Source organism: Oryzias latipes, chromosome 21 (assembly GCF_053564925.1).
Source record: "Oryzias latipes strain Hd-rR chromosome 21, Olatipes_Hd-rR_3.1".
Lineage (NCBI taxonomy): Eukaryota > Metazoa > Chordata > Actinopteri > Beloniformes > Adrianichthyidae > Oryzias > Oryzias latipes.
In genome coordinates, this window is record NC_136257.1 from 33,661,600 (window position 1) to 33,768,084 (window position 106,485).

At 44.8% G+C, this 106,485-nt stretch overlaps 8 protein-coding genes, 1 long non-coding RNA gene and 1 other non-coding gene across 17 annotated transcripts in view; 5 read left to right on the forward strand and 5 right to left on the reverse strand.

The window, feature by feature from the left end:
• Positions 1–12,582, forward strand: part of asic4a (acid-sensing (proton-gated) ion channel family member 4a) — a 121,847-nt gene extending 109,265 nt beyond the window's left edge. For both annotated transcript variants that reach the window (XM_023950706.2, XM_078939218.1), the window contains 3 exons: positions 1–56; positions 1,625–1,729; positions 6,842–12,582. The exon at positions 1–56 is cut by the window's left edge and continues 24 nt beyond it. In XM_023950706.2, coding sequence (XP_023806474.1) covers positions 1–56; positions 1,625–1,729; positions 6,842–6,973 — 293 coding nt within the window. In that variant the 3' untranslated portion in view covers positions 6,974–12,582. The remainder of the gene's footprint in view (positions 57–1,624; positions 1,730–6,841) is intronic.
• A 1,902-nt stretch (positions 12,583–14,484) lies between these two features.
• Positions 14,485–25,348, reverse strand: chpfa (chondroitin polymerizing factor a). 2 transcript variants are annotated; one of them, XR_013652598.1, is made up of 5 exons: positions 24,819–25,348; positions 20,106–20,670; positions 18,145–18,327; positions 15,901–18,011; positions 14,485–15,823 (listed from the first exon to the last, which is right to left on the reverse strand). XR_013652598.1 is itself a non-coding variant. In XM_004086929.5 (4 exons), exons 1-4 carry the CDS (start codon positions 25,109–25,111, stop codon positions 16,749–16,751), a joined length of 2,304 nt encoding a protein of 767 aa, XP_004086977.1. In that variant the 5' UTR covers positions 25,112–25,348; the 3' UTR covers positions 14,485–16,748. The 2 variants fall into 2 exon arrangements, 1 of the variants encoding a protein (XP_004086977.1); XM_004086929.5 differs by having other exon boundaries at positions 14,485–18,011.
• Positions 25,349–35,329: 9,981 nt separating this feature from the next.
• Positions 35,330–42,204, forward strand: LOC101155341 (pyridoxal kinase). Its single transcript, XM_004086930.4, has 11 exons — positions 35,330–35,680; positions 36,439–36,493; positions 37,452–37,556; positions 37,642–37,725; positions 37,801–37,835; positions 39,645–39,730; positions 40,177–40,222; positions 40,290–40,401; positions 40,497–40,633; positions 40,702–40,768; positions 41,267–42,204. Exons 1-11 carry the CDS (start codon positions 35,597–35,599, stop codon positions 41,392–41,394), a joined length of 939 nt encoding a protein of 312 aa, XP_004086978.1. The 5' UTR covers positions 35,330–35,596; the 3' UTR covers positions 41,395–42,204.
• A 2,824-nt stretch (positions 42,205–45,028) lies between these two features.
• Positions 45,029–58,095, forward strand: agpat3 (1-acylglycerol-3-phosphate O-acyltransferase 3). 5 transcript variants are annotated; one of them, XM_023951164.2, is made up of 10 exons: positions 45,029–45,230; positions 51,745–51,801; positions 51,894–52,124; positions 52,197–52,366; positions 52,443–52,604; positions 54,524–54,677; positions 54,743–54,845; positions 55,035–55,110; positions 56,231–56,429; positions 56,520–58,095. In XM_023951164.2, the coding sequence occupies exons 3-10, from the start codon at positions 51,947–51,949 to the stop codon at positions 56,609–56,611; spliced, it is 1,134 nt and encodes a 377-aa protein (XP_023806932.1). In that variant the 5' UTR covers positions 45,029–45,230; positions 51,745–51,801; positions 51,894–51,946; the 3' UTR covers positions 56,612–58,095. The 5 variants fall into 5 exon arrangements, with proteins under 5 accessions (XP_023806932.1, XP_023806934.1, XP_078795345.1 ...); XM_023951166.2 differs by lacking the exon at positions 45,029–45,230 and adding an exon at positions 45,331–45,485; XM_078939219.1 differs by lacking the exon at positions 45,029–45,230 and adding an exon at positions 45,389–46,621.
• A 7,963-nt stretch (positions 58,096–66,058) lies between these two features.
• On the forward strand, positions 66,059–68,337 carry cdk5r2b (cyclin dependent kinase 5, regulatory subunit 2b (p39)). The gene has a single exon (XM_011473660.4). The coding sequence runs from the start codon at positions 66,391–66,393 to the stop codon at positions 67,255–67,257; it is 867 nt and encodes a 288-aa protein (XP_011471962.1). The 5' UTR covers positions 66,059–66,390; the 3' UTR covers positions 67,258–68,337.
• Positions 68,338–77,542: 9,205 nt separating this feature from the next.
• On the reverse strand, positions 77,543–83,021 carry fev (FEV transcription factor, ETS family member). The gene is made up of 3 exons (XM_023951129.2): positions 80,218–83,021; positions 79,639–79,710; positions 77,543–78,786 (listed from the first exon to the last, which is right to left on the reverse strand). The coding sequence occupies exons 1-3, from the start codon at positions 80,264–80,266 to the stop codon at positions 78,245–78,247; spliced, it is 663 nt and encodes a 220-aa protein (XP_023806897.1). The 5' UTR covers positions 80,267–83,021; the 3' UTR covers positions 77,543–78,244.
• Positions 78,723–83,132, forward strand: LOC144988639 (uncharacterized). The gene is made up of 3 exons (XR_013652599.1): positions 78,723–78,856; positions 79,014–79,065; positions 82,992–83,132. It is a non-coding gene; the product is annotated as an uncharacterized LOC144988639 (long non-coding RNA).
• Positions 83,133–83,263: 131 nt separating this feature from the next.
• mir1788 (microRNA mir-1788) lies at positions 83,264–83,359 on the reverse strand. The gene has a single exon (NR_107228.1). It is a non-coding gene; the product is annotated as a microRNA mir-1788 (primary transcript).
• Positions 83,360–86,367: 3,008 nt separating this feature from the next.
• cryba2b (crystallin, beta A2b) lies at positions 86,368–88,833 on the reverse strand. 2 transcript variants are annotated; one of them, XM_004086934.2, is made up of 5 exons: positions 88,593–88,833; positions 87,877–88,081; positions 87,115–87,256; positions 86,857–86,999; positions 86,368–86,688 (listed from the first exon to the last, which is right to left on the reverse strand). In XM_004086934.2, the coding sequence occupies exons 1-5, from the start codon at positions 88,816–88,818 to the stop codon at positions 86,541–86,543; spliced, it is 864 nt and encodes a 287-aa protein (XP_004086982.2). In that variant the 5' UTR covers positions 88,819–88,833; the 3' UTR covers positions 86,368–86,540. The 2 variants fall into 2 exon arrangements, with proteins under 2 accessions (XP_004086982.2, XP_004086981.1); XM_004086933.4 differs by having other exon boundaries at positions 87,877–88,064; positions 88,593–88,732.
• A 9,913-nt stretch (positions 88,834–98,746) lies between these two features.
• Positions 98,747–102,812, reverse strand: umps (uridine monophosphate synthetase). Its single transcript, XM_004086935.5, has 10 exons — positions 102,554–102,812; positions 101,435–101,588; positions 101,077–101,201; positions 100,813–101,000; positions 100,648–100,742; positions 100,419–100,579; positions 100,231–100,348; positions 99,993–100,168; positions 99,798–99,912; positions 98,747–99,625 (listed from the first exon to the last, which is right to left on the reverse strand). The coding sequence occupies exons 1-10, from the start codon at positions 102,701–102,703 to the stop codon at positions 99,453–99,455; spliced, it is 1,455 nt and encodes a 484-aa protein (XP_004086983.1). The 5' UTR covers positions 102,704–102,812; the 3' UTR covers positions 98,747–99,452.
• Positions 102,813–106,485: the final 3,673 nt, after the last annotated feature.

Here is a 106,485-nt window from a genome sequence, read left to right on the forward strand (position 1 = left end):
TGTTCATTGGCGCCAGCATCCTGACAGTCTTAGAAATACTGGATTACGTCTTTGAGGTACGGTGTGCTTGCAGACTCACACACCTTGAGCACTGAAAGCAGGAGATCCAGCAGCTTTGGTGTTAGCAGGAATGAACAGCCCCCGTCCCGCTGGATTCTCCCTGATGTTTGCTCGTGTTCTCACTCCAGAAAAAAGTTCCTCTCGGGCAGAATCCTGAGAAAATCTCTGCAAATAAACTGCAGTGCAGCTGTTAGTAAGTCACTGCACAAATGGATTTCCAGACAGAAGAACTTAATAAAGGTCTGCTCTCAGGGCCATGCTGCTAATGCTGATGATAAAATGAGCTCCTTCATCTGTTTGTCCTCTTGGGGAGGCACTCAGTGGGCTGCAACAGGTTAGAATATGTCATGCAGATGCACAGCCCGGCAGTGTTTGAATCCCACTGAAGGGATACGGCATCAAATCAACATGAAATCAAGAGGATTTAAGCATAAATTCCCTAATGAATTTAGCATCAATTCAGCGCAAAATCAGCAGGAATTTACTATAAAAAAATCAGCCAGAATCCAAAATGAAATTAGCATGAATTCAGCATGAATACAGCGCAAAAACAGCAGGAATTTACCATCAAATCAGGACAAAATTAGCAGGAAATCAGCAATAAGTCAGAATGAATTTAGCATAACATCCGCAGGATTTCATCCATTTATAAATTAAGACACAGATTTGTTATTTTGGCCGTTATTATTATTATGATAAATAAAGATGACTTTTTATTAAACAGAAATATAAAAAAGAGCCTTTTTTTTCAAAAATAAACCAGTTTTTTAACTTTTGACAAAAGTTCACACGACTTCCTTTCAAAATAAAAGTCACGCTGTGTCACATAGGATCATCTCACTGCAGCAAAAATAGTATAGAGAAATTTCAACATTGATTTAAAAATGCTTGTTTTACAAAAATGTGTTAGTTGTACTAAATCTGAGCTAATAAGTGACCTTGGCCAAATTTTTCCAACAAGAGGGGCAATAAAAATCATGGAATCGGACCAAAAATAGAAAATCTGCTATATAATCCAGTGTCCTTAATTCTGGTTGTGCTTGCTGGCCTCAAATTGATTTTCTGTGGTAAACGGCGCTCAGAAATCTGTCAAAAGGTTTTAGTATGACTGTCTTTCAACTGTTTGTGAATACGTTGAACAAAGTTTAGGTTAACTTACTACTTACTTATATTTTACCTTACAGTTACTTATTTAAAATGCCAGACTTTTATTTTTTTCTAAAACCAGAGAGCAATGTGGCTCCGGCGCCGAAGGTCTCAGACCTCTGCTAGAACGTCCTGAGAACCAGCCCATTCCTTTCTGTCTTCTGTAGGGGACATTTGTTGTTTGGATTTTGTCCTTTGACTCTTTTGAAGTTCTCTACGGAGACCCGTTGAGCTTAAATGGGGGCGTCCTGGCCTTTCCAATGAACCCTCACATCTTTGGGTGGGATAATGGGAGGTTTGGTTTTCCCCAGAGGTCATAAATGGCTGGTTCTCGAGAGCATGTGGACTGATCTTCTAACGGCATCTTTGCTCTTGTCTCTGTTGTCATCCCTTCAAACCTCTCTGCTGCCAAAACCAGGTGATCAGGCACCGACTGCAGCGTCTGCTGAGGCCGCAGAAGGAGGAGAAGAAGCAGCCGAAAAGCGCTGTCGCCACAGTGAGTCTAGAGGAAATGAAAGCAAAGGTAAATGCTGCAAACAGCCGCAGAGCAGCACACGAACATGTTTGCTCCGAAATGAGGACGTAACGTTGTTAGTCGGCCTCCAGCGCTGCGTGGGGCTCCATCTCCCTCCCAGCTCAGATTGATATTACGCCACGTAATTGGGAAGTTGGTTATTTCTGATCAACAGACTTCTTCTCCGTCATCTAAACATAGCCGTGCTGTAATTCTCTTATGCACTGTGAAAGTGTGGCAGATGGTGGGAGACTTGGCGCCGCAGTAGTAGACGCCAAAATGCAGGTTTTGGAAGTGGGAGGCGGGCCTCCTCCAGGGGGGGCTCCTAACAACTTCAGAGGTGAGGAAATATTACATTAGTCGAAGTACAAGTTACCGCAAGCAAATTGCTTAGAAAGGCTTAACTGGGAGTGATTTGATTAAAGCGATCTGGCTTCAAGGGGGTAGCTCAGTTTTGGGGGAATTTGACTGTTTTTTTCTTCTCATTTTCTTTACAGTGCGAGATCAAAAAAGCCTCAGGACAAATCTGTTTTTATTTTATTCTGTATGGCGTAATCTGGATTTAGAACAATAATGCTGGAATTGCTAAACGTCTAGAGGATCAAGCACCTCAGCATCTTTTTTCTGGGGATTAAGAGGAAAACACTGCTTAACAATAAAAGATAAAAATACAGCTAAATCAATTTACTGGAAAGCTCCTCACCTCCTGTGAGGAGCTTCCCTGGAAGTGGTGTTTATGATAAACTACACAAAAATGTTATTTATACGCTAACAAACTCCTTAAAGAGTCAGAAGAATTTTACTTTTAGGCTTAATAAATTCAGCAGATGAGGCTTTTAATAATTAATAGTTACTCACTTTGCTTTTTCGTTGCACTTAGACTCACGCCGTGTTTTTATTCACTTCATGACCAGATTCTTAATATGAAAAATCGCAGAAAATGGAATTTTTTTTCTACAATTATGGGTCAAAAATAGGGAAGCAGTTAAAATGAATTTTGTCCCTTTTGCCACACTGTACTTTACTTTACGTTACTGTAAAACCCAAAACAGTGTGTAGCTGTGTGCAGACACTATAACTCTACAACAAGCATTCATTTTTCCGCAGACGAGAACCTTGACTGCCACCTGAGGTGTGTTTTTCGGGGGGAATGTTTTCTTCTGCACATGCAGTGATTTCTATCCCAGAATGCTAACAACACGTTTATCTGTAGCAGGTTGTATTGCTTTGTCCTCTGCACACAGTTTTCTCAAATAGGAAAACAACCTTTAGGGGTTTCATTTGCTGCGAATGTTTTATTATTTCTAATTTCCTCTGAATTCTTTCTCTAATCAGTTGTTGCCGTTTGGCAGAAAGACGCAGCCCCGCTCAAATTTTCCTCGCCTCTTTTCATCAAAGTCCATCCTTGTACTTATCCAGATTTTATAAAAAAGCACTAAGACATGTTGAAACCTTTCTACTTCTGTTTTCTCAGATTTCTTCTGATCAGAATTTAATGAGTGTCACAAAAAATAAGCATTGAAGTTATTATTTGAAAGGACATTGTTTGTGTTTACTTTTTAACTTGTAGCTTTTTTATTCGTTTCCAGAGCTCTACTAGGGGGCAGCTACACTGAACAGAACATTGCACTTATGGCAGCAACCTACAGTTTGGTTTTTGTCATTGGTGGAAAGGAAGAAATACATTAAAGATCCTATATTCTGCTTGTCTTATGCTTTTCAGAGTAAACTATATCCATAAATATTTACCTTTGGAACACTAAAAAAGGATTTTTTTAATGAAATGTGAGTTATTTTCGCAGTTCATTTTCATACCTGGAAGTAAGACGACTCGATCTCTGAGGCTCCGCCTTTCTCTCCTTGTGGGTGCCGCCCATTTCATGACATCATCCCAGAGCCGGCCTCAGCAGCGTTTCTGCGTTTTGCCCACAAAGACAGACATCATCCGAACTTTTAAAAAGATGGTCGTGCATGTTGTGCATAGAAAAGGAAAGCGGTTAGCCGATCATCGCTAGCTCTATGGAGAAAGGGGGTGTGTGTGTGTTAGCCTGGGGGTGGAGACTCTTCCTGGAAGGGGCGGTTCCTCACATTATGACATCACAATGTTTTCATGGATTGGGAGGGGCTGGTGCTCAGAGAGCAGGGTTTTAGAGGAATAATCAGAGAAAAAGACACGGCACGTTTTGGTCTTTAAGGACCAAACTGCACTTTGTAAAGAAAATAACAGAGAGCCCACAAACATGTACATTCTTCTTTATCTAGGGATGTTTTTTGTACCTAATTAGTTTTAAGCTTCTTGTTGACATCATTTTTTGAAAATTAGAAATCTATACGTCTTTTTACATTTGAATGACTTGTTTTCCCTAACTATCAGGTTCAACGTTGAAATGTGTTGTTTTTGGAACAGAGCTTGAACTGGAAAACATTCAGACCTTTCCTGTTGGTCCTGAATCACAGCTTCAGACAAAGACGGCTACCGTTTCTGTTCCAATGTGCTGTTTTTCACACGGCTGGACCTGGTCTGACTTGAGGCTGCAGTCACGACCCATTTTTACTGAAACTTCCTCATGAAAGTTCCTTTGTGTTCCAGTGGAGACAGTGGAATTTGAAACGCTGCTGTGTGAGGGGACTCTGATTGGTTTCAAACTAAAAAAAACAAACATCGGCAGCAGTCACAAACCTATTTTACTCTGTTTTAGTTTACTCTCTACATCAAAGTGTTTTTTAAATGTGCTGTTTGTCAGTGCGACTCAAAAGCAAAGCAAAGAAATGTACATTTTCTTGCTCTTTTCTTCAGAAATGTTCAATGCAGGTATTGTGGACGAAAACATTCCTGTGTGGGTTTTTGTTTGTGACTGCACAAATTTCAGACTCGTGCCGTGTCAACTTCAGAAATCTCCTTCAGTCCGATCTGTTCTTTCAGCTTTTCTGGAAATGCACCAAAGCGCTGCTTTTTACACGGCAGACCTGTTCGGCTGCAGCTAATGGAAAAGGAGAGCGCGTCCTCCACATTCAGAGTGTGTTCACCTGGTAACCGACAGCCGCTGACAAAGACACGGAGGAGATGCACACGCAGTTGGCGTGACGGGCCCGGTCCACTTTGTATGGGAGAAATCAGGACATTGTGCTCCTGTGAAGACAGTCTCCACAACCATTGTGCTCAGCATGAATATGGAAATCTCTCAGTCAGAAAGTCAGCTTGAAGCTCCACAAACAAGACTCTAAAATGCTTCGTATAGTTGGTTTTTCTTTCCCTTTGTTACTGTAACATCAGTTCACTACAGTTCAATACACTTTTCTTAGAAATGCTGTTTTAATCCTTGTAGTCCACATCGTGAGGCGGCTGTGGTTGAGCGGCTGGATTAGCAGCTTGGTCAGAGGTTAAAATCCCCGACTCGATAAGTGTGGTAAAATATGTCAATTTCCCTCAATCGTAAGAAAAACTGTACAATGCTTTGAAAAAACACGTCTGCTGAAATGACCGAAAGAAAAAACGTAAATAGACGAAAAAGTGAATCTTTATGAAAGTTTCATTTTTTACCCAACTTCAACCTCTCAAGATGCAATCTGCAAGCAGTGTTGATCAATAGTCTGCTCAAATCTGTGTTTAATTATAATTGTAGAAATAACAACAGTCAGAAGACTTTAGCTCTCAGTGAAAAAGATTTTTGACCGGAGAAAGGTAGTTTGCCCCCTCTGGGTGGGTGGAGTGTCCCTGCCCCAGGTGGAGGACTTTAAAAACCTTGGGTAAGATCGGAGCGTGAGATCGACAGGCGGGTTGGAGCGGCGTCTGCAGTCACTGTACTGGTCCGTTAAAGAGAGAGCTGAGCCAGAAACGAGAGACGAAGGTCTGGGTATCTTTGCTTAGACTGCTGCCCCTGCGGCCCCCGGATAGTCGGAAGAAGATGGATTGGTGGAACAGATTTCACTGTAAGACTCATGGTTCTGATGGTAAACATCTGTATTTTTAAAATCTAAAAACAAAAAGGTTTTTTGGGGGGGTTCCAAAACAGTTAACTAATAAGTTAAACGAAGCACCATGACTGCAGCAGCAGAGTCAGTCTGTTAGTGGGGTTCAGAAGGTTCATCTGGAGTTCATGCCGTTTTTGTGCGTGGGTGGGTGAACACGAGAGTTTTGAACGCAGAAAACGTTTCACTGGAAGTGCTTGCTTGATCACGTGTTGCCGAGACGTGAACGTAGCACAAATCCCAACTGCCCTTACAGGTGGATAGCGGCTGTCTGCAGGTAAAAAACGGTAGAACTGGGCACACAGGTGTTCATGTTCACACGGTTCGTGCTGTGCGTGAAAGACAATTCACAGTGAACAAACTAGACACAGGCGTGTCATAAAGACTTTCCATTTTTTCAACCCCCTAAAATCCCACGGCCTGTACAAGGAGCTGGTATTGCTGTTCATGTGCGCTCCCTGGTGCAGCCCGACTGTTAGAAATGCCTAAATTAGCCTATCAGAGCGTAGTGCGTGTGGACGTCTTTCAGGCACTTACGAATCCCGTGCACAACCTGTACGTGCAGCATTTTTTGGGTCAGTAATGATCCGGTACTCACACCTTACTAAGGTCTAGAGTGCGGCGTACGGACGCCAAACGACAGCATCACCTGTTTGTCGTAAATATGTGTAACTTCCGTTATCCTCACCAACTTCATGATACACCTACCACAGGCACAACAATGGTATGTTCCGTTTTCATGATGCGCCTTAAGGTGGCAGTACGAGCCTCTAGTGAACTGAGGGACACAGTCCACTGAAGATGCAGCCGCTCCCCTCTACGACCTTTTACAGACCTGGACAACCCAAAAACCAGCAGAACCGTACGGGTGAAGATTTCCTCAGCAAATGTAACCATCTTTTAGTGCAGAGAAATGTTTAGGTGTAAAAGTTTGAAAGAGTCTTCCCTCTAAACTGAGGCCGAAGGCTCTGCCTGCTGCTCTGCTCTGCTTTGAGACCTTTAGAGACAAATGTTTAATAATCAACACTGCATTTATATTTAGCTAAAAATGCAAATTCTTTGAATTTGAATGAATAAACGTCCCGTGACAGAGTCCGGTGACCTCGTGAACACTGATTGACTCAAGCCGGCGTTTTGTTCTGCTTTTGACAGGAACCCAACGACACATCAAGGAGTCACCAAGAGGGCGCCTACGCCAACACGATCCTCCCCAACCATCATCACCTGCACCCCCACCACCATCGCGCCGGGCACCACGGGGTATTTGAGGACTTCGCTTGCTAAAACAAAGCATTGTTTTCTGTCCTGGTGACAGCAAAAGATAAGACCTGTCTGTGGCGAGATCCGTATCAGAGCCCCCTGCATTCCCGGCATTCCTTTGCTGTCACCAGTGAAAAGCTACGGCCAAAGTCAAACACCAAACTTGCGCTGCTATCAAGCCACTTGAACTGTACGTAGGCACAAATTGGACTTTTCTTTTCTCATTTCCGTCTGGACGGAACGCACCTCAACTTTTGCATTTTTTCATTTCGGGCACTTAGAGACTACAAGGCCAGTTTTTTTTTTCCCCACCTTTGTCTTTTTTTAAAAGAGGAGGACTGCATGTAACATTGATCCGGCTTGTTCTGCAAACAAGGAAGGATGGGATTTCTTTATCCGTTTGGCATCTGAGTTTTTATTTTTTTACATGTATATATCTACAGTTTTAGGCCCCACAACAAACCATTACCCTTGATAAATTCCGTACTTATTTAAAGACAATAATATCTGTATGTTCTATATTGTACACAACATGATGGTACTTCAGTAAGCAAACCCTTTTGCTGTTTTCTTGTAACACCAGAAGTTTGAAGGGGAATAGTGGGAAGAATGACCTTGGCTCTCGAGGTCGACCGTCCACATGATACAGTTTGTCTGGTTTGTGGTTAAAGTGTTAGCGAGTAGCAGTGTACCTGTACATAAACTTCAGAACTGGAGAATATTTTCTGTTTGATTGATGTTTAAAATTAGTTTGACTTATGTACACTCAGTTATTTATACAGTTTTTATATGAAAATATCAACACGATTGTAGCAACTGCTGTTAACTGACTTTTCTGAAACGACAGACTGCCAAGTTTTAGCACATTCCTCCAGCGCAGACGTGACTATGACCTTTTTTGTCTCCTTAAACGGCTTTTGTTTCCCTTGTGTTTCTAGTCTGAGTCTGAGCTTAATATGTTCCTCCTCTGCTCATTTCTGCCGACCATCCGCCCTATTTTCGCTTAGAGCTGACATAAGCAATAAGTCCCAAAATGAGGTTTCCTTTTCCAATCGGTCTCCCCGTCTCAGACGTGGGCCAGAACCACCGCAACGGCACGGCAGCTCCTCACAGTGTTAGCCCAGCATCTGACGCTTTTGCACACGCCGCTGAGCATGTTAGAGTGACGCATTTCAGCTGAACTTTTCCATGAAGGAATCCAGTCAGGAGGAAGATGACTTTTCCTATTTCCATCTGAGGAGGAACAAAAACTAATGTAGACGTTGCATCAGAGGCTGTAGGAAATGAGTAACGGTTAGATTATAGATGCTAAGTCTGAAAAGCACAAAGTAAAAGAATGAAATCTATATATTTAAGAGGATTTATTTTATTTTGTAACGGTTGGCTGTCACTCCTTGGTTGGGTTCACACGTTTGTTGTGTTTCATGGAAGTGAAGCTCGTCTATGTTTTAGCTCAGATTCCCCCAGGACTTTGTGTAGAATTTGTGAAGTACTGAATGCATGAAAGTACAAAAGATGTACTGATGTAAAGATGTTGCTAGCTGAGTTTGTTTCCTCACAATTGAAAATCTCAAGCTCACTGCAAACTCAGAAACGGGAAAAAATTGCAACTAGCGAATGATTCAGTTAACGATGTGTTGACCAGGCTCAAAAGCATTTCCTCTACGAACGGTCAAGGCAAGGCCAGTTTACAGCACGTCATGTACAAAGGCGGTCCAAAGTGTTTCACATGAAACGTTAGAGGAATAATTCAGCAGAAATATTTAGAGACTATTTAATAAAAGAAAAACGTAAAGAAAGTTCAAAGGATTTTAAAGTAACAGTGTGGATGTTTTCTTTTGACAAAAACATCAAAAGCAGCTGAGAAACTTTAAATGAACTGAGTGTTTCGGTTAATCTTATGCTACGTTCACACCCCCCATGTGACACGCATTCTTCAACGCACGTTTAGCCCATGATGTTCACACTGGACAAGCAGGAAGGGGCTTCTTCTGCCTTTACTTTTTTTACTGTTTTCTAATGCACATCCAAATTTGGTGCAAATTGTGGAAGCGGTGCAAATCCGGTGGATCTTCCTCTAGACTTTTTTTTTCGCAGCTTTATTCCGATACATTAAAGACTTGGTGTCATAGAATTCCAGCCGGACACAAACCACAATTATTCATTTCTCCTCCGTGATTCATTTTCAAACGGTTGGCACTTCCATAAGTCACTTTGAAGTTTGACCTCGTTTAACTGTCGATAGACGTTCAATGGTTGCACATTTTGTACATGGAGCCCAAACAGTTGTAGAAACTTGCCTAGCTATGTGGGAACGTGAGAGTTTTGAACGTGGATGCCCGAAGCGTACCTGTAGGCTACCTGCACAAATACAACTACCACAGAGCGATGGGTAGGCATCGAAAGAGTCTTCAAGATTTAATGCCGCCACTGTTTTTTTTCATGGTCATGAATGTAGACGGCAGCAGTCAGGTGGGATGACACCATTGTGAAATAAGGGGACAGCAGGGCGGCTACAGGACGGGGAGAGCCGGATCTTTGGACGGCAGCAGCTCTGATTGGGCGATACGTTAATGTCTCTTGACAGCAGCAGTCCATATCAAGTTTCACCGGTAGCCCGGTAGCCCGGGGGGATATCAAAGGCAGGCCATTCTGCCCGTTACTGGACCTCAAAATGTGTCCAGCTGGCCTCTGACTGATGTCAGCTTTTAGAGAAAAATCCTCAAATCGCCGTATACAAATGCAGCAGCGTGGCCACCTGCCAAATTAGCTGAAAACTTGCAGTGGCTTTTGGGAAATGTGGGTAAGGAGGTGAGGTCAATGATTTCAGAGTTTTCTCAAATTCCTCCCAAACTTGCTTCATTTCAGTCTCAGATTTCTTTGAGTCAGAAACGTGAGTCAGGATCGACTTAGCTAAACGTTTCTCTGACCGACTGCAGACAAGGAGCAGAATCCGACATTCAAGCAGCAGATGCAGTTAATGTTGGACATTTATGTGAGTAACAAGCACATTATAACCTCTCTGAGTTGCTTCAGCGTTTTTTCCAATTCTTTTTGTTGCTAGCTGGTCTATCTTCTTGCAGTTCTGTCTCTGTCTTGACACACAACATAAAATGTGAAATTTAAGGTCATTTAAGCATCAGCTGAAGATAAAACAGCTTTTTCTTCTTTTTTATGTGTACTAATCACTGTTTGGCTACAAAATGTTCTTTTTTATTGGAATTTCTCAACAAAACCTGAACATGTTTCTCAAACAAAAGCTTTCTGCTTTTCCACAAGTATAACTGTCCATCAGGACTTTCCTTAAACTGAGATGTGACACAACAAACTGTCAACCGTCAGAGAAGTGGTGGAAAGATTAGAAGATCCAGTTAAGGAACTTTTTTTAAAATCTTTTATGGGGGTCAAGATTTCTTGTTCGGATCCAGAAAGATATTCCCAGGAGGGTTCATCTTGATCTACTTCCGGTCACAAAAAAAACAGACACAACCTCAGTTTATGGTTCCAAACTCTTATTTCACATTACTCTTTTAACCTATTCCATACGAATAATTTTGGAGTTTTTTGTTGTAGCTGGAGCTGATTGAACACTTTTCTAATAAGCGTCTGCAGTTCAGCTCAGAGCAGTTTAGGACACTGCAACTGAAATTAGAAGAGATCTTCTGATAAATTTATTTTTTGTCTCGTTTTTCTCAAAGTCTCAGACTCGTATCTAAATTATGTCGCAAAGGACAATCAGCTGTGAATTCGTCAAACCACAGGCGGTTGCGTTTAGCGGTGAATGCAGTCACGAGGAAATCCCGGTTTTCTTGGCTTGTGTTCTTCGGATAATTGCTTCTGCTTTCAGGTTTTCCGTTTGTTCCACTCACACCAGTTTAAAGTTTCAATCTCCTACAGCTGTTTGTGTTTCAGTTCATTCTTCTTCCGTCTTCGTTTTCAGTCGATGATGGTCGCCGTTTTCCTACCCCCACCACCCCACCCTGACGCAAAAGCAGCCAGTGGTTCATGTTGACTCGCTTTCCATTCGTTTTCTGCCTCACTTTAAACTTTACTTTTGTGCTTTATTTGCAATAAATGTAATTTTTTTCTTGTTGTGGGAGGGGTCCAGTGAGTTAAGAGAACATTTCCTCTGAATCTTTCCCTCCTACCCCCCGTGTTGGAACCAGTGCTAATTGCATGATGTGCAGTTCCTGCAGGAGAACCTCATGTTCATTAGAGACTGAAGAGGCGTAAATTAAATAGAAGCATGAAAACATTTTGACGAAAGAGCCAAATGTAGACATTTTCAAAAAGGACGTACAGTTGTAATCTGGTGTTTTACAAAAGCTGAATCAGTTTATAAACCTTCAAACAGGTGTGGGGGGGCAGTCAGAGAGATAATATGACATGAAAAGTCTGCAAACTGTCATTTAATTTTTTACATTTTTCAGTTTTTTCTCCTTTAGAAAACTAATATTTAAACTTTTAGCTTCCTCTAAGCAGAACACAACAGCTTCAGGAGAAAGAGGTGATGGAACATCTGAAAATCAACCCAAATAGTGACATTTGAGGCCAGGAGTCTGGGACTACACCACTAGAGACACAATATTTTATCTAAATGTGGAAAAAATATACAAAAGTTTTTTATTTTTTAGAGAATTGTAATCAGAGTTCATTTATGTTGACTGAGCGTCCTTTAAGATCTGTGATTTCACCTCACAGATCTCAACTGTTTCAGCTGCAGATTTAGGAAATTATTGGAGAATAATGTTTGTTGCCTAAGATGAACAGAACATGCTGTTTATGTTGACACTGTTGATGCTCTAAAGCTCTGAACTAGAGAGGCGTGGCCCGCCACTGCCAATGTTTGGGGAAGTTCATGAGGTAAAGAAACACTAATTGGTTTCTTTCTACTTTTCTTTTTACAAAAAAATATCAGTCTTTCAATCTATTTCAACACTTTTATCTTAAACACTGAAAGAACTGAGAATTGCAGAAAAGAGCGGGAAACATTTCTCAAAAAATCCAGCATCAAACCTGAAATATGATGCGACGGTCCGGTCCATTCTGTTTGGGAGCTGCAAACATTCATCTGCAGACTGGTTCTGTGTCCTCCACAGAGCCTTTCAGGTGCTTTTATGTGCGACGGCTCTGCAGCACGTCTGTTAGCCAGCCCCCCGGTTCTTTGCTCACCTGCTGCAGGTAAGACTCCACCTCAAAGGTCCTCGCCGTTTTCCAACTATCCCTTTAAGGTCAGGAAGAGACCTGCCTGGAGAACCATGGGAAGCATATTCATGTCACAAAGCATCATGGACGGTTCCTAAAAAAGGTCGAGTTCTCTAGAGCGACATTCAGCAGCAGGAACGCGGCGGCGCTGAAGGTTCGAGCCTCATGCAGGCTGCCGTGTTCAGCGGAAAATCTTGATTTTTTTTTGTAAAATCTTCTCTCTGTAGACATTCAGCCCCTTTGAGATCCAGCCGAGACCCTCTGACTTGACCTGAAGGAATCTGCTGAATGTAGAAACTGGCCGATTGTAAAGTTCATGTCTTTCAGTGCCTCTGTTGCTACTCTTTCATGCTGGCATCCAGTTATTGTTTCTGTATAGAACTGAATTGCTTTGTAAAGAGACATTAAATCTTTGTGTTTGTTAAAAATATGTTCCAACTGAAGACAGTCTATGTTTTGTTTGCACTGATGAGGATTTCCTGCAAATGGGAATTATGAAAGGTCATAAAACGATAGAAAAAAAACAGTTTCTGTGTCTTTAATGGCATTTTTAAAACATCAGGACTGAGACTTTTAAACCGTTTCTTGTTTTTAACTTTTTCTTTAGCATGAAAAAATGGGTTTAGTTTTTAGAAAACATTTCATTCTTTGTAAGATTATAGAGAAAACTTTCTTCAAATATTAAACCAAAAGAAAAAATAAACTTTTGCAGCATGACTTTACAACAGAGCTCCGGTAAATCTTTTCAGTGTTTAGCTTTAAAGTCTCTAACTTGACCCAAAGCCTTTAACTACAAAGGTTTTGCCTTCTTTGTAATTAGAAGCAAAGTGATGAGGAGGGTTTTTCTTCATCAGGACTGAGGATTTCATGCTTCTCGGCTACAGCGACATTCACCCACAGGTTTGGAGCGAAGCAAATGTCAGCTCAGCGTGTGGCGTGGGAATGCCACAACTCTGAAATTCTGCTTTTAATCCTGATAAAGATTTTCAACGTGAGATCAGAAAAACAGATCATCTCTGCAGAGTCAGATTAGACGTCTGCCGCGTTTCCCTTGACCAAAAAAAATGAGACATTTTCTGCAGGAGCGTTTCATCTGAAAGGATCGAGTGACAGTCCTCCTTTTTGATTGTTTTGTTGGGTTCCCGCAGTTCTCCATGCATCACCGCCAGAGTCGACGGCCTCCGTCTGTCAAATCCCCTCCACCTTTCAAGTAATCATGGGCTGTACACGGCTGATTAATATTCATAATCATGTGTCACTTTGACATTTTCAAAAGGTTTTCAATCAGTCTCTGATGGCATCCTGCACAGCCCATGCATAACAATCTGCTCCTCTGTCATCAATAATTGGGAGTCATCCCTGGAGACGCCACACAGGGGCTGCACTGTTGAACTGAAATATGACTGCAGACTTTGCTTTGAGGGGATCTGGGGTGGCGTGAAAAGGCCCTTTATCCTGCTGACAATGACTTTAGCGCCTCGTTAAAACTCCTCCTCCGTCTGAAAGACAAAAGGCCGCTCGCTCCTGCAGGAGTGATGCAGCAGGCGGCGGCCGACTTTTCTCAAGCCGGCTCTTTGAGTTTCCATCTTGCAGAGCTCCGAGGAGCTCTGCAAGATGGAAACTCAAAGGAGCCGGCTCTGAGTTTCCAAGAAGGCCAAGAGTGGGTTTTCTCACAGCCGTCTTCTTTTTGATGGAAAAAAAGTGAGCATTTAAAACTCCTGAACAGCAGACCTCAGTCCTCTGCTCGTTTCCAGACAAAACCAGGAGATAAAAATGACTTTATTGCCTCTCACTGGATGATTGTGGGAATGCAACATTATAAAAAATATAAGAAATTCCTCAGAGTCTGCATGCTATCCCAAGTTTGTAGAAATGAAACAAGAGAAAAGTGAAAATAGAGTTTCAGAGCGCCAGCGTCCTCCGTTTGTTCTGGTGAGGGAGGAGAAAGTTCTGGGATGAAACATAAAAACCAAGTAGAAAATAATGGCTTATATTTAAATCCCAGCTGCTCTGTAGTTATGTGGTTTTACATCATGCCTACAGGCCCTGCACATTGAGCCTTGAAATAACTACAGCTGTAATTACGGTTGCAACATCCCCCCGTTTCTTCCCAACCCAGACATCAGGAATACCTCGACTCCAACACGAGCAGGAATGTCGAGAGCCGTGTTTCCAAGAACCGATTGACAAAATCTGAGCGAGGACGACTTCAGAAAATCCACTTTTTGATGGCAAACCCCGTGTGTGCTCGGTTCCGGCTTGAGCCGTGCAAACGTGAACTTCTGCTGACACCTAAAGGTCGACCACGTGCAAGGAACACAGACGGGAAATACTCAAATATTCTTTAATTCAGAAAAATACAATAATTCACAGTTTATTGAGAATTACAGCAATCAATCATGTGCATCAGCTAAAACATACTACTTTGGTTTTCTGAGTACCCATGTGCATAAAACAATGTAAACTATCGGGCTCACACATCCGAACCTGGAGCTCTTAAAGTACCTGATACTTTTGTTCAGTTCATCATTGGATTTAAAGGAAAAAATCACAAAATGTAAAAAGGATCATTGAGTAGAATTTGCTGGAGAAAGGTTTGTTGCAGATTCAGGCTCTGCCGACGAAATAAATTATGGACGCGAACACGAAGGGAGCCGTCGCTCAGCGATGGTGGCCGTGTTAACAACAGGATAACCACGCCCCACCTCCACCCACTATGTCAGGCCTCTTGTGTGGACCAAAGGCAAATTTAAAAAAAAAACATCCAAGCAACTTCATTCCGTATCCCAGCTCGTTCACAGTGACTTCTTTGGAAGACTACGTTTCCAACTCTGCATATTATTAAAGAACACCCTTTCAAAATAAACATTCACACAGACGCTGCGCCGTCACGACTGCTCTCCTTTCTGGATAAAGAGATGCGTTGGTAAAAAAAAAAAAGAGTGGAGCAGAAACACTGCAGAAGAACCGCCAATGTTCCAACATATATATTAAATCCAATTACAGTTAAATAAAAGGACTCGCTTCGGTTTTATGTACTTCAAAGTAAGTCTGAGGAGCAAAAGCGTCTCCTGACAGCATTGAAAATGTCCTGTCAGAGAAATTACAGTGTTTTTACTTTGCATCAAACAGAACGTATGAGTCACAAACAGTACTGCGATAGGATACGCTACTGCACTCCAGGGAAATGTTTGGACATTAAAAGTCCTCTAAAAACAACAAACCAAGCTGTAATATTGCACATTATAACTCACTAATAACTTACTGTTGTACATCCATTACTACTCAGTGACAGAACAGACCTCCCACTGGATTCCCCAACAGACGGCAGGCGTTGCAGCTCACAACCAAGGACGCAAACACCACAAAAAATACTCAAAGTCATTCAAAGCACTTTGGAAAAACTAAACATTGGATTATTTTCTTCCTTGAAACATTTCTGAGCTGATTAAATTCTGCTCTGAAGTACCAAACGTCTACACAAACCTTGGCAAGTATTTCAGGCATTTTTCCCCAATTATTCACCCGTCTGTTTCTGCCTCTTTGTTTGTCATTTCACCGTGAAAAGGTCTCAAGGAGAACCGCGTGAACAGCGTTCGGCCGGCGGAGCCCCTCCCAGCGTCGAGGCACAAACTCAGACTGGAGACGATCCAGATTTGACCGTGAAAGCTATCGAAAGAACAAGAAAAACGTACATTCTTTACAAACAGCCCTCTCTGCATGTACATGTATGTGTGTAACACTACCGGAAATGTAGAAAAATATCTGATCTGCATCCCACGAAGAGGTGAGATGCTAAAGCGAGGAGTATCAAAAATTCTGTAACAAGGCACAAAAGATTAAAAAAAATACACTTTTGTAAGTACTCAAACCAGTTGAGCATCAAAAGTGCAATATTTGAATGCCCCAAAGAGACAAACAGCCGTGCAACATAAAACTGTTGATCTAAACGCTCTTGGAACGCACGTCTTCCAGGACGGATCTCCCTGAAAAGCATCGAGGCGCAGACGCCTCTTTGGGTTCGTTGGTACCGCGTCAACAGATCTCAGCAGCTTTAAAGTTAAACAAGGGAAACATTCCCTCCACGCCTCTCCGCTTATGAAAGATGATCGGTTCCTTTTAGCAGCAGAACAAAGGCATGCCCCCCCCACACACACACTCACACACCGAGTGAACCGATTCATCTCCAACCGACGTCCGCCTGCAGGATCTTCTTCGCCTGCGTCCGGACGGTTTTCCTCACCCAGATGGGACTGCTCAATAAATTCTAAGAAACTACTATAAAATATTTTATCGTTAAAAAATACAAGTTATTGTTCCGACTGTTGTCCTCTAGTGGTCAGAAATGGCTCTACGTAGGTGTTAGTTTGTAGCACAGTGTAAAAACATTTGGTTTTAGGTAGAAAAGGTGATCTATCACTTAACCAAAACCAGCCGAGGACTCAAGCTAACCCAACAGCCCTGGTTTCCCCAGGAGGACTGAGACCAACCTCCCGGCCGCGGACGGGCTGCCTCTGCGGGGCGTTTAGCACTTCCCCACCTCAGAACTACGAGCCTCATCTCCTGAACTTCAGCCCAGCGGTTGGGCTGAAGTTCAGGTGCTGTTTCCTCGCTCCTGCTCGTACAGCAGCATGGCGAGCTGGGATCGAGAACCGAGGCCTTCCAGGTTGCTCTGAACACATCTGTGATAGATGTCCTCGCTGAGTTTGGGGTTGCAGGGCTGGTAGCGGTATTGCTGGTGGAGCGCTGGCTCCACAGCCCTGAACACGTGCAGACCCGAATACTTGACAAACATGTCGTAGACATCCAGGCCTTCTAGAAGGTCTTCGTTCTCCTGGACATCTGACACCATGCGGGAGCGAGTCGCCATGTAGTCCGAGTTGTAAAAGCACGCTTCGTCAAAAGACCTGCGGTCAAAGTGTCCCGCCTCTTTGACCAGGTCCACTGTGGCTGGGCGGGGCTGGTTGTGGTAGGCCACGTCTGGGTTAAACTCCTGGAAGTGGATTGGGAAGAAGACCTGCCAGTTGTTTATGGAATTCATGCGACAGCGGTTCAGAAACTCCGCATCGACGTTCGTGCTGACCTGAGCGAGGAAAAACAAGGTATCTACGGGGTGTTTCTTTGAAATGATGTCCATGAATTTGATGGGAGCTGGGGTGTCTGTCTTGACACTGATCCAGGGGATCTTCACTGCAGGGAACTTGTGCTCATAGGCGTTTATCTGAGCCTTCACGCCGGCAAATATGTCATTTTGGTTCACGTGTTGAGCTTCCACTGGGTCATAAATGAACAAGAAGGTCAGGACGGCATTCTCGCTCGTCTCAAAAGCATTGGAGGCAAAGACTTCAAGGAAACGGTTGACGAAGCTCCGGTCCTCCAGGGTCAGCGGTATAATGACGTGAACCCTTGTGGCTTCAGTCACATAAGGCATGGGAATGATCTCTATCAGGCTTAAAGGTCGCACCAGGTGGACCCTCTTGGTGATGGACCTGCTGTGGCCTTTCTGATTAACCACCTCCAGCTGGAGGTCTAAGGTGTACTCCATGCCCCTCGTGGGGTCAAAGCGCCTGTAGCCATTAATCAGCTGCTGCTTCTTAAAGTGTAGAATAGGCATATACTTGATGTTCAGCTCCTGTACAGCGGTCTCTATGACATCTGCTACATCTAATTTATCAATGCCACGCAGCTCACACTTGGGGGCCTCGTCGATGCACGAATAGATCTCCTCCTCTGTGAAATACTCCCATTTCAGAACTTCGAACCGAGACTTGGGCTCAAACGCCGGGCTGATCCCCACGGGCCACTGGGCGCTTCGATTGCCTTCGAAAGCGACCACACTCACGTTTTTGATCTCCGCCTGTAAAGACAGAAGAAGGAAGTATTCTTTTTGTCTTTTTTTGTTATTTTTGTGTCAGGAGGAAACACTTTGAAGCAACGAATGTCTTTGTGACTGATCCAGTCAGATTGGTGACTCCTGGAAATCTGCTTACCTGCAGCTTAGCAATCTCATCGTAGGTCCTCTGGAGTTCAATCTCCGAGAAGTATCTGTGCAGCCGGTACATTTGTTCGGGGTCTGACACCGGATGGACGGTCAGGGCGCTCTTGAACTGTTCACTCTGTTCTTTACTGGGATCGGAGTTTTTTCCCAACTCGTAATGATGGTACTCGAGTCCCTGAAAAAGAAACAGACGGGCCTTTCACGAGGTGTGATGGCAACGTGTCCAATGCTATTCCAGGCTCACTTGTTATGCTGCATTTTTCCTCAAAAATCTGCATTCCTGCCATCCCCGGCGCACCATGGTTAACCATAACCCTGTTAACCATGGCAAAGCATTTAATACACAGTTATGCGTCGGGGTTTTATTTTAAAACTAAAGCTGAAGGAGGAAACTGAATCTCATTTCAGCGAGTAACGACCTAAAGAGCTTGAGTGATTAAAAAAAGTGAACCCAATCTGATGAAGCTATTAAAAGAACAAAGAATGGGGACTCGGATAAACAAAGAAGTGAAGCCACTCCATTACAAATGTCTGGCAACAGCTTACAGCCTGTAGCTGAACACTTAGTCAAGCATTGTGCCTGCCTAATTGCCTTCAATACTCCCTTGTAACAAGGAAAAAAAGACATTTGGCTTGGCGTTGGAGCCGTTTTCTCCTCCATCCCAGGCCTGTTAACTTTCCCCCGGCCTCTGTCCCTTATCAAAGGGGCTCTGCTGGAGACCCTCTGGCTCGGGGCACTTCAGATAGCTAGTAACTCACTCTCAGCAGTGTAACAAGATGGTTTCCAGCTTTGGGCTGAAGCCAAGACAGAGGAAATGGGAAGAAGAAGAAAAAAAAAAACGGTGTAAACCCTGTGTGGAGCCAGCTTAAGTCCTGGCTTCTGAGTGAAGACTACAAACCTGGACAAGATGAAACAAACTGCTGAATGACAACCACCTGAAAAGTACTGAGACAAAGCCAGTTTGACCCTAAACACTAATGACATTATAGGGGCAGAGCATGTTGACCCACAGGGGATTTTCACAACATTGAACCTAAGCTGAACTCCCTGCTGTGGTCTCTGTGCCTGTTAACCTATTCCACATTGCTCCTCAGGCAGCAGGAAGTTAAAGGGCATTAGCCCTCTAGTCTGTAATAGGAATGCCGTCCCTTTGCTAGCATTGTAATTACAGTCCTAGAGCTGACTGCCAGTTTAAAGTGCTTCCCTAGAGGCAAAGTAGGATCTCTGCTGAGGAGAACAACCTGTCATACAGATGTTCTGATGACAGTCTTCAACTGTTTTTGTAAACTTTGTGACCTAAACTCAACTGCTTCGTTCATTCATCAAATCCACTGACAGGTTCCCAAAATGCGCATGTCAAGAAACAAGATGTCACCAACTAATCATCAACCCTCCCCAGAGCTCGTGTCGGGTCTTAAACAGAGGAGGTCCAAAATAAGTAAAGGTGGTGCCCCTCAGTGTTTTTGGAAGAACTTACAGCATACGAGTCTTCATTAGGGATGGGTACCAAAACTCTGCCAGGTCGGTACCAGAACCGGCGTATTGGTACAAACGGTACCGTATAAAATGGAGGAGTTCGGTGCTTTGGACGTGTAAATCAATTGCATTCTGTTCCGTTTTGCTGTACGATTCTAGCCAATCATTTCACCTTTCAAGCAATTGTGGCTGGGCTCATGTCAGAGTGGGTGAGACTGTGTGAGTGGGCGGAGCTTCAGGAGAAACATATTTTTATTTTTGTAGCACCAGTTCAAGCACTGGAATCATTTCAAAAGTACCGGTTTGTCACCATTCCAAACGGTTCCCATCCCCTAGTCTTCATGGATGTTCTCTATCTTAACATGTAGATCCTGTTGGTTTACTTGTTTCAAAGTTCTCAAAATACACAACTGTTTTTAACTGATTTTCCTTCTTACTGCTGAGCAGCACAACAGACATGCTTTCAGGCTACCCACCTCGTATTCACCCACACAGTTAGTGCTGGTGTAATCGATGATGCATCTTCCGAGCCACTCGTCGGGTCTGGAGCTTAGGATGTCGTTCCTGCAGTTTTCCAGGAAAGGTTGAAGTCTGAGCAGCAGGCTGCGCGACAGCAGGTACCCAAAGCCTCCGTAGCAGTACTTCCCCTCCGTCTCTCCGCCTATGAACTCCTCAGGCCTCCCCATGTAGAGTTCTCGATCCATGCTCAAGTGCTCCACTAGGGCTTTGATCCTGTCTGCTTCTGTGTAGGCATCATCTTGGACGAAGTAAAACCAATCGTACTCGTTGATGTAATGTTCAAAGATGTACTTGACGGTCTGAAACATGTTCCATATCAGCCTCTCGTCTCCATGGGAAACCACGAACATGCCGTGGGGGAGTTTGCGGTTGCGCAGACCGGTGAAGAAGACCACAATGTCAAAGTGATGGCTTATAGTGCGATTCACAGCAGCACCCAGAGTGTTGATGGTATTTTTGGAGGTCAGGACCCCGACGAACAGGCGCTCCCGCATCCCCAGCTCCGTGCTGATGTATTTGGCTCTGAAAGACATGCGATGTGGAATGCTGAATGAAATCCCTTTGAAACTATGGAATTGATGACAACACAATAAAGTACTTTAATGAATAACTCTTGAAAAAAAACAACATGAAAGTGTGTGATGAAACACACTACGCAAACTCTGAGCTTGAGAGTCCAACTGAACTCCTAGATCTGCAGAATCAAGTGAGGTTTTTGCTGGGGGTGCATTTCTGCTGGGTTACGATTTCATCAATTTGGCTCAAGTTTCTAGTGCCAGGTATTCTGACCAGATCAAAATAGCTCCTGGAGTTATGCAACACGCGTGGCATCAATGTCCCCCGGCATGTTCAGCAGTTCAGGTCTTCATGCAAGTGTGGTTTATGGTCGAATAAAACAATCAACCAGAATTCTCCCACATAGGAAGGGGAAGATGGTTCTTGTTTTTTATTGAATCAACAGGCATTCAACTTTTCCATACCCTTCAATAGACACAACAGAACGAATTCTCAACCTATTATAGTATTAAACAAACATACAGGGGGGTATTCCAGAAAGCACGTTTAAACTACCCTGACGTTAACCCTGAACTCTGCCTTAAATCCGCCTGAACTTGTGTGTCTTGTATGTCGGTTCCAAAAGACCGGATATGAGTTAGCGACTTGGTAACCCTGGGTTAATGCACGTGCATAGCAAGTAGGGAAACGCGTGGAGAAAAAAAGAGAGCGCTATACTTCAGTGAGACGGATTTAAATGACGGCGTATGAAGATTATACGTCCATCAAAAAGTAATACAGACGGATAGCAAATAAGAGTTTCTGCTTGTAGAAAACAAACAGAAAGTAAACACATGAGTTTCTATCTCATTTCTATTTTCATTGTGACATATATATATATATATATATATATATATATATATATATATATATATATATATATATATATACATATATATATATATATATATATATATATATATATATATATATATATATATATATATATATATATATATATATATATATATATATATATATATATATATATATATAAAAATAATGGGGGCGGCTGTGGTGCAGCGGTAGGGCGGTCGACCCACGATCGTAATATTACAGGTTCGATTCCCGCCTTGCGCGCCCATGAGTCAAAGTGTCTTTGGGCAAGACACTGAACCCCACCTTGCCTCTGGTGGGAGGTTGGCGCCAGTGTTCGGCAGTGGAGCCACCGCCAGTGTGTGAATGTGTGTGTGACTGTAAAGCACTTTTGACCTTCAAGAAGGTAAAAAAGCGCTATATAAGTATACGCCATTTACCATAACTTATCCAACTTTGAAAACTTACCGGTAAATGAATTACTTCTATTGGTAACAAGTAATTGAGTTAATTTTATTCAACCTAATTTCTTACGTCTATCCAATTCGATAACTATTTTTACAACTCAAATTTACATATTTATCTAACTAAATGTAATATGACTCCAATTCAATTAAATGTTTTTCCATCTTAATTTATTTTAATTCTTGAACTCTCATATGTCTAAGTTTGAGCTGGCAGATATTCTCATTTTTATAAGAAAAATAAAAGAAGCAATTAAAGGATTCACTACATAATATAACTTGCCATTTGACCCATTTTGATGTTACACCTCTAGGCAGTAGTGGTTCTAAATAAACTCATCATCCTCTCCCTCCCTCTCACTCATGGTGCAGAAAGACTTAAACATAGTAGGACAAAACAACTAGACGAAACCCAGTAAAACAACTACGGTAAACACATTTGGTCAAAAACCCACACTTAAACCCAAATCCGTCCAGACAGGCAAAGGGAATGGTATCCCACAATCCCTTGCGGTGCCGATCTAACAGCAGCACCAAAGTTACACCTACTTAATTGAATTCATTTGAATGAAAGTAAAATGACTGTCTGAAAACTAGGTGTTATTTTTAAGCTGAATTAACTAAAAAGAATTGATTTATTTTAACTGAAGTAAATAATTAAGTTAGATCAGAGTAAAAACGTTTATCTTTCCAACATCCATATGTGGTCTTATCACCCTCTCACGGTGGAAAAAGTATTATCTGAGCTTCTTCATCCACTAAATCATCTTCAAATGGACATGCCATGCTGCTTCACCTCTCTGAAAACAAACTAACCTACTAAACCTGCTCCAGACCAGGTTATGTTCAGAGCATGAGTTGCTATGGCAACTTGACATACCAGGTTCAGATCAATCACCTCTTACTGATGACGTCTGGCTCCAACATGGCAGCATCCGTTTCGCGACAAAAATGGCGACTGCATTGACTTTTTCAGCCGGAGCTGCAAATAAAACCGTTTTCGATGACCTCACACTCACTCCAGTTCTCAGATACAGTCGATGGTTGCATGTCATGTGCCACGGCTTCTTTTGATCTCTACATTCAAAAGAGAGTTCACCTCTTATTCCACTTTAGAGCCAGCTTTTATTAGCTACCCGCCCACGTAAAACAATTATAAAGAACTAAATATTTGATCCTTTTATGAACTGCACAGCAAATCAATTCCCATGGTTTGAATGAGTCATGCTGGATGTGTGGCGGGGGCCAGTTTTCCTTTTGCAGCATGACAAAGGCATGACTTGCTCTCGCCACTTTCTGGCTGGCTTCCATTGACACTTTGGTCCCAAATGTAATCGATCCCCCACAATCTAATGGCCAATCTCACCGTATAACCACGAGGAAACTGGTCAGAAGACGTGGAGACTTCTGCTGAATTGGAGCACATTTGTTTAATGACGACATGTGACCTTTATGGAGGAGAAGATAAGCATCTGTGAACGTGCAGGGGCAGAATGTTGGTTTCTTGAGTAAAGTTAGGTAATCAAAAAATCAGTGAAACTGATCCTTTGAAGTCGTGAATGAAAGAATAACAAGAAAAACCATGTGTGGAGGAAACTACACATGTAAAGACTTGCCCCATGATTCATCAGGACCAACCAAGCCTAACATTTAGTCCCTTTTAATGTTACCGGTTACAATTGTCAGCAATTGTTTAAGCAGCTTCCAGCTGAAAATGGACCTCTACATTGGAAGATGTGAACGTTTGGGCCATTCATTTTAACAATTCGATTCAATCTGCATGCGTGGGTTTTCTCCGGGCTCTCCGGCTTCCTCCCACCGTCCAAAAACATGCTCCATGGGTTAATGGGTTACTCTAAAATGTCCCTAGGTGTGAATGTGAGTGTGCATGGGTGGGTGATTGTGGCCCTGCGACAGACTGGCAACCCGTCCAGGGTGTCCCCTGCCCTCACCCACAAGTGGCCAGGATAGGCTCCAGCAGCCCTTGACCCCAAAACGGAAGAAGATGAATGAATGAATTCAAATAATTTCTGGTTGGTGAGTCCACTTTGGTTTATTTTGAACGATCCGATTCACTGAGCTAAAAATGGATCCAGATCATCTTTAGCCAAAATGCCCACCTGTGTGACTCAGAAATAAATACCTGGTACTGAACAGTTCAGGTGAAGTTTTCCAGATTCCTTAGATTTCTTCAAGTTAATAAAGCATGAATTGAATATGTGTACAAACAAACAAGTAAACAAGAGTAAATGTCAAATCCATTCATAAAAATACCCACTGTACCTCCATCCAAATGGCACCTGCTGATTTAGATTATGAATGATTTATTTCGTTTTTAAAATATTTTATAAGTGTATAGATCGATAGCCTCAGACAGATCTATCTGGTTGGAGCTTCTGAATAAAAATTGACTCATCGATTAGGTGGATTCATCCTTACAGCCCTCGTCTGATGTTCAGAGAGCTCATGCATGGCAGCCTGTAGCAGAATCCATTGGAGAAAGAACCTGGAGGATTCGGTTCTGTGCTGGAGAACATCAAACAGAGTCCGTGCTGGAGAGGTGAAGTCTATGCTGATGACGACCTCCTCTTCCTCACATACAGGAGGAGGCAGAAGAAGCTTTTATCTGTGGAAATGCTTAATTACGATGAGATAAAGTGAAATATGCCGCCTGTCCACCTGCAGTGATGATGATGATGATGATGACCACCTTCATGATCTTCAGGTAAGACAACAACACAGCTGGGAGCCAAACGAGCCCTTTGATGATCCTGGTTTACCTCCTCAATAGGTGGACACGACACAAACAGCAGAAACTAAGGCTTCACCGCCTACCTGAAAACTTTTTTGGGGGCGCTGGGCTGGAGCTGCTTGTACGGGACGATTCTGGGTTCGAATCCCTCCTCGGAGTCCGCATCGTTCGCGGCAGAAATGGAGTTGGGCTTTCGGGCTCCTTTAAGGAGTCCGTCCCGACCTGAAGTCACATCCTCGCGCCGCCCGCTGCCCACCACCAGGCACGTTTCCTCCGTCCAACTAACACTCAGCAAACTCAGCGTGAACCCCAAAGACACGCCGATTACCACCGGCCCGAGCGAGCGCAGGACAGAAATAAACACCGAGAATCTCATTTTAAGCTCTCCGTCTCGCGGTCCCGCTTCGGAGGCGTTCAAACGGGCTTCGGCGACGGGGCAGCTCCGCTCCTCATCGAGCCTGAGGTGAGCCGGTCCTCAACGAAGTCAATTTATGGAAAAGATGCGACTTCCTCCTTAAATTTTACGCTGGACTGTTACGTGTCAGTCTGCCCGCTACCTGGCTCCTCCCCCCGCCTTGGTGTTAGCATCAGAGGCGGGGCTTCAGGTCCCGCTGCTCGGGGCGGAGGGATATCTGGCCACAGGCTAGCAGGTGAAGCACTACCATGGTACTCTGCGCCCGGTGCGGATCTATACTGCCGGCGCTGATGCAACAGGTGTCCGTTAACCGTTGAAATGAGGCGGGTTTTGTACTTTCTGTTAAATGGTTTTACGTTTTCGGTCGATAAAGCAGCATAAAAACTGTTAATATAATTTTTAAATAATAAAACTGTTAATGCAAATAGCAGCTTAGTGCCTTGCATTTCTGCCAGCTATAAAACAGAAACAGAAAGTTTTAGATTGTTCATGACAAGTAAAAAGATCTGATGAATAACGTTCATTTTGAATAACCATGAATCATACATTTTATTTTTAGTAAATGTGCAATTGAAAGGTTTTTATAATAACATGTATTTAAAAAAACATAATCATTAAATAAACTAGATTTTGTTTTTACTAAATTTATCTATTACTTTACATAAATACATGTGTAGTAAAACGTTTAATTTTTCTTTAACACTATAAATGTATGCAATATTTTTATTATTTATAAAACAAAACTAACTTGTGACTTTAGTTTACTGCCTAATAATTTTCATTTTATCTGTGTTTAGTGGGCAGGATTTTTTGTTTTACCAAAAAGAGTACAATTTAAATTATGGTTGGCTATTATTTATTTATTTGTTTGTTTGTTTGTTTGTGTATTTATGTATTTGTTTGTTTGTTTTCAGTTGTTGGACTTGTTCTGTCCAACAACTGAGTAAACAGATGATCGCTGAAGGCCTTTTGTGTTGGACAAGTCTTACTTATGGAAGTGATTCTGTAGCGTTATTAGAAATAAAAGTCAAAACCAGAAAAACCTCCATAGTTACTATTACAATAAGGGGTTATGTCTCTTCGAACAACAGGTGATTTGTTTAAACCCCTTTTTGTTTTTTTATTACATTTTATGCATTAAATGGGTATTTTCTTTTAGCTAATACATTTATTAATAATTCAAATTAACAACAACCTCCGGTTTCTTTTTATTTCTGTAGTCACAGCCCTGCTAAACCCTAAATTTCTTTAAAGAGAGGACTTCACGAGCTTCTTCACAATAAAAAAAGTCTAAAGTAAAACAGAGGCAGATAGTTTTTCAGGAACAAAGTTCAATGATCACTGATCCAGATTTCTTTTAATCCACTTTTGTTTTTGACCAAACGAGCATCAAAAATCTATCTGGAACTTCTCTCGTTTGTGATTCCAATCCATTTTTTTCTGTGTCTAGAGTCAGTGTCTCCATGTAGTTGATTCTTCTACTTCACATCCTATTTTGACCTTCTTAACGAGACGTCAATCAATCAGCCAACCAACCAGCAAGTCAATCAACCACTTCAGTTATAGGGCGCCTTTTATCAACATGTTGTAGAACACATGGTCATTGACGTCATGGAATGGGCGGCACCCGCAAGGACCAGAAAGGCGGAGCCTCAGAGATTTATTTTCTACTTTGTTAACAAATATTGCACATGCAAAATCCCAAATACAAAACTACACAATGTGTGCAAAAGACCGTTTTCACATTCGCCAGGAAAATGAACAAAGATTCAAAAAACCATAATAACAAGCCTCAGAGATCCATTCATCTTACTTCCAGGTAGAAAAAGTAACTGCAAACATAACTAACGTTTAATAATAATAAAAAAATTGTTTGGCAAAAGTAATACATTATCACAAGTATGGATATAGATTACTACCGGTATATATATTCTACTATATAGATTAATATATGATCATAAATACGGAAATAGATTACTCTGTAATGCTTAAGAATAGCATGATATGGGCCCTTTAAAACAATAATAAAAAATCATAAACACAATAGACCAAATCAACAAAATGGTCCTCCTGGTTTTATTGTAGCTGTCTTTATTTGGAAAGTGAAACTTCTATCTAGGTTTAATCTCATTGTTATTTCAAAAGTTCTGAAGATAACTGTTATGAATCAACTCTGAGAGGATCTTTGAAGAGCTTCAATCAGGACCTAAGAGGATGTCAGCATTAAAACCTGCATCTATGAAGGTGCCAAAGGTCTCATCATAGCTGCAGACAGTGGACTTGTGTCTGTTCTTTCAGACCTTGGTGCTGCATTTTTAACATTTTATAACACAGACACGTCTTTGGTCTCTCCGGAACTCTCTTAGGATGTGTTAGAGTCCCACACGATCATCTTTAGATCGAAAGTGTTCGCTGTAGTCCTTTAACTTTGACTGCTGTTTTTAGCCAAAATCCAAAAACGTGTTGTTTCTAGGACATAGTCTCTGCAGAGCGGCAGGAGTTCATTTGAAATTCATCTCTGAGTTGTGGGCGGGGCCGTTGACATCACCTATCTGTTTCCACCCTCTCCGCTAGCTTACAGCCCCTGACACCCCCAACCTAACATCAGGGGTGCGACAAAAATGGCACCAATGTCGCCAAAAACACAATTTTCCTCAGAGCTGGTTTTTAGGTCATTTTTATCCGACAGTCAGCGGTCATGGTGTTCCACAGGGCTCTGTGTTTGGTCCACTCCTGATTAGTTTTCCACACTTCCATCTTTTTCTGGGTGACCCTGAGTCTTTAGTTAAGCTGCTGGAGGTGAGACCGGTGGGGGTTGTTTTAGGACAAACTGGGTGTTTCCCCCCATCGTATAACCGTTTGCTCTCGTATCCATCAATATTGTTATATGGTAAATGGCATATAACTCTATAGCACTTTCTACCTTCTTAGGAGGCCCATGGCGGCCTTTTTTTTTCAATAACTGGTGTTAACCCTTAACCACCAGGAGCAATGTGGGGTTCGGTGTCTTGCCCAAGGACACTTCGACATATGGGCTGGCAGGGTGGGAGCTGACCCTGCAATCCTCCATCAGAGGTTGACCGCTCTCCCCCTGCACCACAGAAAATGGAGCATGTCTTGTCTTTTGGCAGATGTTCCAGTGTTTTCCCTTTTGTCGAAGTCTGCTTCTGCTGGAAGTTTCTTCTTTTTGGTCAAAGTTCTCCTCTCTGTGAGCTGAGAAGACACTAAAACCCCTTTGATGGAACCTGATGGTCACTTATGGCCCAACATTAAATCTCAATCTGCGATGATCTAAACCGAACTAGACATTGATGCTGAATTCTAACAATCATTTGACTTGATAACGCCATCAAATAAACTCATTTGTGAATAATTCAACATTACAGTTATGTTGTGATGAACTTGGCATTGCCTCCTTACATTCCTTGCTTTGTGTTATCTGCTCATGTTGAGCATCTTTTCAGCAGATTTCTTATCAGATTCTATTGTTTCAGTGGAATGAACCATTTAAATGAAACCTTTTCAGGTCATTTTTTTCCCTTCTTTTCATCAGTTATTGACCCAATTATTTTAATAAAGTTAATGAAGCACAATCTGGAAATCTTTCATGAAGACGTGATGTTTTTTTTTTTTCTTTCTAAAACATGCCTTCATCAGTGTTTGCACAGTGTGCACCTCTGTGCTCATAGCAACAAAGGAGCACCTTCATGAAGATCCTGCATGCATGCAGGCCGTCTCCCCCACTTCTTACCGTTGCAATATCCCCTCAGTGACAGCTTAACACTGACGAAGATCACAACCCGATTGCACTTTCGTCATGAATCCTGCAATCCTCTTCAATGGAGACGCAGCTCCACCAAACACAATTCTACGCACGTCTTTCTTTTCACATGGAAACCCCATAAACGTCCCGTTTGTGGTTTGGGTTCTGTCATCCCAACCCCTCCACCTGCAGCTGCACATTATCCACCTGTTGAGCTCTTCTCTGTGAAGCCTCTGTGCTCCACATCCAGGTGTCAGGTCTGCTCAGCCAAGCCCTGAAGCTCCCACCTCCTCCATTCTCTCCCTGAAACCCCAGCGAGCAGCATCAGCTGCAGGAGAACAGAGCTCCTTGTTGTCAAGACTCTTCCCATTGATTCGTCAACTCCGCTGTGGCGAAACCCATCAAACGAGCCGGAAACTCTTCCCATGACTCACGGTCGCCTCTGAGGAGATTGTGCAGTGCAAGTTCTCGAAACATGTCATGGAGGCGCAGCTGCACTCTCAGTGACAGACAAAAGAGAACACAAACATCCATCTGAAAGCAGCAGGCTCGTTCTACCAGATCTGACGTCCAAATTAAACAGGAAAAAATGAGTTCAATCTTGTTGCACAATGGCTAGCCGCCCCACCTGCAGTATGCTGTGGTCCCTGAACAGAGGAGCTGCCCGTCAGAGCGCTGAAGAATCTGTCGAAAAATGAGAGTTCTCATTCATTTCACTGCCGTGTATCAGGCTGTGCCTCTGATTCTGCAGAAGGGAGTCACGCTGACCTGTGGGCTCGAACCCTCGTCCTTTTGTCGAAGGAACACAGCATGGCAGAACGTTTTCTTTGTCCTGATTTTTGTTTTCTCTTCACCGGTTTGCAGAACAATGATCTTTAGCATAAAACGTCTTGCCCTTTTGGTTCATTTTTGATTTCCTAAAAACAGTTTGATTGCACTGAAGACTGCACTTGTAATAGAAGACCCTGGTTGTCAGCTGTCAGTGATTCAGGACAGAGAAAAAGGTGGAAAGGAAGCATGAGTGACAATCAGCGTTTTCTCTAATATTCCAAGGACCTTTGTTCAGCAAACAAAGCCTAGAAATGGAATAAAAACTCTTCACCAAAGGGAAAATGTGGAATGTTGTTGACTGTGACTCTGTAGCAGCTCCTGCTGAAGTAAAACTGCATTTATTTATTTTTTCAGACGTTAACATGACTCTCGGAAACACATTTTGTCATTTGGGTTTTACCTCCTTCATGTTATTATACCTACTTATGTCAGTTAAGGAGGAGCTACTTTTTTTACATTTGCATGATTAATCCATGATATTGTGTTTTTTTAAAGTCACTTTTTTCTTTTCTTCGGCTAATTTCTCAGTGAGACGAAACAACATTCCTAAAAATGATCTTTGTTTACGCAATGAGACACAGCAAACACACTGTTGAGCTGTTTTGGAAGATCTGTGTCTTTGTTTCGTAGTTTTTTTTGTGCTCTTTATGAATGTTTGTGTTCTGAGGAATTCTGGGTAATCGTCATACCTGCCATTTTCTTTTTCTCCTTTCAAAGTTTACAGTTTACTTCATTCTCTCTGTTCTTTTTTTTAGTTTCATTCCAACTTAATTTGAAAGACTTGAACATTTGTTGTAATTTTGCACAACTTTTCAAACAAACAATATTTTGCATTTGAAAACGAGATGACAAGAGGCTCATCCTACAAACAAGTCAATTGAAATGTGTATAATCTGGACATATAGTTTGGTGAGTTAAATGACTTGTGTAATAGGAAAAACACAACTAGAGCCACTGAAATGGGACTTTTTTAAAAGGTTGATCCAAAACTGATAAAGTTTCCTCTGAAAAAGGCGAAAAATAAAACCAAGTTAATAAGATCTAAACAAAACCCTTTCATAATAAGAGCTCCAGGACTTCCTACATACGTTTCTGCGTGCCTCTTTGGGTATACAAGGGTTCAACGGATTAGTTAAATGTTAATAACTAACTTATGAGTCCCAGTAATCTGAAGAAAGGAGAAATGCTGTAAACAATCAGGAAAAAGGAAAAAGAAATACAGATTGTGGCTAAAGTTAAACCTGTAAATGTGGAAATGAACTATATTCTTCCTGAACCAATGAGAGAGATTCTTAATGACTCTATGATACTTTCATCTGCTCTAAGAGGAGAAAACAAATTACACAATTTCAGGAACTGAATATAAATCTTGATGCATCCACTGTTTCTGTCAGTTTTTTTTCTTCAGGACACCTCATCGCATAAAGGACCAGCATCTCTAGCATGAAGTAAATCTGTGTCCTATTGCGCCCTCTAGTGGTAACTTAGCTTCAGTTGAGGCTTAACCCTTTAACATTGGGAGTTGGGTCATCTAGACCCACTAGACAGAGCTCTGAACCTTTTTTCTTCAATGATTTGTGATCTTCACTGGTGTCCATGGATTACATGAAATCTTTCCACCTTTATCCACCTTTGTCATGATAGGAAGAACACCTCAATGGAAGGGGGGGGGGGGGGGGTCATCTGGTCGCCAGGTCACAGGTGACCAAGCCTGGCCGAATGAACTGAACCTGTTCTTTAACAGATTTGATTCTGCCCAGCCCCCAGTCTCCACCCACTCGGCCCCCTCTTCACACCTTTCCAGCTCAGGCGTCTCCTCCCAGCTGCAGCTGTTACCACCTCGGCACCAAACAGTCCACTCTCCCCTTCTTCCAACAGAAGCAAAGGGACCCCCCCAACGACTCACAGCACCAGACCAGCCACCGCCCACCCATCCTCCAACCCCCCTCTGCCTCACCCTGAATCAGGTTAGGATGGAGTTAAGGAGAACAAAGGCCAGGAAGGCAACAGGCCCTGACAGCATCACCTCCAGGCTCCTCAGGGAGTGTGCAGACCAGCTCTGTGTGGTGATGCTGTTCATATTTAATATGAGCCTCAGACTGGAGAAGGTACCAGTCCTCTGGAGGACTTCCTGCCTGGTTCCGGTTCCAAAGGTACCTCGTCCTACGGAACCGAACCACTTCAGACCTGTCGCCTTGACTTCCCACCTGATGAAGGCTATGGAGAGGATCATCCTCAGCCATCTCCGCACTCAGGTGAGCTCAGCACTGGACCCGCTGCAGTTTGCATATCGACCAGGCATCGGGGTGGATGACGCCATCATCTACCTGCAGCATCGGGCCCTGTCTCACCTGGAGGCCCCTGGGAGCCCTGTGAGAGTCATGTTTTTTGATTTCTCCAGTGCTTTCAACACAATTCAGCCATCGCTGCTGAGGAGGAAGCTGGAGTTTGCAGGTGTGGACCAACGTCTGGTTGCTTGGACCATCAACTACCTCACAGACAGGCCACAGTTTGTGAGGCTGCGTGACTGTGTGTCTGATGTGGGGGTCTGCAGCACGGGGGCACCTCAAGGGACTGTGCTCTCCCCATTCCTGTTTACCCTGTACACATCAGACTTCACCTACAACTCCCACCACTGTCATCTGCAGAAGTTCTCAGATGACAGTGCCATTGTGGGCTGTGTATCAGGGGGGGATGAGCAGGAGTACAGGGGGGTCATCTCTGACTTTGTTAGCTGGTGTGAAGTTAACAACCTGCTGCTTAACACCAGCAAGACAAAGGAGCTGATCCTGGACTTCAGGAGGTCCTCACCATCACACTCACCGGTGAACATCCAGGGTTCAGACATTGAGGTCGTGGACACATTTAAATATCTGGGTGTTCACCTGAACAACAGACTGGACTGGTCCAACAACACGGATGCTCTGTACAGGAGGGGCCAGAGTCGCCTTCACCTGCTGAGGAGACTGAGGTCCTTTGGCGTGTGCAGACAGCTGCTGAGGACCTTTTACGACTCTGTGGGGGCCTCAGTGGTCCTTTATGGAGTTGTGTGCTGGGCGGGGGGCAGTGCAGGCAGAGACTTGAAGAGGCTTAACAAACTGGTTAGGAGGGCCGGCTCTGTCCTGGGCTGCACACTTGAGTCCATTGAGGAGGTGGCGGACAGGAGGATGTTAGCTAAGCTGACATCCATCATGGATAACCCCTCCCACCCCCTGCACCAAACTGTAGAGGCGCTGACCAGCTCCTTCAGCACAAGACTGTTGCACCCTCAGTGTAAGAAGGAGCGCTACCGCAGGTCATTCCTCCCCACAGCCATCAGACTGTACAACACCGTGTCAAAGTGACACTCCACGGTCCCAGGGGTGTTTTTCTGTTTAGTCATTGATTCATTTACTTTTGTTGTAGTTGTTGTTTTTCAATTTTAAATTGTTTTTTGTTCCTGAACAGTTGAACAGTTGTTTGTTTTTGTTCATGGTGTGAACTTCATTAGTTATTTCTGTATTTTGAAAAAATTTGTAATGTTTTTTTTACAGTTTACATGTTTTGCAGACCGCATGTTTTTTTACACTTTTGCAGCTGTATTTATTTAATATTTATTTCTTTATTTAATAAGAATCTCATTTTTGATAATAAGTTTTCATAATAATTTTAGTAATATTTTTAATTATCTAATATAAATGTAATTTGTGATGTCCTTTATTGATGTTATATTATATAGATTATTTCTGAATGTCGTGTTGCTGCCACAGATAAATGAAATTTCCCCATTGTGGGATTAATAAAGTCATCTATCTATCTATCTATCTATCTATCTATCTATCTATCTATCTATCTATCTATCTATCTATCTATCTATCTATCTATCTATCTATCTATCTATCTATCTATCTATCTATCTATCTATCTATCTATCTATCTATCTATCTATCTATCTATCTATCTATCTATCTTGTGCTATCTAAGATAGCACAAGGGTTAAGAAAGGATAAAGATCAATTATTGATTAAAAAAAAACGATCTGACATTGGAAAGTACTGACAGTTTCACAGAAGGATGGAAACTCAGATGTCAAATGGGTTTGAGCGTCACCAATACAAGGTCAATACATGAAAATAAATAAACTGTAAATCTATCAGATAGTAGTCTTTTCTACTAAAGCCTTGTTTTCTGCTTCCCATGTGGACAAAACACCTGGAGGCCGTCCATCAGATTTCCAGGGAATAACAGTCTCAGTAAACTGCAGCCGTAGCCACACATCTCCTGTTGTTGTGGTCAGCGTCACTAAAGTTGAACATACAGTGAGAGTAAAAACTATTTGATCCCTTGCTGGTTTGCCCACCAATAAAGACATAATTCTATACTTTTAATGACAGACGTATTCTAACATGGAGAGACAGAATATCAAAACAAAAATCCATAAATAACTTTAAAGTATATTTGACTTTTCTCCATTCAGTTGATATTTTGCTCATTACATTTCATCTACTTTTCTTTTCTGTCATTTTTTTGGTCATAAAAATGCAGTCGTCTCCTTTTTTTAATGAAAACTCCAAACTTTTATGCTGAACATTCAAGTTAAAAAGTTGTTTTTGGAATTTCTATGAGGACTCAGAGACCTCCAGGTCGTCTCAGATTGTGAACCAAAGGTATAAAAAGTTTTATACACACACAGAAACTTGTCTTTGTGGTTCTGATCTATTTGATTTCAGTTCCAGTGAAATACAAAAAACAATAACATTAAAAAGCATTAACAGAGCCTTTAGGAGTTCACCTTTCATTGATTTTCCGTCCCAGGATTCAGGTCTTTTTTTGCTTTTTTGCTATACTAGACACACAAAATACTGGCCGATTTCAGATTCAAAAATTGTTATTTCATATATTTGTGACACATGAATAAGTTTCCAAATTATGCCATCCAAGGTGAAATTATTGTTTTTAAAAATGTAAAATAAATCGGGCTGCACGGTGGCGCAGTGGTTGGCGCTCTTGCCTCACAGCAAGAAGGCCCCAGCTCAAGTCCCGGCTGGGGGACCTGGACCAGAACATCAATGGGGGGCCTTTCTGTGTGGAGTTTGCATGTTCTCCCCGTGCATGCGTGGGTTTTCTCCGGGGACTCTGTTATGATCTCTCAAGACAAAATATATCATAATAATTATAATAAATACATTTTTGTTGTTCATTTATCTTATTTTAAATTAATGGTGGGCACTGATATATTGCTGTCACATCCAATAAGATAATTTTGTTTTTGAACAAACAAATGTGATGCATTGACTGCTTTCATTTTGTATAAAATAAAAGTGTTTGTTTGTTTGTTTGTTTTTAATTGACAAAATTCAAAATTACACAGCATTTTTTTCCACTTGGAACGTTCAAGACGTTTAAACAAAAGTTTTTAAAAATAAAATAAAAAAGAAACAAAGGCATTAATCCAGATAAAACGATGAACAGTTTAAGAGTTTTATAGCTATCATATAATGTATTTTTGAAGGGGTTGATTTGAAAATGAAAAAGTAGGATGTTGTTTTTGAAATGTAAAAATTTGGGCTTCTCTTTCATAAAACGACATTTATGAATAACAACAAAAAACACAATAAAAGGTGGAGTCATGAGGCGACACTTCCGTTGGAAGCTCGTTATTCCGTTTTTCTTGCTGCCCAGTGAACGCAACGTTTTAGGTGTCCTTCCAGCTGCCTGAAAAAATCCGTCGAAGTCCCAATCAGCGGCGCCGCTTCTGCCCTTCAAAGCTGGACTTTCTCCTCGTTTTCCGAGTCGCGGCGCCAGTCCTGCGTTCTCGTTTTCATGCCGTTTCTCCGTTAAATCTGCTCTGCGGTCTCCTCTAACCGGCAGCAATGCAGGAGCGTCGCGTTTTGTCGATTCAGAGTCACGTTGTCAGGGGATACGTGGGGAACAAGTCTGCGGTTTTCCCGCTACAGGTAATCTGGATCATGCCTTATGAGCAGTCTCAACTCTGAGGGGGGAAAACGTAAACGGGGTTTTTAACGTTCATTTTACGGTCACGCGCCCTCGCGGAGTGACCTTTGTGTTTTTGGTGGATGGTCAGACCGGACTTATTTTTTTTTCATTTCGTCATTTACCGTTTTCTCTGCTAACTGCGCAGTAAATTATTCATGTGAAAATCCGAGCTGATTGTATTTGGATGATAATGACCTCTGACCCCTAAGGGGTTTTCTGCCCCCCCCCCCCCCATCAATGAATTTAAAATGTCTAAAAGTTGTTTATTTAATTCATAAATGTTAAATTCAATCACCAGTTATTGCAATATTTCATGCAAAATAATCCAAACTAAACCATTTCATCATATCAATAATAACCTTTTTAGTTTTTTAATAGTTTTTAATATTTCTGAACATTAAGATGATTCTTTCCCACCTTTCTTACTTTACCGGGTTATGTTTATATTTATTTGCTCAAGGGCACAATGACAGTGTAGCCCAGGAGTTGAACCCCTAACCACCTCTGATCCACAGCCGCCTGTTGAACCATCAGAGTGAAAACAGTCGGCCGTTTGGCTCCTCGCTGTTCCCTTTATTTTGTCAACTGGGTTCCTCTAACCCCGGGTGAGCGTGTCCCCGCCCTCCCGCTGGTTGTTCCCACAGGGCCGTGCGGGTCCGGGGCCCGGTTCTGCAGCCACGTGTGTGTTTTCTCAGCTGACGCGCTGCTTCTCCCTTAGGTGCTGGGCTTCGAGGTGGACTCCATCAACTCGGTGCAGTTCTCCAACCACACAGGTTAGCAGTCCTCTCTCCTCCCGTGGGCTTTGCAATGCATTGTGGTCTATATTCTCCGGTCTAGTGAGCATGGATGCACACTGGTTCTTGGCAGAGACTTCTGGGAAATTTCTGGGGCTCTGGATTTTGGAATTGTAGATTTGGACAGCTCTAGAACATGGAGAACGCGCTGTAGAGTGAGCAGGGAAGGAATTCAGACGCAGCCTCTGCACATCCCAGGTTTGCAGATGAACTCAGGTGAAGTAACGTGGGCTCAGTGAATTCATTAAAAGGTGTCGCAGTTCCTGGTCGGAATCCGGGTTCCTGGTTTGGTTGTGACTCGCCGGAATGATGCACGCTGCAGCGCCGTCACATGAACTGGACTGGTGAATCAGTTTTCAGGGGGCCGCTTCTTCTTGGTGTGGGGGTTCTCCACATTTTGCGTTTGTCGTCTTCATCGATGGCTGCAGATGCAGAAGACCGTCTTCAGTTGTTTCCAAATGCAGGAAAACTAAGTCGGGGTGAGGAGGTGCAGCCCCCCCCCCGCAGCGGGATGGGATTATTTTCTCAGGTCTGCGCGCCAGAGCGCGTGAAGAATGTGCTTCCACCACAGGGGGCGGGACGTCTTCACTCACAAATCCAGGCTCTGTCCCATCCGAGGGCAGGTTTTAGGGAGGAATTCCTCTGTGGATGTTCTGCATTTGCAGGCAGAACCGGTTCTGGGAGCGAGAGGATGAGCTGTGCACACAGGCATTGTCTTTCATGGAGGCCCCCCTCCTCTTCTGCTGCCAGGCCAAAGAACACTCTGTTGGGGGGGGGGGGGGGGGGATATGCAGCGTGGAGCCTTTCATGAATGTTTGTGTCCTTTGTTTTTCTCTCTTAAAGGAAGTGTGTGTTCAGAATGAAAGGTTTTAGTGGGAACATGAGCCTTTGTTGTGGGGGGGTTGGATTAAATCCAGGTGGGTGTTTCCTCCTCCAGGTTACGCCCACTGGAAGGGACAAGTGCTGACCGCGGAGGAGCTGAATGTTTTGTACGAGGGCATCAAGCTCAACAACGTTCACCACTATGACTACATCCTCACTGGTGAGTGAAGAGGCGTTCAGGTGCAGTGGGACATTTCAGCTGAGAGAGGGAAGCTAACCGGCATTCGGGCGGTTCTCCTCCTCAGGGTACAGCAGGGACACGTCCTTCCTGGAGACGGTGGTGGACATCATCAAGGAGCTGAAGACTGCCAATCCGGACTTGGTGTACGGTCAGTCCAGCATCTGACGAAGAACCGGACCGGTTCTGTCTCCTGATAAGATAGAAAATCTTTTCTTTTCTGCAGTTTGTGACCCTGTTTTGGGAGACCAAGGTGCAATGGTAAGATTTCTGTTTTGAACCCCCTCATGATCAAGATTCAGTGTTTCTAATGCTGACACTCTGATCTATAACGTTTGAACGTGTTCTAGAGTTCCCGTCTGTTCTTCCAGATTTCCTGTGGAGCTTAAAAAATCAAAAACAAAACAAATAGAACCTTAAAAAAATCCTAAATGGGTTAAATTTGACTTGATGTGAAGATGCCTCACTGCCCTGGTCTCTGGCTCCTGCATGGCCATGCATTGGGCGGCCGTGGTGCAGCGGTAGGGCGGTCGTCCCATGATCGTAAGGTTGCAGGTTCGATTCCCGCCTTGCACGCCCATGAGTCGAAGTGTCCTTGGGCAAGACACTGAACCCCACCTTGCCTCTGGTGGTAGGCGGGCGCCTGTGTTTGGCAGCGGAGCGACCACCAGTGTGTGACTGTGTGTGTGAATGTGTGTGTGACTGGGTGAATGGGTCTGTGACTGTAAAGCGCTTTGTCCTTGTAGGAAGAAAGGCGCTATATAAGTATACGCCATTACCATTACCATTACCATTGACTGCATCAGAGACCTGGACTGAGTGACTCCTCCCCCAGGCGTCCAAACAGGAAGTGGCTCCAAGAAGCCAACATCCCATAGACGTCTATAGAGAAACAAACGGCTGTTCCTCAGTCATTCTATTGGTCTGATCAACCATTTTCTTTTTCATATTTTTTCTGTAGTGCAACATATAAACTCATTAATCAGACGCCTCAATAAAAGTAGGAGGAGCCTGTTGGCCCCCACATCCGACCCTCAAAACGCTGGACAGATTTGGTCTAGACCACTTTCAGGTGGCAGGGGTGTGGCCTTCCAGTAAGATCACTCCTGAGAGTGGTTACCATAGAAACAATGACTCAAACCGGCTCGGACCGATCACTGCCCACTGGCGTCATCTGGCTCCAACATGAGGAAAAAACGGCAACTGAATTGACTTGATTTGGTTGGCGCCGGAGAAACCATCTTCTATGGACGACGTCTGGCTCTTGCAGTCCAGTCCTGCGATGAACAGACTCTGCCGGCCCAGGAGAACGGTCTTCTGCAGAGGTTTCTCACTGTTCTGTCGGGTTTTGGTCATTCGGAGCAGCTGCATGCGGACTAACGGAACGGTTCTGTGGCGTTTGGGACGGTCCTGCACGAACAGGAAGCGACCTGCGGCTCACAGCTTCAGCCGGCCTCACTTTCTGGAGGAATTCATTGAATTACTGACATTTTCTGCCTTCATTGAAGTGATTTGAATGAATTACAGAACAAACCCGCACATTATTTCATATTGGTGCTTGGGCTGTGGCGCAGTGGTTAGCGCTCCTGCCTCACAGCCAGAAGGGCCGGCGTCAGAACGGCGACCCGTCTAGGATGTCCCCTGACTCCGCCCACGGGTGGCCGGGATGGGCTCTGGCAGCCTCGTGACCCCGAAGGGCCCACAGCGGGTTTGGAAGACGGATGGATGAGTCCTGGTTCCTGATCAGTTTGCGTTCTGTGTTTCTGCCGAGTCATGCCTGCAGCTCAAGCATGACTCTGCAGAAAGATGGCCGTTTCTTACTGCTTCCTCTTTTGTTAACGTTCTTCCGGTTTTGACCATTTTCTGTCATTTTGTATGTCAACAAAGTGACAGAAATTTAACATGGTTAAATTCTGCCCTAAGGGTTTTTTAAAGCGTGCAGGCAGCTCCGTCTGCGTTTTACGCCTCATTTCGTTTGGATGAAACTTTTGGGTTTTTTTTGGCGTTCTTGGTGTCTGACATGTCGGCTGTCATGTTGCTACTTGTTTGTTTTTTTTTTTTTTTCCTCAGTACGTTCCTGAGAACCTGCTGCCCATTTACAAGACCAAGGTGGTGCCTTTGGCAGACATCCTCACCCCCAACCAGTTTGAAGCTGAGTGAGTGAATCTTAAAAGCTTTCAAATGGAAATCAAGAATCTAAATGAGTCCAGTTAAAATCAGGGGAAATAACTTTTTACATTTAAAAGATGAATAACTGAAGAATTGTATTCAGACTGAAAGTTTTAAAGGAAGGATTGGTTTTAAGTCAGTAATTGACAGTTTTCAGGTGAATGTTATTTCTGATGGCGATGCTTGTGGTTCCTGATGGATCGCTGGCAGTGGGGAGTTTATGCTTTACAGTTATGTCCAATATTTGATATATGAATCCTTGTTCTGAGATCCTTTGCTGTTTGTGCGATGGGATTGTCCAGTAAAAGGGAAGTTATGCATTCATCTCCACGGCTCCTCCGTAGACGAGGCCGAGCTCGTTTAGGAAGGAACGCGCCTGTCGAGATCCCGTTCTGCGTCCCTCTGAGCCGTAACGTTTCTCCGTTTCTTCCAGGCTGTTAACCGGAAGAACAATAAAGACGGCCGCCGACGCTGTCCAGGTAGCGCAAACGTCTCACGGCGCGGCGGGTTCATAGCAGCAAACGTTGAGCCGTCTCTGTCCTTCAGGTGATGGACCTGCTTCATGACATGGGTCCAGAGACCGTGGTCCTCACCAGCACAGACCTGCGGTCCAAGCGTGGAGGCGGCTTCCTGGTGGCCCTCGGGAGCCAAAAAATCAGTAAAACCCAACCCTGATCAGAACGATTGAAAAAAATCTTCATCGTCGCAGTTGGCTTGGAGTCAAACCTCTAACGTCTCTCCCGATCCGTGCAGAGAAGGCGGACGGGACGCGCGTCAGCCAGAAGATCTGGATGGACATCCCAAAGGTGGACGCGGTGTTTGTGGGAACAGGAGACCTGTTCGCTGCCATGCTGCTGGCCTGGACCCACCATCACCCCACGGACCTGAAGGTCAGAGCCGCAGCCGTGGGACCCAGAGGAGCCCGCCGCAGACTCACTGTCAACATCTGCTGTTTCAGACGGCCTGCGAGAAGACGGTGTCCGTCATGCACCACGTGATCCAGAGAACCATCGCCTACGCCAACGGTAGAGTTTGACGTCGTTTGGCACTTTCACGATTTCTCTGTGAGGTGTGAGGGCTCACCTGAACTTTAGTGGGTTGCCCTGGTAACCGGGCAAAGAACCTGGGTTCTGTTTGGGGAAAACACAGAAACCAATCCCAATAAAGGAGAAGTGGCCTTGTGGTAGAGTGTCCGCCCTGTGGACTGGAAGGTAGTGAGTTTGAATCCGGGCTGAGTCATACCAAAGACTCTAAGATGGGACCGAGTGCTTGACACTCAGCAGAAGGGGGTTGGATGGGGGGGGTTAAACCAACAAATGGCTTTCTTTTAGTGGAGGGGTCAAACTTTACACAGCTAGGTGCGTGACGGCTAATGGCACTTTAACTTTAATTATGTGTCCAAAGATCAGCCAGCGTTCGTCTGCTTTCGTCTTGGTTCTGGTTCACGATCGCCTCACTGGTTCTGGTTCTGCTGGAGCTTTCTTCCACATTCGAACCCAGTTGGTCCTGCTGTACCGTTTCAGAGACGGCCGGTCCTGGGAAGAAGCCCAGTCCCGCCCAGCTGGAGCTGAGGATGGTCCAGAGCAAAGCCGACATCGAGAATCCCACCATCGTGGTCCAGGCGGAGGTTCTAGAGACGCCTCTGCACTGAGGGCGGCGCGGCGGTCCGGGCAGTCAGCGGCACACCTGCAGGCTCTCCACCTCCACACTGACTCCTCACGCCTTAAGGACAGGACAGAACCGGCTCTAGATTCGTCGTTCGTCCTGCCGGTACCACTGCCATCTGTGTCTGTGCGGTTCCCTGTGTAGACTTCATCTACGTCAGACTATCGTGGGTTCAGGAGGGTGTAAATGTACGTTAGCTTGGTAACCTAGCAACACTCTTCTGCAGACCCGTGACGTGTGCATGACCTCAGCCCGTGGTCGACGGCGGGACGCAGACGGAGCATCAAAGCACACTAGAATATTAACTGTGAGACCTTTTAGAGCAGAAGCTTCATCCATAGTTTTCTTTAACGCCGTACGAATGCATGTGACGAGTTCTAAATCCTCTTTTTATCAAAGTTTTATTCTAATTCTAACAAATGTTTTACATTTTATGCAAATATTTGATTTTTACTAATCGTAAATCTAATTTTTGATGTCAGAAATGTTCTAATAATGTCTGTAAGTTCCAGATGTCTTAGATTGGTGTCCCAACCATTTCAGAATGAGGTATTTGCACAGATAATCTGAAATAATATATTAAGTGAAGATGGATGTTTTAATTTTCGGAGCGTTGTTTGATCTTGGAGGGATTTTCTGGCGTTCACAGGAATGCCGGACACCGTGCTCCTGAATGTGAATGTGCTAACAGCGATCCTCACTCGTGGTGTTAGTCAAAGTGCCAAACCTTCAACTGCTGCTCCGTTACAGAGCAAATATAGAAAAATTAACAATAAAGGAGTATCTTTTAATCAAACTGCTGTGTTCAATTTATTCATGAATCCTTGATCTTCTTCATCTTTAAATTTGTTTCTATAGTTTTGGAAAAAGCAGACGGGTGAGTTCTAAGAGTGTCCACAGGAGGGCGCTGCTCTGCAGAAACAGAACTTTCCAGTTTCTTTACTGGAACAAAGTATTTAGCTTCACTGAAATTATAAGATCGAGGAACCAAAGTAAAAGAAGAAATCCCGGAACTGATTAAAAATGATAAAATATACTCTAAACTTTGATATTTTTTGTTGTACGAACAGAACAGCTGAACACAGTCGTAACATTTCTATGCAACTTTTTGTTTTGACATATTATAAATGATGAGGTTTTCTCTCATAATTCTGGTTTATGTCAAAATGTTTTTATTGTCTAAACATTTTGAGGAGCTGCAGCTTTTGTGTCTTCTGTGTCAGGTAAAAAAATGGAGCGGGGGGGGGGGGGGGGGGGCGTCGACCGGTATAGGTAATAACCGAACGGTTATTACCTATACCGGGTCTGTAACAGAACGACTACGACCTGTTCAGTAAACCCGACAGTAGCTGGGATAGGCTCCAGCAACCCCATCGTGGATTGATGGATGGACCAGGATCCATTAAAAAGACAAACCGTTCAATTGATGCACTATTAATACAATTAAACTCATGAGTCTTTATCGTCATTTTATCACATGATAAAACGAAATTAGGTTCTCTGGTCCCGGGCCAGCCGTTTACATTTAGACACAATAAATAATGTAATATCAGTATGATACGCTGTGGTTCCTGATGAGTACTTGCACAGAAAGTATTTTACAAGTTGCACAGTATATTATAGTATTGTACTACACACCTGTAGAAGGAGGTCAGATGCTCTCCACCACACACCTGTAGAAGGAGGTCAGATGCTCTCCACCACACACCTGTAGAAGGTGGTCAGGACGCTCTCCACCACACACCTGTGGAAGGAGGTCAGGACGCTCTCCACCACACACCTGTAGAAGGAGGTCAGACGCTCTCCACCACACACCTGTAGAAGGAGGTCAGACGCTCTCCACCACACACCTGTAGAAGGAGGTCAGATGCTCTCCACCACACACCTGTAGAAGGAGGTCAGATGCTCTCCACCGCACACCTGTAGAAGGTGGTCAGGACGCTCTCCACCACACACCTGTGGAAGGAGGTCAGACGCTCTCCACCACACACCTGTAGAAGGAGGTCAGACGCTCTCCACCACACACCTGTAGAAGGAGGTCAGACGCTCTCCACCGCACACCTGTGGAAGGAGGTCAGACGCTCTCCACCACACACCTGTAGAAGGAGGTCAGACGCTCTCCACCGCACACCTGTAGAAGGAGGTCAGACGCTCTCCACCACACACCTGTAGAAGGAGGTCAGACGCTCTCCACCACACACCTGTAGAAGGAGGTCAGATGCTCTCCACCACACACCTGTAGAAGGTGGTCAGGACGCTCTCCACCACACACCTGTAGAAGGAGGTCAGACGCTCTCCACCGCACACCTGTAGAAGGAGGTCAGACGCTCTCCACCACACACCTGTAGAAGGAGGTCAGACGCTCTCCACCGCACACCTGTAGAAGGAGGTCAGACGCTCTCCACCGCACACCTGTAGAAGGAGGTCAGACGCTCTCCACCGCACACCTGTAGAAGGAGGTCAGACGCTCTCCACCACACACCTGTAGAAGGAGGTCAGACGCTCTCCACCACACACCTGTAGAAGGAGGTCAGATGCTCTCCACCACACACCTGTAGAAGGTGGTCAGGACGCTCTCCACCACACACCTGTAGAAGGAGGTCAGACGCTCTCCACCGCACACCTGTAGAAGGAGGTCAGACGCTCTCCACCACACACCTGTAGAAGGAGGTCAGATGCTCTCCACCACACACCTGTAGAAGGTGGTCAGGACGCTCTCCACCACACACCTGTAGAAGGAGGTCAGACGCTCTCCACCGCACACCTGTAGAAGGAGGTCAGACGCTCTCCACCACACACCTGTAGAAGGAGGTCAGACGCTCTCCACCGCACACCTGTAGAAGGAGGTCAGACGCTCTCCACCGCACACCTGTAGAAGGAGGTCAGACGCTCTCCACCACACACCTGTAGAAGGAGGTCAGACGCTATCCACCGCACACCTGTAGAAGGAGGTCAGACGCTCTCCACCGCACACCTGTAGGAGTAGGTCAGGACTGAGATCCCATCCCAGCACGTCTGAGCCTCCTCAGGAAATAGAGGCGCTGGTGTGCCTTCTTGACCAGGCAGGAGGTGTTGGTGCTCCAGGTGAGGTCGTTGGAGATGTGCACGCCCAAACTGAACAGTTATACATGTTTTCTTATCTAAGATATATAGTTATTGTGTCTAATGAGGGACTCCAGATGGAAGTTTGTCTAAATGGCTCCAATTTGGCATTTTTTTATGCTTATTAAATGCAGAGTTCAGTAGCTTTCTTAATAAATAAATGTTCAAGTAGAATCTAAATATGAAAAATAAATATATTTAACAGTTTAAACCTTTTCTCAGAATAAACACATTTTTTTAACCAATGTTATATTTTTCCTAATATTTCAGGTGTTTTTTGATGAATAAATTATGGGTAAAAGTGAAAGAAGAAAATATATAAAATAGCTGCATCCGCTCTGTCATTTTCTATCAATAAAACATTCAATCAAATCATTATTTTCTGTTTACAACTATTTGTTTATGTTTATTTGACGTAATGAATTCGTGACGTCAGACGTCAATACTGGTCCCAGCTGTGAAGCGATCGATGTGTAATCGATAGTCGGGTTATTGATTGGACCTCGTGGGCTGCAGACTTGTGCGGGGGGGGGGGGGGGGGGGGGGGGGCACCGGATGTGGGGCCCGCGGAAATGAGGGGCTTTGACCAGCAGGCGGTGGTGCTCCTCTGAATCAGTCCGTCTCTGTCCAGGAAGCGCCTGGAGTTCGACTGCGATTTACGGCCCCGACGTCCCGGACCGGTACCGAGCGGATCCAGGACCCGGACTCTCTCGGGATCAGGTAAGACCGGGTCCCGTACTACCTCCCGGTAACAAATACCGGCGCAGCGACGCTCTCTCTCTCTCTGTGTGGCTTTTGTTCGGGATTGCTGACCGTGCAGGCAAGTGGCGTCGTTCGGAACGGAACCGCGAACCGAGCCCAGCATTTCCGGTTCTTCTCTCTTATCTGCGACTTTGCTAGCATGGTAGCATGCTCCGTTAGCCGCTGGGTTTCCCGCTGAGGTTCTGCTGCTCCTCAATACCGATTCCGACGCCAGTAAGTTCCCCGCCGGACGTCTTTCTCTAACGGCGCGTGTTCGGGTCATGGACCCGGTTCTGTCCTCCACGGGGACTTCTGGCGGCCAACATGTGCGGCCGGCTGAGCGGGTTGGGACGCATGTTCGGCCCGAACCGCCGACCATCAGTGGAGCTTTTAGTCTTGTTCGGACCGGTGGTACCATGACTGTAGGGAGACCAAGTTCTGACCCACGTTTACCCCAGAGCAGACGCGAGGTCACGTCAGCCACCTGAGCCGCGTGCCTTTGGTTTTCACGCACAGAAGCCGCGCTTTTCAGGGCGGGATTCGGATGTGCGGTGCTGTTCGGGTTCGGTTTGCTGAGACGAAAGTGGACCTTTTTAGATTTATAGCTGAGCATGCGCACATCGGCTGTGGCCTCGTGTTTGGGGAAGCATTTGAACTGAAGAAACGCGGCCCCCAGCGCGTGCGACTGCGAGCAGCTGCTGCAGTGTTGAGTTTAAATAAAGTTTTTTCAAACAGGAACTTATCTCAGATATTACAACTGCAGAGCTCATTTGACCATTTCAGGAGTTTAAACACAGCGGATACTAGTGTGCTTGGGGATTATTGGTACATGTAGAGTAAAACTAAACTGTTCAAATTCTCTTTAATGACATTTTGATGCTTTTCTTTCAGTTTTTAATAGTAATGGAAGAGTCTACCAGAACCCATGTAGTCATTCATTAATATCCTTTATCTGCTAATTCTGCCCTTTAGGACTTTGAGACGTTGATAAGCGTTTATCTAGGCTCCTCAGCTTGAGTTGGTGATCTTGTTGAAAACGTTGCTGTTGTCTCTTTGGACTCTTCCTCCCCCTGATCTGGGTCACGGGGGCGGCTGGGGCCGACTCCAGCTGTCCCCAGGTGAAGGTTCGGCGTAGAATGGTGCATAAAAAAAGACATGTAAAGTTGGAGTCACAGCAGAGAGCTTTTTGTAGGTTTCCGTCCGGCCGTTTAATTCCATCCACGGACCGCGGTGGGAACGTTCAGACGCCATAATTAGGATTTGTGCTGCAAACCTGCCATGTTTCCAGGCGGCTCATCCGACCGCTGAAAGGTGACGTGAGACACGAGGTTGCAGGTTCAACGCCGCTTCAAACAATACTACATTTAAGGGTGAATCATTTTTATGCTTTGATTTCCCAGAAACGGTTTGAAGGATTCTGCTGTCTGGATTTCAGCCTATGAAGCTGTAAACACCTTTATGTGTTGGTGTGTCCTTGAGCAATGGCTGTTCAGTATTATACGATGCAGGATTTTAACCGAGCACCCAACACGCGATTGGTTCTGCTCTTGTTTATTCCAGAAACATGGTGTCCTGTTTTCAAAAGCGAGATTAGGATTTTTCTGACCTCAGAACAGTTTAGAAGCTGGTGTCTCTGCAGAAGGAAAGGATCCACTGAGGCCGACGGCAGACGCCGTTCTACAGCTGAGTTGATGTCACCGTAACCTCTGCCACGGCCTGGTAGCCAATGGATTTGGAGCCCCGCCCCCTAAGTAACATTTAGAAGAGTCAGAATTGAATTGAAAGTTGGGAGTAAAAGCAAAGAGGAAGAGGAACAAAAAAAGCAATTTGAAAAAATTACACGACAAATTATACGGCGAGATGAGATGTTTGGGGAAGCCTTTTTTTTTTTTTGAAGGTCCCTGAAAACGAGGAGAAACCTGAAGATCAGAGTAAAAGTACAGAAAAGAGCGTCAGTGTGGAGACGATCCACAGAGATTTTTGTCTCTTCCACACACGTTTCTTCAGGTCCTCTGAAGTCTGAACGCGGTTCAGCTCTAAGAAGCTCTAGAATGTTCAAATGTCAATTTTCAAACCCCTTAAACCGTAGGGGATGTGTTGGCAAGAGTCTGGCGATACGATACGTATCCTGACATTGTACCGGAACATATTCTCCTTTTCTTTTTTAAAGTATGACTTATGAATAAACTGTAGCTGCTTATCAATACGTCTTTCTTTGTAATAAAATGGTCAAATTCAGTTGATTTAAAGATCACAATGTTAAGCACTGCAACTGTATCTCATTTATCAGGCTTTTCCAAGCAAATTCATAGTGCTTTTATTTTGGTAACCTAAAATATAGAAACATTGTGTGATTTCCACAACTAAATATTTTTCATTATAAATAAATGGAATGAATTTGTCTTAACCACTAAGGTTGGGGATATAAACTTCTGTTTATTTCCTACATTAAAGTAGATTCTCCAGAACTTTTAAACGGTTCAGGAGTCTGAATGGAGCTTCTAAAATAAAGGACAAAAACACTAATTCATTCCAGAATCAATAAAATGATGATGATGATGAGGCAGCATGACAGGATGAAGAGCTTTAATGTGGCTAAGATGCTTTGTTTCCATGTCAGTCTGCAGCTCCACTTTCTCACACGTGGAAGTAACCACGGATTTCACCGCTCATCGCCACGGCGATGGCCTTTTTCAGAGCGTTGGAGACATCACTCTGATCCACCAGAACTACAATCTATTGCTGGGAGGTTCTGCAGAACTTTGGCCCGCTTTGCCGACAGCATTTTGGTTCCGTGCAGCAGCCGCTGTGCAGCTGCAGAGCTTCACTGGTTCTGATCTGAGCCACAAAGAACCACAATCCGTGTTTTTCTAGGATCCTCGCAGCAGCTGGAACAGACTGTCTGTTCGCTACCGTCCTTAGTAAACACTGAGTAGCTCAGAACAACAGAACCAGCTGGTTCTGGCTGAGATCTTGTTATTGTTCTGCTGTTGGGGGCGGCCGTGGTGCAGCGGTAGGGCGGTCGACCCATGATCGTAAGAATGCAGGTTCGATTCCCACCTTGCACACCAATGAGTCGAAATGTCCTTGGGCAAGACACTGAACCCCACCTTATGTGTTTATGAGCTCAGGCTGAACATTTGCTGCATTTCTTCTGCTGGATTTGAATAACATTTGATCCAAACAGAGGATGTGTTTCTAGAACACGGTTTCATTTTAGAATAGTTGCTGGTGATGTTGATCAAAAGGAGCCTCGTGATCGGGGTCTCATCCTCGTCTTCATGTTGGTCATGATGCCACAGAGAAGAAGCTGCTTTTCCACAGGAGATGCAGACGTTGGTGTAGGTGGACCCCGCCCACGCCGGCGTTTGTTGAAGTTAATGAAGTGCGACATATCCAGGGTGCACATAGCCTGCTAATCAGCGCTAATCTAATCTACTGGATTACAGGATGGGAATCCAAGCAAAGCCCTGCTTGGCTGCACATGTGCACCTTCTTCCCTCTGGAGGTGAGACCTCTCCTCTGGCCCTCCTCCCAGCGTTTGGCTCAATGAATGCTCCTGCATGCAGAATGGACATCCATTTTTCATGCTGCTGTCCTGCTTAATGGACCCCTGTTTGCTCAGAACCAGCCCGGCGTGCTGATCGGGCGCTTTCCTCCAGCAGTCTTGGGTTCGGCTCCATTTTTGCTGTCATCATCATAATCTCCCGCTCTGCTTCTGTGGGATTATCGTGGTGATGAAGCAGGCCGCCGTGTGACCGCGCCGTGCTCCCCACAAGACTCTTTCTCCTTTTTGTCAGTCTCTGGAGGAGCGAAAATGCTGAACCAGAGCGCCGTCATGATCTTCACCGGCATTTGTGGGGCCATGGTGCTGATGGCCATGGCCTACTATGTTTACTGGTAAGTGTAGCTGCAGCGTCTCCAGCGAGCGGGCGTGAAGCTGCCGGCCGCAGAGAAGCAGTCAAATGAAGCTCTTCCCCCTGGAACATCTGGGCAGTAGAGGTCCGGACTCGTCCTGGCGTGTCGTGTGTTTGGGTCGTGTTCCCGCGCGCTCCGAGGAAGCTGCGGTTCTGGTTGGGAGGCTGAGGGGAGGCAGCTGTCCGGCCTTAAGCTGCTTTAACCCGGTCAGCATCGCTAATCTTTCCAGCACAGGTGCAGGTTTCCACGTCTCCGCTGTTCCTCCGTCCTGAAGCCGTGTAGAAAGAAATCGAGCTACATGTGAAGAACATACGGTCTGCAGATCCAAACCGGCTTTCAGAAGAAAGAACAGGATTGTCAATTCTATGTAGATCACTGCAGCAGAGCTGGAAATGTTTCGGTCCAGGCTGCTTTTTTTTTCACAATATTCAGCTGAAATCCTTAAACGAGTTGCTCGTATCATGAAGTCTATTGTCCCCAAAGCGTTTGGAGTTTTAATGACAGAAATGAAATGCTAAAGCAGAAGTTTATACTACAGCTTTCCATCCAAATGCATCGGAGGCTTCAGGGACGTCCTGCACAGACAGAATCCCACAGAGCTGGTTTCAGCAGCTGCTCCTTCATCTTCAACCCTGACATTGATCCAGCGGGGATCTTCTGAGAGACGGGATCACTTCAGCTGACAGAGGAACGGGATCGAGTCCCGGGTCGTTTAACATGCGTCCGGATAGTTTTGTTGTTCAGACTTGCAGGGCAGAGTGTGGTGTTGTTGTGGGGGGGAGGATAATGAGGACAAGGTTCATGTTATATTTGGAAATGTCTTCGTCTGACTTCATGGTTGGGGGTCAGCGGAGGCGAAACCCAGTCAGCAGGAGGCTTTATGGGATGTAGAAAACGCTCTCGCAGCTGGACGCGCTCAGACTGCACGCCGGATCTTAGGAGAAGGATTTAAAATCCGTGACAACCGGCCATCTTCAGGCTGCGGGTACGTTTGGAAATGAGGATGTTGGGAAAGTGAGACCTGATCTCTGCAGGTGGATCTGAGGAGCTCCACAGCAGAACTTTGATTTATGGTTAGAAGCTGCTAACGTCTCCTTTCCAGCGTTTATTCTGACCTTGATGGTCCTCTGAAACTAAAGGTCTGCAGCTCGGCTGAAGCAGGACGGCGGAGGCGTTTCAGCGTGAAGCGTTGTGTTTGCAGTGAGTCACAGGGCTTGTGTAGCTTGGATTACACTTGTTGCTTCCACACAGTAATCTGTTTGGATTAAATAAAAGGCTCTTGTTGAAGACAAGGCTCCTCAGACAGTCTTCACAAAGAAATGTGATGATTACGGCTAAACAAACTAAAAAATAATACTTTGACCAACTTATTTTAAGTAGTTATTTGTTAGATCCTTCAAATTCAACTTTTTCTGATCATAAAGGTTCAGACATGGATGACGTTTGGTCTGTGAGACACAGTTTTTTTGGGCCGTTTGTGCCAAAATGTGAGGAAAAATCGCGATTTGCCATATTTGTGATCAATATTGTGACGACGATATAACTTTCTATACTCCAAATGACATCTAACGTGAAGGCATCCATCCGATTGGTCAAATGCATAAAGGGATTAGATTCGTTAAATACTTCAAGCTGCCATAATAATGTTTTAAGGAAACCATTTTTCGCGATCTTCGCCGACTTTGGCGATATGCGTATTGCACAGCTGGATATCGCGATAACCATACATTTGCCTCTTCTTCCTCGTTGTTTGTGTTGTTTTGGTAAATATAGTAGGGCGTCTTTATTAATAAAGCTGGAAGAATCCCAGGAGACGAGGCAGATGGAAAAGCCTCCTAAAGAGCCTTTGGTCTCCACAGCTTATGCTCCCATAAAACGGGCTTGACCTACACGTTAATGGGCTTTGCTGCACATGTGGGCACAGAGCGCCACGGCCTCCTCGCTCACAGGAACCAATCAAGCGCGAGAAGGTCCAGGTTTGTTTGAGATCTTTGGCTTCCTTTCAGCAGCGTTGTGTTTGATCAGCTGAAGAGACCACGTTGTTGTGATGTTCTCCAGAGAACCTCTGCAGGACCGTGTTCTGCTCAGTTTGTTGGTGATGTAGTCGTGACGTTGAGTCGCGGTGACTGGTCTTGAAGTTTAAAACCGCTCATCCAAGTGGCCACTAGAGTTTTGAGTTGCCGCCCATCCAGTATCACATTCCTACTTTAACTGGTCTGTCCCAGCATGCTTTGCTCTACAGCAAAGTCTCCGCTTGTGCTCTCACTGGGGTTTTTGGGTCAGAACTTTACTGGTTTTCATTTCTGGTAAATGTTCTTCAGGAATTTTGGATTTCTTGACGCGTTTTCAAGCCAACGCCAAATCAGCACCTGATACCTTAAACCAGCAGGTGTGTTGGGCCGCTCAGATCTTCATCGTGACAGACGTGACAGTGATAATCGTGAGGTTTTTCTGCACCTACTGCTTTGGGAGCAGCCTTGCTGACCTGCTCCAGAACCTCCTTCCGAACCCCAAAGGTCTCCAGGCCCTTCTCCCTTTTTGTGTTTTTTTTTTGAGCCCCTCTCTTCCTTTGCAGGTCGGTGATATTGGCTGACGGACCGTGTAAGCGGGGCCTGTAAAGGAGTCCACCGTGGTAAGGAACTGCTCCTGACATCAAATGAACCTCTGCTCTGGTGTTCTGGCATAAATGTTGCTCCTCCTCCTCCTCTTCTTCTTCCTCCTCAGGTTGGTCATAGTGTGTAGAGAGGAGTCCTCTCGGCCCTCCAGGCTCCTCAGCCATGGCTCTGCTGGCCAGCCTGAAGAGCCTGTTCATCCTGCAGCTGCTGATGGGCTTCGTGTTCGTGGTGAGCGGCCTCATCATAAACTTCCTCCAGCTGTGCACCTGCGTCCTCTGGCCAATCAACAGGCAGCTGTACCGCCGGATCAACTGCCGCCTGTCCTACTCCCTCTGGAGCCGTGAGTAAAGACGTCCCCGCCTGGTTGTCGGCGCCGGCGTCAGCTGAGCTGACGTTGGCCGTGTCTGTGCAGAGCTGGTGATGCTGCTGGAGTGGTGGTCGGGCACAGAGTGCACTCTATACACTGACCAGGCCACGGTGGACATGTTCGGCAAGGAGCACGTCATCATCATCCTCAACCACAACTTTGAGATCGACTTCCTGTGCGGCTGGACCATCTGTGAAAGATACGGCGTCCTGGGAGTGAGTGACGCCTGCACGCTGTTTTTGCTGCTCCTGCTTGAAGCGTTGTGGTCAAAAACATTTCCTGTCGCCGCAGGGCTCCAAAGTGCTGGCCAAACACGAGCTGCTGAAGGTCCCTCTGATCGGCTGGACCTGGTACTTTCTAGAAATCGTTTTCTGCAAGAGGAGGTGGGAGGAGGACCGAGACACGGTCTTCAAAGGCCTGGGAAGACTCAGAGACTATCCCGAGTATATGTGGGTAGGTTCCTTCTCCGTTCCCTCAGTCAGACTTTAAGTGACTACGAATGAGAAAGAATGGAAAACGGTTCTTCTTCTGTTCCAGTTTGAACGGCTTAAACGACATTTGGTTGGTCTCAAATGTAACGTATCTGCGTCGAATTTTTCTTGATCCAAAAATGTGACAACGGGGATTATTTTCAACTCATTTCAGCCAATTAAGCTACGTTCACACTGCAGGGATTAATGCTCAAAAAAAATTCTTGCTAGGCCGTTCTCATTTCCAATTAAATGTGAACTTTTGTGATTTCCTTTGTGACCGTGAAATGACCCAGAAGTGACCCGCATGCCCAGAAGAGTACTCAACGGTGAACGACGTCACTGTTGTCTGTGGAAGTAGCTAACGTTAACAATGGATGTCAACAACAGTGTTGTCAAAGCTGAGCTCTTTTTGCATTACATTCAATAATAACAATAACAATCCTCTCATTTTAAGAAGGCATTGGAGCCAGGATCGTCTGGACCCACTGTTCTGATGTGTATGTGCTGGGGGCCGCGCGCATGTGTGTGTGTAAGAGAGAGGAGAGGGCGCGTGCAGCGCTGGGGGACAGTGGGGGCGCATTCATGTTGTGTGTTACGGAGGAAGGAGAACAGTGATTAAAGAAGGTTTCCCCCAGAAGAAATGCTATTGACCCGCTTATTAACCCGCTCTGGAGAATCTGAGGGTCCGAACAGGGAAGTGAACCCGAAGGAGGGTCCTTCTGTCCCCCGCGCTTCTGACCACGGTCGGAAAGGAAAAAAAGTCATCGCGGGGAAGGTTCAACATGTCGCTCGGCCATTTCGCTGGAAATTTTTTCAAAAACCGCCCGGTTGCGATAAGAGCCCTGGAGTTTGGCCTGAATAGAGCTGTCACCCCAAATATGAATCAATGGGTGACCTCGCTTCCCTTCCACTGACTGGTCTCAGCAGCATCGTCCGCCATGGTCGATGTTTATGTCGTCGTTCCCGCCTATTTCAACGCAGAATGATGACGTACGGGTCGGATTCATGTGGCCTGGCCGTTCAGACGGAGGTCGCATTTGAAAAGATCGGATCTGTGTCGTTCAGACTGTCATGAAATATCAGATACAGGTCGCATAGGGGCAAAAAAATCGGAATTGGGTCGTTTCAGCCTGCAGTGTGAATGTAGCCAAAGTCTTTTTATTTCTGGATTTTTATTCTGAAACAAGTCGAAAGTTTAGCTGGAGAGGAAAATGAAACCATGACCCGATCGACACAGCTGCTGCATCTCCATCAGACGTGGGTGTTTGGTCAGAGAAATTAAGAAAAACTTTTGTTTGGTTTAATCTTTTACACATTTTCCTGAAAGATGACTGATTGTTTCCAAGCAGCCCTTTGGCCCAGATTCTGTTGGCAGCGATGCTGTTTCCAGAGAACCCACTGTGCCCAACTTCAGTCCGCCTTTTTATCTTTGTCCCAAAAAAATCCTTATTGATATAACTTTGCATTAAAAAAAATTTTTTTATATCCCTGTAGTTGTTTAACCTTCTGCTCCTTGTTGCATGAATTGGATGACGTTCTGTAACGCTGCGCTGTGGGATTTTATCCTTATGGATGCACCAACAAACCATCAGATTAAGGAGCATTGGGTTCTAGTTTTAAGGTTTAGGATCCTGAACCTGCTGGTTCCACGTGAAGCACCTGCTTCACCTGCAGGAGATTTTAAAAAAGCAACAATAAACGGAAAAGCAGCAGATTGAATTAGTCAGATTAAGGTGTGAAGTTTGTTTTTAAAATGTCAACTTTTGCAGCAACACAGCAGGTAGTTTTCTTCACTAGAAAATATTTTGCTTAATTTTCCGATAATCTGGTAAATTGGGGTCAAAAACTGCTGTAATCTGTCTGGATGTTTGAGTTTGGAGAACTCCTGTGTCTCCACAGTTCCTGCTGTACTGTGAAGGAACCCGCTTCACCGAGAAGAAGCATCAGATCAGCATGCAGGTCGCAGAGAGCAAAGGCCTCCCCCAACTCAAATACCACCTGTTACCCCGGACCAAAGGCTTCACCACCACGCTGCGGTGCCTCAAAGGCACAGGTAAGGAGCGCCGATTCTCCAGAAGGACGTTTGGCCGGATGCTCCAATGTTGTCTCCGGTTGCAGTGAAGGCCGTTTATGACGTGACCCTGAACTTCCAAGACAAACAGACGCCCACGCTGCTGGGCATCGTCAACGGCAAGAAGTACAAAGCCGACTTGAGTGTCAGGTGAGGAGGCGTCTCTGCTTTAAAGCCTGTGCTAGTTTATTCTCCAGAATCCTAGTTCTGATCATCAGGACACATGACGCCAAACCAGCACCTTTTTATCTTTTGTATAAAGAAAGTTGATTCTTTTGTCGGGTGAAGAGCATCAGAACCACGACATCTTCCCTTCAAGGTTCTCTCCTCTCTGACCAGGCGATTCACCGTGGAGGAGATACCCGAAGATGAGGAGGAGTGTGCCCACTGGCTGCACAAGCTCTACCAGGAGAAAGTAAGCCGACGCGGCGGCGGCAACCCTAAGCTCACAGGTCGCCTGAACTGCCATGAGGGTTGGGGACCAGCCTCCTCCTCAAACTCTGGATCCTCTCCACACATTTGAATGTCGTATACAAAAAACCATTGGGTTGATGACCACGGCCATAACATGAACACACAGAGATGCTCAATAGGTCAAAGTCTGCATCCGTGTGACTCGACATCATGGAGCTGCTCTTCCTCACGTGTTTGTTTGGGGTTTGAACTGTCCACCAGTGACGGAAACTGCTAGAATCCTGAAGTAAAAGATGCATCAATAGACTTCCCATCAGCAGGTCGGGGCTTTGAGTCCGGGTTGGTCCTCCTGCATGTTTTCTAACCAGCCTGCCAATGAAGCTCTTGTTGGCTAAACACACCTGATCCAGGTAATCCGCAGCAGATGAGGCAGGATTTCTGGAAAACCAGCAGGAGGTCGGCCCTCCAGGCCTGGAGTTTGACACCCCTGCTTTAGGCAGACAGACGTGAACATTTTCACACTTTTCTCTCTCGTTTAAACTCTCAAGGATCAAACTTCATAGAAGAATAAATCCAGTTTTACAGAATGAAAACAAAGATGGGATTTATGTAATATGAACACATTCTGTACAGGAAACATGACACATTAATGATCAACAGCCAATCAGGGCATAGTGAGGGACCACTTGCCAATGTAGCGCAGGAGTTGTCATCTTTCTTCATTTTTAAACATGTCTGTAGTCCTTTAACTTCTTCAGTTAAGTTATTTTCTGGGTTTCTATAGAAGTATACCTGAGTATCATCAGCATAGAAGAGTTTTCAGGCTGTACAATAGTATGTGTCCAGGCACAGAGCCCTGTGGTACGCCAAGACTGATGGCTGGTTGAGGGAGCCTCCTTGTTGACATGAACTAACTTTGTGGTTCTGCCGTAAACCACTTCAGGTTCTTTGTTGGTCCTAAAACTGTTCCAGCGTTTGGGAAGAAAGGAAAGTCTTCAAATGGGACTCCTGCCTTTTATTATGATTCCTGAAAGGATTTTCAGAATAAAAGACATGTGAAATTGATGAAATTGCAGCAGTTTGTATCATCGTTCAGAACTTTCCTCTTCCTCCTCCCTCAGGACGCCTTACAGGAAATCTACAACAAGGAAGGCAAGTTCCCCGGACCCACGGTGATCCCGCCCCGCCGCCCATGGACGCTGCTCAACTTCCTGTTCTGGGCCACCCTTCTGCTTTCGCCGCTCATAAACTTCGCTTATGGGGTGGTGGTCAGCGGCTCCCCACTCCTCATCATCGGCTTCATCATCTTCCTCATCATAGGTGGGTCACGACGTACAGAGGGGGCTGATGCCGGGTTTTTATCGCCAGCTGACCCCCCCCCCCCCCCCCCCCCCCCCATCTGTTTTGCAGCCTCCATAGCCATCCGTCGTCTCATCGGGGTCACCGAGGTGAAGAAAACCGGCTCCAGTTATGGCGACCAGCAGGCCAAGAAACAAAACTAAACTGTGTCCCCCCTGCCCCCCTTTGCTGATAAATGGCTGTTTCAGTACAGCTACCATGTGGTGTCCCCCCACCCCCCCCACTTAGTATCAGGGGAGGGGGGGCCACGCGTCCAATCACCACTACGTCAAAAATTCTCTAACAGAGACTCTGGAGTCCAGCCCCCCCAGTGCGTCACATAACAGAAGGATGGGGAGACGCAGCTCTAATCCAAATGTCTATCATAATCCCCCCCCCCCCTCCCATCAGGCCCCATTAAGTCTCAGAACCAACCAGGTTAAGCTGCTAAGCCTGAGGTCACATGACGCCACGCCCACCTGCAGTTCCCGTCACTCACCAGCAGAGGCGCAGTCCATTCTCCATTTGGTTATTTTAACCCCCCCATGCAGGGGGCACCATCACTAACAGGGACTTGTAATGAAACCGGTGCCTTGAGGCCCAGCCTGGCTCTCCAGAATCAGGTCACGTCACCCCAAATCTCGCCATCTCCACCTTCTGAGGTCACCGCCAGACGCGCTCTGCTCTCCTCTCTAACACAGGAGTGAACAGATGTTGGACGTAGTTTAAGGGTGGTGGGGGGTCTCTGAGCGTCGATCCCAGCGTCCCCCGAACCGAGGAGACCCCGTCTCCCCCCAGGCACCTGTGAGCAGAATGCATGGCGGCACGTTCACGTCCTCAGATCCTCGTCGTCATTCCTCTCATCGTCCCAGATGTTTCCTGAAACGCATCGTCGGTCTGACAGGGAGCGGTCGGTCAGGAGGAGCCCCCCCTCCCTCCTCGGGGGGGGGTGGAGTTGGGTTGCAGGGAAAGGTCGTCCTCTTTCTTTCTGTAGCCCCTCAGCTGTTGGCTTAGACTGTAGTGAGGATATTTTTACCTTTGCCTTAAGTCACGCTTGCTTAGACGGAGGATGGGTCGCTGGCCTCCCCCTTTAAGAACCGCCCGTCCTGTTCCGGCACGGCGGGGTGGAAACCCTTTCTTTAGGGGGGGTTGCTGGGACGTTCTGTTAGAACGACCCTCCTCCTGAGGCTTTTTAAGGCGATCACCCCCCACCCCTCCCTGTAGCGGTCTCTAACCGGACAGATTTCATGCAAGCCTTAACTAAAAGCGTCTTTTTTTCTTTTCTTTTGCAAAAGCGTAGATGCGAAGCCATGAGTGTGATGGTTTGGAGCCCTGCAGGACAGATTAGTGGCTGACACGCTCGTTGATTTAAAGGAATTCTCCCGTTTCCCCGTAGCGGAGATTGTTTGAAACTCGTCGCCGTGTCCGTCTGGTCTCAGTCCAGCCCGTCCGGTCGCTGGCGTGGACCAGAAACGCCAGGATCTGTCCCGTTCTGTCAATTGTTCCTCAGATTTATTTTTTTGTGATTGGCATCTCATCATCTTTCTAAACTCCTCAGTCATCCGTCTGCAGCATCCGCTTTTCTTTTCTACAGCTATTTTTATGTTCAATTGAAACACTTGATTATATTAAAGGATTTAACCACAAAGCTGCTCTCTGGGCTCCTGTGAGTTTTTCTCCATCTGATGTTCTCCTCCACCCACCGTCACCCCTCCACACCCCCAGCAGACGTGATATCAAGCCGGCCCCCCTCGTGGCTTTACGCTGCATGTGGGAAACGCCGCTGCGGTCACCTGCTTCTAGACCTTTGAATGAAACCTGAGAACTCTGGTGCACTTCAAACCGTGCACGCGTGTAAATATTGACAGTTATCGGACCTGCTTACATCCTCTGGAGATCAAACCCACGGCGGGAGGGGGAACCGTCCAGCCTCTGCGGTTTACACAGCTGTAAATAATGAAAATGTCCAGATGGAGGTCATGCTGACTGCGGTTTTCCCACTTTTGTAAATGACCCTTGTTTTGAAATGCACGGCGTCCGCTCCCCCACAGCCGCTAGAATCCAGTTCATTCCAACTCAGGGATTCTTTGATGGCCTGAGGATGCAAAGCTGTGGCGTTAACTCTGATTTAATCTGAATAAAAGCGTTTCTGAGGAAGAGCAGACTCCCGTTTGATGTCTTGGAACGTGAACGCTCTTCTGAGAAGAACAAAGAATCGGTCCTGATCCTTAAATGAACCCAGAAGTCCTAAAGGTTGCAGTTCCTCAAAAGGCCACTAGAGGCAGGTTTCTGCGTGACCTGCTGAAAAAAGTCTTTAAACCGGACGGAGAGACAATCTGTTCATGAGAAGACTTTGTCATTTTCTGGACTCAAGGAACCAGATGGGTTTCACCATTCTTCCTGAGCCTTTGAGCAAAGAATTTGACACAAACTCACCAAAATGTGTGAACACCTGATACCTGGTGAAAAGGCATGTTAGTCATAGTGAATGACCCCGCGCCTAAAACATTAAAACTCAACAGAAAATGTTTAAAAAACATAGGTGAAATAAGAATTTCTGAATATCTTGACACCAAATCCAAAAGTATAAACCCTGAAAGACGTGTTCAGCCATTTCTGTGTCTCCTCTGAAGTTATTAAAGTCTGAAGCAGAAGCTGGGGCCTGTTTCAGAAAGGAGGTTCAACCAACTCTGAGGTTGAACTTGAACTCTGAGTTGGTCAATCGAGAGATTAACAACTCTGAGTTTTCTGTTTCAGAGAAGCTGATCCGAGTTAGGTCAATCAACTCTGAGTGGACTGATTCGGAGGTGAGCGTGAGCACCGTGACTATAAGAAGCCATTATCAATGGAGCGCAGATATCACGAGTCACCATGGCAACCGTGGAAAAAAAGAGGTCTGCGTATTTTTCTCCAGCTGAACTTGACGTGCTGCTGCAGAGTTACAGTGAATATGAGCACATATTCCAGAAGAAAAGCAACACCGCTGCATCTGCAAAACAGAGACAGTTAGCGTGGGAAAACATAGCTGCTCAAGTTAATGCCTAAGTTTGCATTTAAATCATTGTTATAAAATATTGGCTGTAATAACTTTTTAAATAGCGTAAGGAGTGAAATAAAAAATGGCGATATTTAGGTGTACTTTTGAAGTGTTATTCCTGGTGTAAATGCATGAAATGCTGCATAGTGTACAGAACCAATCTGGGGGGGGGGAATGCATTTAACGTTGATAATGTTTAGAGGACTTTCTTGTTAACCTTCCCCTCTTGCAAACGTTGGTCAGTTTAATATTAATCCATGCAATTGTGTTTTTCAAAGTGAACTTTTGTCTACCCTTGTATTGATCAAGTGGTGTAGGTTTATATGGGATTAAGAAAGTAAGCAGTGCTAGCAAATTGTGTTTCCATAAAGTAATTGTTACATTAATCTAATTCAATGTCCCTGATTTCATTTTCATGTAGATGCAATCCTGCAGGAATTAAAAGAACATGGCAGCAGCTAAAAATGAAGTATAAAAACATAATTCAATCAGGTCAAATGTGAGCATGTCATGGATGTAGGCTTTGTTGACAATATTTGACATATGAAACATCTACATAGCAATACATATCTAATGTTGTTTTCATTGTATATATGTAATTGACTGCAACGAAAAACGGTAACGCTCAAACAAAAACGTATGGGGAAATGACAAAAAATCCAGTCTAGGTCTCAAAATCCTCGTACGACGTAAATGTAATTCTCTACGAATTAATGCAGCCTCCTCGTCTATTGGGTCCTCCAAAAAGGACAAGCCATTCCTGTCACTTGTCTCTGTGTGACGGAAATGTGGACAATGAAGGTTAAAGCAAAAAATACCGCTTCGTCTTTAAAAAGGGGAGGGGACCGGCAGAAACCTTGAGTTTAGAAAATGAAACCTGCTCCCGACCAGGTTAGGTTCACAGCGTAAGTAACCATGGACACTGACTCTGAGTATAAGTTACCTCTCTTTCAGAAACGGGTTTGATTTACTCTGCTTTCTCTGGTTTAACAAACCTCCCATTCTGAAACGGAAAACCCAGGGTTTCCCTGATTTCAGGGTTAACGCACTCAGAGTTTACACTAAACCTCCTTTCTGAAACAGGCCCCAGAAATGGAGGTATGTTTCAGGGTAGGTCAAGTTGCCATAGCAACTCATGCTCTGAACATAACCTGGTCTGGAGCAGGTTGAGTTGAAGGTTAGTTTGTTTACAGAGGGGTTAAGCAGCATGGCGTGTCCATTTGAAGATGATTTAGTGGATGAAGAAGCTCAGATAATACTTTTTCCACTGTGAGAGGCTGATAAGACCACATATGGATGTTGGAAAGACTGTTTTACTTTGATCTACCTTAATTATTTGCTTCAGTTAAGATGAATCTTTTTTTTTTGTTAAGTCAGCTTAAAAATAACATGGAGTTATCAGACAGTTATTTTACTTTCCTTCAAATTAATTCAATTAAGTAGGTGTAACTTTGGTGCTGCTGTTAGATCGGCACCGCAAGGGATTGTGGGATACCATTCCCTTTGCCTGTCTGGACAGATGTGGGTTTAAGTGTGGGTTTTTGACCAAATGTGTTTAATTGTTTAGCTGTTTTACTGTGTTTTTCCGAGTTATTCTTAAGTCTCTGCACCATGAGGGAGAGGGAGAGAGAGTATGATGAGTTTATATACCACCCCTACAGTCAAGCCTTATGTTGCGAATTTCGGAAAATTCCTAAATGAATGTTCGCGCTAAGCATGTGCTGTTTTGTTCTTTTTATTGTTATACAAATGAGCATATCTGCCGGCTCAAACTTAGACATATGAGAGTTCAAGAATTACAATTAAATAAGATGGAAAAAATATTAATTGAATTGGAGTCAGATGACATTTAGTTAGAAAAATATGTAAATTTGAGTTGTATAAACAATTATTGAGTTTTATAGACGTAAGAAATTAGGTTGAATAAATTTAACACAGTTACTTGTTACCAATAGAAGTAATTTAATTAAGTTGGCAGAATTGGATAAGTTATATGTATATATGCGTCACAATGAAAATAGAAAGCAGAAACTCTTACTTGCTGATGCAGCAGTATTACCCTCCACAGCTCACTGTGAAGTTACTTTCTGTTAGGTAGTTAGCCGCTCAGCCCAGTGGAAATTTCAGAATAAAAGCACTTCAAACACAGCTTTACTTCCGTGGTGAGTTATTGTGTTGTGAGATTAATTTGTTGTGTGGTAAATTAATGTGTTGTGAGTTAATGTGTTGTGAGTTAATGTGTTGTGTGTTAATGTGTTGTGTTGTGTTGTGACCCTTCTGTTTGTTTTCATTCTTTACTCTAAAAAATTGCCTGTTGATGATCCTGAAAACGGCTAAAGTGAGCCCTCCAGTGGTGAGTTTGAGCATAGCAGGACGGCCGCCGCTCTTTGGCGGACTGAAAACTTGCTTTTCTTTGTTTCATTAAAAATACGTAAAGTAAACAGATATGTATCACACTGAGTTCGTGTTCATCATTAACCTCCACGAAGAAAACAGCAACGAGCTGATAAACAAATGAAAACTCACCTGAATCAATGAAACATTGGAAATCTTTTTTTCTTTTTTTAGAATAAACTCTAATTGTCGGTGAAGGTTTTCATAAATTCAATTCTATTCTACTCTATTCTATTCTAAATAATTTCTATACACCCTAACATCAAGATAATTTCTGGTGCGCATTTTTTTCCACTTTTCTTTGAACAAATGTTTGTTTTTTACCTGATGAAGATGTTTGCAGAGGTGTCCTCTGCTGCTGCAGTTACAGGTGCGCACCAACAGATGGCGGTGCTGTCACGTGGGATCGGAGAGGCCGATCCCTGAGAGCTTCTTGCATAATCCAAAGCATCGTCACAGCAGCTGCTTCACCTGTCAGGACGCGCTGCTAATGTTTCGGAATAAATGTTAGAAAAGAAGATTACTGAAAGCTGAGAACCAAAGCCTGAGGCTGCTTTCACCGCACACGTTTAGGAGTTTAAATCAAAGGTTCATTCATTTGATTATTTGTCTCCTAGTTGTTCAATTTGTCTGCATCTTTTTTGCATCAGCTGTTTTCATTTTTTTTAGAAAAAATCCACTTTAGATTGATCTGTTAAATCCTTTTTCATGTACTTTAAATCCCATTTTCTCAGGATGTGAATCTGCATTGATTCTCTGTGGGATAAACAGAAAGAAGTGAAATTCTTTTCTCAATGATCTCTGTCGTCTCATTTTCCGTGCTCCATCTTTCTTCTTGCATCAAGTCAAATTTTGAGATTCTTCAAACGTTTTCCTGCAGTTTCACCAGCATCTGATCCGAGGTTTCCTAAAGATGTTCCCTGCTGGGAGGTGATAGTTTTCTGTGCAGATCATCCGGCTCTGCTGACAAAATCATTCATCGAAATCCATTTCAAATCAATGAAACCCAAATAAAAAATCAGATTCGAGAGTCCAGACAGGAAACTAAAGAGAAAACAGTTTTTCTTTGTGAACCCAGGAGCTGAAACGCTTCAGGCGCTTTAACGCAGACACTATTCGTCTGTAGATTCGGTTTGGGATCAAAGCATCTCTTTTGATCGGTTTCTGATCTGTGATCAAACACGCTGCTGATCAAAAGAGGAACGGGTAATGCCGTACGCCTCAACGGCACAATGCAACCGTCCCACCTTTCATCTTTATTTGTGGTTTGCTGTTTTTTGGATGCTGCGGTTTTCTTTTAGTGTTTGGGGTAAAAGATGCTGATGAAAACAACAACACTGAGGACATCTGCAGTGTTTCCTCTGATCTACATGCTGTTTATATTGAACTTAAGCTGTGAGATGAGCTGCAGGCAGAACCGGGACGGGAAACCCCGGGTCCTTCAGTCTGGGGAGGAAAAACAGGGATTAACTGATGATGATTAATCTGTTCCACTCAGGAAGATGTTTGGGGCCGTTAAGGAAGTGATGATGAGGTTAAACTGGAATGTGTTGTTTTTGTGAGGATGAGTGAGTGAGGAAAAGGTTTGATGCCTTTAAACGGAACCTGTTTCACCTGAAGACCCAGCTGGAGGTTAAGTCATCTGATCTGAGGGCAGAGACCAGGGGGAGGAGGCCATGTGCAGATTCTTTACCGGTTCAAACTAAACTGTCAGCACGGTTCATAGAACAGTTATCTGCATTAAATGTTTTACAAACGTCTGACCAATCCATGGATTCCATCCTTAAATCTATTCAGTCAGACCCTCATATGTTTTGATTAGAATGTTCACTTTTCAAATAAACTGATTTAATGTTAAATTGAGGGATTTCCTGCAGAGATTTCAGTCATTTCTCTTCATTTTTATCTGGAAACCATCACTCTAGAGAAACACTGTTTTCCCCTGCCGTGTCTTTGATGGTTATTTCTAAATGTGTGTGTCTGCAGAAAACGTGACAAAAAGACAACAGAGACTTGACTGGAGTTTGCTAAAAGCGTCTGAAAACCCCCCAATCATGATGTCATGCTACAGGAATAACTTGTGTTCCAAAACCTTAAAATACAGACGTGGCGCTCAATCCTGATCCTCCTTCACTGACCTCCTCCGAAGTCCCAGAATACCCAGCAAACCCATAATCCCGCCAAAAGCACGTGAGCTTCGTCTGGTGCTTCTGATGATCTAACTTCAACAGCTCTCCTCAGCTTCCTCGCTGCTCCAAATATTTAAAGAACACCACCCAGAACTTTGGTGTTGGGGTTTTATGGATGTTGGGACTTCTTCCTCTGTGAGTCTGAGCGGGTTTCTGTCTGTCCCACTTCGGGTGGAGGGTCAGACATCCGTCATGTAACCTGGTGGAGGAGTGCCAGTCCTTTTCACGGTAATGGGATCAGCGCGGGGATCCGAACAGATCAGGAGGAACCGCAGCACGCTCCCCCACAGCCACCCTCAGGCGGTTTGGAGATGAAGTGAAGGCATGGTCCAGGTTTGACCGAGACCCTCTGGTGAGGTTCTGTCCTGATGATGCTGCAGTCCTGGTCCTGCTCAGGAGGACGGTTCTCCAAAGAAACTGCTGGAAAACCAAAGAACTGAAGGTTCACAGAGGAAACATCGACATGAGCCAAATGGAAAGATTTCAGGGACACATGAGTCCATCATCCACAAGAAATCTGTGTTTGCAGCTGTGGAGAATGAATGAATGAATGAATGAATGAATGAATGAATGAATGAATTCCTTTATTGTATAAGATTTTATTTTTGATTGTTTATGGATTCATTAAAGGTTTTAATTAATATTTTTAATTTTTAATTTTAATCTTTGGTTGTTTTTATGTATAATTATTAATATTATTTGGGGGGGGGGTTCTTGTGTGGTTCTGAATGCGAGCAGTTGGGTACTTCTGAATTTTCTACTGGATGAATAAAGCTTCTATTCTATTCTATTCTATTCTATTCTATTCTATTCTATTCTATTCTATTCTATTCTATTCTATTCTATTCTATTCTATTCTATTCATGAACCTAATCCCAAACGTTATTAGTTCAGAATAAACTGCACAAATTCTGCACCAACACAAAAAGACTGGATTGCAGGAATCTCTTCATGTGGATTCAGAATAAACTTTTTTCAAACCTCTTCTATATGAAGAAGTCTGGATTTTTCTCTTCAGGCGGGTTCTTCTCCCGGGTTTGGGTTCTACCCGACCAGCCTTCATGACTGCAGGTCATTCAAAAGTGTCTCTAGCATCTCCTGCTGATGTGCTTCCAGGATCCGCTGAAGGAGCGATGAGGTCACACATGGCGCGTTCGTTTTTGGCTCCTCCAGATTCATGGTTATTTTCTAAGTTGTGATCATTATTTTCAGTTTGCGTCTGATCTGATGGAGCCTCTTCTGTCTGGTTTTTGTGGAACCGCCTGCAGAACATCAGAGATCTTAAAAACACTCGATGAAGCAGATGTTTGACTGAAGCAAGTTTGGGAGAATCCATTTCTGCTGACATCTTTGATAACTCTGACAAACCGGTCTCCTACAGATCTGTGTGGTTCTTGAACGTCTCAGCTGCATTTTTTCAAGGATATTTGGGGTTAACCCTTGTGCTATCCTAGGCACTTAAACGTTGGGAGTTGGGTCATCTAGACCCACTAGACAGAGCTCTGAACCTTTTTTCTTTAATGATTTGTGATCTTCACTGGTGTCCATGGATTACATGAAATCTTTCCACCTTTATCCACCTTTGTCATGGTAGGAGAACACGTCAATGTAAGGGGGGGGGGGGGGTCATCTAAGATAGCACAAGGGTTAAATCCAGATGAGGCGCTCGACCGATGCAAAAAGGAGAAATTCTTTCTGGAACTTATCTTTTAACTGGACAGAGTCGTGGTGTTTTTTCTGCTGACAGACTCATGGAGATCCCGGTTTTTGGTTCCTTCTGCTGCTCCGGTTTTGACCACGAGCTGGAGCAGGTCTGCAGTCATGGAGGCAGACCTGCCCTATTTATCTGAGGGTTCTGTTGTGTTGGTCTGCACTGTTCTTTCGGGTTTGCTTAAAAGCGAATGAAGGGTCTATTAGAGTCTCTTAGTTGGATTATCCAGATTACGCAGCTGGATTTCTTTTCACAGAGAGCAGGAAAGTCCCTCAGTTCCACAGTGTCACAGTCTATCAATAGAAACGGAGAGCTGCAGGCCACGCCCCGCTGTGATTGGATCATCGATCTGCTCTGTGATTGGTGTTCTCGGCTGTCGGTCACGGCGCTGCGCCTCTTGTTGCTCCGGGTTCCTGATGCTGGCGCAGACTCTGATCTCCGTTCAGGTGCGCGGCAGCGCGGCGTCGTTGGAGCTGAGCTGCGGGTGGAGGACGCGTGGATGGAGCTGCAGTCGTGACTCCGTCCGCCTCTCACTGCAGAAGACTCTGCGCTGAAGAAGCAGCGACAGCAGCATCCTCCCGGCGCGCGGCAGCGCTCACCTCATCCGCAGACATGGGCACCGTCCTCTCCATCTCCCCCGCCAGCAAAAAGGCGTCCATCATGGACGCAGACGTCTCCGCCGACAGGCTGAAGAACGACAAGAGCCTGAAGCGCCACTCCATGTTCGTGTCGCTCTCCTGGAAGAAGCTGGTCTCCAATTCAGCCAAGAAGAGCGCAAAGAAGGTGACCCCGAACCCGCAGCCCGCGCGCGAGCTCCCGTCCTGCCAAGTGGCGCAGCGCAACAGCGAGAACAGCCGGAGGACGGAGGAGAAGAGGCCCAAGGCGCCCATCCCGGTGCCGGTGCCCACTGTGCCCACGCAGGGCGGGGAGAACGGGCGGCTCTCGTCGGTGCAGAAGCAGCCCAGCAGCTTCTCTCTGGTGTCTCCGAGGCGGATCGTGATCCAGGCGTCCACCGGGGAGCTGCTGCGGTGTTTGGGGGACTTCCTCTGCCGCAGGTGCTTCAAGGTCCAGGACCTAAGCAGCGCAGAGGTGGTCCTCTGGTTCCGAAACATTGACCGGACTCTCCTGATCCAGGGCTGGCAGGACATTGGCTTCATCACGCCGGCTAACGTTGTGTTCGTGTACCTGCTGTGCCAGGACACGATCACGGACGGCGTGGAGAGCGCGGCGCAGCTGCAGGGCGCCTTCCAGACCTGCCTCTACCTGTCCTACTCCTACATGGGCAACGAGATCTCATACCCGCTCAAGCCCTTCATGATTGACGCCAACAAGGACGTTTTCTGGGAGACGTCGCTGCGCATCATCGACAGGATGAGCGCCAAAATGCTCCAGCTGAACGCGGACCCGCACTTCTTCACGGAGGTCTTTCAGGACCTGAAGAACCAGCGCGAGTCCGCCGAGGGCAACCTGGACCGCTGACCGGAACCGGACTGTGGCGCACTTTGAATGTGAACGCACCCGCGCGGGTTTGAGGGCTTCTCTGGAGCTTCGCAGTGTTACGCAACGTCAGGCCGCAGTGCGGGGGGAGGGGGGTCCGACATGCATGCCTGTAGATGTTCTCTGTTTGCTTTGTTCCTTCTCTGTTCCATCACATCCTTCACTCAGGATGAACCCCCCCATTCTGGGGAGGAGAACGGATGAGATGAAAGACCAGAACAGACCTGGAGCTGGAGCTGTCCAGGGTGCTGACCTGTGCTCCAATTTCTGCTCCTCTCACTATTTTTGTTTAGAGCCGAGCCGGGCTTAACGGGGCCACAGTTAGCCCAGCACACTTTCGGCACATAAGCCTTGGAAGCAGAGGAGGCATAATCTGCTGTTCCAAAACATCCCTGCTGACCGATGGAACAAAGTGAAGGAATCCCACACTCATCCACCCAATCCTGCTTTTCCTGTGCCAGTGTGTGCTGAAAACACCTGGACAGGTTTGGTTGGAGCTCCTGCTGACCCGATGACCTCCTTCAAAGCTGCTCTGCGGTGGTCCTCTGCGACCAATTGTACAGTTTCTCAAAAGATTGTTTGGAATCTTCTGTGTGCCAACTGTGACCGAAGCCTGAAGCGTTGAGGTTTACATGTACATATCCCATATTTGGACTGTTTTCCGCTGCCTGTTCTATTGTAGCTTCAGCGTCACACAAACAAACCAACACAGCTTAACGGTATAGAAGTCCTTTTTATTCTTCTGGTTCCTCCTGGTTCGGTGGTCACCACCTGCATCGGGGGAAACCTTCGTAACGTGTCGTGACTTTTGCTTGGAAAGTGAAAACGATGCTGCTCTTTTGCACAACAGGCGTTCAGTGTTTGCACAGTGGTATGGCATAGCTGTGGTCCACTGGTGTTTGGCGCTGGAGTCTTCTTCATCACATGTCTGTCTCCAGTTTCACAATCAGACCGTCTTTGGGGTCGTCGTGCGCAAAGTGACATCTCCAGTGTCATGACCAGGTCAATACAGTAGCTGTGTATGGTGACCCTTATGAAATAAATCCAACCTTCTGCAGGCTGTCCTGTTTCCGTCTGAAGTTCTTCCACTGCTGTTTTCTCAGAGCTGCACTCACCTTGGACACCTTCTTATCTAACACCCTCACTAATCTTTGATTCATAACAAACCCTTGAGACATCCTTATGCAACAGGAATGAAAAGTCCATGACGAACAAACTCATTCTGCGTGGAGCATATTTTGCTAAAGGTTGCCATGAAACTGCAGCTCCAGAGATTTCATTGGTTGCTATGAAACTACACCAACCCCATAGAGGCATTGTTAGACTGAAAGTTTCACTCATTTCCTCATACCTGAAGCTCCTAAAACCTATAAGCAGCTACCGGCTGAGGTCGTCCGTCGCTGCCTGCTGACACACATAACGAGATATTTTGGGTTTCTCCTCTTTGCTGCGTCCTGAAATGAGAGAAAACATACAGGAACTCCAACTGATCTGCAGGAAAGAAAAAAAAACATTTGCACCAAACTGGACATCAGCTTTTTCTTTGCCTCCAGCTCAGATCAGAGACACGTTAATGAAAGAAGACAGAGGCTTTTTTTTTTTGTTTATATTGCATTGATAAGAATTTCCTCCTGGTTTTTATGAATCAGCCACGTGGGCCGGAGGCTTCTTTCATGTGATTGGCTGGAATCTGCTGCAGTCTCAGGACTGTGTGAGCCTTTCCTTGCCTGCATCTCTTATCTTCCACAGATCTGCGGCATCTATTTACAGAAACTAAACTGAGAGCAGCAGCAGAAAATTAGGACGAAAAACTCTTTAGAAAGAAAAAAAAAAGCATGTGGGTCAGCTTTTAGAATCTGCAAAGAAGCAAACGGTAACCAGAAAAGAAACCATCCAGTCACTGCTGTCTTTGTTGTCAAATTATAACAAAAAAGACAAACACAAGTCTTTATTCTTTTAAATGATCAACAATTTAACACATTTGGATCAAAAGTCTAGATTTGACCGTTTTTGTTTTTTAGCGGATCTGATTCTCTATAACCCTTGTGCTATCCTAGGCACTTTAACGTTGGGAGTGGGGTCATCTAGACCCACTAGACAGTGCTCTGAACCTTTTTTCTTCAATGATTTGTGATCTTCACTGGTGTCCATGGATTACATGAAATCTTTCCACCTTTATCCACCTTTGTCATGGTAGGGAGAACACCTCAATGGAAGGGGGGGGGGGGGGGGGGTCATCTAAGACAGCACATTAAGCAAAAGCACAGATTCTTGTTGAAACCCAAACTAAAGATTTCATTTCATTCCGGTTTAGATCGTGGATTTTCTGCATTTATTCAACATATTTTTGATTGTTTCCTGGAATAAAACTGATTCTTTTAATCAGGATAAACTCTTTAAAGATGATTGATGACACACACATGATGGTACATAAACAGAACCTTTTTAACCATGGAAACATCACTACATCACAGAACTGAAGGAAAATTCATTTTTTTGGAATAAGGATGTGTTTTTTTTACACTTTGATGAAATCCCCCAAAAAATATCAACAAGATTTCTTATGTGTGAGCTGTAGATTGTAATAATTATGACCCTTTGGGTAATTTGGAAAGCTTTTGCAACAACATTCGTTTAGCATGCATAAATATTTACCAGTGTTCAGGGAAAAAGCACCTTATTTACCTGCCGTGTGAAATCATTTATACCATGCTGTAACGGGATTATGAAGAATTTATTATCAACCAATTAAGCCTTTTTTCAATAAAGAAAATATTAATTTACAAACACGAATAAGAAGAGATGAGTTATTCTCACCATAAAGTTTAGAAAATTAGCAAAACCTTCTCCGCCAAAAGTGTTTTTGAGATTTAGGCAACAGGAAAAGTCCTTGCACTGCCCCTAGTGGGAGGATGATGAACTACGGGGCAGAAAACATGGCCTAAATTTATGCTAATGAGATAGGGGTCTCAGAAATGAGAAATATGATGAAGAACTGACATATCCATAGAAATAAGGTTTAATGGAACAGCAGGAAGAAAATAGTAGGAATAAAACTGAGCCTTTTTGTAAATGAAGTTTACTCTGAGTTATGATTAAGATCCAAAACACCAGAATGAAGAGCATTCAGACAAAACCTTGAGTTTGGTTCAGTGAGTTTTTCATGCCGAAAGGTCATCTTCACACATATGGAACGAAGAGAACATCGGGGATCTGTGACAGAACACCACCTTTTTTGAATAAGACAGCTTATGTCTTGGTGATGGAACCGTCTTCACAGCCAGGAAGCAGATCTTCAGCATTCATCAGTTTTTACATTACGGTCCAACCGGAACGAAGCTGTAAAAAGAAAAGAGATATGAAGGAGCAGAGAAATTGTTCCAAAAAAGTCAGCATGACCTTCAGGGTCCAAGAGAAGACGGCTAACACTGTCCGCCTAAAGGAGGCTCGGTCAGGACAGAACAGACACTTCAGGTCCGGGTCTTCATGCTCTTCATCTGTCAGATCAGAAGAAGAATCATACAGACCGACACGCTCTGCAGGCTCACACAAAAATCTAAATATAGACCGGTCTGCTGACAAAGAGCCTCAGTGATTCAGGTCGAGCTAACCTGAAGAGCTTAAACTGCCAGGCAGCCAAAAGGACGATTTGTGTCTCATGCTGAACATTTCCTAACTTCACAAACTAGAGATGTCACCATCTGAGGGCTCCAGGTGGACGGAGGAAGACGTGAGGACATCCTTGGACGACTGTCGTGATCCTCAGGTTTCTGTGACAAACCGGGGACTTGGGGGGCTGCTGCACGTCCGTCTGCCAGCCTGCATTGTTCAGCTGCGTCTCCATGGTAACGGGTAGGTGAGACCATGAGAGCTGCAGGGCTGAGCTGCTGCACGACATCCATAAGGTGCGGACAGGACCTCAGCCCCTCAGCATCCCATCCCTCCTTCACCTTCAAGATGCTTCTGCTGGCTTTTTCTGACTCCGTCTTGATTCAGATGAATTCCTCCAGCACATTTTCAGCTCTTGGAAACCAAACTTTAGAAACAAATACGAGTTTTCACAAAAATAAAAGCTTGTCAGTTATTTGAAGCAGAATGAACAGTCAAAGACACATACGGCCAAGCTCAGAAAAACCCTCCCACCTGTAGAAAACTACAAATATAACCATTTTAAAGCTAAATTATTTGATTTGGCTTTAATTATTACTGACTATAGTGTCCAGTGTTGTGTCCATTTCAGTTTTTACATTCATTCGCAGATGTGTATTTAATTTTATGATTATTTACCTTTTTGTTCTTTTTTTAAGTCTTTGCCTTGATGGTTATTTAGTTTTTTATTTTTTCGTAATTTATGTCTATGTTAAGCTCCAGTGCTTCCTCACGCAGACCCTTGTATAAGAATAAGAATAAAAAGTCGTCTCAGTGGAGAAATCGCACTGCCAGCTCGGTCTGGGAGGGGCTCGCTTTCGCTGGGAGGGGCCCCTCTGCTGATCTGCTGATGCGGTCCGACCTGGCCCCGCAGGAAGTGGATCCCCAACATAATGTTTCCTCCCAGCAGACCCAAGTCGGATGTTTCTCTGCGCACCAATAAATAAAGTTTGTTTCTGAAGCTTCCGCCCATAAGGGGTCACAGGGTTGCTGGGGCCTATCCTACCTGCAGTCAGGTGAAGGCGTGCTTCACCCTGGACAGTTCTGCAGTTCAGAGACACACAAGCACAGTCCTACAGGACAGTTTGGAACCATCAAGGAACCTAAGAAGCATCTGTTTGAACCAGGAGAACATAAACTCCACACACGAAGAACCCAGCTGGGTTTTGAGGTGTTTTCACGTTGGGATGAGACTGCTAACCACTACACCACCGTACTGCATCGCGACTATTGCATACTAGAGGTAAAATAAATGATCAGGACACCCCAAGTCAAAGATGTTGTGTCCTCTGTTCTTGGAGTCTGAAGCAGTCCAGAAAAAGGCTCAGATAAAATCTCTGCAGAATAAAACTCATCAGACCGCAGCACGCCCTTAATTCCCTTCTCCCTGTGTTTACTCCACTTTTCCACCGGACCTGAAGGTCCTCCTCTGAATGTCTTCACCAGCTGGGTGTCTGTGAAGTGACCTTCAGCAGAACCTCTTCATCTCTCTTTCTTAAACTCATTCAGCTGCTTCTGGCATGCTCCCATGACGTCTTCTGGGGTCTGACGCTGCAAAGCAAACCCATACTACTGCACTACCACTGCCATGTTTGACTGTTGCCCTGATGTTCTGAAAGTCTGTCTGTTTAAGCTCAGAAAGCTCCTCCTCTGTCTCATCAAAAGGTTTCAGGGACAATCCAGATGTTTCTTTGTCAGCCGTTTTGTGTGAATTAAATAAGATTAAAGAAATCACATATTAACATTAAATATGTTCTATAGAAATGGTTTGATCCTGTAAATGAGAAAAGTATCCAGTTAAAAACAAACTAAAACATTTTTTTCAACGCTCTTTCTTCTGACTGGAGCTGTTTTCTCACCTGCATTCCTTCCATACAGAAAAAGTCCTAAAGTGGATCATCTGCTCTAACACTCACAGGGATTATGTCTATTCTGCTGTCCTGTTGCTACATAACCAGCCTGCTAATCTCTTTAACTAGATTACGCAGGTGTTAAGTTGCAGCGGGGCCACTTGGTCACCAGCTTTGCAGACAGGTGAGGCACGCCCTTAATTCCCTTCTCCCTGTGTTTACTCCAATTTTCCACCGGAACACCACAAAGACTGGGCTGATCCTCCATGTAGACCACCCCCACATCCAGAAAGGGTCAAAGGGGGGGCGACAAAGAAAAATGACCCCAAACACAGGACAAGATCACTTAGAAAATGGACGGAATAACTTTTTTATAAAGTGAATATAATAAAGTTTACATTTTTGGCATCAATTTCACAGAAAAAGACTCCACTAAACATTGGAACTTTTTCAGAATATTTCATCATTTCTTTGTGGTTTTAATAAATATTTTCTTGAAACCAGGATTTGTTGTAAGAGTCTAGATAAAAAAAGGAGACGAGGATCCTTGTCCTCACAGACGAGTCACTCTTCTTCGCAGTTGTCTCCTCTTTCAGTCTGTTTCGTAGGTGAGGTGCTGTAAATTTACTCAGCCGTCATCCCTCCTTTCTCCTGAATGAATGAGTCACAGCCTGTGAGGTTTAGCACAAAGCACATCATGTTCACGGTTTGACGTTACCAACACCCCCCAGGTGTCTCTTTTGGGGGCAGACAGACCTGCTTAAGTCGGAAACTCACCTGTGAAGAAAAAAAACGGTGTTTCTGAGACACCGACAGGTTCCTGGGTCGGTTGGATTCCAACACGAGAAGATTTTATTCCAGTCGAGCTTTGATGATCATCTGAAAATAATCTTACTTTGTGGAGAAAGCGGGGCTGATGGGAGTAAAGGGACGAACAGAGGAGCTTTAAAAATGAGCATCAAATGTAATAATTATAATATTAATAATGGATTGGATTTGTATCTGCACTTTTCCAGACGCTCAAAGTTCTTCCAATGTGTCCATTATTCATTCCTGCTTGGTGATGGTGACTGCTGATGTACCACAGCTGCCCCGGGGCAGACAGGCAGAGGCGTGGCAGCCTGGCTTAATCTGTCAATCTTTTAAAAACAAATCTTTTTTTGCGGAAGTAAGTGCATAAAAACTAAGGAATAGTGAAAGGTTTCTGTGTGGACACAGATTGTTGGTGCACCTCCTCCTGCTGGATGACTGAGGAGCAGCCGGAAGTGTTTCCTCCTCATCATCTCGGTTTACTTCAGCGTTCAGTCAGATAATCCCGCAGGCTGCAGGAAAACACCCACCAGCTTCATTACGCAAGACGAGCCGTGATGAGGCTGAGCTGGTTACAGGAGAGGAGGAGGAGGAAGAGGAGGAAGACGTGCCTGAACCCTCACATTTCTGCTGTGTTTGTGCTGCTGAGCCTGAGCAGGACCTGAGCTGCAGAGACATTCAGTTGTCAATGGCGACCTGCAGTCTGTCTCATTGATATGCCGCTCACAAGCACTGCTGCATGAATGAGCTCTTCCTCCCTCCCTCCTCCTCTCCCTCACACCATCATCAGATCTGCTTTTTATCTGAAAGGAGCAAACCCTCCACACCTCCACCTGCTCGGATCGACGTTTTCCTCCTTCCCTCTCCTCCTTTGTGCTCGGCCTCTCGGCAGGTGGAGCCGAAGCACAAAGAGGTGGGAACATCGTCGGCTATTTTTGAATCTTCTATAGTAAAACAGTACTTAGTCATAGTGTTATGTAAACTTTGCTCCTCTTTGAGAAGGGCAACAGCGCCCCCACCTGGCTGACAGCAGTGACTGTCATCAGAAAAACCCTCAGTTCCATCCTGATGATCAACCCAAGGAAAACAGAAGAGAAGAATCCATTAGAATCTGAACTTCCTGTTCCTCATTTACAGTGAAGATGGCATAAAGCATATATCAGATTCACAATAAACACTTCTATGTTTGGGTCAGAGGGTCTGCAACCTGTAGCCCCTAAACCGCCACGCACCCGGTTCAGTTTACCCGCAAAATCCCACTTCATCATTCAGAAAAATGAACTGTATCTATGTTTTTGTGCCTATTAAGCCATTCCTTTATGATTTCGGCTTTTAAATATTTACAATTATGAATCACAACAGTGTTTAGACATGTGACAATTCCAACTTTTGACAGCAGCACACACAAGTTCTTTTCAAAATAAAGCACACCCTGTTGCAGCAGAAGGATCTTATTTTACACAGGATATGTTTTATTTTAAATTCCAAAAAGTCAAACATAGTATTTTCCCTGCTGACTTCGTGTGCGCCCCTTCACGCTTTTTCTTCTTTCCCCATCAAACACAAGCATAACGTCATTGGTGTAGAATCCATGTGTTAATCTATAGATGTAGGAGCAGCTGTGTGATTGAAGAACTGCCTCTGATATGACTTCAAGCTCATTCTGACAGCAGCTTCTACCATCATTCTGCTCATTTACCTGACGTGTTATAAATCTAAAAGTAGATGAAAAAACAAATGAACCCCCCCAAAAACAATATTTATTCCGAATGTTACCATATTTCTTCAAAGCCAAAGAGCCACATGGAGGGATGAAAGAGTCGTTCGTGGCTCTGGAGCCTCCTGTCTCCTGATGTAGGGAATGTTTTACAAAATATATATACATATGCATCCATCTTCTTCTGCTCATTCAGGGACCGGGTCGTGGGGGCAGCAGTCTAAGCAAAGATGCCCCGGCCACTTGCTCCGGGGGGGGGGGGGGGGGGGTTGGGGTTCCCAGACTGGTGTTCTACTGGGTCTTTATAAATATATATTTTTAAATCAGACAAAACTTGTAACTATTTTAAGTTTATTTTGGTTCAAATATATTTTTAAAATTTTATATTTTAAATGTATTCTGTAAAACTCATGATTATAGATTTCAACCTACACATATTATTAGTATTGTGTTGTATTTTCTTTTAAATTTCAAAGCAAATGTAGTTTGTGAAAAAGAAAAGAGAATCTGAGATTTGAAAACAGACTGAAACGACATCTTATCAACAGCAGCATTAAAGTCAACATTATGGGGACCTAAACTCTAAAAGTTACAGTTTGTTCATGTTTTGTATTTAAATGTGTTCTGATTTCTTACTCCCCACAGACCAAGAACTTTCTGATCATTTCTCCTTTTCTTCTGTGACATTCCTGCTGATCTGCAGATCGGGGGAATTCAATAAACGGTTCAGCTCTTCTTCAGCATTAACAGAATTTCTCTCCAGCCGTCGAGTCCAGTTATCAGAACCTCCTGGGTTCCTCCATTCTGATGTTTCTGAAACCAACAGATGGGTTTTAGCTGCATCTCAAACATCTGTGCAGCTTCTCCCTCATCCTGGTTGATTCCATGCAAAAACAACGTCAGAAAACCTTCAGCCAGACTTTGTTTCTCTTCTTATTTATGTATTTTTCATCTTGTAATTGGTGCAGACATTTGATCTATTCATTCTGTGATACAGAATGTATTTCAGATTAGTTTAGTTTTACCCAATACTTCACTGGATTTCAAAGCAAACGTTTAAATTAAATACTTTTCACAGATGTTCAGAAATGGAACCGACATGAAATCTTTCCACCTTTATCCACCTTTGTCATGGTAGGGAGAACACGCCAATGGAAGGGGGGGGGGGGGGGTCATCTAAGATAGCACAAGGGTAAGAGAGTGCAGGAGGAAGAGGAAAATGTGAAGAAGGAGGAACAGAAGGAAACCAAACTTTATGTTCTGAGTTACTTCTGTGAAACAGATCGACCCCTTCGGGTTCTGAAGGAAACAGAAGAACTGAAGGTGGAGACTCTGCTGATGACATGAAGATGAACCAAAGCTCTTTGATGCATGTGAGGGGTGAAGAGCGACCTGCGAGGTCCGACACGACCGATGATGTACTGCAGCTCAAACGGATGAAGTAGTTCATGTTGGTTCTGATGGAAAAAGCTGCCATGGCAACACCTGCCAGTGCGGAAAGCACCAGCAGAGGGCGCACTAGCCATGAACTGCGACCTGAAGAGTCCCATCACGTCACCTGAATGATGTCCATCACCCAGGAAACTCGGCCCACTGTGGGCAGAAGGTCACCAGCGGTTTCATGGAACCGGTCTTCACCTCTTTGGGGTGTTGACCTCCTGACTGTCCGGACGTCACTCCTGCAGACTGTAATGGGGGTTGCTGGGAAACGAAGCTCCTTCTCTGTTTATTCATGAAGAATCTGCTGCTGGTTTCTTCCTGCCTTCAGGCTTTGAAGGAGTCTTTGTTCTTCCAGTAAACCTGTTTTCTTAATCAGCTGTTTGAGTGTCTGTGCAGCAGAACAGCTGCCTTCACACACAAGGAGCTGAAACCTCATTCAGGAAATGAGCTCGGTTTAAATAAAAGATGAAGAAACAGGACTTTTGGCAGAGTTGTTGAGATGAGAGGCAATAAACACGATTCAACGCACAAAATACGATGAATGGATTCTTTTTTTCTAAACTAGAGGGTGCAACCTTTCCCTTTTCCCAGGATTGGACTCAAACCTCAATTTTTGGGTCACGGTTTGGTTTCCGTTCGACATATGATTTTGTGTTTGACAAAACAACAACAAAAACAAAAATATGAGAAAAAAACGCAGCGTCGCTGTAGAAACTAATAATCCAGTGAGCTGCAGGAAGCCTTGCAGCAGAAACTCTGAGTAAAGGTTAACACCAAAGCACACATGAAGGGTCTGAACACGTTTGTTTTCTCCATTTCCACCATCCCAATCTTTATTCGTCTTTTCAAAGTATTAAACATTCTCCTCGGCAGAACCAAATACTGCAATTTAGCTCTGATTTGATTGATTTTCCTCGTTTTCTGCTCCAGTCTGTTGACACGACGGCAGGAGACGGTCAGTCTGAAGAAATCAGGAAGAGGAGCAGAAGTTTTTCTCCGCGGAGACGCTCCTCTTCTAAAGTCTCTGAGCGGTTCTTTCCTTCTCCGTGTTGGAGTTGAACTAAATCTAACGTTAATCTTCCGTTCAAAGGTCAAAGGTCAAAGATGGATCGGTGACTATAGATGAGGATCCATCCATCTGAGGGGCGAATGGACGGTTCCACCGCACAACCACGAGGTGGCGCCAGGAGTCCAAACCTTCAGAGGCGCAGAATCAGGAAAAACGGGATTTTCCAGACGCGGAAAGCAGCTGTTTAGTCGGGTTAAATGTCGTCATGATAATCCATTACATTTAGAATTATAAACGGCAGATTTTTAAACATAAATTTACAAATTAAATTAGGCTAAAAAGAAGAAAAAAATTAAATGTATAATTTAATGCTCTAAATCCTGTGAAATAAAATAAAACATCATTTTTTAATAACAAAAAGGAGATTTTTCCCCCCGAAACGAGACTGTTTTGGGTCCAGGGTTTTCCGTGCGCGTGCGTGCGTGCGTGCGTCGGTCAGTTGTAGTGGTTGTTGATGTTGCTCAGGCTGTTGATGTTGTTGACGCAGCTGATGTGGGACGGGGACACGGTGCCGAAGGGCCCCGCGGGCTGCAGGTTGTGGCTGTGGTACAGCGCCGCCGGGGCCGAACCGGGCCAGTAGGAGAAGCTCGAGGGCCCCACGCCGGGGGTGACGAGGTTTAGTTTGGAGATCCCGGAGAAGGGGATCGGGGAGAAGTTCCCCTGGAACTTGTAGATGGCCTGCTCGGTGGTGGTCGGCTGGCACACCTGCGCCAGGCCGTGGAAGTCAAACTTGTAGGCGTACCTCTTGCCGTGCACTTTGGTCATGATGTTCTTGTCGTAGTAGTAGCGCAGCGCGCGGCTCAGCTTGTCATAGTTCATGTTGGGTTTGCTCTTGCGCTCCCCCCAGCGCCGCGCCACCTCGTCCGGGTCGATGAGCTTGAACTCGCCGTTGGTTCCCTCCCAGGCGATGCAGGACACGTTGGTGCTGTCGGACAGGAGCTCCAGCAGGAACTGCCACAGCTGGATCTGCCCGCTGCCTGCATCAACAACAACACAGCCACCGTTTCAGTCATCCGTTCATTTCCAGCCTCTCAGTCAGTGAATCTGGTGCGTAATTTGAACCGATGATGACCCACAGACAGACACGCAGTCCTCCTTTGCAGCTTCACATTTAAAACATCAGATTCTAGGAATCCGTTTTATTTTACAGCCTTTGGGGCGCAAAGCATCAAGTGGATCTTTCTGCTTGTTGTTTTTCCATCAGGGCGCCGTGGAGGTGAAGGAGATCCACGGCTCTGCGCGCGCTTCCATCCAATGTAAGCACGGAACCAAACGCTATTTAAATCATAAAAACCTTCACATTTCTTTTTTAGAGCTTTATTGCCGTAAGGTGCGTCATGACAGACAATTCACATAACGTAGTGAACGCGCTGAGATTGGGCTCATATAGCATTATTCAAGGATCAAACAAAAATCAGTCCAAATCCATAAACAAACATATTTTAAAGAGGAGAGATGAATTCAAATATATAAAAAAAAATTCTCTAAAGCCTAACGTATTTTTGTAGATTTTATTTCGATGAGACAAAATAAAATCAGGAAAAACTATTAAACGAGGCCTCAACAATCCGACAAGAGAAAAATAACCCTTTTTTTTAATTATTTTTATAATTTAAATGTCAAATTTTAGAAATGTTTCCGACATAATTTGTTGATTGATCTCATTTTATTTGTGGAAATAGAATGAAAAGTGGTTCATCGTTTTAAACTAATTATTTTTTTGTAAAACAAAAACAAAAAAAAGAAAGACCGTTATATTCTGTGTTAACGTGCAAATATTAAAAAAGAAAACAAAGGCAGCAACAATGAACATTTGGTCTTTTTTTTACCTTTTTGGACGCCTGTGTTTAATGGACCCCAGGATGCTCCTTTGCTTTCTTTCAACAGATTTTCTGTTGGATCTGAAAAAGAAAAGAAATCTGAATATTTTTTATCTATATTTACATTTATGAAGAATAATTAACATGTATATGATATAATCAATACAAATAAACGAAAGGGGGGGGGGTGTTGGAGTAAAAATGTCACAAAGATATTCTAAAATATTCTTTATAAGTGCCGTTTGGTTTAGGAAAAAGATCAAATCATTCAATCAAATCTTGTCAGTTGTGCAGAAGCAAGAGAAATGAGTTTGAATCAAACGCGCGCGCGGAATCGACCAAAACTCCCCAAAGCCCATCCTGGCGCGGCTGGGGTCCAATGCGGTTCCGTCTGCGCGGAGCAGGAAACGCGTCCAGGAAAGAGGATTTCCGATTTCCGACAAAAGAGCAGCCGGGCTTCAGAGGGAAAAAAAGGTTCCGTGACGCTCTGCGCCGCGGACGCCGCGCGCCGGACGCGCAGCCCAATCTCCAAAAAAGACAGAAAAGATGGGACGTTTGTCTGATTCCTGTGAGGACAAAGTGACGAACCTGAGAGATACATGTTGAACATGAGCTTTCCTCCGCGGTCCAGTCTCATTGTGTTCGGGTGTTCAGAAAGGGATGGATTTCATTTCGGTGGAGGCGCAGGAAAAGATTTTTATTAAACTTTATCTCGTAACTGGGATCTGGAATAAATGCGGGAGGACAGATTGAAGTTTCCAGGCAACTGTCACTGGCCCCCATCTCTGAGACAATATTCAGACAGCAATTTCCCCTGCTGCATTGCTTTAATTAAAAGAGCAATTTACCTCTGTCAGCCCGCCTGGTGCCCACAATAAAAAGAGGCCGATAGAAATTCGGCCTTATCAATCCGCCATCACAGTTTAATAAAGTTTCCGCGTTAAGATCTGAGTTTCTATGGTGAATTGAAGTGTTTGACATGGAAACCAGTTCAGATCCTCCTCACTTTTCCGCCTCTTTACCTCTCGGTAAACAACAAAGGCCTGCCATTTCACCTTGGAAAAATAATATTTACCTTGAAAAACGCGTCAGTGCGCACGAGAAAACAAGAACATTTCATCCCTCCTAAGCTGGGCTTGGAGGTTATATGGCCTCAATCTGGGGGGTTATGAGGTCGTAAGTCCAGAGCTTCTGATGCCCACTGACGCTCTGCTGCTTTTTGGAGCCACGCGGGCTTTATGGTTCTGCTGCAACATCTGCCTCAGCCTGAACATCTGTGCATCTGCAAATTCAACAGTTGCTGCTCCATCTTGGCCGTTTCTCCAACCAAGATCCCTCTCAGCAGCGAGTCAGCCAAAAGTAGGAAAACTGAGAAATCAGTACAACCTCTTTACTCGCACTTCCAAAATGTCCAGTCAGTTTTGTAGTCCACCAAAACTTCAAATTCTAGAGCCCCATCCCTAACGTTTGGTATCATTGAAAAGCCCCAATCATCATCTGTAGATACTAAATGGAGTTTATTCAGTAGAATGCAGAGTTTAGGAGAAACCATTGTCTTCTACAAAGCTTATTGTCAGGAAGTCAAAGGAGGAGCTACTGATCATCAGCAGATGCAGAATCTGTTTAAATAGTTACAGAGGAAGTTCTGAACCAATGTCCAAAGAAAAGATGAGAACAAATTCTCTCTGAACCAATAATCAAGCACGCTTTAGAGGTTCTGGAAATGTCTTTATCTTGAAAAAAGACACATTTCTAGAGAAAACAGTTTGTTTTTTTGACATTGTGGCCTCAGATTCCAAACATGAGTAGATCTCCCTCCCAGCTGAGATAAATCCATGTCTTCAGACGTCTTAAATGTTTCAATCTGGAAACTCAGTTTTGGCTCTGAGACTCAAACCAGATGATGGAAAACGTCATCTCTACATCCATTGTCAAGCACAGCAGTGGAAGTGTGATGATTTTTAGTTTGTAGTTTTTCTTAACTTTAAGTCATCTTCAACCTTCTGCATTTACTTTTCTGTTTTGTTTTAATTAAAAAGCATTTGAACAAGCTTTTCTTCACAACTGTCAAAATTGCTGTAGTGCTGTTGAGCTCTGCATTAAAATGTTTTCCTTTCTTGTACATTTGTCCCAAATGGTTTACATCACCAAAAACACATTTTAGTCAAGAATCAACAGCCACATTTTATAGATAAAAGGTTTTTCTGCAGTGCGAGTCAGTCTGCGATTCTGAAGTGTTTAATCTTTTTTGTTCTGCTCCAGTTTGGAGAATTGTTTGTTTCTGACATGACTGGAGAGTTTTTTCTGCAAACACCGTAAAAAGGTCACTTCAAACCCCACATCTGTTTGTTTATGTCATCCTCTCAGAGACGGACTTCCTCGTGGTTGTCCTGCTTCAGAACCCGAATCCCGTCCTTTGTTATGATCCACAGTAAAACATTTAATCAAGCCCGGAAGTGACGGTTCTGATGTATGTGGTAAAATGTCTACATGTACAAAGCAACCCCACACCATCACACTACCACCTCCATGCTTCAGTGTTGTCAGCAGATGTGGGAGGATACAGACCTTCCATAAATATCCTCTTTTGTCCCCAGAATGTTGGTGCTGATGGTTCTGGTGGGTTTGTCAAATAATGCACCACATTTAGTTTTTTTTTTTCAGTTGTCGTGACCCTTGAACTGCCTGCTCAACCAAATGGTAGAGCACATCACCAAAACACAAGTATTGTGTGTGGTATAAAGGATTGAGGATGCATTTTTTAAAATAATGTCGTTTTTTCATCATCAGAATTCTTTGGTTTGGTTGGGGGGGGGGGGTCCATCTTGATCACTTCTGTATGCACTGACAGCGCCGCCCCCCGCCCCTAAACATGAATAATTATAAGCAGCACTGAAACCCAGAGGGCGAAGGACGTCAGCGAGTCCAGGTGATGCAACTCGAAACTGAACTGGGGGACTTTTCCTCAGCCACGGCGTCATCACATGATGCTCCACAGCTTAAGGTTTAAAAACACAAATGCTGTTGCTTTTGTTGAGATATTTTCTCACAAAGTAACACAACAGAAACACATCAGAGCGAGTCAACTTAAACCTTAAAGGTAAAGAATCCAGCTCGAGTCAGACAGCAGAGGAACCGCACAGATGATCACTATTAGTCTCCAAATTCTAGTATTCACCCTTTTTTGGACCCAATTCCAAGATATTAGTGGTGGTTTTGGAAATCACTACTATTGTATGATGTTTAGAAAAAATCACAAACTGTATTTAAACGTGTCACGTTTATGTCGCCATTATGTTTAATATTTAACCTTAAAGCTAAAGAATCACCACTTTTATTTCTCCACCTTTCTGTTCATCCAGCAACCACACACACATCATCACATCAACGCTAAAATGACGACACCGTCGACAAAAGATGATCCATCAAGGAGAAACGTTCAGAGACCGTCTCTTCTGAGCTCCATGAGTCGGCCTTCATCTCCAGCGATGGTGAAGCCTGGCAAAGTGTCTCGACTGTTTGAGTTTCTCCTAAAAATGAAGAGACACTTGTCCTGCCTGTCCGGTTTGGACGTGAAGAAGAGCAGGTTGGTGGTGTTCCTCCTCTCTTCATCTTCATCTTCCTCCTCATTCTTGTGCGTTTCCAGCGTTCCAGACTTGCTTTAGCTGCCTGTGTCCATGTACGAGCCGCAGGCAACTTAAAACAAGCCTCGAAAACTGGACTGAAGCTCCGAACCCAAGCAGAAGAACGTCCATCAAGTGATGAAGCCAGAAGTCCACCGAAGACTGAGAAGAAATCACACAAATTCACGTTTGACATCAGACTTTAGGCAAAGAAAGTTCTGCAGGCGCGTGATGCTCAGGTGAGTAGAAAGGTTTCCACTGAGCGGGGGGGTCTGCCAAAGCGTACCTGTGTTTACCTGTGAGCTCCCAGTGTGGCTGCAGCTCCTCTCCCAGGTGTCTCTGCCCTCTGAGGCTCTCTGCTGAAGCTTTAACTTCGTGCAGAAGAATGTATGTTTGAGAAGGGTGTGTGTGCACGGTTACACATTTATTTAAAGATCCTGTTGTTTCTAGGTGTGGGGCCGTAAGCCGGGGTGTGTAACAAGGAAACTCACGTCCTGGAGGAGCGAGAGTGGAGCAAACAAACTCCAGGATCCAGGTGTCAGCAGAGAACATGATGGTGTCTCATGTCGATTAGCAGAAACGACCAAAGATTTCCTGATCAAACCTCCCATCTGTAGAACAAAATGCAGCTTTTTGTAGTTTAGGGGCTTGAAGTTTTGTCGTTTTAGCCGTAATTGATCACAATAAACAGCATTTATGACTCAAATTCCTTCCATTAGAGTAAAAATGTTTGAGACTGACTTCCAGAGCAGTGGGCTGCAGTTCTCTCTGGCCTCTCAAAGGTCCAACAGGTCTTGTTTTCATGAATAAACTTCCCTTATTGTTTGTCGTGTTCCATTTATCAAAAGCTCCTTCAGTTACTGACAAAACCTAAATGTAAAAGAAAAAAGTTCTTTTTAAAAGCTGTTATGTTTTCCCTCTGTGATTAATTCTCAAGGAATCAATCAAACAATCAAACAATCAATCATTCAATTGCTTGTGTTTTGAAAAAACAAATGTAATTTTCGCTTTCCCCCGTCTATGGTTTGTCCATAAACACACCATCAAAAACTATCTGTAACCAGACCAAGCTGACTGTTTGATCATCCAAAGTCGGCTTTTTTGGACATCAAAAAACCTTTTGAAAGTTTTTAAAACATAAAATAAAACAGATGGTTGTTGCTCTGCCACTTTATTTTCTCAGTAAAACCCTGAGGGGAAGATAATGATGATGTCTAACCCTTGTTTTATCTTAGATGACCCCCCCCCATCCATTGACGTGTTCTCCCTACCATGAAAAAGGTGGATGAAGGTGGAGAGATTTCATGTAATCCATGGACACCAGTGAAGATCACAAATCATTGAAGAAAAAAGGTTCAACCATTTGATTGAGTTAAAGGGTTCAAATACTTTCTAGACCAACAGGTGAACCCTCAGGAAGATCCGTTACTCTGGAGTAAAACCTCAAGCTTACAGCAAGAGCACCGTCCTCTGAGTCCAGCATGGTGGCAGCAGTTTGATGGTCTGGGCTGGATTCATGGTAGAACCAAATGGCATTACTTCACGGTGCACTACTACAAAAGAGGGAAATCTATTTAGCTTTGGGGAACGAAAAAATAAATTTAGATTGTTAAATTGAGATTTATTTACTACAAATTCAGGACTTTTTTACAAAGGAAAGGAAACCTGATCTAGAGCAAAAAAAGGGACAGCAATAACTTAAGTAATATCAGATGCTTATAAAAACAGCAAAACAAGGGTTATTTCAACATTTTACCGTTCTTTTACTGCAAACGGGAAAAGCTCATCACTACACTAAAAGTAAATGTGAAGCTGAGCTCGATCCAGAAATTCTGTCTCAGTGATCTTCTACCAGCTCTCAAATATGTAAAGAATTAGTATGGAAGAATCTTACACGGTATTTTAGAACGCCCCAAATCAGAAGCAGACTACTGAACACGCCAAAGTCTTGTGGGAGTCAGGAAGGGAATCGCACACGTATATTTTGGTGGTGTCCCAGACTGCTATCCTTTTGGAAAGAAACAAAAATGTTTGGGACGGGTTTACATTCAGTACTTATGGAATATTGAAGACTCCTGGTAAGGATGTTACTCTTGGCAGGCGAGAAAAGCAGTGACAAAACAATGTCACAAGGTGGACACACACACACGCACACACAAACAAACACACACGGAAAGGATGACTGGGTGAAGATCAAATGTAACATTTACTCAATGGAAAAAATTGATATTTCAACCAAAACTAAAGTTTGACATTTACCAAAAAAATGGAGAAAATGGTGCCAAAATGTGGAAAACCACTAAAAATCTAAGAGATTTCAGAAAAGAAAAACACTATTATTATGTATTTTGTTTCCTTTTGTTTTTTGTTGTAGTTACTGACCCATGTCTGTAAACACTGACAACTGGAAAACCCTCAATAAAAACCAAGTTACAAAAAGTCAGAACCTTTAGCTTCTCTGCAGCAGAGCTGGGGCCCAAAAACCTGAACTTGATCCAAAATGAAGTTTTTTTAGTTGAAGTCCAGAATCCGTCTCACTGAGATGCGCTTTCAGGAGGTTTGTACAAACCGTCCAATGAAGCTTAAAACAAATCTTTTTTAATTTAATCGGTTCACGATTGTTGTAATATTCACAGTTTCAACAAAAACGTTTATGAATTAAACCTTTTGTTTCAGTTTTAACATGACTTTCCTCTGGAGCTCAAAGTAGGTTTTTCACAATTCTGTAGGTTTGACAGAAAAGAGGAAACTCTCTCTCACTATGATCACGTTTTCATATTCACCTTTTTTCTGCCACATCTAGCATCTGCTGCTCCTTCTTTAAAGGAGACAATTGTTTTAACGTCTACACTCAGAAATGCCTGATGCTCCGGTCATAGATTCTGTACGTTTGGCCTCATGTCCCAAGAAAATCAAAGCCTCTGGAAACTGGCGCTCTTATTTTATTGGAAATAAGAATCCAGTCTGCCAAGAACAATATCACCCTAAATAAGAGCTAACAGAAGCAGAGGACTCTCCTCCTCTTCATCAGGCTAAAGCTTCAGATGAGCAGTAAATGTCTGTGCGTCTTTCTCATGGTGGTGATGAAAGGAAAAGAATGCAGACAGACAGTCTCTAGGGTGGAAGAAAAGCCTTTATTTCCTATTTCAAGAGCATGAGAGTGGAAGCAGGTACTTAGATTTCCATACATGCAGAGCCACAGGGCGATCGAAAGCATTTGTCCATCTACTGATCTGTGACAGCGGTCTGTCCAGGTCTGGGGGGGGGAGAGTTTCTTTGTTTTCAGGCTTAGTGCTGGATCCTGCGAATGGACTGCACCTGGTTGGTGTGAGCCTGGGTGCTGTACTCGTTGTAGCATCTGTACTCGCCTTGGTGTCTGTCTCTCTCCAGGATGTACTGGTATCCACGGTAACCAGGGAACTGGTAGGCAACCCAGCTGCAGAGAGGGAGGAGGGGTTGGAGGTGAGGCCAGGTAGCTGGATTCAGTGAGACTTTGTGACACGACACGCTCATGCGGACTTTTTAATTGGCACTTGTTTGTAAGCCGGATTGTGTGAGCAGGAAACTCCAGCTGCACTCTGAGGAAACAGGAAGAGGGACTCACGCGCCTGAGTTGATTTTGATGGAGGGCACCTCCTTGCTGCACCAGCCCATGGCCTGTAGGGAGGGGTAGTCGTCGCACAGCTCAAACTTGCGACCCTGGAAGTCCTCGCACTCGTACAGGGTCACCTTGCTGTCACTGTGGTTCTGCAGAGAAAACAGACAAAAAAGGCCTCACTTTTCTGCCCCGGATCTTCGCAACTCACCTGAAAGAGCAAAAGGGCGGAGCAAGGAGCCGGGGCAGGGGTCCGGACGGACTCACGGCGCACTTGATGGGTCTGAAGGAAAGCAGGTGCTCAGTTCTGTAGCTGCTGTTCCCACTCCAGGCCTCGTAGCGAGGATAGTCGCCCTTCTCCAGGATGAACTGCTGCCCCTGGAACTCTGGGTACTCGTAACCCACCCAACTGCAGGAGACACATGAGGGAGGTGCAACAAGAGGCAATTAAACCAAAAAGGAGAGACCCCCGCCTCAGAATGCGAATGTATGATGAACTGCATGGTTAAACAGAAGAGCGGACACTAAACACAGCTCCTTTTGTCTCTGAGAGGCGCAAACAAACAGACGGGGCCGCCGCTGCCGCCTCCGCCGTTTCTGCAGCAGCCTGCGCGCTTTATCTGATCTGCAGTCAGTCAGTCAGTCAGACGGCTTTCTGGCTCCCAGACGGCAGCTGCACACGGCCAGCTCATATCACAACAGGGTCACACTCGGATGAATGCGCACAAACGCACACCAAGGTCCTAAGCCAGCAGATTGTGATTTGTAGATTTTCCATCTTTTGTTCGCGTGCACATTCAAGCCAAGTCTGCTTTAATCAGACTTTTTCAAGCAGATGACAGAAAAAGCCAAGAAAGCATCCCAACATGTGAGACCTAGAAATGATCATATTTCATTTTAAGAGGTGGTTCCCTCAGAGACGACTGACAGGAGGAGCCAAGCCGAAGAACAAAGAAGCCAAACAGGATCCATTCAGATGAGAGGAAAGTCCAAGAGGGACAGAGAAGCCATCCGGCAGATCCCACTTACGGTCCATTCTCCACCTTGATGGAGCGGATCTTGTGGAAGCCCCTCTCCATGATGTTCTGGCACTCCAGCATGAACTCACAGCGCTTTCCCTGGAAGTTCTCCTCCTCCCAGACTGTGATCCGGAACTGGCCCATCTGCTCCATCTGTTGAGTGTTCATGGCTGCCGCTTCTCCCTCAGGGGTCAATCTCTGTAGAAGAAGATATACTGCAGGTGAAGGGTCAAAAAACAGATTCAGAAAGCAAACTTTAGTTACTTCGACATTTTTAAGTGAGAAGATTTCATTTGAAAGTTCTTGACGTTTCTTCAGCTTCCTGCATTTCAGTCTTTTACAACAAAAAGCTGCTGATATAGCTGTAGATATTCCCCAAATGAACGTCCCTTTAAAGTGTCTCTGCTGTCCTCACAAAAGCAGACAGTGGAACTTCAGCATCACACCTTTAAAATAGCAGCTAGATGGATTTAAAAGCTCCTTTGGACTTCTTTCATTTGATTTGAAGGTGACGCACCATCCCAGGTTTGAAAACAGCTGCTTGTGTGTTTGTTTTTTTCACGAGCAAACCTGCACCTCTCTGACCCATTTCTAATCATTTAGCATTTCAGAGTTAAATAAAGATGGAGTGCTATTTGTATTTTTAACTCCCATCAATCCAGTCATCGGTTGAGGCTCCACCCCTCCACGCACTTTCTAAGCCTGAGGCGGCGTGATGATACTTACAGACGGTACTGATGTGGGACAGATCCAGTATAATCAATGTCGGGGAGGAGAGCCTCGCCTGCGTTTTTATAGGGCCGGGGCCCCCTGGACCCGGGACACTCCATTTGCCCCTCAGCCTTGCACACTCAGCAGCTGAGCGGGCCGGCTGAAAGGGCAGCATTAGCCTGGCGCTTTGTGGAGGCTCCAGAGCCCCTTTGTCCTCAGAGCCCCAAACCCTCTGAGTCATCAATACGGCAGAGGCAACCTGACCCGCCGCTATACAAAGGCAACGCACTGACACAACAGTTTGATTGGTGTGGCAGGATAATAGACACATTCTGGGAGCTGATCCCCTCTCTCCCTCCGACCCAGAGGTAAGCCGGACCCTGAACCAGAGGAGGGGAAGCGGTCCGAGGCTCCCACCGAAGTGAGGACGAGGGAGCGTGTCCATGTTATCTAGAGGGCACCTCTCTGTCTGTTCCAGATGATCTAGAGAGAATGGGCTGAAGGGAAGCTCTGGATGCTCGGTTGGGCCACACATCATCTCACGCTTCTGCAGAAAGTGACATGAAGTTTTAGATTTCCTGCAGTAGTGATGGTGACAGGGAGATGTTTAATAAAATCTGTGCTTTTTTTATGCCGTTCATAGACGTGTTGCTGTGAAGGTTTTCTCTGCTCTCTGAAGGAGCTCCATATTCTAAAGGAAACAAAACTCAATGTTCCTAAATGAATCATTTAGTTTGACTTAAAAAAAAAGTTTAAAAGCTAAAAGATCAGGCTTTGAATTTCTGCTTGGTGTCTTTAATCTGATTTTTTTTTTGATTGATTTCATTTTTTCTAAATTATTATTTTGTTTTTTCGGTTTTCTATGATCTCCAATCCTGTTTTGCTGCTGCAGCAGTGACACCTAGTGGCCAAAGTGTTTATTACAGCCCGTGCAGCAGTTGAACCTGAGTCTGGCCTTCAGCTCCTGCTGCAGCTGAGAGCTGCAGATGGATGGAGCCTCTGCGGTCGGATGATGTGGATGTCAGCGTCCCAGTCGGAGCGGGTTAGACGCTGAAGTTGGATGTAGTTTCTCAGTGGGGTGGGGGGTGTTGTTTACATATGTGAACAGCTTTCTCTTTGTCCTCCGCTCACTCATCCTTTGTCTTTCTCTGCTCGTGTGCGTCTGCCTGCTTCCCCCCAGAGCAGGTGATGGGCAGGTGAAAGGCTGGGCTTATATAGACACAGATGTTTTCTTTGTGTTTTATTGCAGGACGGAGAATTTTGTTTACCTTGATACACTGACCCAACATGCCTTGTTCATTTAAAAAAAAATAAACAGCAGGTCAGAATTAACACAAGTTGTTTTTTATTTTATTATATTTCACCTTAAATTCTGAGCTCATCTGGAAAAAGGAATCATTTTTGTTGTTTTTATAAAGAATTGTGATGTAATTTACATGTTTTTCATTAATAAAGTAGTTTGACTCATTTAACCTCAGTAAATAAAACATTTCCGGTTTGATTGGTGATTGTTTTATTAAATGTGTGACAAATGTGCAAACTTCGGCTCCCGTCTGTGCAGGAATGTTGGCAGATCCCTTTGGGAGGATCATTTCAGTTCAGCCACATTGGAGAATCAGTTGTTTTGTTCTTCATCATTCAGAGGTGAACTTAAATCTGAAAGAACCCAATTGCCCTTGAGCCAAAGTCCATGAAGTGAAGTTAAAGTCCCATTCACATTTGACCCCTCCCTTGGGGGAGCTGCAGGCACAGCAATGCTGAGGAACCCCTTGTCAAGAAGGGAGGGGGTCGGGTTCTATTTTTAGTCTGAATCAGTTTGGATTTGAACCCATGACCTACTACTTTCAGGGCAGACACTCCATCACTAGGCCGCTGTGACAGACTGTTGGATCCATTTTTGTCCCGGAATTTCTTCCTGACTGGGATCGGAGTCACTGACGCCTCCTTCCTCTGGATGAGTTCTCCGTGTTCTCCTGGACTCACTGTTCCAGCGTTCCATGTCTGCATGGAGGATGGATCTCACATCTCTATAGTCCCAAAGATGGAGAAACGTCTTTCCGACTTTGTGGAAAGACTTCATGTTGGTTTGTTCTTTTGAGGCCTGTCATCTGTTTCGCTGACGGCTGCGGTGGTTCTCAGGTCTGGGCGTGGCCAACGTAACTCACCTTCACAGAGTTCTATCAATCATTGTTCATTCCTACTTTTCAAAACATGGAATAGCTTCGTTAAAGTGAGATTTGAACAGTTAGATTTTACTAAATTACCTTTATAGATTAAAAAAATTGTATATGTCTGTGTGTCACAATAAAACTGTTTTCAGTGCATCTGAATGAGAAAATTGTAGAAGAAAGCGAGCGGCAGCCTTGTCACATGACCAACCCGGATCCCTGTCTGCAGCTTTGGAGCTGCAGACAGGGATCTTTGAACCGAACCTACATGAGTCCCAGACAAAGGAGAACACACGCGTGCGCCCTTCATTTCCCTGTTAAATCCAGCCGACAGCAGGAATTTGCATGCGTGAGGTTCAGTGTGCTTCAGTACAGACTGGGTACTGTTTGGTTCTACTTTGAATCCTTATCTGGCAATATAACAAGAATCCATTCACGTGCGCTCACTGATCACACGGGGAGGCTGAGCTGTGCAGCCTGTGGGTATCCAGCCGCTCGCCACCATTTTCAGATAACAGCGAGGAGCAGCGGGCAGGCCTCACAAATGCAATCAAGCTCCAGCTGCACCGATCCAAACACAGCTGGTGATGAAGCAGACGCCGTTTAGGGTCACACAGGAGCCAGCAGGCGAGGAAGAGGAGTCTCTGCTGAGAGACCTCTGACGCTGAAGATCAGAAGGCGGGAAGAAGAAGCTGAAGCTTCCATCTTTTCTTATTTCCCCCTCTCTGCATCCGTCATCTCTGTTTCTGTTGCTTTTCCACAAAAACATCCAACTTCAATGTAATTCAACCCCAAAATAAAGAAGAGGAACTGTGTTCTGCTGTGTGTCAAACAGGTTCAGGTGAGAACAGTTCCTGCATCCGTCTGCCCTTCTAGACTTTAGAAAGGTTCAGTCAAACACAGGGGAAGTCACTGCAGAGGCCTTGCAGTGTCACTGGGACGGGGGCGTCATTCAGCTCCTGACAGGTGAGCTGTGCAGCAGAGGCCGTTCCCGTTCTACGGACTATGAGGTCAGCTGACCTTCATGGGTTAAGTCTCAATTTGTCACACCAGACAGATGTTCACTGTTCCATAAATATCTGTTAAAAACGAAGCGGAAAAGTTTAAAAGTCACGACCAGCTCGTGTAGTCCTAACATTTGGTGCAGCCTTTGGTTGTGGCGGGGGCGTCTCTGTTGGGGAAACAAACCCTGCCGTTAACAAAAAAAAGGGCTTAATAAGTCTCTGTCATCCTCCAGCTGCAGACTCTGTTTCCATGGTAACTTTCCGTGTTTTGTCCTGCTGAGATGCTCGGCTGCATGAACTCAGACAGACAGGTGTGTGTGAACGTCAGGCCCAGTTTTGACAAAAGGTCCATCAAACCTGTTTGTGATCCAAATCCATTGTTGTTCTGAAGAAAAACTCACGCTAAAAGGAGAATTTGAGAGATTTTAGCCTGAGTTTGTATAAGAATGGTCCTAAACGCGGCCTGGACTCCAAGGATTTGAGCAAATCTGGCCTGATGCTTGTTCAGAATTTATGGAACCACTGTCTGGATCTCATTTGTGTCACAGAAACTAAATCAGGAAAAGTTGCAAACATCCACAATGCACCTTTGCACCTCCATTCATCCACCCATCTAAACCTGATTATTGCTGATCGGGGTCATGGGGTTGCTGGAAGACACCCAGCTCCCGGCAAACAAAGGTGGGGTGGATCCCGGCCAGGTCTCCAGTCCGTCACAGGGCTACACAAAGACACAGACACACTCACAACTATGGAGCAACATGAAGTCACCAGTCAACCTCTTCATGGAGCATTGAATTGAATAGACAGAGCTCTGAACCTTTGTTCTTCAATGATTTGTGATCTTCACTGGTGTCCATGGATTACATGAAATCTTTCCACCTTTATCCACCTTTGTCATGGTAGGGAGAACACGTCAATGTAAGGGGGGGGGGGGGGGGGTCATCTAAGATAGAACAAGGGTTAAGTTTCATTTTCATTGAGCAATACAGCATCCAATCCTGCATGTTCTTCTGGAAATGCAGCTCCTTCTGCAGAACTCAGAAGTGGGGAACTATGATTTATGATGAAAAACAAGGTCGAGACTCTTCTGCAGACGAGCTTTTCATCCGTCATGAGGGTTTTGTGAACGAGTCCCTCCTGGGTTTCTGTACAGTGTGTCCAGATGCAACAGGACCGCTTCCGGGTCTCTGTGTGCAGCTGCATCCCATCAGGATGCTGTTCAGGTTTGGCACCATGGACACGTAAAGCCACACGGAGAAGGGGAGTCAGACGGGAAGAAAGTGCAAAAAACATCAATTCCCTGCAGAAGAACTTGTTAACACGCCAGACACCCCAGAAAAAACAGGCTCTCTGCAGTTTTAAACAGTTAAGACCAACCATCAAAAGGTTTTTCTGTTTTCCATTTTCAGGTCCATTTACTACATCATTAAACAGAAAATTACCAGTTAGTAGCAGTCAAATGCTTTCTTTTTTTTTAAATTGTTTCTGCAGAAATTCTTTTCCTTCACCATCTGGTTTTGTCAAATTTCAGTGAAACATTCCAACTGAATCTGACCTTTTTCATAAAATCCTCTTTAGACCATGAAGTTGTTTGTGGTGGTGAAAACTATCTTGACTAGTTATAACCAGTTCACAGCTGCGACACACACAAGTGTGCTGCCATGTGGATTGTCCTGAATAAATGCCCTCCTTCAGGTGGAACGTTACCATGGAAACTAATCCAGCTAGGGGTGATGTGAGCAGGACATCTGCTCGCCGCCTCCGCTTGTCCTCGCTGTTCTCTGACCAGAAACAGCATCTGGACACGAAACACGGAAAAATCTCACATGGATCCTGGTGGGTTGGTTGTTGTTGTTTTTGGAAGCCTCATGAATCATTGCTGGGGGAGGCAAACAGAGATAAACCCTCTGCAGAATTAAAATGTGATGACAGCCCCCCCCCCCACGGTGAGGCCGTGAACGCAAACAGGCTGCAGTGAAGAGGCCGTTTCAGCGGGGAAAAGAATCAACTTTTAAGACTTATTCAGTCCAGCATGACAGGGAAAAGGTGAGGGGGGAGCCACCTGGAAACAGGCCTCAGGGATTTGCATGACTCTTCTTTATCAGTAACTGTCAGAGGAAACAGCACACGGCCTGCAGGCAGGGTGTGCACGTGCACACACACTCACAGCCTGTGGGTAGCCGCTCGCCACCATTTTCAGATAACAGCGAGGAGCGGCGGGCAGGCCTCACAAATGCAATCAAGCTCCAGCTGCACCGATCCAAACACAGCTGGTGATGAAGCAGACGCCGTTTAGGGTCACACAGGAGCCAGCAGGCGAGGAAGAGGAGTCTCTGCTGAGAGACCTCTGACGCTGAAGATCAGAAGGCGGGAAGAAGAAGCTGAAGCTTCCATCTTTTCTTATTTCCCCCTCTCTGCATCCGTCATCTCTGTTTCTGTTGCTTTTCCACAAAAACATCCAACTTCAATGTAATTCAACCCCAAAGTAAAGAAGAGGAACTGTGTTCGGCTGTGTGTCAAACAGGTTCAGGTGAGAACAGTTCCTGCATCCGTCTGCCCTTCTAGACTTTAGAAAGGTTCAGTCAAACACAGGGGAAGTCACTGCAGAGGCCTTGCAGTGTCACTGGGACGGGGGCGTCATTCAGCTCCTGACAGGTGAGCAGGTGGGGGCCCAGGAGGGTCCCAGGCGCAGCAGTGACAGCAGGAGCCGTCTGAAGGGTAACCAGGATACCGAGGAGCGCGCGGCGTCCCCTGCCTTTAAAGCAAATATTGACTGGATGTTCAGGCAAACAGGCCTTCAGGTGGAGCGGGCTTTCTCCAGAATGACGTGGAAGCTGGTGATAATGTCCTTTTATCTAATGATGCGGTTTAACATGGACATTGGGGGGTGTGGGGGGGTGTAGATTGAGAAAAAACCCCACCCCCAAAATGTTGTGAATCATTTCTGCACAGCTGATGTTTAGTGTGGTTTTGTTTGTGATTGTGTGAACTTTTTTCTGCTGCTGATGGAGACGACAAATCCTTTTTATTTTCAGCGAAGCAGATCCGTCTGTTTGTTCAGTTTATTGTCAAAGCCCCTGAAGGTGTTTGCTTCATTAGTGTTGAACTGGAAGCATCCTCCACAACATCCAGATGGCTTGTATTTCGTGTGCATAATGTTTAGTGAATCATTAACATCGCCTGCCTGCAGCTCCTCTGGATCTTTGTGATCTGCAGGCAGGTGATGTAAATCATCCCGGCGGCCCGGAAGAACCTGCAGCTCTAATGAACGTGTCAACATCAGAGGAGATGCAAATCCAGGCAAATGTCAGCCTGTTGGGTCAGAGCGGGGGTCTTTTGTGCAGACAGGTGGGCCCCTGCAGGTGTGTCCTGACTAGGAAGCAAAGCTGCATCTTTTCAGTGAGGATGCTGGACAAACAGAAGCACACAAAACCCCTGGAAAACTTTGCCCCCGACTTAACTCTGACATCCCAGCTGCCCTCCTCTCTGCCTCTGCCGCCAGTTTTATGCAAATCTCCCGCCTTCTCACTGGATACCTGCCGTCACGTGATCTATTCAACTGATGCATTTTCTGAAAAGTCACATTTTTAGCAGATGGTTTTGCTTTGCATGCAGAGCCAGCCCCCCCCCCCCTCCCCCGTCCGCCGGTGTCTTTTCCCGCCGCTGATCCGTACCTGCGTAACGCGAGCCGAACGAACAAAACTTCATCTTCAGGTATTGTACGTGAGGCTCAACGTGAAGCAAATACGGACAAACAGGAAAAGCCACAAAGGTGGAGGGGCTCGTGCGTGCTGCGCGCGCCGGCGGCCTCCTTCCGTCCTGTTTTATTAAGGACAAAAACAAAATTAGAAAGTTTTTGCAAACTCCGGATCATGAAGTGAAATGACGACATGAAATGACGACCTACCTGTGTGAGAAGAGCCTGACCCCGCGCGCCGAGTCCCGCTGCTGTGACAGGTGTGCACTCTTTATACCTGTGCCGCGCGCGCACTCCCAGTCCTCTCTCCTCCCCCCTGAGGTGGCTCCTGGGTGCGCGCGCGGACACCTGTCGCGCTTGATCCAATATTGACTTTGGGAGGGAGGGGCTGCCTCCGTCTGTGTCTGTTGGAGGTGAGGGGTGAGACATGCACGTGCACGCACGCGCGTGAAATGAATTATCTCAGAGCCTCCTCCTCCCTCCTCTCCTCCCCGGTGCCAGGCAACAGCGCGCGCGGAGGGCCTTGCGCGCGCGCGCATCATTTCCCTGCAGCTTTTGCCTTGCAAATGACGGCGCGGGCGGACTGAGGAGTCGTTTGTAGACCCGAGACAGAAGGACCACTTGGACCAGCTTTTACGAACCCAAACATCTAATGATCCTCCTGGGATCCCGGACCTGTTGCTGTGGGCCGCGTGCACAGAGTGACACCTTTTTCAGGTGTACACCTGGAGAAGAAAAAAAACAGTGATCGGATCCTTTGGCTTTCAAACCACCAAAGTAAAAAGTAATCCGGGAATTTAAGAATTATAATGACCTTAAACTGCTGTGGTTTACTTCTTCTTCTTCTTGTGTTTGAGGTTGTTAAAAAGCCTGTAGCTTATTGACGGACGGACAAACAGCTGAAGTGGATATAAATGACCTTATTCAGGAAAAAAATACCTACAATCTTTTCAATAAGCAGATTTTTGGCTCAAAGCAAACAAATGTTTAATGTTTTTGTAAAAAATAAATAAATAAAAGTCTCATATTTTAGCCTATTTTGGTAAAACGTCAAGGGAAAACTCCATTTGGACAAAATATTATTATGCATTTTTTAGAAAGACCTTTTCTGAACCTATTAGGCACATTTTCCTGTTAAACATTCGAATAACCCAAATTTATCTTTATTGTTAGTGAAGCAAAGATGGAAAAAGCTAAATGTAAGTAGAATTTGGTCCAAACTCCTTTGTCTTTAGGAAACATCTGAGGTCCAGTTTATTTAAGCTTTATTTAATAGGGACAGTGCACATTAATGAACATCTACCAAACAATGATAAGCGTAAACATGCTGGATTATAGCAATGATGCTAATTTGCATCCATAGTCCCTAGGCAGGAAACATAAAACAGGACAAAACAAAAGACAGAATCACAGATACAATAAGAACACAAGAAGGTGGTACATTATGAGAGTTAAAAGTTTAGTTATTAACCAGCAGATCTGAATTCTGTCCATCAGTTTGGGGGGGTTTTCCTTTCAGACCTGGATCATGTGTGCTGTACTTTTTTTTCTTCACGGGGTCTCTGTGGGCCCACGGCCACAGCTGACCTTTGCCTGACGCTCCTGTGCTTCTGTTCATCCGCAAACACAGCCGGCCAATCAGGCGTGTCTGTAAGTGAAAGCAGCTCAGGTTTCTCCCATAATGGTCAGCGGTAAACATGTTAGATGCATCATATGCATTATCTGCCTGATGGAGCTTTTACAGCTCAGGCCGTGTCCTCAGGCTCCGCCAGACCTGCCGTGTGACAGAAGAGGACGAGTCATTCCAGGATCAGAAGAGGACATTCATGAAAATAAACCTCCACTTTTCTGCTTCATGCTCATCATTAATAGGTAATAAACTGTCAAAGGCTGACCACAACCTTTAGAAAAATAAGACATAGATTTGCATTTTGGCTTTTTTTTTCTTCCAATTATGAAACAGATTATGACTTTGGACACGACTTCCTTTCAAAGTAAAAGACACCGTGTACCACATAGGATCCTCTCAGTGCTGCAAATGTAGAAGTCATTTGATGATCTGCTTCATTCTGTCGTTGATGATGCATCTCAGCCAGGAATAAGTAAATCCAACAAACTAAAATTAAATTAGAGTTTAATTACGTGACCTGTACCTTATTTTTTGAGTTCTATTTGTGCTTAACAGATTTTCTGTGGTCAGTCAGCACAAATCTCTGTCAGAAGGCCTCAGCATCAGGACCAGCATCGTCTGGTGCTTGGCAGATGCTGTGCTCCAACTCTTGATCAATGTTGGAGACATCGATTGTTTTGGTTTTGTGTGATGCACCATATCAGCCCAAAAATATATGACAACATGTTATTTTTATTGAACTAGAGAGCCACAAAGGAGGGGTCAAAGGGTCAGATGTGGCTCCGGAGCCGCAGGCTGCAGACCCCTGATAGACTGACTAAATGTGACAAATAAAAGAGAGAAGACACCTTTGTTCCAGCCATCATTCTTTTGGAAAACGGTTTGATTTTGTCAAATCCAGCAGATGGACATTTATTATTGGAAATATTATATTAAAGCAAATGTTACAAAGAAACAACGTGAAAAATAAGTTTTAACATCTTTATTTCAGATTTAATTAGACCATTAGAGGGGGGGCCAAGACAAGCATGGCATTTAGGGGGTAATCCAGATTCATTTGGCTTTTTAAAAAATATTTTTCAAGCATTTTCCTGTAGATTTGTCAGAAAATACATGTTTTAATATTTTTTGTGTGTAAATGTTGATGAGAGGGACGCAAATTTTGGAATGACCCATAAATCCAGGAAAATTTGAATAGAGAAAATCTATTACTGTTTACACTAAAATAAACATGTTTCAGTTGTTTTTGTGAGCAAGTGCTGAAGATTTCCCATCATTCTGTCGACATCGTCATAAACTAAATCAAGAAGCTGCTTCACAACAGGAACAAACTTCAGTACTTCAATAAAACCTAAAGTCTGATACAATTAACTCAGAATGAAAAAGTAAAAGCTTTGGTTTTGTAAATGGAAAACTTTGTTTTAAACAGTTTTTATTGTTTGGGGATTTTTTAGAGGAAAACTTGGATGAAACTTCTGTCACTTCAGACAGTTTTCTGTGAAGAAAACGATTTTCTTTTTTAAAGAACAGATTTCTCATGAGCTCCAGTCACAAAGAAACTTCACAGGAACCGGTTTATTTTCAGAGAAGCTCTTATCCTTAACAACTGAAGCTCTTTTACACATCTGGAAATTCCCATGAGGCCACGGAAGAAACCCGAGTCAGAATGAAAGAAAACAAGTTTATTACATCAGATTTAGACATGAGGAACGTGGACGGCGCATGACTGACAGTTCTGATCCCACAACCTGGAAGAGAGGGCGTCAGTCATCCATGAATACTGAAGCAGAGAAGCCTGTAACACACGTGCACGCATGGATACACACAAACACGCACAAGGATACACACAAACACACACTCATGGATACACACAAACACACTCATGGATACACACAAACACACACTCATGGATACACACAAACACACACAAGGATACACACACACACCTACAATCTCCGTTTGACCCTGACCGAGGATCAGGAGGATGCATGAGGAACAGTCTGCACCAAAAACCAGCTGATCCCAACACACACACACACGTGCACACACACACACAGGTTTTCCTAATTGCATCATTTGAAGGGAGGAAGGAAGTGTCTTGACCCCTGAGGACACACAGAGCAGCAGAGACGGTCCAGCTTCACGTTCCCGTCTGCAGGAACATTCACAGAACGGAATCACTTGACAGGAAGTCCAGTCGTGACCAGGAGGAACCAGCCGAGCGGCGCAGAGCTGGGGGCTGCGATGGCGGGAAAGGACAGAGGCTTTTTTTGTTGGCGGCACTAACGTCTGCGGGTCAGCGATGTGTCGGATTGGAACTGCTAACGCAACTCCTCTGTGGGGGCCGAGTCTCCCCGAAAGGCTCCGTCCTCCTTACTGGCCGCTCCGGGTCTTCATGTACGCGTCCCAGCCCGACTGTCGGTACGACTCGGCAGCCTTCAGCCTATCAGGAGCCTCCAGGATACCCCGTCCCACGATGATGATGTCAGAGCCTCTCCTGCAAATCACTTCCTCAGGGGTGGCGTACTGCTGGCCCAATGAATCTCCTGGAAAGAGGAGGAGCAATCACAGGTGACAGACTGCGGGGATTTTTGACGCTGCAGCGCCACTCTGTGGTAAAACAGTGACATTACACCAGAAATGTAAGCGGGAATCAGAGGAGTTCCAGAGGCAACAGCCACACTCCACCTTCTGGTTCTGTCTTCACAGCAGATTTACCTCCAGCTTCCAGCTGCACCCCAGGAGTCATGTGGATGAACTGGGGGCTCTGGGTGACCTTGGAGCAGCAGATGAACCCCATCACAAAGTCCGAATGCTCCTCTGCCATCTGCACCTGTGGAGACAAACAAGCAAAGCGCTGCGGTAAAGCGAGCAGCGCTGCTGCAAACGCAGTTTCAGCGGCGAAGGGCTCACCGCAGCCGCTGTGTATCCGCCGGTGGCCAGGGAGCCGCTGGAGCTCATCTGAGCGAGGAGCAGGCAGCCGCGGCCCAGAGGCTTCCCCACCGCGCAGAGGCCCCTGACGACGCCAGGCCCCGGGACGGCGTGAGCGTTTACAATGTGGGACCACGAGGAGATCTGGTAAACGCCGCCTGCAGAAACACTCCAGTGAGTCGACCGCAAACGTGAAGACCAGGACTGCAGGCGGACTCACCTTCATACTGGTGCTTGACGGTGTTTCCGATGTCGGCAAACTTGCGATCTTCAAATATGAGGAAGTTGTGTTTGTCCGCCAAAACCTGCAGCTTCAGGCTGAAGTCCTGTGTGAAGTCCTGTCAGCAAACACATCATCTGTGAGGGTTCGTCTGCAGAGCTGCTGGTGCAGCAGCTGCTCCCTTCTACCTTCAGGATGTCCACGTGGGTCTTCAGGACGCAGATCTTTGGGCCGAGCAGGTCGGCGAGCTGCAGCAGCTCCTCGCTGCTCGTCACGTCAGCAGAGACACAAAGGTTGGACTGCTTCTCCTCCATGATCTGCAGAAGCTTTGAGGCCAGAGGATGGACGTCTGCAGACAACACGCATCCGTCAGCTGCCACAGTCAGACTGGACCCACTGTTCTGCAGAACAACCTACTCGGTAACTGGGCCCGGTCAGCGTAGCTCTGCTCCCGTTTCAGGTCCAGACACGGCTTCTTGGTTGCAGCTTCACCACCGTTTTCCTTTTTGGAGCTAAAACAGGAAGACAGAAGTTACCTCTGAATGTTGGCCAGCTGCTGCGTTCATCTGAGAACAGACGGACCTGAAGGTGTTGTTGTCCTGGATGAACCTGCGGACGCTCTGGGCCGTCGGCCCGTCGATGCGTCCAGCGGCGAGCAGGACGTCCAGCAGCTTGAACATGGAAATGACGGGCAGGAGTCTGATTCCCCGAGACGCCAGCATCTCCACGCCGCCCTGCTCTCTGTCCATTAGAACGACGGCGTCCGTCACCTTCAACAACAAGTTTTCCTTCAGTTTGTTGCGCCGCCGTTGTGCTTCACGCTGACACACAGCCGCTTGGCCGCACCTTCAGCCCTTCTTTGCAGAGCACGTCTGCCGTCTCCAGGATGCTGCTGCCGCTGGTCACGGTGTCCTCGATGATCAGACACGTGTCCCCCCCACGGAAGGACCCCTCCACCAGCTTCTTGGTTCCTACCAACCATAGGAGGGTTAGCCTGGAAATGAATCCAACACTAATCCACCTCTAAAAACATGTTATTGTGGTTGGATGTGTGTTCTTCTTTGTCCGCCCGCGACTGCTAATCTCCCAATGAGCGCCCCCTATCGACCCTCCGAAGAATCGTCTTACCAAAGGATGATTAATATAACGATTTACAGGGTTTTCAAACGTAAATAAAAGGTTGAAAACCGGCGGGAGGACTCACCATAGTCCTTGGCCTCCTTCCGCCTTATGAGCATGGGCAGCTCGTGCGTGGAGCAGATGATGGTGGCCAGAGGAAGAGCCGTGTAAGGAACTCCACACACCGACTGGAACTGAAGGCCTTCCTCCTTCACGCAGCGATAGATGAGGCTGGAGACCTGAAAAACGCGTCCTAAATGTCAGATCTCTGTGTGACACCACCATCTTTAAAGTCCCACCCCCTCAATAAAAAAAACCTGTGCCATTTTCTAGGACCCTGCTCCCCCTTTCCCTCCCTGTTGCTGAGAGCTCTCTGTTTACAGTCTCTCCTGCTAGCTTCCAGCCCATCACACCCCCAACCTAACAAAAATGGCAGCAACGTCAGAGCTATCCAGCAATACAGTTTAAATCCAGATTCCAGCTCAGACCAGGAAAACATGGATCTATTGGTCTGCAGGTGGATGATCAGAATGGAGCGGAGCAGGGAGCTTGTGCCCCGCCCAGAGTATTTTCTACATCACATGATTTTTTTTCAAACTACATTTTTTATTACATTATTATTATGTAGTCTAGATATCAATTTTCTTTAAAAATGCCACAAGAACCTGTTAAAAGCACCCAAAACACATTTTTTAAAAAATATATAAATGTGATGTGGTTCTTTTAAATGTTGATTTGTTTTTCCAATCAACTGTATTGATGGTTATAGGAAACTTTCCACAGAGTTAACTGAACTTTGGTCAAAACTTAACATCGACACTTAACTCAAAAACAAACAGAAAAGCGGTTTTTGTCTTTTTAAAAAATCGATTAATAGATTGAATGAATCAATATCACGTGGAGAAACTCCAGACCTGTTATTTGGGCTTAATCCATTTTAAATAAGGTTATAAGTGAGGTCCTGGTTTGATGCAGAGTCTGCATTAAACGTTGGTTCCGCCTTGTCTCGGGCGGACCTTTTATTCCGGCCCACAAGCAGCACGTTTTCAAACTTCCGAATGCTGAGCCCAAACCCAGAGAACTCCGGCTGCAGTTGACCTCTCCGCACCCCGAGAAAAAGCTTTTCTTAACACTGACACCGGAACTTCAAGAGGAGCCGAACTGGTGCTCGAACGTGGGTTTTTTTCTGGCGGCACGTGGGTACCTGGTTCATGAGTCGCGGGTGCGACACCAGGACCCTCAGGTCGATGTAGATCGGCGTCATCAGGCCGCTCTTCAGTTTATATTCTCCGAACTTCACCGCGTTCACGTCATGAAGCTTCAGGATCAAACCGTCCACGGAGACGTCGTCCATGACCGAAGATTTTGGAGCTTTTTGCCAACAAACAAAAAATTCGCGCTTGTGGAGGGGCCAGGAAGTGACGTACGATATTTCCGCTCATTTCCTTCAGAATAAGAGTCGCCCTGTAAGCACATAGAATGGTTTGTAGATTTTATTTTATTTGATTGAACATTTGCAGAATATTATTACAAAAAAAACAACAACAACATTTATAACTATAGAAGAATACAGCACAGTTCTGAATACAGAATTACATTTTTTCTAACTGTATGAAAATCTAAACTATTAAGAACAAAATTATAAGTATAGATTTTTAAGTTCCTATTTCAATTTTGTCTAATTTCAACTAAAAAATGGCAAATGAATTAGTTTCTATTTTTATCATTCATTTTCTCCGATTTTATTGTAACTATTTTTAAATGTTTATTTTATTTTAATCTGACTGTTAAGATGATGTTACTGGTGACTTTTCGTGCATGTTGGCGGGGTCACATTTTCGCTGAAAGTTATTGACTATGGAGTCCTATACTGTTCATAATTAAATAAATAAATATTTAAATAAATAAATATGACCTCATGCAAATACACAATCAACCAATAAATCTCTCATAAACATATAAAAAGATCATGAAATTGTGAAAAACCTGCACACAGATTTTAAATTAGCCATTGTTCATTTTGCTTTAAAAACCTGTTCATTATTTTAAAACAGCATTTTAAAATATTCATTTTAATCACGTGGAATATTATTATAATTCTACGTCTTTTTTCAGAACCTTGTATTTCAAAATCAATATTTTCCAAAGTAGCTTTGTTTTTATTTCATGTTGCTGTTTTTCACAATGGCGTATTTATTTCATGAAAAGCTTTTTCAGGAGAATGGGTCTGTCTGTCAATCAGTGATAGTGGGCGGGATCTAAACGCTCATTGGCTCATCCATGGAAATCGACTCATATTCCTAGATACCCGGGGCCTGTTTCACAAAGGAGGTTAAGTGTAAACTCTGAGTTCATAAACCCGGAAATCAGGGAAACCCTGGGTTTTCCGTTTCAGAATGGGAGGTTTGTCAAACCAGAGAAAGCAGAGTAAGTCAAACCCGTTTCTGAAAGAGAGTTAACTTTTACTCGGAGTCAGTATCCATGGTTACTTATGCTGTGAACCTAACCTGGTCGGGAGCAGGTTTTATTCTCCAAACTCGAAGTTTTTGCCGGTCCCCTCCCCTTTTTAAAGACGAAGCACTATATTTCGCTTCAACCTTCATTGCCCACATTTCCGTCACGCGATCTAAGTGACAAGAATGGCTTGTCCTTTTTTGGAGGACCCAATAGATGAGGAGGCTGCATTAATTCGTAGAGAATTACATTTACGTCGTACGAGGATTTTGAGACCTCGACTCGATGTTTTGTCATTTCCCCATACGTTTTTGTTTGAGCGTTACCGTTTTTCGTTGCAGTCAATTACATATACAAAATGAAAACAACATTAGGTCTTGCTATGTAGATGTTTCATATGTCAAATATTGTCAACAAAGCCTACATCCATGACATGCTCACATTTGACCTGATTGAATTATGTTTTTATACTTCATTTTTAGCTGCTGCCATGTTTCTTTTAATTCCTGCAGGATTGCATCTACATGAAAATGAAATCAGGGACATTGAATTAGATTAATGTAACAATTACTTTTTGGAAACACAATTTTCTAGCACTGCTTACTTTCTTAATCCCATATAAACCTATACCACTTGATCAATACAGGGGTAGTGTTGCAGCGTGTGTGTGCTGAGCGGGGTGCAATCCACGAGAGACAAGGGGAGGGGCGATTGCAGGTGCAGATGGGGGGGGGGGGGTGAGCACGGATGAGGAGGACGGAGAAGGTGTCATTCCCAGAATAACTGTTTTGGAGTCATTCTTATTCCGCTCTGGAGGTTGAGGGTTTCCAACGGGAAGTGAACCCCGAAGGAGAATTCCCTTCAGCCCTGAAGGAAATCTCCCCTGCGCTTTTGACCACGCACGGTCGGAAAGACGAGAGAAAAGAAGGAAGTCTTTGCGCAGCGAAAGGTTCAACAGTAGACAAAAGTTCACTTTTAAAAACACAATTGCATGTATTAATATTAAAATGACCAACGTTTGCTAGAGGGGAAGGTTAACAAGAAAGTCCTCTAAACATTACCGACGTTAAATGCATTTTCCCCCAGATTGGTTCTGTACACTATGCAGCATTTCATGCATTTACACCAGGAATAACACTTCAAAAGTACACCTAAATATCACCATTTTTTATTTCACACCTTACGCTATTTAAAAAGTTATTACAGTCAATATTTATAACAATGATTTAAATGCAAACTTAGGCATTAACTTGAGCAGCTATGTTTTCCACGCTAACTGTCTCTGTTTTGCAGATGCAGCGGTGTTGCTTTTCTTCTGGAATATGTTCTCATATTCACTGTAACTCTGCAGCAGCACGTCAAGTTCAGCTGGCGAAAAATACGCAGACCTCTTTGTTTTCACGGTTGCCATGGTGACTCGTGATATCTGCGCTCCATTGATAATGGCTTCTTATAGTCGCGGTGCTCACGCTCACCTCCGAATCAGTCCACTCAGAGTTGATTGATCTAACGCGGATCAGCTGCTCTGAAACTGAAAACTCAGAGTTGTCAATCTCTCGATTGACCAACTCAGAGTTCAGGTTTGACCTCAGAGTTGGTTGAACCTCCTTTGTGAAACAGGCCCCCGCTCAGCGGTGTGCCAGTCAGAGAGATGACATATTGATTGCAGCGATATCCGCGCGGCTTTGCTGACATTAGAGGATCAAATAGAGACAAACTATCTGTCTGCTGCAGAAGATGCAAACATCTACGACTCTGTTTTTGTAGTTTGAGGGTTTGTGTGGACCAAACCACAGAGGAGCTCCGGTCGTCCACGTCTCAAAGTCCCCGGTTGAAACACTCCTCATTCTTACGCAGAGCTGGCGGACCGACAGTCAGATCAGGCAGCTGCGCAAAGCGGAACAAGCCTGCTCGGGCCTCCTGAACCTTATGATATTTTTCTATTTTCATTGAGACAATGATTATAATCAGGTCCTCTGGTTTTATTTTTCCCTCTCAAGGAAAATGTTGAACCTTTCCTGCGATGACGTTTCTGACATCTTAACACTCTCCATGTACATTGTGCATCCATGCATTGTTACTGAGATAAGCACAAGCAACCGCTCCATGTGGCTATAAGGCTAAAAACATTAGCTGGTAGCTCCTCCCACACGCGGCATGGTGCGTTCATAGAAACTCCAGTTCATAGAAGCTTAGTGGAACTCCAACAACCACTCAGCCAAACTTAGACCACTACTATACGTTCATGAGAAGATAAAAATTGCCAAACCGACCACAAAATCACCTGAATTATGCACACTCGCCCAAAGCCACTTTTATCCGCAAATTTAGAACCAAAACTGCCCAAATGTCTGGTAACACTGTGGATGTGTTGAGGTGCATGCTCCCCCTAGTGTTGAGGGGTGGGCATTGCGCCGTCACGTTTGCTGGAGCATCTTCGATCGATATAGTCAGGGGAGTCAGGGTGCTGCTGCTCATGTCTGAGTTAAGGAGTAGCCAATCACAAAAGTGTCTCCGCCTTGTCTAGTTTGATTGACAGACAGACACATTCTCCTGAAAAAGCTCTTCATGAAATAAATACGCCATTGTGAAAAACAGCAACATGAAATAAAAACAAAGCTACTTTGGAAAATATTGATTTTGAAATCCGAGGTTCTGAAAAAAGACGTAGAATTATAATAA

Coding starts and splice junctions, on each gene's coding strand:
- chpfa (XM_004086929.5), bottom strand. CDS start 25,111: ATGAGATTCTCGGTGTTTATTTCTGTCCTGCGCTCGCTCGGGCCGGTG. Junction 20,671..24,818: donor GCCCCCAAAAAAGTTTTCAG/GTAGGCGGTGAA, acceptor CATGTCTTTCAG/AGCCAAATACATCAGCACGG. Junction 18,328..20,105: donor ACTGTGTGGGTGAATACGAG/GTGGGTAGCCTG, acceptor TTTCTTTTTCAG/GGACTCGAGTACCATCATTA.
- LOC101155341 (XM_004086930.4), top strand. CDS start 35,597: ATGCAGGAGCGTCGCGTTTTGTCGATTCAGAGTCACGTTGTCAGGGGA. Junction 36,494..37,451: donor GCAGTTCTCCAACCACACAG/GTTAGCAGTCCT, acceptor TTCCTCCTCCAG/GTTACGCCCACTGGAAGGGA. Junction 40,402..40,496: donor CCTCGGGAGCCAAAAAATCA/GTAAAACCCAAC, acceptor CGATCCGTGCAG/AGAAGGCGGACGGGACGCGC.
- agpat3 (XM_023951164.2), top strand. CDS start 51,947: ATGGCTCTGCTGGCCAGCCTGAAGAGCCTGTTCATCCTGCAGCTGCTG. Junction 52,125..52,196: donor GTCCTACTCCCTCTGGAGCC/GTGAGTAAAGAC, acceptor GTGTCTGTGCAG/AGCTGGTGATGCTGCTGGAG. Junction 52,605..54,523: donor ACTATCCCGAGTATATGTGG/GTAGGTTCCTTC, acceptor GTGTCTCCACAG/TTCCTGCTGTACTGTGAAGG.
- cdk5r2b (XM_011473660.4), top strand. CDS start 66,391: ATGGGCACCGTCCTCTCCATCTCCCCCGCCAGCAAAAAGGCGTCCATC.
- fev (XM_023951129.2), bottom strand. CDS start 80,266: ATGAGACTGGACCGCGGAGGAAAGCTCATGTTCAACATGTATCTCTCA. Junction 79,711..80,217: donor GTTCAACATGTATCTCTCAG/GTTCGTCACTTT, acceptor TTTCTTTTTCAG/ATCCAACAGAAAATCTGTTG. Junction 78,787..79,638: donor AAACACAGGCGTCCAAAAAG/GTAAAAAAAAGA, acceptor TTGTTGATGCAG/GCAGCGGGCAGATCCAGCTG.
- cryba2b (XM_004086934.2), bottom strand. CDS start 88,818: ATGACTCAGAGGGTTTGGGGCTCTGAGGACAAAGGGGCTCTGGAGCCT. Junction 87,257..87,876: donor ATCAAGGTGGAGAATGGACC/GTAAGTGGGATC, acceptor TGTCTCCTGCAG/TTGGGTGGGTTACGAGTACC. Junction 86,689..86,856: donor ATCAAAATCAACTCAGGCGC/GTGAGTCCCTCT, acceptor CCCTCTCTGCAG/CTGGGTTGCCTACCAGTTCC.
- umps (XM_004086935.5), bottom strand. CDS start 102,703: ATGGACGACGTCTCCGTGGACGGTTTGATCCTGAAGCTTCATGACGTG. Junction 101,202..101,434: donor GAAGGAGGCCAAGGACTATG/GTGAGTCCTCCC, acceptor TATGGTTGGTAG/GAACCAAGAAGCTGGTGGAG. Junction 100,349..100,418: donor CCCACGTGGACATCCTGAAG/GTAGAAGGGAGC, acceptor GTTTGCTGACAG/GACTTCACACAGGACTTCAG.